Source organism: Xyrauchen texanus, chromosome 27 (genome assembly GCF_025860055.1).
Source record: "Xyrauchen texanus isolate HMW12.3.18 chromosome 27, RBS_HiC_50CHRs, whole genome shotgun sequence".
Taxonomy (NCBI): domain Eukaryota; kingdom Metazoa; phylum Chordata; class Actinopteri; order Cypriniformes; family Catostomidae; genus Xyrauchen; species Xyrauchen texanus.
Genome location: NC_068302.1, coordinates 18,102,175 through 18,246,353, shown reverse-complemented (window position 1 = coordinate 18,246,353; position 144,179 = coordinate 18,102,175). Strand labels below are relative to the sequence as shown.

The following is a 144,179-nucleotide window of genomic DNA, read 5'->3' as shown; positions in this document are numbered from 1 at the left end:
TACACCTGTTTCTGCAACCCTTTGTTAAACAAGCTTTAATATCATGTAATGTGGAAACAAACTCATTTATCGATGTTACTTAATAAAGTAAATGTTATCTCCCTGAGTGACGACATGTTTGTGTGACATCATGCACCTGCATCTCAGCAAAATCAGAGATGAGAATTTCTGCATGAGCTTACAAGCTGTAGTTCTGACTTCAATATGCATTTCATTGCACTTTTCCTAGTAGGAAGTTGTAAAATCCGACTTTCCGAGTTGAATGGAATGCAGCACTAGTTTTCAAAATGTGACCCGACACTGAATGCTCAAGCAGTCTAATTTACACATAGAAAACTCCTGATGTTGCTGTAACAATCAAAAAGCACTTACCAATTTACTTAAAGTGAAAATCAGTCCTCCTTTCCTGTTTAATAAAGCAATCACATGGTCATGCAGAACATCTTGTGTTGTCAAATCCTTAAGGATCTCTTTCTCAATGGTGATGAGGCAGTAAGATCTCTCGCTCTTTGCTTTCAAATTACGTCACTTAAAGCGCGATTGCATCACTCAAGGCCAGCTAGAAGGCCTCGACCGGGACATATCCTAAAGATCACACCCACCAAGAACAAATACATCAATCTGATTGGCTGATGAATCTGACAATCTGACTTTATTGCTCATTCCTTTGCACTGTTGAGGGATTCTGTGGAAATTCTGAAGGTCTGACGGGGTGGAGCTCAACTCAAACGCTGCTTCGGCCATGCTATTTGTGAAAAGTTGTCACACTTTGCTTGTAAGCATCAAGGAATAAATTCTGACTGGATAAACTGTATGATAAACAAATCTGATAAACAAATGTATTTGTATGTAGATTAAAAAAGAGTGGAAAGCGATTAAAAATTCATGGGCAAAAAGGTGATTGAGAATGAAAGGATGAAAAATATTTATTTATTTACATGCTACGCCAGCAGAGAAGACTTTGCTGGCCCTGAGAATTAGCCACTGGAAGAAAGTAAACAGACATTATTTTGTCAAAGCTGACCTGAGCTGAAGTTTTGTCTGCTGCTGATGCAATGTGAAATACTTTTCATCGGAGATACAAGTGAGTGATTTTTGATACATAGACAGTTTTAAGTACTAATCTTCCTGAAAAGAGTGTGTTGAAGAAAATTCTTTCTGATTGGAATGCTGTTAACTGTGAGCTAAACTAGTCAAGTGAATGACAAGTTTCTGGAAATGAAACTTGAAAGAAAAGAAACAGTTTTTTATACTGTGCTTTGAACTTTCATGCAAAAGTAGGTACCGTTGCTGTGTGTGTGAACTATAGAGTTGTTGAACTGAACTTCCTTCAAAGTACCGTGTTCGTGAAAAGAGACTTTTATCGAGTGAAAGTTTCAAGGGGATTTTGCCTTGTTGTTTCACTACGAACTGTGGGGCATTCCTTCTGTCTTGCAGGCTGGGGAAGAGAACGGGTGTAAGCTAAGTACACACACACATTGACATCACACTCTGGGGAAGCTACCATGCCCAAACTGAATCCCAGAGCCTCCTTTTTCCAGTTTGTTCAAAAGTAAAAGAACACAATTATACAAGACAGACATGTATGGGAATTAAATGTGCTAGACTGTGGGGATCTAGCTCATGTCAGGGTTTTAGCCGTCCAAGATATTTGATAAAGTGTTTACCCCTACATTGTTGCGAGAAATCCCTGCTACAATAGCACAACAGAAACAGTGTTTAGATTTTGAGAAAATTTACCAATGAATGGCTTATTTAAAGTTGTCTCTGGATATAAAGCAGTGATAGAAGTATTTTAACACAGATAAAGTTACATACTCAAGCTTTGATATTTTGTAGTATCTTGAATCTCTCCTATTCAAGCTGGGCATCATTTCTGAGTGCAGAGAAGAGATAAACATCTCCGCATAGCGCCCTCATGCAACTATAATCAAAGACTGTTTAGCCCAAGATGGAGCAGGAAAGGTGGTCAATTAATTCACTGAGCTGTTTCATCACAATAGCAGATTATTCAGCACACTGAAGCATCTTCTCTATAGACATCCATTCAAAAAGAACAGCCTCTTGTCTCCATGCCAGTGTACTGTCCGTAAAATGTAAATGGGATACCACGCTATGCATTGCTATGCTCACCATGTATGCATGTATGCACCATGTATGGAGTGATGGTGGTGTAGTGGCTAAAGCACAGGTCTGTTAATCAGCAAGGTTAATCAGCAAGGTCACTGGTTCGAACCCCATGGCCACCACCACTGTGTCCTTGAGCAAGGCACTTAACTCCAGGTTGCTCCGGGGGATTGTCCCTGTAATAATTGCGCTGTGAGTCGATTTGGATAAAAGCGTCTGCCAAATGCATAAATGTAAGTGTGTGCTAGAAAGACTTACAGACATAGTAAAGTTGACAACCTTTATTTGATGAAATTATATCGAACCACATAATATATGTTCTCTTTTTGCCTAAGCCCTGTCTGGCGGTCCAGTGTGATTGCTACTTGAACCGTGAGATCCTGCCTGAAATCCTACATTAAAGTGCATTTTCACATTGAGACCTTTTTTTGGGGCTTTTTAGGATGAAAACAGGGTGCAATTCGAACTGTTCTGAGACAAGTGCAGAAAGACAGCACACTGGAGGTCAAGTCATTCACTAAATAGAGAGCAATGGAACATCCTATAGATTTCCTATGCAGCTAAGGGCATTCAATCCTAAAATGCAAAGGTTGTTTGAACCACTCAAAATGGTTGGCAGACATGGGACAATGATATATATATATATATATATATATATATATATATATATATATATATATATATATATATATATATATATATTGCATTGCTAGCCATCCGTTTTTAAGAATACTATTTGGTCTATACTATAGTTTTTTTGGCATGTTAATTAGGTGCTTAATTAAAATTTTTCAAATAGGTTCAACAAAAGGTTCCATTTCAAAAATACAAATATTCAGTCTATTTCATATTTCAAGCTTTATAGGTTTAATATTTTTATTGTAAGCAGTATATCTGGTGAATCCAGTCAAATACATTATCTATATGAACATCAAAGTTATAACCTGCTGAAATAATTGTTTATGAGTTGAACAACACAAAACTGAGAAGCAAATTGTCATGTTTAGATGTGTTTTTGTTCATGTCTTGATTCCATGTCTTTTATTTAGAAAAGTTTATTTCCTGTTCATGTCATGTGTTTCCCTAGTCATGTGATGTCCGGTTTTTCCTTCCATGTTCATGTGTCTTGTTTTCATTGGTTTATTGATTCATTATGTTGTTATCAGATCTAGTCATTTCTTTGGTTCATGGTCATTGTCTTGTTATCTTGTTTATTATTTCAGTCTTGTGATTGGTTATCTTGTTCATGTGTTCTCCCAAGACCATGCATTTTTACCCTCATGTTTGCATTGTCCTTTGTCGAGTATTGTTAATGTAACATGGTTGTTTTGTTTAAGTCATAGTCAAGTTTACGTTTGTTCTTGTTTATTTTTAGGGTTTTTGGAATTCATGTTTTGTTTAATAAACTGTACTTGGGTTTGTCTACACTTCATGTCATCGTCTTCGACCTTGCCAGCATCGTTACACAAATACATGCCATGTACTTTCTTCTGTCAAATACATTGAAATACCCAAGGATTGTTCCTCTAGCCCCCCAGTGGCTGTGTTTTGTGTGTGTGTTTTTATGTGTGTATGGTGTATGAGAAATATATTTAATTAAGTTATAAAACCTCAAATAATATACCGTCTCTTGCGATAAGAAAGGGTAATGCTGTAACATGGAATTATGTAGAGACAAAATTGTAATTTTCTAAATAAGCACCTGTGATCTTGTATGACAGCCTGAAAGCCCCTCATTTATAGACTCAATCTGCTGTCAGCAAGAAAAAGTAGAAAAAGTAGTGGGAGGGGGGTTGTACAGAGCAACAGCCTGGAGTAGTAATATCTCAGTCATAAGGGTTCAGGACTCAAGGAGCAGACAGGGAGCTCAGGTGCTTGCCTGAGAGATTTCAAGCCCCTTTGGACTATACCTCTCATAACCCACGCCGGACCATGATTAACCAGGCCTGAACCTTACATGACTGTGCTCCCTCGCATTTGATTTTTGTCAACCTCATATAGTTGAAACCGCTTTTGGATACCCACAGCAGGTTAACCATTGCACCTGACCATGTCAACCCTTGACCCTTGGTGGTGTCATGGCATTTTAACGGGAGTGCTTTTTGTACCCTACTGGAAAAAAAAAAAAGCTGTAAGACCAGCCAACCAGCTTTGGCCTGGTCAGGCTGGTCAGTTGTCTGATTTTAGAAGGGTTTTGGGCACCTTTCAACTGGTCAGGCTGGTAGACCGGCTAACCTCCCAGCTAAACCAGCTGTGCACCATATTCCCCCAGCAGGGTATAGCACTATTTTGCAAGGAAAAGTTCAATAAATTTTCTCACCCTCATGTTGTTACAAATTTTCATGTTCACTTTCATTGCATCTTTTTAAATACAATGAAAGTGAATGGTGACTGAGGCTAATATTCTTTCTAACATCTCCTTTTGAGTTTTAAGATTTAAGAAAGACTTACAGGTTTGGAACAAGATTAGTGTGAGTAAATGATGACAGAATTTAAATTTGTTGGTGAACTATCTCTTAAAAATAAGTTAATTTGAATGTTAGCATGATTAGGGGGATCTGTGTTCTATTGTTCCAACTGCTCCGCTTCACCTAATTATCTTCAGATTACTCTAACAAATTATTTATTTCCATTCCTAAATGGAGACTCTGGCAAAGGTGCTTTCTGCGGTGGTTAATGTTCCTTTAGTGAAAACAAAACGACCCATTTGTTTCATTTTCCAATCTCTGGAAACATAATCCTCTACACTGGTAAAGTGGCCAGAGAGTTACACCTCACCTCTACAGCTACCCCAAACCATTTGGATGGGTCCAGCATGGACAGCCAAAAGAGAGAGGGTCACCTGTTGAAGATGTTGTGTGTGTGTTAGGCTGGAAGAGAAAGGGTATTGTGCTTCAACCAATGTGTTTCTTTCTCATCTGGATAGTTTCCTCATCACCTCTTTAAATCTTAACGTGTTTGGCATGAAGCCTGAGTCGAGTTCTCTTGAGGTTTTCTACCCTAAGCACCCCAGGGTCAGTGGCTGCCGTAAATCTTCTATTCTTTTGGTTTTGAGTGGAATCATTTGCTGAACCTTATGTGGAATACAAATATATTTTCCATTCTGTTTAATTGCTCTCTCTCTGTCTCTCTCTGTGAGATGCCAATGGATGAAATCATTTTAATGCCACTTTGAATATCTCAGCAAGTATGAATCTTACTTCACAAGAGCCAACAAACTCCCTGTACATTAGGTTTGTCAGTCTCTCATATGCTGTGATGTTTTAAGTCTTTAATAAAGGGGCACATGACATTTAATTAGTTCCCTGAAGATGTCTGTGGAAGGAACCTAAAAGACTGTGAAAGCCACTTGGCATAACATTCATACGTGCAGAGAGAAATGTGATAATTAAACTTTTTTGAGACCTTGAAAGCACAGTAGTGTGGAGTACTTCCACACAGCTGACAAATGATCATGGCAACTGAACAGATGTGGTAAGTGTAATGCATTAACTTGGATTACTGATAACCATCTTCCATTTCATCCAATACCATTTCTACCAATATTATGTGTGAGTGTTTAAAGGCACCTCATAAACCTGAGATGAACGCCAGTTGTACACTTTTATATAGGCCTTTTCTTGAGGAGACATGATGGCAGATATTTTTTTCACACTTCATTCCAGAGCAATGCAATAAGTGACATGACTATGGCCCCAACCCAGGCACAAAGAGTCATGTCCTTTACCTTATTTGTGTCTGTGTCCCTTATAGCCCCTCCCTGTGATGTGGAATCTTGACAGTTTCCTAAATAAAACAGATACATTTCCATGTGGACACATCTGAGCCAGAGATACATTCTTGTGGCCCTACTCACAGTTCTTATAAAGATCAAGGAGGGGGAAAAGTATTACAGGTACAGAACAAACAGGTGGATGGCAGCACTCTAAAATACTACACACATACTTGACTGGAACACAGACATCCCATCGCTATTATTATTACTTTCGGTCTGGAAAGATTCACACTTGCTGTTCACTGCAAAAGATAAAACAGAAAATGTTAGATAGATGGATGGATGCTTCTCCTGTTGCGTTTTCATAATTCCTTAGGACTTCAGTCACTCCTTGAAAGAAGTTGAAGCAAAACACACTAATTTAGTGAATACACAGCGAAGTTGTGATGATTCAAGTGGGGCAGAAGTTCAAAACAATATTTACCAGCTGTGTTTTAGATTAAAAACATAATTCAATTAGTCTGGGTCTCACCCCCACTTTGGGTTAAAGTTCACTTTGTCAGCGGAAGAATACAGCGGATGTTTATGAGTGGCCTATGAGTGGATAATTTACATTGCAAATATTTTAATGTATTATAATAGATTTTTTACCAGAGTACTTTTTTATTTTTTTTAGGTTGCTTGAAAACATGAAATGGTTTTCACTGTCATGAGGCAGCAGACCGAGTGCCGCAGGTAATCGCAGTCATGCTGATTTAGAGTCATACGGCATGATTGCGAGTGTGATTTAGCTTTTATACAACAGTTCAAAGAACAAGTAAATAAAAAATGAGAAAAACTAAGGACTGTCACAAAAAATGTGTTTGTGCATGGAACTAATTTCTTACGCCACGGATCAGGATCTGCCATTGCTAGTTCAAAATATGCGCACAAGCCTCAATTACTAATTTAAAAACATCCCTTCAGAACTAGTAATGAGAAACGAGGATGTGTGTGTGTGTTTGAGAGAGAGACAGAGATAGAGAGAATAAGAGCAATTGAGCTTGTGTGATTTCCTGCGTCTGTCGCAAATCCCAAACAGTAGTGAGTGTTAGTCAGCTTGCTGAATATAATGGGAATTCTGATCAAATACATCCTGTGTTTTCTCTGTGTAAAAATAGCTGTCGGAGCAGGGGTACCCCCTCAGTATTTAGTGGTTGCCATTGAGCAAGAGTCATTCACTATATAGACAGTTCTCTACTCCACTACTTGGAAACCCCAGTATCAGGAATGCACCTTTAGCATGTTTTTGATTACTCCGCCTGTTGTATCTCTCAGCTGTGATAAGCCTTAATGCTGAAGCTGTTAGTTGAACTATTTATCCTATCTGTAATGTAGTAGTAGTAATCCTAGTGATCATGGAGTGTGAAAAAATGCCGAAACCGTTAACTGACTGACTTGTGATAACTCAATGCACGTCAAACTTTACTCTCTCAAAGACATAAAAATTTATTTGTCACCACCTGCTGGTTAAAATCTTTAATTTCAAGGGGAAAAATGATTACATAATATAATTATATTATATTATGTTATTTTACTATTGTTTATTTAGATCAGTTTTATTCAGAATTGTAATGTTATGCAATGTTATCGCTCATTTCTATATTTATGTTATATTCCATATACACGGTTACAGCTGTGGTGCAGGGTTGTGGATGATGATATAGAGCTAAATGACATAAATTACAGCTGTTTGGCCCTGCAGGAGAAAGTGCTCTGCAGAGATGGAAAAACAAGTCGAACAAGAAGGAGAATTTATTGCATGCTGTGAGATGCCATGACAGCTCAGTAAAGGACATGCATAAATCAATAGCATTTGCAAAACTTGCCTTTTGATTTAGCTGTATCTACACATTGTAGCAGTGTATATGGAGATCTGCATGCATTGAATTCAGCATATTATTGCATTGGAATTGCATATTGTGGCCCCCTTTCAATGTGATTAAATAGTGACAAAAAAGGGACAAAGAATGTCCCAAAGGTTTGATGTTGCATCAAACATGCATCCAACATGATGACATGTTGATGAAAAGTTGGCATGTCTGACAGGTGCAGACTACACAAGAATAGATGTGCATGATATACTCAATATGTATGTAAGTCTACAATCTGGGATGATATTGCATTGTATGATAGAAACCTTACTATCGGCATGAGATTAGGTTGGAGGCTGACCTGTCAAAATGGGTAATAATAGCACAATGTAGTTGACATTCACAATAAAAATGTCAAAAAAGATAAAACCTTTATGACAAGACATTTGTTCTAGGACAGAAACTGAGCAGGCAACAACACAATATATGAAGATATCAAAGAAACAGGATTTTGGATATCAGTGAGAAACCAGTGTGCTTTCATAGGTCACAATTTATTTGCTGCTGACAGCCAACTATATGCGATATGTGTCAAGTTTGCAGTGACAAATTTTTTTGTCTGTCCATACTAAACATAAAACTGGTGATATGACATCAAAAAAGCCCATCAGAATATATTTAATGTTTAATATGTTGTTGTATCGGAGTGGGATTTTGGATCAGAGATTTCGCAAAAGGTGGGTTATCTATTGTGATGCCGCAGAAATAAAGGACACAAAATGTCCAAATGCAAACATAGTGCATTCCTGGTTTAGCTAGTATTACATTTAGTTTGTTAGCTTATGCCTTGGATTTACCAGCAATACAGAGTACTCATGAGAAAAGATAAATCTTTCTATAACTTCTCTTTGCTTTTCTGAATGCCATATTGAAACTGTGATTTTAAAGCTGTATTTATGATATTCATGTATCTGAAGCATAGGTTAGCTAAAGCACTGGAGCCAAAGCTTCTTGGAGAACTGCATTGGACACCATAATGCTTACTTAGCTTCTCTGTTAAACGTCACTTTTTTAAAAAGCAGAGTTAGCGTAGGCCATTCAGTGCAATGCCTCCAGCTAGCCATGCTAAGCTCTTGTGTGTTTACACAGATGGCTTTCTGTCCTCTCGAAACGACTGCTTCTATAATTCCCAGCGTAACAGCTTCCCCTAAATAAAGCCTTTGAAAACTTCCAAAAGCAACATGCACTTAGCATTTTAATAAGAGAATAGCTTGATTCGATACATATTGTCTAGTGTCCCGGTCCTCCCAGTGCATCTAAGACTGGATTTCCGAGCCTTGCGTTCTGACCATATGAGAATCTCTCTCAGAGAGAAGGTCTGGGAGATAGCATGGTGAGATTTAGAAAAACGCAAACCATATGTATGCAAAGATCTGTTCAATGCCCAGTCTCTGCTTGTTATCATAAACTTCATAGTCAGCAGAAGAGGGTTTGTGTCAGGGTGTAATGTTCTCAGTGTCTTACTTTGCTTCAAAGTAGGCCTACAGAGAAATGTTGCAATGTCATTTTTTTATGTAACTGCACAACTGTATACAAAAAGACTGCTTGTGTTTACTGCTAGATGTTAAATAAATCTATAACTGCAAATTACTGTAATTGTAAATTCCTTGATGGTATTTAGAACTGACATAGTCAAGATATAGGAATGTTTTTAGGTTAAATATACAAGTCAATCATATTGACAGCATGTGTGGCATATGATGTCAGAAACTTAAGTGTAAAAAATATGGTAGGAACACCAGCACACCAGCATCCTATGCTGGAGAAACAACACCCAAAACACAACATAAGCTGGTTACCAGCAATTCTGGCCTTTTCAGAAGGGCGGGGTTTACAGCATTTCAAGGTCATGACAGGAGTTGTAAAATTGGACAGACAAGGTATGAGATACAGTGAGGAAAATAAGTATTTGAACACCCTGCTATTTTGCAAGTTCTCCCACTTAGAAATCATGGAGGGGTCTGAAATTGTCATCGTAGGTGCATGTCCACTGTGAGAGACATAATCTAAAAAAAAAATCCAGAAATCACAATGTATGATTTTTTAACTATTTATTTGTATGATACAGCTGCAAATAAGTATTTGAACACCTGAGAAAATCAATGTTAATATTTGGTACAGTAGCCTTTGTTTGCAATTACAGAGGTCAAACGTTTCCTGTAGTTTTTCACCAGGTTTGCACACACTGCAGGAGGGATTTTGGCCCACTCCTCCACACAGATCTTCTCTAGATCAGTCAGGTTTCTGGGCTGTCGCTGAGAAACACGGAGTTTGAGCTCCCTCCAAAGATTCTCTATTGGGTTTAGGTCTGGAGACTGGCTAGGCCACGCCAGAACCTTGGTATGCTTCTTACAGAGCCACTCCTTGGTTATCCTGGCTGTGTGCTTCGGGTCATTGTCATGTTGGAAGACCCAGCCTCGACCCATCTTCAATGCTCTAACTGAGGGAAGGAGGTTGTTCCCCAAAATCTCGCAATACATGGCCCCGGTCACCCTCTCCTTAATACAGTGCAGTCAGCCCTGTCCCATGTGCAGAAAAACACCCCCAAAGCATGATGCTACCACCCCCATGCTTCACAGTAGGGATGGTGTTCTTGGGATGGTACTCATCATTCTTCTTCCTCCAAACACGTTTAGTGGAATTATGACCAAAAAGTTCTATTTTGGTCTCATCTGACCACATGACTTTCTCCCATGACTCCTCTGGATCATCCAAATGGTCATTGGCAAACTTAAGACGGGCCTTGACATGTGCTGGTTTAAGCAGGGAACCTTCCGTGCCATGCATGATTTCAAACCGTGACGCCTTAGTGTATTACCAACAGTAACCTTCGAAACGGTGGTCCCAGCTCTTTTCAGGTCATTGACCAGCTCCTCCCGTGTAGTTCTGGGCTGATTTCTCACCTTTCTTAGGATCATTGAGACCCCACGAGGTGAGATCTTGCATGGAGCCCCAGTCCGAGGGAGATTGACAGTCATGTTTAGCTTCTTCCATTTTCTAATGATTGCTCCAACAGTGGACCTTTTTTCACCAAGCTGCTTGGCAATTTCCCGTAGCCCTTTCCAGCCTTGTGGAGGTGTACAATTTTGTCTCTAGTGTTTTTGGACAGCTCTTTGGTCTTGGCCATGTTAGTAGTTGGATTCTTACTGATTGTATGGGGTGGACAGGTGTCTTTATGCAGCTAACGACCTCAAACAGGTGCATCTAATTTAGGATAATAAATGGAGTGGAGGTGGACATTTTAAAGGCAGACTAACAGGTCTTTGAGGGTCAGAATTCTAGCTGATAGACAGGTGTTCAAATACTTATTTGCAGCTGTATCATACAAATAAATAGTTAAAAAATCATACATTGTGATTTCTGGATTTTTTTTTTTAGATTATGTCTCTCACAGTGGACATGCACCTACGATGACAATTTCAGACCCCTCCATGATTTCCAAGTGGGAGAACATGCAAAATAGCAGGGTGTTCAAATACATATTTTCCTCACTGTAATATTACACTAGTCTTATGTTAACAAAGTTTTGGCTATACTTTCAAAACAGTTGCAAATATGTTCTTTGTGACAAGCAAGATGTGTGTGTTCATAACGCAACATCTACACGTTGCATTCTCAATGTTGCCACAAGGGGCACTATATCGAGATTAGTGTGAACGGTCCGCTTCTAGAGTGAGTTTTCTCTTTCAATTTACTGTCACTAATTTCATGGCAGAGCAGCAGTTTGAAGAGTCAAAGTAAAAATATTTATTTAAACTTACCTGAATAATAACATCCAGTTTAATTGCACAGACGATTGAAGGTTAATCTATCGCCCCCCTTGAGTACTGAGGTTTGTTCCCGCCACGTAATGCAAGAACATACATTAAGCATGTTTATCAGGACCTTGTGTTGGCAATACAAACAAAAAAAACTGTAGTATACTAGCTTATATTGTTGAAAACGTTTAAAATGGGCTACAAACACCTGAACATACTAGCACAACCTTATCGAGCATTATTTCCACACAGGCTGTTGGAAAACCATTACTGAGCAAGTTGTCATGGGAAAGCCTTAGGGTAAGTATATCATATTCTCATTAATTATTCACAATGACTCAGATGGGAAGGTGTTAACAAAGGGAAATCAATGCTTGGAAATTGCCAGGTAATCAATGATTAAGAATTCTTCTCTATGACCCCACATTTTCCCCCTGATCTGTGTGGTTTACTGGCAGCTGAAAAAAAACAAAACATGGTGCATTATTAACAGAGTTTCATAATTGCTTACCTATGATTGTTTTTCCTGTGAGTAGATGTAAATGTTATTTGGAACCTCAAAATGTCAAAGAGACAAACAACCGTAATGTGGACGGAGCATGTTAAAAAAGTCAAGCACTGTTCTCTCTGTCTGCAGGGATCTGGTGACTACGGTTGTGTGACGTCCATAACAAGACCACTAAAACTTAACAAATTAGTCCATTTGGCTTTGATCCAGATGAGGACCCCTTACTGTCTGTCATCTGTGTAATTTCTGTCCAATTTGTGTTATGCCCTTCAAATTAATGTTCATCATTGTTAGAAAGAGGGAAAGTAAAATTATAAGCTTTTGAGAGAGAGAGATAGAGAGAGAGAGAGATAGAGAGAGAGAGAGAGAGAGAGAGAGATGTCAGCTGTCATCTTGGCTCTCAGGTAAATAATAAGGGATTAGGGTGCAGGTGAAAGAATTTTGAGTAAGATGATGACAGATGAAATGGACATAGGGCACGGGAGGCCTCTCACAGGGACACACGACTAACTCAGGTTTATTGAGACATGCAAAATGCAAAAAGTAACTTGCTTACCAAAGTTTTGCAGCACAAAGTAATTTTTCGGTGCTTGTTCTTGAAATCTCGAATGTATATATAATAAGTATATTATGAAACACACAAAAAGACTTGCATCATATTGTTGGTTTTATGGCAAGATTAAAGGCAGAGATGAATACAAATTTCAAATTTGGAAGGAAAAATTTGAAAAATCAATGTATGTGTTCATCATTTACATTCACACATATACTCTATAGTACAAGTATTGTAATATTTTCTTTTGTGGACAATAGTGGATACTTTTTACAGATATTTCATTATTTGCACATCTCAGGATCAAGCTCCAACTGCATAAAATACGGATGACAAGCAAGGTGCAGTTTACACACAGGAACCACAACTAAATGTATGATATTTTGCCATTTCTTCTCATCCTTTCACCTCTGACCCATTCAGTATCACAGCGATCGATATTTAAGGTAAAACACATATTTTAATAACACTTTTTTTAACCTCAAAAGTTGACATTTATGCATTTGGCAGACGCTTTTATCCAAAGCAACTTACAGTGCACTTATTACAGGGACAATCCCCCCGGAGCAACCTGGAGTTAAGTGCCTTGCTCAAGGGTCCAACAGTGGCATCTTGGTGGTGCTGGGGCTTGAACCCCTGACCTTCTGGTCAGTAACCCTGAGCCTCAACCACTGAACCACCACTGCCCCAGTTGACCTTGAATAGACAGCCTCGCATCTGGAAAACAACCTTGATATTTCAATGCTTGGCCTATATTTAGTAATAATTGCCAGATAAGATTAATCAGGTAATATGGATGATAGCTGAACAGGTCTACATCTTACAACGTAAAAGCGAAGTATTTTTTGCAACTTTAATTGAAGCTCTCTTTAGTAGTAACTCTACTTAAAGGTTTGGATTTAATCAGACTAAAACATTAATTTGCTAATAATGGAAACACTTTAGTCTGACTGAAACATACCGGTGGGATTTTTGCGAAGTCGGATGTGCAGACCTAGATATTGTGATTGTAGCTTAGGTTCGTCCATCACAATTGGCCTCTGTGATAAATGGCTATAAATCAAAGCCATTTAATTTGATATTGATGATTTTAAATTACAATTTCAAATTGTTTTTATATTTGTACATATTTACTGTGTTTTGTACATAATTTTGTGTACATTTGCAGAGTATAGCTAACAGTGTCATACTCTGTCCTGTAGGCTGAGGCTAGCCCTCAGTGTTACCTTGTCTTTCCTGACCCCATTCATTGTCCAGCTCTAGAATAGGGTCTTTTGTCTACTGTTTTCTGTAGGTCATTGTGAGAAGCGCTTCTTAGTGTCTGCCACAATTTGGCCAGTTACCCGATCTGGGATGACTCCACCACAATGCCATTCATCTCATCATGGGACATTGAGCAGGCGGTATCGGTCCTCTTAAATGCACCCAAGGGAGAGCTGGTAAAACTTTTGTTGCTTAAATATTTAAATGGAGGTCATAGATGTCTGAAGGACTGCACCAAGGTTTATAATTTGACTTGAGAAGCAATCATTATATAGAGGAGGCTGAAGAGCTTGAGATGGAAGAAATCATCTTATCTGAGGAGTTTAAAGAGGAAAGATGAGGATGGAAGATATGGAGTGAAAGAAAGAAGAAAACAGTTAGTAACCCTGGAAGAAAAAATCTAGGGAATTAAATACAGTGCAGGAACCCAGCTTGAGTTACTCAAAGACAAACATAAAAAATAAAATAAATTGAGAATGAAAGTGTATGTTGATTGAGGCTACAAATCTGCCTGATATATCCTCTTGGGGGTCATATGGGTTTGGAACACATTCCAAACCCAAAACTTAAAATTCTCTCATCATTTACTAACCCTCATGCCATCCCAGATGTGTATGACTTTCTATCTTCTGCAGAACACAAACAAAGATTTTTATAGAATATATTTGCTCTGTTGGTCCTCACAATGCAAGTGAATGGTGGCCAGAACTTTGAAGGTCCAGAAGGCAGTATAAAAGTAATCCATAAGACTCCAGTGGTTAAATCCATATCTTCTGAAGCAATATGAAAGTTGAATGTGAGAAACAGATCAACATTTATGTCCTGTTTAACTGTAAATCTATACTTTCACTTCAACATTCTGGTGTGGAAGTGTCTTTCACTTTCACATTCAGCCACCTACTGGTTGGGGCTGGCCAAAGGTGGAGATTGATAGTAAAAAATAACTTAAATATTGATCTGTTTCTCACCAACACCTATATTGCTTCAGAAGGTATGGATTTAAAACTGGAGTCATATGGATTACTTTTATGCTGCCTTTATGTCAGTTTTGGATCTTCTTAAATCTGGTCACCATTCACTTGCCTACAGAGCTGAAATATTCTTCTAAAAATCTTTTTTTGTGTTCTGCAGAAGAAAGAAAGTCATACAAATATGGGATGGCATGAGAGTGCATAAATGATGAGATAATTTTCATTTTTGGATGAACTATCCCTTTAATGATGACAGAATTGTTATTTTTGGTTGAACTATGCCTTTAAGCTCACATGGACACACACACATAGGCACACAGAACTCCCACTCTCTGTTTCACGGAAGCACTGATCAGCATGTCTCTGTGTCATCACACTTCAGTGAGCACTTTAAAGTGGTTACCCTCGCCACACACACACACACGCACGCACGCACGCATGCACACACACACACACACAAGAGAGTTCAAACATGTACATTTGATACATAAGAACATGCAAAGGCTGTAACCCATTGCTTTAGAAAAAAAGAAAAGAAAAAACAAACGTCTGAGACACCACAGATCTAAACATTATAGATATGCATATAACAACCCAACCACACACTCACACTAGCATTCTTTAATTTATTTTATCCCACTTCTTCTCTTTTTTATTCAATTAAGACATAAAATACAGAAAAAGGGCCAAAAAGGTCAAAAAAGTCTCACTCAAATGGATAGTGCACACAAAAAAATCTAAATTCTGTCATCATTTACGTTGATATTTTGAATTCTGTGTTTTATGGAACAAAGAAAGTCATACAGAGACTGCCTCACCATTTACTTTTATTTAATCGTTTTTTTCCATACAGTGGAAGGGAATGGTGATTGAGACTAAATGGTGACTGAGTGTTCCATGAAAGAAAGAAACTCCTAAGTTTGGAACAACGTGAGTGTGAAAAAATTATGACAGAATTTTTGTATGAATTGTCCCTTTTAAAGCCTCTCATGTGACTTTTTTAATGAAGCTCAACAGAGACATAATCAAGTTCAAGGCTAAACTTTTAATAATTTACAGATTTTGTATTGCTCCCTCCCTCTTCCCCTCCTTCTCTCTATAGTTTGGATCACAGTGATGCACAGAGACAGAAATATCAGAGGATCAGTTTTCCAACACGGCACACCCCGGCGAGTGAGCGGCTTTGGATCAAAGCTTCGCAAACCACCCCCTCATGCCTACCGCAGTGCATCCCTGACAGGCCCGGACAAAGAGTGCCCATTGTGCGGGCAATACCAGTCAGAGCTAATGGACAGTGACCAGAGAAGCCACCCTTAGTGGGGCTGAGACAGGGTCATTCTCCAGCTAGCACGGTTGAGACACATTCCTCCTCTTCACAGGCCTGTGTCATCAAAACTGGGCCTTGTCATCCAAAAAGCCTTCACAATCAAAGGCTTTCTGAGGAGTGTAATTTTCATTGAAGATCTGGTTGTGTCTCATGTATAATGTGCTACAAATGACTGCCTGAGAATCTGTTGTTTGATTGAAGGATTCCATTTAATTAAATGATAAATGTTTTATGTTGATTGGTGGAATCAAAAATATGATGCAATTTTGAAAATTGCTACAAATTCCAGTCAAAAGTGGATATAACTCTGCCCTACTCTCTCTGAGGGCCAAAGCACTTGCAGTTAGTAATTTGAAGGGTGCAGGGCATTACTGTCTCATAAATGTGTGTTTGGAACATTCAACTTTTACTCTATGCTTTATTTTAAAGGGATTGTTCAACCAAAAATGTAAATTCTCTTATACTTTACTCATCATCATGCCATCCCTTTCTTTCTTCTGCAGAACCAAACAAAGGTTTTTAGGAGAATAGTTAATCTCTGTAGGTCCATACAATGCAAATAAATGGTGCCCAACACTTTGAAGCTCCATAAATCACATAAAGGCAGCATACAAGTCATATGACTCCATATGTGGTTAAATCTGTGTCTTCAGAAGCAATATGATAGGTGTGGGTGAGAAACAGATCAATATGTAAGTCCTTTTTTACCACTTTCCTAACCCTTCACTTGCATTGTAAGGACCTACAGAGCTGAGATATTCTTCTTAAAATCTTTGTTTATGTTCAACAGGAGAAATAAAGTCGTACACATCTGGGATGGCACGAAAGTGAGTAAATTATGAGAGAATTTTCATTTTTGTGTGAACTATCCTTTTAACAGAATGTAGTTTTAATTCATGTTTATTGCTGTTAAAGGTGCTATTATGTAAGATTGACAACAAGCGTTTGAAATGGGTATTGCAGTCCAAATTCAAAATATTGGTTGCCAGAATGTTGACATGCAAATTAGCCAATTCAGCATCTGTTTAAAAGGATTTCTGGGCTTTAAGCTGTCTCCATCTTCCAAAGGCATCCCCGATATGTATCCTTATTTTACTACGCCTCTGGTCATGGTGGTTTTTAGATGGATGGCAAGGCAGTTTATGTTGGGTGGAATCTGTTTTCTCTGATTCAGTTCATTTGGTGGCTTCCATGACTGCAGCACGCAGTGTTGTTTGCCTACAAACTTGTTCAAAGATGGCAACACAGCAGTGTTGTAACTATTGATGAGTGGGCAGTGGAAGGGATCACACATGCCAAAACATAAACAGAAATAATGTTGAATCTTCTAAGTAGAATATACTGGCTGTAGCATTGTTATCGGAGAAGCCAGTATTTCAACTTAGCATGTTTGCTAATTCTCTAATGACATATTATGGTCATTTTATGATTTAGTACAGTAAAAATATGACATATAGCACCTTTAAAGAGATACAAAAATCCATCTCCTTTACTCACCCTCATGTTGTTGCAAACCCATATGACTTTCTTTCCTCTGTGTAACCCTTAAAGGATATGTTAAGTAAAATGTTAGCTTCCTAGTCACATTTACTTTCATTGCATCTTTTTTTTTCCATAAAATAAAAGTGAATGGTGATTGTGGCTAACATTCCAGCTAACATCTCCCTTTGTATCCCACAGATGAAAGAAAGACCTACATATTTAGAATTGAATTGTTTTGACAAACTTTTGTATAAATGCCTCTTTAAAGGTGCTGTAAGTGATTTTTTCATGGAAAGGTGAGTGAGATATCTCACCAGTCTCTGTGACAGCTCAAGACTCTGTAAACAGCCAACAAAATTGTGTCCGCAGGCCACTGTCTCTGACGCTTTCAACCTGTCAGTCATTTTGCTCATTCTCATTGTCTTGAAGCTTCAGCGAATTATTGAGGCTTACTGCCATTTTAATGCCATGTTGTTCATAACAGTTGTCATTTGAGGGCACTATTTTGCTGCTATTGTTTTTAACAACCGTTTCTGCATGATGTCTGCTTCATTAACGCTCATTTGGTATCTTTGGAGTGCAGGATTTTGAAAAGAGGGAGTGTGGCTTATTCAACTGCTCAGTCTGGTGGAAGCAGAATGGAAAAAATTGCTTACAGAACAAAAAATTGCTTAATTACAATTATTTTCAAATTGTGTAGAATATCTTTCTGTGGCAAAATTATTCTACACCAAAGAATCAATCAACCAAACATTAAAATATGTACATATTTAAGGAATGTTTTCAGCTTATAGTCATTGGCTGCATGAGAGCAATTGAGTGTTTAAAAATCTCTGGTTAACTTTTACCTCAGGATACACCACCCAGGTCACAAATATTCAGCAGCCATATCACCCTGTAGCTCAAGACTGGTTATCTACTGAAGCTAAGCAGCATTACCTGGATGGGAGACCTCCTGAGAAAACTAAATTAGTTGCTGGAAGAGGTATTAGGGAGTCCAGCAGGTGGTGCTCAACCAGCAAACTATGTAGATCCTAATTCCCCAGTATAGTGATGGGTAAACTATACTGTAAAAAGGCACCATCCATCAGATGAGATGTTAAACTGAGGTCCTGACTCTCTGGACATTGAAAATCCCAGGAAACTTCTTGAAAAGAGCAGGGGTGGCACCCTGGTGTCCTGACCAAATTACCCCCATTGGCCCTTATCAATCATGGCTTCCTATTAATCCATTACAAAACCATGAATTGGCTCTATCTCTCCTCTACACCAATAGCTGATGAGTGTACTGGCACACTATGGCTGCTGTTGCATCATCCAGGTGGGTGCTGTTCACTGAGTGAAGTGTAAGAATGTATATAAAACTTTTACATTCACATGATTAGAAATGTTGGCCTTGTAGAAGGGCCTCTCATTCAGTTGCTCATTTTCTTTGTAATGTTGCTTCTGTTTGGTGTGACTATGATCCCCTTCAAGGTTGCAAAAATGCAGTTTGAAATTCGTTCTTGTTGCACATCAAGAAGCAAGAACAGAATGCCAGACATTATGTTTCATCTGTCGGCCTGTCTCCTCGTTTGGTATTCTGCTGATCCAGCAGTGTACAGGATTTGGTTTTCATCAAACCAGAAAACCTTTTTTTCTCCCCTCCATTTAGAGAAGCCACATCCGTTCCTTTTCCTTTTTAAATGCTCTGAGCTATTTCAGAGTATTGTGCGATGAGAGCTCTAATAACTATTAAAACAAACCCATGCTTCTTTGCTTTGGTAGGAACACTTTTGTTTTAGTAAACGCATAGCTCTCAGGATACACTGGCGTTTGAGGGCCTACCTTGGATATGAAGAAACCTGCACTTACTTTCTCTCATTCTCATCTCCCCCCAGTCCCACTCGCTGAAGTGATTCATATTGTTTTTCTCTTATAGACAGTGCCTCTCCTCTCTTCAGTCAGGGATATGAGAAGTGTGTCTGGTCGCTGTGTGTGCTAGTAGCATAGTGCCTGCGACCTTGCTCTGAACTCTGCATGAAATGTACCTTGGTCTAAACTTCCTCACAAAGAAACGCATTTTTACCCCCACTCCCTGCGCCTCATCCATGGAAACTCTGGGAATCAAACCTGGCATGAAGCAAGCTGAGATATAGATGAGACTAAAAAGACTACGAGTATAAAGTGAGGGGGGCAATGTAGGCACACATTGGTCCAACTTTTGCTGAACCTACTCGCTTACACATATGAGACACCAAAAACACAAGGGGGTCAAGAATGCACTGTGCATCAAATAGGCCTCCTGTGGTAGCACCGTCCCCACCTGAAATCTGCCCTGAAGGCTCCTCAAGACCCATCTAAGGAATTTACAATGGGGATCGGAACAGTCCCACGGCTGGGAGGACGATTTATGCCATTGGCTCACTCTCCTGAACTCTATTGTCCGGAATAAGATCCTGTGGAGCGTTGTGTCTACCTTTATGATTCTGAATCTCAGCGATGTTTTCTTGGCTAAGGTTAGAGGATAGAGCATTGTTAGTGTATGGTAGGGCAACCTGCTGATATGAAAACTATATTAGGAAATCCAGGATGAGTGATGATATAAAGTCAACCCAAAAAGTTTAGAACACTTTTGGGTCACACTTAAAGGGATAGTTCATCCGTAACAAATCAATACATCTTTCATGCCGTCCTTACATTTACATGTTATGCATTTGGCAGACACTTTTCTCCAAAGCGACTTACAGTGCAATTATTACAGGGACAATCCCCCTGGAACAACCTGGAGTTAAGTGCCTTGCTCAAGGACACAATGGTGGTGGCTGTGGGGTTAGAACCTGTGAGCTTCTCATTAACAGCCCTGTGCTTTAGCCACTACGCCATCCTAAATGTGCAAGAATATTTCAGCTCTGTAGGTCCATACAATGCTAGTGAATGGCTACCAGACCTTTCAAGCTCCAAAAATCACAAAAAAGGCAGCATGAAACTTGACTCCAGTGGTTTAATAATTAAAATGTCGTTTGAAGCGATGAAATCACTTTGAGTGAGAAACAGATCAATATTTAAATTTTTACCATCAATCTCCACTTTCACGTTAAATGTGAAAGTACAGATTCATAGTTACAAAATTACTTAAATATTGATCTGTTTCTCACCCACTCCTATAATATAATTTCTGAAGATATGGATCAAACCACTGGAGTCGTATGGGTTACTTTTATGCTGCATTTATGTGCTTTTTGGAGCTTGAAAGGTCTAGTCACCATTCACTTGCATTGTATGGACCTACAAAGCTGAAATATTCTTCTAAAATATTGGTTTGTGTTCTGTAGAAGAAACAAAGTCAAACACATCTGGGATGAGATGAAAGTGAGTAAATTATGAGATAATTTATTGTCTTTGTGTCATATTGGACTTACATTGACACTTAGAAGCTTGGATGCAGCAACATTAAAAATAAGTAGTTTTTAGTTTCAGATGCCATTGTGGAAATGTAGTATTCATTCAGCCATGATTACTTTAATCAATGAGTTAAAGTCTCAAATAATAGGATGGTTACTGAGATTAAGCGATTAGTATTCGGCTGGTCATGTGATTCTAACATGGAAACCCCCATGTGCGGAACCTCTCCATGTAGAAAAAAACAGCTTTTATATGGTTACTGATATGACTGGAGTCTTCATATTAATGTGAGGTCAAAAAATTACAATTCATGTCTTTAGGAGTTAAACCTTTTTAATGAGGAAAAAATTAGAAGAGCAGAAAATTAGATGTAAGAGAGACTTACAGCCTTAGTCACCATTCAGTTTTATGGCAAATATTAAAGTAAATAGTAACTGAGATTTAAACAGCCTAATATGTTTTGCATGAAGTGTACCTTTTTCTTAAAGTCTTTTTAAAAAATAGCTACAGTACATGCCACTTGATTTGATATTTTCCTATTTAATGCAAAAACATTAATATTTTTATTTTTTGTACATACGGCTAAAGAAGTATTGGAGGGCAAGAAGAGGAAGAATAAAAAGAAGAAGAAGGAGAAGAAAATATGAAGAATATGAAGAATATGAAAAAGAAGATGAAAATGAAGAAGAAGAACATAAACAAGAGGAACCATCTAAAACCAAAACAAATCTCTGTACCGTTCACAGAAATGATAGTAGATGTAGTGTAATATCGTGTGCTGATAATATAGCATATGAAAACAGTGATTTGAGCCATTACTCAGGTTAGTGAGCAAGTGAATGGGCCTCGGGAGGGGTCATGTCTGATAATGATGAGTTTTATGGCCCTTTGATTGAAGAAAAGCTTCTCTTAATAGCATTAATTTTAACACACACTCATCCTTCCCTATTGTCCTGCTTGCAGACATTGATTAGCATTTATGATTACACCTAATAAAGTTACAAATACAAATTAGATCTACTTTTTTCAGTCGGACAGTGTGAACAGCCCTCAGTGAAATTTTGATTAATTTACATATATGTCACTGAATACAGTACCATGCATTGGGCAAACAAAAATCACCAAATGCACAATCAGTACTCTGACCACAATAATAATTTCTTACTTTGTTGTTGGAAGAAAGTCATTAGAGATCAATAAACTTTAAATGATTTCAGTAACCCCATTATATGGCAATAAATTCTAGATAAGCTAATGTCAGTAATGCCATTATGACTTCATAATAGTAAATGAAATATTTGAAGGATAAGAGAGCGGACAAAGTACAATTTATTTTATGAGTTGTTTATGCAATTATTGTTAGATGTCTTGTGGTAAAAATATAGGCTACTGAATGAATGAGGTTTATTTTTTGTGACACAGATATGCAGCAATAATAGCTGCAATTATGTAAGTTTGTGTGAATAATAACAAACCTACTATTAAGAAGGAAATTCAGATGTGAGCAATTAGGTAAAAAATCTTTATTAAGATTTATTTTCTGTTATCAATTTTTCAGTGCCTCACCAATGTCTTGTCCCATGTGAAATGTAGTACACCTGCTGAAATGTAGGGGGCAGTATTGAACTGGTAGAGGTTCCATGTCCATTCCATTGTGTCTTTACGCTGATCAGCTTTGAATTAGTTCTGTTTCTCTTCTCAGCAGCTAAAGAGTGACATAACATGGACTTGCTGAGGTAGTGCTACAACACTGTGAAACATTAAGGTATCTAGAACAACAGCTGAGAATTGAGAACATGTTCTGAATCACACTCTTACAGTAGGCTAGGCTTTGCTGAGCAAAATCATTCCAAGAGTGCCTTGAGAGTAAACCATCTCTTACATTGAATTTAAAATGATCTAGCAAGTGTTTTAACATTATGTATTTATGTTATTAAATTTTTTCTGTACAATATATACTGTAGGTAGGACAGTGGACAACTGATAAGCAGGGCCGTAGCTAGGGGTGAAAAGTGGTAATGATTCTACAGGCCCACATGTCCAGGGGGCCCTCACAACAAATTCTTAACTGTTTTTTTTTGTTGTTTATATATATATATATATATATATATAGGAAAGTTGTCCAAAGCAATATACATTAAGGGGCCCCAGAATACCCAGCTGCGGCCCTGCCGACAAGCCTCCAAGTGTTTTTGGACACAGAAGGCCAGATTCGAACCCGGTTCCTGTTGCACAACAGCTGAGAAACGCAACACCCTCTGTGCCACGACTGAGAGTTTAGGAGTTCTTTTTACAGGCTTGAGGGCCGTTCACACCGAACGTGTTATTGTGTCCATTTGCACAGTTTTTCTATTTTTTTCTATGTAAATACGCACAGACGTCTTTGACAAATACGTCACGTCCAACTGTTTTTATAGTGCCTCGTGCGTGGGCATCCCGTGGTTTTAGATGCTGTGTCAGATAAATAAGAACGGCAACTTATAAAACGCATCTGGAGACAAACGCCTTTAGTTATTTGTTGCGCTGCATTTAGATATTGTATCACAAAAACTGAGTTCTCGGTCTGAACGGCCCCTCAGCCGTCAATCAAAATGATAGCTGGCCATTATGGTGTTGATTTATTTCTTTTAATTTTGTTAGTTTTCTGCACCATACAGGCATGTTAACACTTGCACAGTGGGCCAACACAAATAGAATCACCTGTGTTTAGCAGGCTTGGGAACTGCAGCTGTGAAATATTAAGTGATATGGCTTTGGTCATCAGATTCATGTCGACATATGTGTGTATTTGTGTGTATGTATTCTTTAAACTGCTAAAAAAAAGATCTCTTGAGACTTAAATGATCACAGAATGAGAAATAGGGAGACATAGCAAAAACAAAAACATGTTTTCAAGTGCTGGTAGCTTTAACTATGTGGCAGGTTTTTGACAGTGTGGGACATAAGGCGTTTCTCAATATGCGTTCTTGTCTGTACTTGTGTCCTTGTGGACTTGTGAAACATCATAAGTCGCAGCCCAAGTACTGTTCCAATTTAAAATCAGCATCAAGCCAAGTACAGTCCAAATGCCCGGATGTATTCTTGCTCAACCCGTTTTATCGAGGATGCATCGTGAGATGACTTATGTGGACTTGGGCCAGCCCAGTATCCCAGAATGCATTTCGCAACAACCAGCAGCAATGGCGGAGGAGAAAGCGCACAACTGTAAGTTGTAATTTTTCAAATACTACTGTTGTTGTGTCACGAAATATAGTTTTAAGATTTTTTTAGGCAAGAATTTAGTTGATTAAACTTCAAATCTGTGGTCGATTTATCAATCTGGTGGACGGCTAACGAGAGACTTTTCACCACCAGGCGAAATTCTCCAGAAAAGAACATGCGATGATATGCACATGCTCATTCATTTGTGCATACTTTTTAAGGGACTCTTCTATGACAGATGTGCCTCCTCAGTTGGGCAGCCTCCTCTTTAACTTCTTTATAAAACATACTAACGACAGTCTGGGTCTGATCCATTTTGATGCTTTTTGTCTGATGTCTGATGTCTAAATTAGTTTCTCCTCATTCATTCATTCATTCATTCATTCATTCACCAACGTCCACAACAACAGCCTTTTTCCCGACTCTGGCTTTTTACATGAAGGCTACAGATCTAGATACACTCAATATATATATATATATATATATATATATATATATATATATATATATTCATATTTTTTAAATGAAAACGAAAAGAGGCAGGGCTGTGTTTTATATCATATTTCGTTTTATTGTAAATATACATTAAAGTGAAGATAACTGGAGCAGGCACATATCGCCAAGACCAGCTGAGAAGGTGACGTCATGAAGTATGCTGCTGTTCCAATTGCAGAATGACCAGACTGCGTCCTCCTGTCCTCGGGAGTTTGTACTCCCATGTCGAACTTGTCAAGTCTGAACTACCAAGTACGTATTTCTGAACTTGCCGTACTTGGTATTGAGAAACGCCCATACTGTATGCAGCTCTCAAAGAAAATGTTTTAATTATATCTGGTTCAATTACTGTAAAGTCCCGACTGTGCCCCAACATCTCGGTCTGAGTTCCCACCACTTCTGCAAACACATTCATACTATTGAAGTGTGACCATGTAATTTATTACAATATTTTAATAGGAGGAAAATGTTAAATTAATTTAGCAGTATAAAATAGCAGAGGAAAGACCATTTTTGTTGTCTTCAAGTTTCCCAATTAACTGCTTGTCTGGATTTTATAGATTATTTACAATCATGCTCACTAAAAAAGGTATTTCTTGTATATGTTTTTCTTCCTTTTTTGTGACTGTGCTGGCAGAACATAGCAAGGCAGTAAGGATATACAGTAGCACACTGGTAAAAAAAAAACAAAAAAACAGCCACAATCGTAAAGCACAGTAAAGCTAGGGCAAATGTTTCCTTTGTTCCTGCAACATTTGGAACATTTCATGAAAAACAGATCACTGTACAAATAATAAAAAATGTGTTTTGTGTAGGCCCATATCTTACTTTTTGGTAGATATTTTTTTTCCAATGAAAAGAATGAAAGAATGTTATTTCTCTTATTTTCTTGTTTTTCTTTCCATCTACGTAATCCAAAATGTTTAAAAAAAGCCAACACAATATTGTTTATTATTTACATTTGAAAATTTGAAATCGCACTTGCAAATGCTACACTATTGAAACATCACAAACTATTAAGAAATATAAAACATTCTTGATACATTCAAGTCCAATAGATAGATAAGCAGCAATACATTATTTATCCCTTTGAGGGAAAATTCAGGTGCTAAGCCCAGCTGCATTACTTTTAAATGAATGTGCAATAAAATACCATATGACTGTCACACGCAACAAGACACGCACACAAACACACATTCACACACTTAAATGCAACACACAATCATCCCAAACCAACACACCCACCCACACATGCACAGCTCCATGGGGAATCAGATGCAGGTGGTAGCTGTCTGGTGTCCTTTAGTAAGCGTGCCCCCTCGGCGGAGCCTCGGGCCAGTCTCTTCACCCTGTTTATTGTGCCTCTGTATGGCTGCTTGATAAATGCTGAGCACAGCACACAGTAACAGCTAGCACCACTGAAGATGAATGCCTTGATTCAACGCTCCCCCGCCATATGAGCCCATTTGTATAGGACAATAAGTTTAAAAAGAACCGAGGATTCAAAACACAGCAATCCACTTAGATTCTTCTGTGTTTGAAGAGCTTTTTGTTTTTCTTTAAAATATCAATGAGAAATATAGCATCATGAAGGTTCAAAAGTGCTTTGTATCAGGAACATTCAACCCAGTTTTAAGCCTTCTCTTGGTTTTAAAGGAACTAAGTGTTATGTATTCATACGATTACATAGCCACAATCATTATTTCAAAAACCTGCCATTATTACGGACAACAATGCAAAATTGATGGTGTGTTGGAGATGCTGATAAACAAACAAATTCCTGCCCTCAGAGTCAATGCAGAATCTCACTAAATCTGTCCATATGTGGTCACGTGAGGTGATATTTTTAAGATGACTGTTTGTGCATCAGTACACAAACCACACAGTGCAGTACATTTTAAACTCTCCCTTGAAAAATACCAGGCTGTATAATTTATGCTCAAAAATGAACTGTTGAATCGACAGTAGAGCCCACACTGTTTATTCCGAGCATGTTTTGATGATGTGTTAGCCTTCCTACTTTAGAAACCTCCACTCCAGCACCCTGAGTGTGCATGTGTGCATGTCTGCTCAATTGGCCTACAGAGTCACCCGGCTGGGTGGACAGGCACTAATAGGAAGCAGGTCAGCATTAGTGTGGGAGTCAGAGAAAGGTCAACCTGAAAAAAACTTTTATAAAAACATCAGCCTCTGCCATGCCAGCCTCCTAAAAGTAGGAGTATCCTTCTGTTAATTAATCCAAGACTGTGGGACCTGCTTTCTCTCCAGCTTTTCCCCTCTCAACTAAGCTGAGAGTTCAAACACAAGGCCATTAGACACAGTAAAGTTGAACCTGCAACACGGCTCATGTCCTTTTCACTCAATTAGTGGGAGGAATAGAAAATGTGAAAATGTGAGAGCAATATAATCAAAGAATAAACCAAGACTGTGTGTAAATATAATTATGTAATGTGTGCAAAAGGGTGCAAATTCTAAAACTACAAGGTCAAATGCTTAGATATTGCAGTTCTAATTATCAACAACAACAAAGTCATCACGAACTCTCTTATTGGTATACCATTTTGAGTGAAAAAACTATATTTTTCCATGTTATTCCAACATAATTTAATAATGTTCCAGAATGCATCTTGCTGTGTTGTTGTGTGCTTAAATGGAATTCAGTCTAACCTGTGTACTAAAGAGTTAACATCAATTTTACAAATGTGTCTGTTTGATTTGAGATCTACAATTATTTTAATTCTAGAGAACAGAAAACATTTCTTCTTCATGCATTTTACATAAATTTTTTTTTCATTTTAAATCATAACTTTTCAGTTTTAAATGCATTTAAATGCTAAAAAATCTGTTTATTTACAACAAATTAAATAACAAAATACCACATGTATCAATGTGGTCTCACACTTTCGGATGACACTCTATGCATTTTGTTTTTTTTTTTTAAGCGTCATAATTGTACCAAATATCTGTATGGGCATGTTGGATAGCTTGCTCATTTTTATTGGTTATTTTCTCAAAAAACAAGTTAACAAGTTTATAAAAGTCTTTGGTTATATTTCATGGTTTTCAGCAACAACGCTCAACATATGAAATGTGATATAAACACATATTTATTTGCAGGACTACTGAAAAATATCTTACCAGAACACAGAAAATATACATGGTTAACCATGGGGAACATATGGTAATACATTTATTATAGGTCTCTTGTTTGGGGATTTTCAGAAACACCCAGTGAGTTAGAAAAGCCACAGGCTAATAGTGTAAAAACATATAAAAATAAAGACGATGTTGAAGTGCAATGTTTCATTCGACAGATGTTTAGACAGTTGTTGTACTGCATTTTATACTGGCACTGTCATTTCATCCTATTAAATTTAAGTAGTGTTTTAAAATATTATCAAGGGCAAAGCACAACTTTGGCAATGCTAAATCCAGACTATGAATCAGATCTCAAACTCAGTTCAACTCAATATGATGACAATATTAAATAATACGATTTTTTTTTTTAAATATAAAATGGTTGATTAAATATGTGAATTCAGTGGCAATGGCATGGCAGATGAATACAACATACTACAAAGCCTAGGAACTTCAGATGGTGCTTGTTCACAATGATTCCATGTACATAATCAGGTTGAAACGTTTGCTAATCTCATGAACATTTATTATTAACTAAATTTGATAGCAATCTTCATCTGTCCTCTACACAAATGTTACATAAATTTAAAACATGAATAAATGCAATGAAATGAGCTAAGATTTTCTTAGTGGTGTATACACTAGAGATAACTTCTTGCCAATTGTTTATTTTATTATATTTACTATAATGTGTTTTTTTGCTCAGGTCAAATTGACCCCAAACAGAAACAACGTTACTTAAATGCATACCACCCTCAATTCTGAAAGGTGCATGCCTTCTTATTGTGGTAAAACAGATAAAGCTTCAATAATATTTTTCGACTGGGTTTCGATTAATTTAGAGAAACTTATTTAAATATCTGAAGGGAAATAAGAGTTCAATTTTAATTTACTATAAAGTCACTCTTACAGTACAGAAGAGTGTTAAATGACCATGCATAGTCTTGTCTCAAAAATGCAAGCACATAAATGTCAAATATGATTTTATTTTTTTCTGAAATATGTACAAAGTGAATGCATATGAAACACTTCTTGTAATTCAAGATGCAATGGAACTCAGGTTATCCCATTTTCCCCCAACCAGTCCCATGGCAGACATACACCTGCTTCTTGGCCCCACGGCTCTAGTGGAGGAGGGCACCAGGTCCTTGATCACTGCAACCTTTCATGGCAGAATGAAAGAGGAGCATGCAGGGCTGTTAACTGAGCTGCTCCTCCCTTTCTCCTCCCAGCTCTTTGTACTTATGATGGAGTGCTTTCTGTCCTACAGCTGTCACCCATCCACTGTGACACTCTGACACGTGGATATGCATGTTTCTGTAGACACATGCATGCACATCTACAAACACACATATGCTTGCACGTGTACACATACACACACGCGGGACCTCATTCATGACACACAAGCAGAACAAAACCATTCTTATGTAAACAATTACATTGAATTGATTTCAGAAATTAGTTCAGCTGGTGTTTCATGGAGGCCCATGCTGTATCTCACCTGCTAAAAGCATTTTTTGTGGTAAAAATGCTGCATATGTATTAAGACTGGATTGCGATCATCATTTGGTGATATTGGTACAAGGCAGCGTTTGGGGATATGGGGACAAAACATATCCCAAATCTTTTTCTATCAACTTTAGATTTTAAAATAGCAATATTTCCACTGAAAATAAACAGACATGATCACTAGAATGTTCTTAAACAAACTGTACCATTTAATTTGATTTTATCTTTATTTTATCACAATTATTAACTCCAAAACCATGGGTCCTCAGACCATAACTCAATATTTCATATGGGAATAGTTCACCCATAAATGGATATCTGTCATTATTTAGTAACCTTAATTTTCCCAAAACCCAAATTTACATTTACATTTACATTTATTCATTTGGCAGACGCTTTTATCCAAAGCGACTTACAAAAGAGGAAAAAACATCAGCGAATCATCTTAGGGAGACAGTGGTACAAAAAGTGCCATATTACAAAGTTTCACTATCATCAGAATAGTATAAAAAACAGATTTAAGTGCAACAAGAAATGTAAATAATTATTATTATTTTTTTTTTAGTTACCATTTAAGTGCTTTTTTAAAAGATGTGTTTTTAGCCGTTTTTTGAAGATAGAGAGTGAGTTAGCTTCCCGGATTGAGTTGGGAAGGTCATTCCACCACCGTGGTATGATGAAACTGAAAGCCCGGGAAAGTGTTTTGGTGCCTCTTTGTTTTGGTACAAGGCGACGTTCCTTAGCCGACCGCAGGCTTCTGGTGGGAATGTAGCTCTGCATAAATGTTTTTAGGTATGCTGGAGCAGACCCAGTGACTGTTTTTTAAGCCAGCATCAGGGCCTTGAATTTAATACGTGCATGAACCGGCAGCCAGTGGAGAGAGACAAAGAGTGGTGTAACATGTGCTCTCTTAGGCTCATTAAAGACCAGGCGTGCTGCTGCATTCTGGATCATTTGGAGAGGTCTAATAGCACATGCGTGAAGGCCTGCAATGAGAGCATTACAGTAGTCCAGTCTAGTTATGACAAGGGACTGAACAGTTGTGTGGCATGTACAGAGAGGAAGGGTCTTATCTTCCTGATATTGTAGAGTGTAAATCTACATGATCTTGCAGTTTTTGAAATGTGGTCTGTGAAATTTAGCTCATCATCAATGGTTACCCCTAGATTTCTGACCGTTTTGGAAGGCGAAACTGTAGTTGGACCCAGCTGCACGGTGATGTGTTCAACAGCAGGGTTGGCTGGAAAGACAAGGAGTGCGGTCTTGGCTGGGTTGAGTTGAAGGTGGTGTTCCTTCATCCAGGCTGAGATATCTGCCAGACAGGCAGCGATTTGAGCGGTCACTGTGGTGTCGCTGGGCTGGAAAGACAAGTAGAGTTGCGTGTCATCAGCGTAGCAGTGGTAAGAGAAACCATGTGACTGGATGATGGGTCCCAGTGATGTTGTGTATATGGAGAAGAGAAGTGGCCCAAGCACTGATCCCTGAGGTACCCCAGTAAGTAACTGGTGTGGCTTGGATACTTCCCCTCTCCAGGCTACCTCAAAGGACCTTTCTGAGAGATAAGAGTTGAACCAGTCAAGCACAGTTCCAGTGATGTCCAGTTTAGAGAGGTTGGAGAGTAGGATCTGATGGTTGACTGTGCCAAAGGCAGCAGAAAGGTCCAGCAAAATCAGAACGGATGATCTGGATTTAGCTTTCACCTGTCTCAGCGACTCGATGACAGACAGCAGGGCAGTCTGAGTGGAGTGTCCACTTTTGAAGCCTGACTGATTGTCATCCAACAGCTTGTTCTGTGAGAGATAAATGACTTCCTTTCTTCCGTAGAGCAAAAAAGATGCATTTTTAAAAACATGGTTTTAAAATTCCAAATGATTTTAATTCCAAAAACTTCTGAAGCAAAATCAGCACTTTGTACAGTGAACAGAATAGAATTTAAGTAATTGTTCAGTCATAAATCACGTCATATTAACAAAAGAATGTGCAGAAATAGAATATGGCAGCTATGTTGATAAAATCAAACCCCATTAGTGCTCCTCGCGTCTCGTCAGAAAATGTGCAATATGACATCACCATGTTCTGACTGGTGACAATTCAAAAGATCAGTGAAAACATCTTCAATTCATTCATTTATTAACGTGAATGTAAGATTTGACAAATTTTATAATTCATATTTGGCACATTAATTTTGTATATGGGGAAAAACTCTTTTTCAAGAAAATGGAATAGGCAGAATCTTTCACTCAAACAAAAGTGAACACAACAGATTCATTTCAAAATGAATCCTTGATACATAAACTATATATTTTCAGTTTTGAAGCATGTTTTGTTCCATTACTCATTAATCAGTGAGATATTGTTTGCTTTAGATGCTTTATAACTAAAATTATAATTTCTTTTAAGATCAAAGATTAAATATTTTCTTCGACCATGGTAATAATGCAATAACTGTGATAATGATCGTCTTATTCACACACAGAAAAGGGTATTCTAAAGGCAGCACATTTTTTACATTTATGAAGGAATTTGTGCTCAGATTACAAATAGCCATGGCATGAATGAATTGATGATATGCCAATGTATATATTGGCTACCAATAAACACATAACTTGTTATTTGAGAATTTCATGGTGTTCATATGCTTTGAGTGCTGGTTAGCCACAGCGTTAGCATACGGTGGTTTGTGGCTTAAAGATAAAACTGAGAAACAATGCTGAAGGTAATTGCCAGAGTACACACCATGGGGGAAATATCTTATTTGAACTAAATATAGACACAGTTAATACAAATAAGTGGATTCATTTAGCTCTACAGATATTTTGTACAAAATGTATAAGCAACCTTGTTGAAAAGACCACTATTGCTGGTCAACAGCATGTTGAATTTTTGATGCTGATACCTAGCATGGCATGCTAATATGCTAGTTTACCCAAAATGCTTTTTAAATATTTTAACCAGCAGGAATTTGCCTTGCTCAACCAGCTTCATCTACTATCATCAACCAATTTCAGCATGGCTATGCTAATACACAATTTGCTCAAAGCTAGTCTTTTCACCAGAAAATTCATTCATTCAAAAGTCCCATAGACTTTTCAATGATTTGAGCATTTTAAGAGTGAAACAACATCCTAATGCTCTGCTTTTGGCTCTACAACCAAGTCCTTATAAGATTTAATATCATTTGTTTTGAAGGCATTTGTTTTACATGTAAAGGATAACTTTTTGTGTGCCTGCTGTTAACTGTTTCATGTCAACCTATCAGCACTCCAAAGTATGAAAAAAAGTGTGTTGCAGCCAATCTCTGTTGAGGAATCCCTCATCGCTTTGATCCCATTGGGTATTGCTGTTCTCATAATATGAGTGGCCGGTGCATTTTCCAAGTTGATTAGTTTATTGTTTTAGAGTGTGATTCCCTGTTGAGATCATTAACAGTTTGAGACTGATGTAAGCTTGTGCTGAAACGCACTTACTCTCTGGGCATCACTCATTAACTCAATTAGGCCCATAGAACATCATCTAGAGGGGCAAGCTGTGTCATAACCACTAAAGATGGCTGTCACCTGTTTGGAAAAATAGAGAGGTCTTGCATGGCACTGTAAAGCGGTCTGCATTTTTTGGACTTAATTGCATTAAATTGAACAATGATCTATTAATAGAGCTCTGTTCCAATAGCTATTGCCATGCAATTATGCCATGTTCAGTAGCATCCCTTCTGTGAGAGTCCTGTTGGTCAAATTACTTATTACAAAGATGATTCAAAATTGGATCCAAATTGGAAAGCATCAACCATTTATGTTGATTTAGGGGTAATCAGCATTGTGAGAAATCAAATATAAATGGCCTGTATTGCCACAGGTCACATTTTCAGCTATGAATTCATTTGATTACTGCAAATGTTCTACATTTCTCAACTGAGAGCCAATCTTTGTAATACTATCATATCTGCTGCCGTGCCCTACCAAACAGACAAGTGCTTCATACACTCCAAAAAAGTATGATCATGTTTTTGAGAGAGAACTCAAAGTTCCCAAAGGCATCAGAAGACATGAACCAACCTGCAATTCCTTTAAAGCGCCCAGCCACCGGGCAAGGAGTTTGTGGGCAGCTGTCCTTGGCTTCAGGCGACAGAGGTCTCATTCCAACATGGCTTACAACTCTACTCTCTGTCAGGGCTTGCTGGTTTTGCCTGGTTTCCTCGACCTCCTCCTTAAGGCCTTTGTATTATTTTCTGCCATGTGAAACATATCAGGCCAATCACATATCAGTTCTGTTCAAAATTGACAGCAGCTGCCAAGTGGATCAGAGTATGGATTTAGGCAGTAACAATCTGTTGTAATGATTTTGAATACAGCTCTCCAGTGTCAGTTTTTTTTTTTTTGCCATTTCTCCTGATGCTTAGATGCTGTGGATAAGTCAATCCAACACTTGATTGATTTGCAATGTAGATGGAAGCTTATGTTGCACTAAATTTAAGTTTAGTAAAAATGAACTGGTCATGACTATGAAGGAAGCTACTTACGATTTAATTTGGCAGATATATCAATTGGAAATAAGTTAAAAAAAAATATTTAGCTTGATGGTTCCTTTGCTCATTAACAAATCCTCACATGAAGTTCAGGAAATTCATAAAGAGCCCATACATTCATAAAGTAAAGTTTTGTGAAGTTTGAATCATCCAACTAACTTTAACCTAAATGTGAAATACAGGCATCAAGGTGCAATTTAACATAAGTGCCATTCATCTTAATGCATGGCAGCTCTGGGTGGCTGGTACTCAACGTAAGCATGTCAACCCTCCCTTTTCAGCAGAGGAAGTGCACGGTGGCATTTGAGGGGAGGAGAGCACCCCAACTCTGATGACAAATGAGGAGGAGGAGGGGGTGGCAAAGAGAAGGGAAATCCATGCAGTACACTCAAAACCCAAGAGAGGCCATCCACTGCGCCCTGCAACTTTAATGCCCAATCTGCCACATCGGCAAGAGTTGTTCATTGAGCCTTTGAAATAGAAAACGTTTGCACACGTGCACATACACACATCGGCACATACACGCACACTCATACATCAACGCAAACATGGGTTGACACGCACTCTTTGAGCCATGGCCGGATGAGGGCTCTGCTTATCATGTCAACACATGAGGCAGCGGACGTGCTTATACAAGGCTCAGGGTAGAGGGCAAAGCCTGGCGTTGGGTGATGGCAGCCACACGCTCCTCTGCTTCCACAAATGAACACTGAACCTCTGTGTTTTAATCACTTGGGGTAGTTAGAGTGTGAATGGGTGGGGTGGAACGTGTGTGTGGGGATAAATGGAGCAAAGCCGCTGGTGGTCACCAACTTGGTTAACTCTTCTGCTGATTGGGGCACAAAATAAAATATATATTTTTTAAATAATGCTGAAATCAAATCATAAGTAATGAGATAAGATCAATCATGATTCAAAGAGTACAAACAACTGAGAATGTTTATATAAAATAACAGCAATATATGCACCTTTCAGTGCTTTTTGGTAAGAACATAAAAATGTACTTCAAAATACAACACATTACTTAACAAAATTAGATATTTTTGTTGAAAAGACTCCAAAATATTTTAACAAAGTAAAGAATGATATACTGTACAATTAGCTGGTCATTATTGCAAATTATAACAATGTATAATTTCCTTTTCTTTATTTGGCAAGTAGTTGTAATAATAAGTAGGATAATGAGCAGTTATATGGTAATTATAAAGCTTAAAAAATAAGCACCAACACATCTCTGACGTAAACCCGAGGTGGAAATCAGCTGTTTCTGGAGACTCCGTAAATTATTTCTTCTCACATAGCATAATTTTAATGCAAATAAATATTCAGTGTCCATTTATTTATTTGGTAGGTAGATGTGTAACAAGCAGATACAGTCAGCCACTTTATTGGATCATGACCCTGAAGCAATGCCGTTTATTACACAACTTATTAACAAATAAATAAATAAATATTAGATTTAATTTGAAATATTTTGCATTTGAAATATTTTAATTAATATTTTAAATAAATGATAAATATTTAATTTGAGTTTAAATTATATTATTATTGGACAAGAAAGAAGAGTGCTATAAGAAACATGGAACTAGCAGCACGGTGTAGGACATTGGTTGCCAATGACAATGGTATAATATACAGTTTAGTGATCATTTTACAAAACTATTTGACTGCAGAATACCATGATTAACCAATCAGAATCAAGTATTCTGATTGGTAATCAGAGAGCATTACTAGGGTCTTTTGAAGAACAAGTCAAAACTTTATATGTAAATTTTGTCAAATCTATAGAGTCAAGTCAGCTTCAGTAATGTCTTTTTAGCAGTTTAAAATCCATCTCTATTAATGCAGAAGAAAGGAAATGGTCTGCTGGCAAATCCAACAATTTACCTTACCAGTCTGACCCATTGCAAAAAAAGTTTCCCCCCAAACCCCACAAATATCCTTATAGTTAATTATTAACTGTGGCATTTAAAAGAGATCTATAGGAAAATCTATATTTTGAGAAGTTAATTTGTCTACCGATACAAGAATCAGCCTGATCAAGCAGGCAAGAGAATTTGGAGTTGGATATGTTTATCCATTCATCATACGTTGTCAGGGTGAAGAAGATCCAACTCCAAAGGTCTGTGGACCGTGATAAAGATTGTCATTACTAGGGATAAGCAATCAACTCCTACAACTGACAGCAGTTCTGTAACGTAGCTACTGTCAGAATCTCAATGCATTTGACTATATCTGGCCAAATATGTAAAAAGTTATTGCAAAAATAATTAGGCAATATGTAAGTTCCAAGTGTGAAAAACATTTACTTGAATCTAAAATTAAACTATTATTAGTGAAAAATAATTAAGTTCTTGCTGTCACATTCACTCCCCTTTATCACGGAACATAGTCACACCAACATCAAAGCAACATAATTGCACCGATGACCTGACACAGACGTTGACCCTATAATATCTCATTGGAGGTCAGCCCAGGTCAAGCGGTGACATGTTAGGGCTCTCTATTTTTCACCCTGTGAAAACAAGTTATTATCAGGTCAATCACCCTGGGTCAGCCTGCCATGCTAGTCCCCAAGCCAGATCGGTTGTCATTTAGTAAGTTCAGTTAAAGAAGCATTTAATAGCCCAGCCGAGGAGGTGGAGGCTAAGCATAGCTCCATAGGGAAGGCAGGGGAGCTTAAATAATTGAGAAGTCAGCAAATTGGATTTTGGCAGATTCATTGTTTTGCATTGATTGTGTGGAGTTAATCCTGTTCACTGTCTGGTCTGAACATTGCCCAGAGGTCCTCTCACTGGGAATACTGCTCCCAGCACTTGATCATGTGACTTTCAATGCACTGAAAGTGGAAGACACACTCCAAGCTTTAAAACAGGACTGATTTTTATTTTTCAGGTGCTTTGACTATGACCGAGCCCTTTCGATTAGTTTTGGAAGCATGCATGAAGCACAGAAATCCATTAGGATCATTTGAATGTCTAAATATTACAGCAACACAATAAAAAAGCTGTAATACAATTCTTGTCCAAGATTCTTTGCATTTAAACAACAATAAAATTGGCCTCTTTCAGTCAAACTTTAAAAAATTTATGACACTGAAAAGCTGACATAGCTTATCTACAAACTCGTTAAAAGATTAGCATTTTAACAATCTTTAAATTCATTAAAATATATTCCAAACAAGATGAACTTCACTCCAAAACGTATGTATATTCAAAAAGTCTGGAAATAAGAGTAAATTGGAGCCATTATCAAAACAAGGCTAAACACAAAGAGTAAACTTTTCACACTGAATGGGTTGCAACATCAATAAAAGCTCCAACCAGGATGACGTTTGCAAAGCCCACTTAAGCCTTACAAGACGGCAATTGCTTTCTGAGTGTTCACAAAATCTGCCTGTTATTGGTGGTATTAGAACTCTGCAATAAATAGAGACAACGTGACAAGAGTTTGTACCAAGTGTAGAATTCTCAACAACTTGGTTGTGCTCATCAGATCATTCATTGGCTGTTGACATGAAAATTTACTGTGGATTGACTATGTTTTCCACTTCTGCTTGAGATTTACAAGCTGTTGGTGGTTTGCTGGGGATAGAATCGGAGGTAAAATACTATAGTTCTGATTCTCTATCTTCTGCAGTGTTTCATGTTAATGCAGTGGTCTAAGTATTGCACCCTCTGAAGTAATCCTCTCGCATCTTAAAGGAGGTATAGTTACTGTTCTAAAACAGGTTTCCCCCAACAATCCCCCATCTTCCACTGGCCAACATACATATACTCCTTCCCCAAACTCATGCCACTAGTTGAGAAAATGAGTGTGTTTACATACATACCTATATGCAGATAATGACCAAAAATGAGCTCATTCAAACAATCCAACAACACAAGAAATCTGTTTACATTACATCTGAAATCATCAGGTTATTTTCTGATTTTGACATCAGAATGTGCACAAAACTTGGGCACACTGGATAAGCTGGTAAGAACGCTGGTAAAACATGAAATTGGCAGTTATGGGCAAAAATCTATGTGTGTCTATTGCTTTATTAAACTGTTAATGACCTTACCCCTATAAAATAAGGCAGTTTATGTAACCACATACATCGGCTTAATATAGTATAAACATTACTATACATTAACTACATTTTGGAAAACTGAGTTTTACGTGCCACTTTTTACAGTTTGCTGCCATTTCCTGAAGAAACTAACACTATAGATGCTACAACAACTGTGTTTTTTTATTCACTTTCACACAAATCCCATGTACAATGGCTGATTTTGACTTTATAAACACTTATTTTTCACACAATTTCTCAAATACTGCTACATTTACTGTAATGCATCATTTAAAAAACTATTATGCTTGCATTACAGACCCATCTACATTTACACAGTTATTATAGTATAATATGCTTTTAAAATACTATTGGTTAGGTTTAGGCATAGGTTAAGTGTATGGGTAAGAATGTCTGTTTTGTTCACCTCTCATTTATATTTTTGAACACTATTGGTGAGGTTTAGGTTAATGTTTTAGATATGGAGGAACTCATTAAAACATTGATTTAATTTTCACATTTAAAATCCTCATCTGATTACAACATAATTTCACTTTGCAGCCAAACGTGTAATAAAACATTTAATTCCAGTTTGCAAATATTTTGCCATTTTCACATAAATTTCATGAGACCAGGCTGTTACGTAATAAATGTTGTAAGATTGTGCATTTAAACACAATTAATTCTGCTATGTCAGGCTGGTTGGGATCCTCAAACAAACAGAGCAATTTTGTGATAGATTCAGAGTCATGTAAATCAGGTAAATTCGTGTGAATCAGGCTACAAATTGCTTACTTATTGCATCTGAATATTAAGCTGTGAAAGGTAAATGTAATTTAAATCAAAATAAAATGACACATTTCACCTTTAACATTAGCTATAAGGACATGAACAGCCCTTCTGGGACTGCAAGTATCTAGAAAGACTGCAAAAACCCCTATCTCAGGTTTTTTAAATGTATTTATGAACCCCTCGTGTAAGGTGATACTCTGTACACGCTTTCCACAGACCGCAACCATTGTCATAGACTGTTATATCTGAGAGGGGGTCATTGACAAATTCAGTTTCTGCATTTCATGTCAAGCAGGTTATGTTGTAGAAATAGTCAGACAGGTATTACATTACAGTGTATTTCTACAGCGCCCAGACATTAAATATCTTTCTTTTCACTAAAGTGGCTTGTAAATAATGAGTAGGCCTATTATGTTGTCCCTAGAACACATAATTAATATTGTCCGTGACCAGCTGAAGGTTCCCCATTGGAGTATTTGTCCAGGTGGAATAGTGTTATTCTTCAGATTCATAACATGACTGTCCTGAACCACTTTAATTACAATTTAGACTTCCGTTAAATAATCCAAACCATTATGGAACAATGGTGATGGTTTTCAACTAATACAGTGCAATTTTTAAGGGTTTGGGTATTAATCATAGTACATTTTAATGACCGATTTATGCTACTGGATTACATGTGATAAATGTCTGTTGATTTAATAGGATTTCTATTTTATACACTTTTGTTTTGCATGCACAATATAGCAATAAATTTTTTTTTATTAATAATTAAGTTATTAACACCACTCAGTATAGTTAAATATTTGCATGCAATAAACGAAATGTTGTCTTTCCCCGACAAAAGATTACATTTTCCTCCCAGTTATGTAGACTTCCTTCAAGAGGACTTTTCTGACCAATATTTTCTGACCAGGTCATCGTTGTAATAAAGAGACTTGACTTACCTGGTTAAATAAGCGTACCACTAATAAATAAATTACATGGTAAAAAAAATAGGTCATGTATATTGTATTAAAAAAATTAACCTGGTGCTTATAAATATTAGTGAAACATCTGAGGTTGTTACCCATCCTACCAACCACAAGAGGGAGTACTCTTCCGAATACTGATCTTCAACCATTTCTTCACTACTCATTTCATGTTTACCACAGGTATATATAGCCATTCGGTTCCATTGTTCTGTGCGAAGTATTGACAGTTTACCCTAGCTGTTTTCCACTGCCATTGTTTCTTGATTCATGTTATGACCATTGCCTGTTTTTCTGGATATACTGATTTTTGGATAACCCTTTGATTTGTTTGCCTGGTTGGACTGTCTATTTGGTTAATTGGATTTATCTGCCTGCTTTACGACAATGTCTCTCTGCCTGCTGTTTTGGGTTGTTTGTTTGTGTACCTTTTAATAAACTTCCTGCACATGGATCCTAACACTGTCTCCATGACCAGTTTGCCACAGAATACTTCACCTAACATGGATCCAGCGGAAGTCTCACTGCTCCAGGCTGCATTTGCACACCTGTGTAAGGTTTTAAAGGGTTATCAAGACCAGCTGAACAACCTATGATCCGCCAACCAATGTTTGACTCACTACATTCACTCACTGCCAGCTCCCCATGCTAAACCGGTAAGCTTTGCTCTTCCTGACATGTTTCATGGTTCCACTGATAAATGCTGTGGGTTTTTACCAAAGTTTTATCTCTATTTCTCTAATCATCCTGAATAATTTAATCAAGACGGTAAGAAATTTGACCTTTTATGATGTCTCTGCTTGACCTCGTTTGACTACTTTGTTCAACAGATCCACAAAGTCTTTGAGTGTCCAGCGGGTGGTCAAGATATCTCTGTTCAGCTGCTTCATTTATGCCAGGGCCATCGATCTGCAGCAGACTACGCAATTCTGTTCAGGACACTAGCTGCTCAAATTTTTGTGGAACAATATCGCTCTGAAAACTGTTTTCTGTGAGCGTCTTTACCAAGAACTCAAGGCGGAACTGACATGCAAGGGTGAGGGTTCTACCCTGTCTGAATTCATTCTATGGCTATCAAGATGGATAACCTGCTTCGTAATGCTCCATGGCCCCAGTTTCACTCCACTTCTAAGTCTACAGTCTCAGTACAGTCACAGGCATCCACTGAAACACCCGAACCCATCAAGGCTTATCCATTGTCACGCCTCAAGACCATTGCAATGGAAACTTATATCAAGGAAGCCCTTGCCTCTGGTTACCTCCACTTCTCCAGCAAATGTAGGTTTTTTCTTTATGGATAAAAATGGAGGTCTACGTCCATGCAACGACAATCAAGGCCTGAACTCTGTCACCTTGAAATTCCGTTACCCACTGCCACTTTTTGCCTCAGCCCTTGAACAACTCCATGAGGCTAATATATATACTAAACTTGATCTACAAAGTGATTATTTGTCAAGGCAGATGAATGTGAGTTTCATATCTCGCATACCACATTCCTAGGTTACAATATCATCCAGCAAGGTGTAGAAATGGATGTCTCAAAAATCACAGCAGTTACCAAATGGCCTCGACCTTCCACAATCAATGAACTACAGCGAATTTTGGGCTTTGCCAATTTCTATCGCCACTTCATAAGGAACTACAGTATCATTGCAGCACCTCTCATGTCATTGCTCAAGAGAAAACCCAACAAGTTGCCATGGAACAACACCACATACCAAGCCTTTGTCTCCCTCAAGTCAAGCTTCACGACCGCTCCTATACTGAAACACCCCGACCCCAATCTTCCTTTTGTCGTTGAAGTAGACACTTCTGATTGTGGGATTAGAGCGGTCCTGTCACAACATCATGGTATGCCAGGCAAGTGGTCCCCTTGTGCATTCTTCTCCAGAAAGTTAAATTCAGCTGCCCCCTCCAACCAGTGGCATCACTGGTTGGAGGGGGCAGTCCACCTGTTACAAGTTATCACTGATCACAAGAATCTTGAATACATCAAGGCAGCCAAGAGACTGAATCCACGTTAAGCCCGATGGTCATTGTTCTTCACCAGGTTCAATTTTACAGTAACTTACCGGCCTGGCACCAAGAATAGAAAAGAAGATGCACTTTCACACAGGCATGATCCACCCCACATCCAAACTCATCCTGGATTCATCCTGCCACCATCTGTCATCCTTGTACATATTAGTTGAGATATCATGGAAGAAATAAAACGAGCACAACAGCACAAACCATCAACACCTAACTTCCCCCCAACCAAGCACTTTTTACCACAAGCTCTAAGTCTGAGAACAATCCAATAGGACCACACTTCATTCAGCACAGGACACGCTGGCATCCAAAGAACAATCACTCTGGTACATAAATCCTTCTGGGAGCCATCTGTGATTTGTTATGTTACTAACTATGTGAAGTCTTGTCAAGTGTGTGCACAGTCTAGGACTCCCAGGGAACTACCCATGGCATTACTTTAACCACTACCAATACCCCAAAGACCATGGTCCCATCTGTCCATCAATTTCTTCACCGAAATACCAAACTCCAACGGATACACCACCATACTGGTAATTATCAACCAATTCTCAAAATCATGTAGACTTGTCCCTCTCAAGGGTTTCCTTGTGGCTATGGAAATGGCTAACGCTCTATTTCACCATATATTACAATACGAGTCTATGGATTACAGAAGCCATCGTATCTGATCGAGGTTCATGTCCCGAGTTTAGCATGCATTCTGTAAGCAACTGGACATCAATGTGAGTATCACCTCAGTCTCACCATCACCCCCAAGACCATTTCAACAAGGAGATTAGCTGATATCTTCAGAGTTACTGTAGCTATGTAACGACTTCTTGCCCTGGGCTGAATACGGACAGAATCCCCTCACTCATACCTCTATGGGACTAACCCCCTTCCAATACGTGCTGGGCTACCAACCCCTGACGTTCCCTGGGTCAGGAAAACCATCTACAGTGCCAGTGGTGGACTATTGGATTAGGTAAAGCGAGAGGGTGTCAGACAGTGCACATGTCCGGCTACAGTGAGCGGTCCGAGCGCAACTCTTTCATCTGAAATGACGAATCCTGAACCTACGCCTCCATTGGAGGTTGATGGAGCACCAGCATATATGGTCAGAAAAGATCATGAACTCAAGGCGATGAGGGAGCCAGATGCAATACTTGGTGGACTGGGAAGGCTATGGACCAGAGGAGAGATCGTGGGTAGCTGACAAGGGCATACTGGACCTGTCCCTCATCCAAGAGTTCCACCAACCTCATCCTAATTGTCCAGCACCAGGACCTAGGGGACTTCCCAGCAGAAGAACACACACACACACACACATATACACAAACATACAATATATACACACACACACACGTTGATGCAGCTATTATTATGCAGCTATTATTATGAGGACTCTACATAGACATACTGATTTGTATACTGTAAGAATTATAAATTATTTCCCCTAACCCTACCCTTAAACCTAACCCTCACAAAAACGTTCTGAATTTTTACATAAAAAAAAAAAAGTGTTTATGTTTTTTGTTTTTTTTAAGCAATTTCAATTATTAGGACACTAGACATGTCCTCATAAACCACATTTATAGATTAATACCCTTGTAATTACCAGTTTGTTACCTAAAAATGTCCTTGTAAACCACCTAAACCCACCCACACACAAATTAAAATTATGTCATTATTCACCCTGTTGTTTCAAACCCATATGACTTTCTTCTGTGGAACACAAAAGGAAGTGTTGAGCAGAATGTTTAGGATTGATAGTCTCAGTCACCATTCCCTTTTCATATTTTTTTTTCATACAGTGAATCTGAATGGTAACTGAGCCTGTCCATTCCAAACATTCAGCCTTTAATCCTATTGAAAATGCATATAATTTCTCATGTAAGTAAAAGTAAACAAAAGGTTTATTTATGTTAGGTTACATTGAATGCAGTTGTGTAAAAGGCTAAAATACTAGGATGACTTCCAACATAAGAATTAGTTGTTTTTGTGTTCTATAGTGTCACTGAAGAGATGCTCAGCAAGATCACCTGCAGCATGACAATTTCTCTGTCTGCAAGAGTGGTGAGCAGTAGGACTTAATTGGTTTCCAGGTCTGTGTTTTTAGTTTTATAGAATTTTGTAGATATTTTAAAGTGTTTATGTCTTGTATAATTTGTTCTTCATATAGGTTTATTTAAAATTACTGTTTATGTTGTGTAAAATGAATACTAGGCCTGCTCCATATCTGAAAAATAAATAAATATATACATAACCAAATCTGTGTTTGGTGTTTTCATAACCATTGCATATTTTAGCGGCAGCTATTATGTTTAGCTTAAGTTATTTATGAAGTATTAAGAATTAAATTTTATAATAAATGCTTAAGAAAAAAGTGTGTGTGTGTGTGTGTGTGTGTGTGTGTGTGTGTGAGTGTGTGTGTGTGAGAGAGAGTGTGTGTGTGAGAGTGTGTGTGTGTGGCGCGGCACGGCACGATAGCCAAACTCAGTCCAACACGAATATCTTAAATAATGTATTGTCATATTCACACAGTGCTGGGTAATGGTAAAGCATTCAACTCACATTTGTAAGTTGGTGTCTTCACAGAAGTTTCACTAATTGCCACATTCACCATTGATTTAAATTGTTTTTGTCAGGCCTGCATTATAGCCAGTTAACACCAGCCCTTTGAAGGGAAGCAACATTATTCAGTTAGCACACACTACTAGCACTACTCAATAACATGGCATAGAATAGTGTGGATGTATGCAATTTGTGACACAGCTTATGATTATTTTTATTAAAGTACTTACCATCTCTGAAACTCAAAATTTAAGCATTCATTATATATGTGTTATATAATATAATCAGTGTTACCTTTGAAAACTCTTGTAAAACTCCAAATGCACAACAAATATTGTACTTCTAAAATCTTGTCAACAGCAGTGTTATCACAGGCATCTAAAACAACAGTTAAATTCTGTGGGAAACATTGATAAGAAGAAAACAGGACTATAGAATTAGTGATATTATCTTAGGGTAAGGTAAGGGTGCTAGCAAGTTTTAACCATTGAGGTCATGGTTCACTTCTATCAATGCCCTCTGACCCATAGTGTCCTATTTTGACATCGAAACCAGCTGCCCAAATTCCTCGGGCATGTACCAATAAGTGCTAATTATGTAAAAAATGAAAAGCAAAACAGATGGCATCAAATAGCAGAGAAGGATTACTGTGACCATCAAGGACTAGAGCAAAACCCTTAGGCACAGATTAAATGGATGTTGAAAGATGCCATAATCCATAATAACCTCCATTTTAAGTCCACCTATATTTAAAAAAAAAAATATTTGTTGATACTATATCATTGGGTTCCAACCTCTGGATCAGCATAAGGACAGAGAAACCCTCAAGCTATTATGTGAAGAGGTGTTTAGATGGCTTTACATGACCTCTCTCCCTTTCACTGGTCACAACCTTCTAGCAGTTCATCTGTAGGATCAAGGTTAAACCCTCACACCTCTGTGAGAGTAGGAGCACACAAAAGAAGAGCCTCTCTCATGAAAGTGTTAGATGCTGGATAATGACCTTACAAACTGGAGGCAACAGAAAATGCCTGACAAAACATTCTCACACAACTCTTCTCTGCTGCTTGATTGGAATGGCTTTGACCTCAGAGGATTAACGATTTGACTTTGTCTGGAATTAATTGTTTTGGAGAATATGTGGTTTTGAAATGTATTTGTTAATTGAAGGATTGGCAAGCAATACATAAATCAGAGCTGAGGGAAGAGTCAGAGTTTGTAGTTAAAGGATACAATGTAGAAGATGCAAAAAGCTTACATGACCAAAGAAAATGGAAAGAAATACATTGGGATGCTGTGGGATTTTTTTTTTTTTTTTTTTTTACATTTAGGCCTACTTGATTATAATTTGTACAGTAGTAATACATTGGGATGGGCGGATTGTCAATAGCAATACTTCTGGTATTAATGTTGTATTGCAAGAAACAATCCTTACATTATAATACTGATACTAAGTGCCTTTTTTTTTTATAATTATAATTATTTTTATTTATTTATTATTATTATTATCATTGAGTTTATCTTTTTTACTATTATTTTATATTTTATTTAAATTAAAATGAATTTGCAGGCCTTTTATAAGATTTGACTGTGTTAGCAAAGTTAGGAATAAGAAAAGAACTAAAGAACTAAAAGAACTCTCCTTCCACTCATTTTAACATCATCTGGATTTTGTTTTTACCAAGTAATTATGAAAAATGTGATATTTATTATAATAAGTTTCCTTTGTGACATTTTTATAACTTTCTGCAAATTTTTATTTCTAAAAGGACTGATAAGGTTCACTCTAGAACTACTGTATATTTGGTAATAAATTATATAAAAAAAAAAGGTCTTAGAATTAGATTTTTATTTATTGTTGATAATGATGTGTTTTTAAAATAATGTGAAGTGGATTGATATAAATGACATTTTATACTTTAATCCAGATATCACATAATAATAATAACAGCAAGAACAATAATAAATATTGCTGCAAGCAGCAATTAAGGGGCCAAGCACATCAATCATTATTAGTCACAACAATGGCAAAAAACAAGTAATTTAAGCAATCTGGTCATAATTTTAGGTAAAATGGTTGAAAATCCATAAATACTATCAATTTCATTGGGACATAAAGATTATTACTTTTTACAAACAGGTGGCACTGTCACCAAATTGTTATGGTGTGGTCAATGTGCGGTCTTGATGACACATATAAAGTTAAATGTCAATTAATCAAAGTGTTACTGAGATAGAGCCTGAAAATCATCCTGGAACTCTGCCATTCATTGTTGTGTTAAACAAAAATGGTTTGGTCTATCGACACGAAATCCATAACCTTTTGTCAGCATGGTCTGAAGGTGGTCTGATTCGATTTTGGTTTAAATCTGACAAACGCTCTAGGAGGAGTTAGAAAAAGTATGGTTTTAAAGAAGAAAAATTGTGGACAGGAAGTTCGATCGATCACAGCATAATTGGTGTCCACGTTCTTGGCACAGAACCTACCAAGACTGGTCTCATAACATTAGCACAAAGTAAGCAAAAATTATTAGCATTTTATGAAAATTTGGAATAAATTTTACACATACTGAGTTTCATAATGATATGTTGCTGTGTTTGAAAAACAAAGCATTTTACAACAAAATTCAGTATGAGCAATGCCAAAAATGGTCGACATAAGAAAATTTGGTATCATTCGACTCGACAGAATCTAACAAGACCAGGTTTGTGATTTTACGTGAAACCTATCTGAATTTATATAAGCAAAAAAAGCCTTTTCCCTATCTCATGAACACTAGGTGGCGCTGTGCATGTGACCCTCAGGTCATGGTTGTCATAACACTATTCATAACACTTTTGAATATTCTAAAGTGTTGTGGATATATAGCATCATGTCCAATTTAACATGCTCTATGTCGAATTTGTTCATGTGTTATTTGAGAACCATTTGATTAATCAACTTGAATTAATTTTTTTGTCAGCCTAGTCTGAAGATGATATGATTCAATTTTCATGCAAATCGGATGAATGGTCTAGGAGGAGTTACTCTATCCATGTGCCAAATATCACAACTTTCCTGAATACGGTTATATAGGCAGCCATAGACTCGGAATGGCAGAAGAAGAATTAGAAGAAGAAGAAGAAGGAGAAGACGACTAACAATTACAATAGGTGCCCACACACGTTCAGTGCTTGGCCCCTAATAATAATAATAGAAGTATTGGTAGCAATATCACTCATTTATTTAATAAGTTGAATAAACAAACTGAGGGACAGATCACCCTTTCTCATGGTCAGGATTTTGAAAAATGGCACAAACGGGGATGTAGAGGTGATATAGGCACATGGCTGTCTCACATATTGAAAACGAGGCAATAAGTTAATCTAACGAAAATATTGTCGCAGGGCTAATTTACTATGTGGGGCCAGAGCTGATGAAGAGAGAATGTGTGAAAACACCACTGATTAAACTGCTGGTGTCTGTGTCAGCGTGTGTGTCTTTGCTCAGGTTACAGGGGAGATATTTGTCTTCTCAGGCCACCCCATTTGTCCTGTCTCAAGTATTCTGAGGAGAGGTATGGATTGAAGCTCTCTGGTCAGTCAGTCATTACTGACACAGACCTGTATTCACTTCATTTCACTTTCCGTTTGGAGTCGGACACAATTAGCTACACTCTAATTTCTGACATATGAGCTGAGTGCTACAAAAGTTTTGTGTTTCTGATTACAGGGTTGCCCATGCTCCTTATAGCATTACCTGTCACAATGCAGGGCTTTATTTTGAAATGTTGGATTCAAACAACATGGTATGGTATGCAAATATACTGTATATAAATATGCGGGCAGATAAAACAGTCTCACATTTTGCATTACAGTATCCATGACACAGTGTAAGTACATTTATACATACTGAGTAATAGTAATGAAAAATACAGTGAATGTTGAATATTTTATATTGTTTAAAGAACAACCTGTAATTATGCATTTGTACTTTTATTTAAATAAATTATATATTTTATATGTACAGTATGGACACTATTCAGGTGAGGTCACATTGTATATTAATGCATCCATTATACAATGTAATTGTGTTAGTAAATACTGAATAAACTGTCAGAAAAAAATGGGCAAACATTGTACCTTTAGGGGGACAACAGCTTATCACCGGGCCAGTACCATTCAATGTATACCCACTAAACCTTCTTTACACCTTAAAATAATAGTTGACACAACAACGCTATTTCTCCCATTATTTAGTCACCTTGATGCTGTCTCAAACTTATATTATTTTCTTTCTCCTGCGGAACACAGACAAAGATATTTTGATGGAAATATGAGGTGTTTTTCCCTATAGTCTATACAATGCATGTCAACAGGGTCCAACAATTTCAATCACCAAAAAGGACATAAAGGCAGCATAAAGCTCATCAACACAAATCGAGTGGTTTAATCCATGTTTTAGATGTGATTCAGGTAAGAAACAGACCAAATGTAAGGAATGAACAACATGTAATTTATTTAAAATAATTTTGTGGAACAACCTGTAATTGCATCTTTTAACTCTTTTTGTCATTGCAATAAATTATATGCATAGTATACTGCATGTATCATGAACATTGTTGGGTAACATTACTTTTAAAAGTAACTCTTTAGAATATTGTGTTACTCACAATATTCTTAACTTAATTAATTAAGAAGTTATTTACGGAAAGTAAAGCATTAATTTACTTCTGAATTTACTTCAAAGCGATGCATTGCATACAAGAGACATTACAGGTCATGCTAGATACTACACAACACTCATGTCAAAACAACATTGTAAACAAACAGATATATAGAAAATAGGTCTTCACGGGTCCTCATATTTATAATAAAGAATCAATAACATGAATATGCATGATTTGTTTTTTATCAACATGGCAGCCAACATGAATAATGAAGAATAACCACTGTCTTGCCTAAAGCAGCAAAGTCCAACACTTGAACCTGCATCATATATGTCATCATATGCTGTGCCCATTGACAATGTCAGAGTCAACTTAAGATGTCAGGATAAAACTCAGTGAGGAATGCCAGCCTAACATGTTCAAGGAATAAGTTTGTTGAATAAATGAATGTTTTTCACTTAAGTCATCTCAGTGCACGCTTGTTTTGAGTTGATCAACGGTGCAAACAGACCTCATCCCCTTATCCCAGTTACAAATATCTGTAACATGGAGCAAATTGACAGCATAAGATCATGAATAGAAAAAGTATTTTACCCTGTGTATCATGTCGTGGCCAGTGGAAGACTAGTCTTATAACCCCTCTGCCTAAACGTGCTTACTTATATATTTTTTTAATGCAGTGTGTATTAACAGACAAATCAATTGATTGACAGGCGATGTCTGTATCTAAAAGTTGATTGGCTCTTTTAGCTGCAAGGCAGGACTTCCATTTTAAAATATATGTATAAATTTGATCACTCACATGAGATGAAGACTCCGTTTTAGTAACCTTATAAAAAAAAAAATATTCTGCATGGACAGGGTCTGTCTGTCTGTCTGTCTAGCTATCTGTCTATCTGTCTATCTGTCTGACTGTCTTTTTCTTTTTATTAAGGAGGGGGTATGGAACAGTGATTAACAAGAGAAATGAAAAATGTCACTTCATGTCAGAAAAGTTGCAGACACCTGCTGTATATTATTTAATTTAATAATTATTTAATGAACATTTATTTAAAAAGTAACTCCGATGTTATGGTCTAAAGTAAAAATTTGTGGTACTTTACTCGTTACTCAAAAAAGTAATCTGATTACATAACACGATTTACTTTTATCACATTACCCCCAACATTGATCATGAACACTATAAATATGAAGTAACAATATACATTAAATCATCCATTTTACAGTGTGAGTATATTAGTAAATACTGACTAATAATAATGAACAACATGGCATTTAAATGAAATTATTTTGTTTGTTATTACTTTTAATGCCTTCACAAATTATACGGGTATTTAATGCTTACTATAGACATTTACATATACCGTAGATTTTACACTGACACCTAGCGGCTTGGAGTAGTATTCGGCTGGTCATGTGATTCTAACATGGCAGACCCCATGTGCGGACCCACTCCATGTAGAATGAAACCACTTTTATAAGGTTATTGATATGACTGGAGTCTTCATTTTAATGAGAGTGGTCATGATTTCCTACATATATTGCAAAATTACAGTTTTATTCTTTAAGAGTTAAACTATTTTAATGAGGAAAACATTACTGAGTGCACATTTAAAGCATCTATTTTGAAGGGCAAGTATATAATTAAATACTGACTAACAGTAATTAACAACATGTAATTTATATAAATTATTTTGTGGAACAACCTGTAATTACAAGGTTTTACCTGCATTGCCTTTGCAATGATTTATTATCTTCATAAAGCTTCATAAACCAGACTGCAATTACATCTTTTGCAATCAATAAAATTCAACCTTATTGCAACAGAACCATACAGCATGTTATAGTAGTGAATACACATTTTTTAATGTATAAACATATAAACTGCTTCCACCTTTTAGGCATAGAACTACAAAATGTGAATGTGCCAGTAAGTAACACTACTTCAAAAGTGCCAGTAAACATTATTTGAAAGCTTTGTTGTATTGGGGCAGTCAACTGGCATTGAAAGCTCAGTTATAATAATGCACTTACATCTTTTGTGCCACACCTACTTGCTAAATAATTCATTAATGGACCATCTTCCTACAAATTGTGTGTAAACACTGTCCTATCTAAGCTAGTGTGTCACTTACACACATATAGCTTTGCACAGATGCTTGTGGAGACATCACACCTACATAAAAAAAAGGACAGTATTAACTTTTTGCTTTTTTATACATAGGACAGTCACACGTTTTTCCAATTTGTCTGTTAAACATAACGTTTCTTTGCAGATACTCTGCTTCCATTGGTCATACAAATAGAAAGTCCTGCCCCAAACTCATGCCATTGGTTGAGCCAATGCTGCTATGTTGGGCTGGTTGGGACACTCAAACAAACAGAGCAATGTTGAAAGCGCCACAGAGCCACTGTATTTAAAATTTTCAGGGAATCAGTTAACAAATTAGGAATGGTCTCTGTATATTAGATGATAACAAATATATTAACATTAAACAATTACACATTTCCCCTTTAAAATGGATTACCAACCCAGTCACACATATAAACATCCTCACTGTAAGTACTCATTGAGATGCAAAAGCTTGACCAGAAGTGGGTGGTCAGAGTGGGAATAAATGAAAGATATGCACCTCCAGAGAAAGCCACTTAAAGGTCAGTGGGTCAAACAGAATGCCACCCATTTCCACCAATTTAGCATAAGAGGAGGATCCGTGTCATTGCAGATCAAGGCTTGGCAGAGTTCCTGCAATGAATCTGCTGATAAGACCTGCTCTGACAGAGACTAGACGAACAACCACACCCACTAACACCTGTGATGGCAGATGAGAAGATAAGGTAGACATATACCACCACTTGATCATCTGAGAGGACCGGCTGTACTTTCCATGTACTTCAACTTAAAAACTTAAGTTAAATCAACATGGCTTTAAAAATCAACTCATTATTTAACAATTAGTTTAAAAATACCGTCTAATGATCTGTAAAACCACACTGATTCAACTTATCACTTTAAGGCAGCAATTAAGATCCAGCACACCACTAGATCTGGCCTCCAGGCTTCTTCCTGCTGAGGAATCTAAGACAGAGGGTTGGATTAATATATGGCTGATGAATCTTGTAAAGCGAAAAAAAAAAGAAAAATATCTTGTTGCTGTACCAACACGCATGTATGAGCTCAGTGTGTGGCATGTGATGTGAACTTGTGTGACACAAAAACACACGTGACTCATGCTCGCTAAGCTTTGTTCCTGACTCTGGTAACTCAAAACTCTATTGTTGTTAGCAGACACATTATGTCCTCCGGTAAACATATTGACTTCATAGAAAACTTCCACTCAGGGTTTGACTATTATGTGTGTGTGACAGATGGAATATGCCTTAAATGTGCACACTATTATGCTTGTTGTTTAGATTGGGTGTATTGTTAATATTTTGGTTGTATATAGTTGTTGTTTTCTTTTTTCAATTAACGTGATTTTTAAATTGATGGTACATTTTAAACCATCAAGGCTTTTGAACCAATGAAATGATACACTTCACAGCTTACATTCTGAATTATTTGACTCATGTCAGAGTACTCTTTATGTTTTGGTGACAAAATTGAGACTTTTTCAGAACTGAAATAAACTTTGTACCTGGCATAAGTTTTTTACAGTGTTGTTGAAGCTCTGTCTGTCTGTTTTTGTATCTTTAAAAGTTAGAGACAAATTTTGGACCCACTTTATATAAGGTGTCTTTAAATACTATGTACTTAAGCATTTGCTAAAATGAACGTATTATGTACATATGTGTTGTATTGTACTTGCATTTAAAGTACCTGCATTAAACTAATGGTTACACTTTTAACCTTACCCCTAATCCTGAACATAACCCCTAACCCTGTCCCTACTCCTAAACCTACATGTACTTCAATCTCAGTTGCAGCAAATGTGACTCTTGCAGAACAACATATTATACAATCATTTTATTATATTGCATGCATTTAAATGTTAGTACGTAGTAGTTAAAGACACCTAATGTAAAGTGGGACGCACATTTTGTTTCCTGTTTTATTTATTTATTTTCTTTTACTTTCTTTCAAATAAATTCATAATCTTATGGTGTTGAAATTAAATGTACATTTAATTATTTAATTGTTTTAAGATTTTTTAAACATTTAATAAAAATGAATGTAAAATATAAAATGTTTAATAAATAAATTAATATTGGATACAAAGAGTAGAAGATGAAAAATAAAATAAAATAAATAAAATATAAATAAATGAACAAACATTTATTGCATTACATTAAAAAAAAATTAAAGTCAAGGAGAAATGGACTTTATTCATTGTACCAACAGACTTTGGCAATTTAGCAATCTTCACATTTGGAAATGCATTTCCAACAATGTCAGGGCTGTAACAAATAAATAGCAATTTTTCGCTGATGTACATTGCTGGAATAAGCATACAGTACATTGTATTTCATAATTAAAAGACAAGTGTGTAGTGAAAATAATGCGTCAGCTACTTAACACAATTTTCTCCTTTTTAAATAAAGCTTTTCAGTTTCTGAAAGTACCTTCAAAAGCATGTTTTAGTTAAATAAATAGAATGATCTCCATTTTTAACATGCACAACTGATTCGTTTTGGAAAAGTATATATACATATGGAGCTTTCAATGACAGTCCCTTACCATCTTTCACATATAGGTACAGACACACACACACACACACACACACACACACACACACACACACACACACACACACACACACACACACACACTCATACAACCACACAGGCAGATGAGACTGGAAAATGCACACACACACACACACACACACACACACACACACACACACACTCATACAACCACACACACACGCACACACACACACACACACACACACACACACACACACACACACACACTAATACAACCACACAGGCAGAGGAGACTGGAACACACAAGCACGCACGCACACACACACATGCATGCACACACGCACAAACACACACTCAATCAAACATCCTTACAAACACAGATGCACTGTACATATCTTGCCTAAGCTTTTCTACATAATCTTTCAGAGGGCTAACCTATTAAAGTGATAAAATGCAATGTTGAACATAATGAAAAGAATTATGAAATTATGAGTCAAAACATCACATTTCAAAATCAACACAAGTTTTTTTTTAATCTTTTTTTTTCTTTTTACTTTTTAATGAAACGGTCACATACATATGAATTCATGCATTATGAGCTATGTGTCTTGATCTTCTGCCTCTCAAAGCAGGAATTTGTGAGCGGAGGTTGGATTCTTCGGTGACTTCGTACTGTACATCAATACTCTTTGTTTTCCACAACTGATGAGAATAAGGTGAAACACTACTTCTGAGACAGTCATATATAAACAATCTACAAGAAACTAGAAAAGAATCTGTCAGCCTCAGGCATCTTTTGCATCCTGAGCTGGAGCTTCACTGCAGAGAAACAAGGACTGTTAGTCTTCTAGTTCACTGTCTTTTCTGGTTTTGCCTCTTTGTCTATGAAAGAGGTCTTCTTTTATATTTCCTTGATAGGCAGCGTCTATTGAGGAGACCTGTGAGCTGCAGTGAGTTACCAACTTTTGCCTTTCCTTGTCAGTTTAGGTTTTCATGAAGCAAAGTAAGAGCTCTGCATGGAATAGAGTCGGTCGATGGGGTTCCCCACTCTTGCTTGCATTGAGCCCGCCTCCGACGAGGCCATGAAGCAGTCACTAAGGCTGGTCAATGAGGTGTCGCTGTCAATATCATGGAATATTGAGTCATTTCCTGTGTAAAGTGAAGAGACATCAAAACAATTAGTTTAAATTGAATCTTCACATACATTTGCTCTAAAAAGTATTTGGACACTTATAAATAAATCAATGCTTTGCATTATATAACAAAAAATAAAACCAATGGAATTTATTTTAAAGAAATACAGAGCATTTTTCAAGCAAGACACTTATGCTTCAAATTATAAAATAATTATTCCGAAAATGATTTGGACACATCTGGTTGTCAAGCTTTCAGGTTTTGGAATATGTTCATGTTTAATGTGATAAACTACACCTGTGGTTACTCTAAAGCACCTATGTGAACTTAAGAGTAAGTGACATCCACTAAAAATTAGACCTTGAGACAGTTAGTTAAAAGTAATTTTAAAAATGGCATAGAAATGTTAGGTTAGTTCTGAGAAAAGCTCTAGCATCATTTGAATCTAATGCAATGACATCCACATATTTTTAAGGGATAGTTCAACCAGATGTGTATGACTTTCTGTATTCTGCTGAACACAAACAGGTCAATATTTAAGACCTTTTTACTATAAATCTCCACTTTCACTTTCAGAATTTTAAAGTGAAAGTGGCAAATTATGGTTAAAAATTTACCGAGGTGTTTCCATCCACAGAACTGCCCCTCACTGGATGTTTTTTGTTTTTGGCACCATTCTGAGTAAATTCTAGAGACTGTTGTGTGTGAAAATCCCAGGAGATCAGCAGTTACAGAAATACTCAAACCAGCCCATCTGGCACCAACAACCATCCATGCAATTATCTAATCAGCCAATTGTGTGGCAGTTGTGCAGTGCATAAAACCATGCAGATATGGGTCAGGAGCTTCAGTTAATGTACACATCAACCATCAGAATGAGGAAAAAAATTGATCTCAATGATTTGGACTGTGGCATGATTGTTGGTGCCAGATGGGCTGGTTGAGTATCAATTACTTTTATGCTGTTTTTATGTGATTTTTGGAGCTTAAAAAGTCTGGTCACCATTTATTTGCATTTTATGGACCTACAGAGCTGAAATATTCTTCTAAAATTCTTTGTTTGTGTTCTGTAGAAAAAAGAAAGTCATACAAATCTGGGAAGGCTGTCGAGTGAGTAAAGTTTTTGGGGTGAACTATCCCTGTGACTAAGTGACGCAAACACCAGAAAGTGTACTTTTTGATGCCACTGTGAATCACATTAACTGTTCAATTATGTATTTGATGTGGATCACAAAATCCAGAAGGATGTCAGTTAACAATCAGATATTGCTTGACTACAGGGAGTCTTACTAACATCCAAGCTAATAGCAAATGTTTACTTCTGAGCTAATCTTCCTGCTCTGTCATTTTCCTTGTGGGCACAGTTAGCTATATTATGCTTTCCACTACTTAATGACACCATTCCACAAGACAGTGACAGGCTATGGTTTTTTAATGAGCTGGCAATGTTGTCTGTCCCTGCTGTTCTCCCATAAAACCCAAGCTGGAGTGTGATGAGACCGAGGATTTGGGTCTTGCCATTCAGGGGAATGAATGAGAAGACACTTGGGACCAGTTTTTAGGTTGGCTGTGACCAATGTCTCCAGATTTATGTGACTAATGCTTGAAGGTAATGTCAATAATATTGAGAACATTGGCCTTAATAGTTCTATAGAAACAGCCTCACTCTTAAAGGGATAGTTCACCAAAAAAATAAGAAATTCTGTAATTTATAGTACTCATCCTAATGATGTTCCATACCAGTATTACTTTATTTCTTTCATTCTTTCATTCATTCTTTCTATCTTTCTTTCTTTCTTTCTGAGGCTAACATTCTGCCTAACATTTCCTTTTGTGCTCCATTGAAGAAAGAAAGTGACATAGGTTTGTAATGATGACAGAATTTCCCTTTTTGGGTGAACTATCCCTTTAAAGTAGCAGCTGAGGAAGTTTTGTTCGCTTCTTACGCAGTCTTCATACCCTATTTTGACAAATGACATGTGGCTAGTTCCCCAGGCAATCAGCTGGTTTGTTCATTGTGTTATGTTGTTTTCCTTGCAGACCCAAGGATAATTTCCCAGAATATTTTGACAGTCAGTTATGGTTAACCATTGTTGTTTTTATACGCCACACCACAGATCATCGTATGGCATTTTACAAAGCGACCAACAGACAGTGTCACACAACATCACAGACTATACCATTAATCCCTCTGCATACTGTAGGGTGAGGGAATTGAGCCAATGGGTAGCTCTGGGAACTGTGGAAGTAGTGGATGGGGTAGGGTTCTGAAACATACTGAATTCATTTGGAAGGAAATCTTCAAAACGAAGTGGTGGCCCTGCAAATGTGTTTGTGTAATCTCATGAGTAAAGAGGCTAGGATGGTTGCATTATGTGAAAGATGGCTGAATCTTGTGGTCCAAAGCACATATCCTAACTTCTGCAGGAGGGTACAAGCTCATGGGTTGATGCTCACCATATGGGTTCATGTGGTCACCGGGCATTTGAGGAGGGGTGAGGCCCTGCTGGAAGGGATCGGTGCTGTAACCATTCTCCATGGCAACCATCTGTTGCTGGGCTGGTGCCAATGGTGTGTAGGAGTTCATCATACCCTCCATCCTATTGGACATCACCTCTGGAAGGAGAAACAAAAGATGATCTGCCTGAAATCTTGTTAGAGAATTTAACAATACTTTGTGGTATTCTCATGGAAGATATAACTGACATCATCTCTGCAAAATGGAGCCCGTAGTTAGTTAGCAACTGTATGTAATGCAAAACATTAATGCTTCATTTAGAAAGAATTGTTCTTTAGACAAGGATATTGTGTTTCTCCAAAAATCAAGGCTAGGTCTGATATCTGCCCTCAAAATCAAGCTGAATTGCATGATAAACCAACAAACAAGAAACATTCTTGTTCCGTAGCAGTAGAAGACACTCTGACTCCAGCCCTAGAGGATAGTACTCTATACACAATGCAGAGGGATAGGAATGAATCTTGTGGCTTCCAGTCTGGAGCCCAACATCTCAGCCCATCTGCTTTTGAACGGTGAGCTCTTGCGAGATATATTTCTGCTATTCATTTTTACAGGGTTCCACAAGTTCCCATTACATCTTTAATTCTGACGCAAAGACATCTGATGTTGAATTTCACCACATTAAAATGACACTGTACATATAATTAGTACAGTGCTCGATTTGCTTTGTGCAATGATGCTCTGTATGTTACAGTAAGTGTGTTTACATTTCAAACAAATTTTATATAAAAAAAATGAAAGAAAATCTGGATTGCATCAGATTTTATATTAGCGCTTAAACCGACGCTTGACTTATACAGTTTTTTTATGAAGTTTTCTCTGAAAAAATTATTTACATTTTGTGTTGTTTCTCACTAAATCCTATCGCGTGCCTTCAGAAGACTTGGAATATGACACACAAGTTGTAGTTTTATGTTACTTTTGGGTTCTTTTTTAAGCTTTAAAGTTACTCAAAAAGTAATCCACTACATTACTAATCACTTATATAAAATTGTAATCAGAATAATTGACTGATTTAAAGTAAAAGTAATCATATTACTAAATAAGTAATTAGTACTTTTAATTTACTGTAATGGCGTAAGGTGGGCAAGGAGGAGGCAGGAACCGGCTGAACAGTCAACGTAAGTTTTAATAACATAAATTAACTTAAAACAACATAAAACACACAGACAGACACACAGCGGCCATGTGTGTCTCTCTCTCTCTCTCCCGAACTGGCGCCTCTGGCTCGTCTTTATCCCTCTCCTTGCTTTTTAGTCCGATTTAGGGCCAGGCGTGTGTCCTCACAAAAGTTGCTCCTGATTTGCATAAAGTGAATCTTTTCTCATCTTTCTGAAGTCATGCCAACATCTAGTCACCATTATATTTTGTGAATATTGAATAAGCCAGCAATACTGCAGTAAATGTGTTAACATGCAGAGAGAAATGGGGGTAATGGGCAAAAATCTGTACTGTAGCTGTACTGATTGTATTTTTCTTAAACCATTTATGTTGCATTGTTTAGCATAATCAGAGTACATTTGTGCATGTAAATGTCCTTAGTGAATCAAGGGGAAAGTCTTTTAAATTCCTTGACCTTTGAAGCACAACATGATGCAGCAAATATCAAGTCTTTTCCAGAATGTTTTCACACCGGGGGGTGGCTATGGCTCAGTTGGTAGAGCGGGTCGGTGGTTAGAATCCCACATGCCGCCATTGGTGTATGAATGGGTGTATGAATGGGTTAATGTGTCACAGTGTAAAGCGCTTTGAATACCGTTAAGTTTAAAAAGGCACTATATAAGTGCAGACCATTTACCAGTTATACCAATAACAGGCCTTAAAGCTGAAGCTATTGGAAAGCTGACACTTATAAACAAGACAGATAGGATTTACAATAATATAACAATGGATGAACTGTGGGGCTCTATCTGATGACATCTTCCAGCTGAAACCCATGATTCATGACATCATGGACTATTCAGGACTGCATTCATATTTCCCAAAGGGGAGTCTGACTTCACTAGACTTCTCAATATCTCAGACCACCAGAAGAGTTCATCTACACCTAGCTGTCTCTCTCTCTGGTGTCTCCATCACCCTATCATTTTCCTTTCTCTTTCTGTGAAAACATTACTATAGGTTCATGAGGGTAGGGTTTGTTACCAAAGATATATCACTATCTGTCTAAGGGACTTGAATTATCCCATTAAATGTGACAGAACCAAAGGGCACCAAAGTGCTGAATCAAGCAAGGAGAAACTAGTGTCAATATGATGACTTTACACTTCTGATTCCCTCCTTTTGCTCAACACAGCAGAGTTTTAGAAAAGCTTCATTAATGAAAGCATTCTGAGAATTCTCCAACATAGGTCTATAAAATAAAAGTAATATTACTCATGGTTTATCACCGAAGATGATTCAATGATCCAAGGGATTATGGCTTTACAGGAGAGGAGGCACGAGGGGGTATATTCGGCAATAAAATGGCGATATAATCCTTGAGATTTAAAAAAAAAAGACAGGAAGGCTGGTTCTTTTCTCATACAAAAACAACAACAATAAAAAACAAACTTTATATCTCTTTAAGGACATAAAATCGAAAAGACTCTCTTCTAACACAATAAAATGTTATTAATTGTCACACACATCCAGTATAATAAGAATTACAGATTTTGATCATTAAAATTTAGCTTTCCTTTTTCAGTATAACCAGGTGTTTTTAACATCCCAATACAGCAATAGGTAGTATAGGGAAATCATCCATCTGGTATGCAAAGCTTTATCTCTAAAGTAAAAAAGAAATGACGAGAATATCCACACTGCCTCTAGAGAGAAAATGCAGAGAGTGCAGGTATAAATATGAATGATAGAGGAATGTACGCCACTGCCTTACAACAAATATTTGTACAGGAATAAAGACTCTTGAGCTGTAAAGGAAACATTTGTCCTCCTCTTGGAGCACTTGGAATATTACTCTTCACGTTTCTATTTTCCAGACGGTCCCTTCCAAACTCATCTTTTACAAAAGTTCAGTTGGATCCTCTCAACAACATATTACCTGTCGAAAAGTGCTACTTGATGCATTAGTTTTAAACAGATATTTTCCCCCAAAAAAAATCTGTCATCATTGTTTCAAACCTGTATTACTTTTTTCAATGGAGCACAAAAGATTCCCATTCACTTTCATTGTATATATTGACATCAGGGTAAATGATGACTGAGTTTTTATTTTTGGGAGAATTATACCTTTAACTTTATTTCATAGTCAACTTTGTGGCATAGCAAAAAAACTGCATTGATAAATGGGATTTTACCATGCATGACCTGTAACAGAAAACGTGATGACAGGGCTTTGTCACATATCTGTACATTCTAAAACACTGACAGTAAAGATCACAGATACACAATGGCTTATCATCTGCGCTTGGCTGCTTGGCAACTTGAGACAACTGCTTGTTGAAATTGGTAAGCCAAGTTGCTTCCAGCATAGGAGTAAACGGAGTGGGTGGATCGGTCAAAGTGTAGGCAACTTCAATGTGCTTATGTTGTAAATTATTTCATCCACCTCCACACTTCCTCCCTCACACAAGGGCTGCACTCGTTTTTCTACCTAATCTACAGCGAACAGGGGTCAGTGTCTGTGCAGCGCGCCCTTTTTTGGGGAGTGTGGACATGGCTTACACTGCAGTGGGGTGATGTGGAAGATGAAGTTCATTGAGATACTTCATTCTCTACCCTTACATCCTCAAGACCAGATGTGGTGACTCAGTATTCTCTCAAACATTGAAGTTTGAGAACAATGACTTATTGCAAGATGGAGGACTAGCTTGATGATCCATTGCCTGTAAGTTACCACAACATTCTGTTAAAGGGATAGTTCACCCAAAAATGAAAATGAATTAATTATTTACTCACCAATGACATCATTTTCATTTTTAGGTGAACATTCCCTTTAAATATCCTAATGTATGTTGATAATCACCAAATCGTCTTAGAGTTATGTTACAGTCAGACATGGTTGTTTTCAAGTTCATCTTAGGACATTATACCTTGGCCGAGCCTTTGGGAGTTCTGCTGCTCCTGTTGCTGCTGCTGTCTCCGCGCCAGCTTTTTCATCTGAAAAAATAATGATAAAAGCACAATCAGAAAACTTTGCGACTCCCCAATCCAACTCTCCACTATCTACGAAGAGATGCTCCTTGTTGTTCACCTCTGCTTGAACTACATAGAGCTTGATCTGGCTGCATTATATTATCCAAAGCTTTTGAAGATAAAATCAGGGCTCTGAGGTGGGTTTCAGACGCTAATGCAGGATGGATGTGAACGCATCTCACTCTAACTCTTGAGGAGGTTTTTGTGGAATGCGTCGAGAGGTTAAGCTAAAGGCAGATAGTGACTGAGATTTGCTGTCTCGGGCCTCGAATGCTTTTTCCCTTTTGGCAGTGGTAGCAAAGTGTTTAGTATGTGATTGGAGGATTACTTGCAAATTGTTGTGTTATCTGGTCCTTGGATGAACATTATCAGGTTTGTGCTGGTAATACTGGATGATTAATAAGGTAGTGTATTTGGTCTAGACTTACCTTAGCTCTTTGGTTCTGAAACCACACTTGGACCACGCGCACACTCAGGCCTGTCTCTGCAGCCAAGGTCTCTCTTACCTGGAATTTCCACCAAAAAAATACAAATTTAAAGTTATTAATGTCTTTGAAGAAGAGACATTTGAACACTGTGTCTACATCATTGTGTCAAAACTAAATTGTGTCATTATAATTGATGAAGTTTTCCAAAGTCAGAATAAATAGCATATATTTTATGCTAATTTTATGATTTGTATTAGTTATTTATTTAAATGAAACATCTTACTGTTACATCAGGGTCAGCTCTATTTTTGGCCTCAGGCCTTCTAATTTAAAGGGTTAGTTGACTGAGAAATTTTAATTTTGTCATAATTTACTCATCTTTACGTTGTTCCAAATCCATAAGACTTTCTTTCTTCCATAAAACATGAGAAGAAATTTTGAAAAATGTGGCCACTACTCTTTTTTTTTTTTCATACTGTAACAGTGAATGGTGACCGAGGCCCTAACATTCTGCCTAACATCTCCTTTTGTTGTGCATGGAAGAAAGAAAGTACAAGTAGTTTTAATTAAACATTACTTGGATTTTGGTCTCATAACTCAAATATCTATGTTCCTTGAAATTATTTTTCTTAAAAAATCCTTGTACTTAAGATTTCAAGTGTTAATAACTCAAACTATTGACTACAAAATCGAGACAATGGGGGAGACAAATAATTCCTTGCACTTGAATGATTTATGTTTCCTTGGTCAAAGGGAACACGTTTATTTTACAATTGACCTAGAATGAGTTATAATATTATTTATTTCATCTGTGTTATTGTATGACCTAAATTTGAGTACATTCAATTAAAATTATTAAGTAGAAACAACAACATTTAAATAGCAAATTTATATTAGGTCTACTTGCATTTAGTTAGCTTAACTTAAATAGATAAGTTTATTCTATATGATCATCAAGGTAAGTGAACTTAATTACGCACATTTGGAGAAACCATTACTCAGTTCAATTGAGGGAATGAGTTTACTCAATCAATTGAGTACAGTCAATTTGCTAGGGTTTTCAGTGCAATGGATTCTGTTGAAAAAGTAGGATTTGTTTTAAGGATTTCTTTGTCATTTCACTGTTGCTGAAGTGTAGCCTCAATCTTACAGCTGATTGGTCCGTGGTTTGTGAACATTTTGAGATTCGACACTTCCAGTGCAAGCCTCAACGCAACACAGATTTTACATTGATATCTAAAGAGATATCTACAAATTCTTGAGGAACACACCTTCCGGCAGGGCTTGGAGGACACCTCGAATGACGCCTTGAAGGCACGTCTCTGTTGTGTGGTGAGGATTGTGCGTGGTCGTTTCGGTCTTCTTGGGTCTTTCCCATCATCCCCCTTCCCTGTACCTCCAGAGCCTTTCTCCGGCTTGATATCGAGCTCCTCATCTTCGCTCTTCTCTGGAGAGAGATCCATCATTCATATGAATCAGTACTTTCATTTTAAACTCTGCAACTTTTTTGTTCTTTCAATTTTAGGAGATTCAGTCACAGTGCATCCATAATGAAAGGAGACACATGTGGTTTTAATACTTTTGTTATCAATTTATTACTGAAAGAGTGGGCCACAACCATGGCAAGACTGTAACCCCAACTTGCAAAGCACTGTGAAGTATGCGTATTTGTCATTGGACTGGACGCAGTGTCATTTAGAATTAATAGCGCACAGCTTTTGCTGTTTTACACTATATAAATCTTTGATAAGAATCCAACACACAGTGGACACAATGTTTTGGGGAAGGTATGAAAGTGGAGAACATATGGGAAATGAGGTCCAATATTCAGGGGAAGTGAAAAAGATAGCAAAACCACAAATTCAAATAGTGTGCAAGTCATCTCCCACATCAATAAGCAAAACGGACTTGTCAAAATGTGGTGAAAAATGAATACCTGTGAAGGTAATTAAAGGGTATTACAGTTTAAAGCTGAAATATGTAATCTTTGTGACACCAATTGTAATTAGAAAGATACTCATTGATTTCTCAACTCACTGATTTCTCAATCTCAAAAGGATTTTCTCAAGAACTCAACCTTCAAATAGTATACTTACAGTTGTTTCATTAAGCTGGGACTGGAAAGTTTTTCAATAATTAAAAAATGACACACTTCAGGTTTAAGCTCTCCAATCCATAAAGTTATATTCATAAAACAGTTACCTCCATTAAAAAATTATATCTCTTGTCATATCACAAAATGTACAATGTTTGATACTTGTTCATATGAACTAATCAAAATGTCTCAATTAGTCTGAGATGATCCTCGGGCGGGCTAATCAACCCTGCCCTGTGTCATGGTAATCTCTCTCAGTAGGTCCAGCTAATGTGCCATGTTCACAAAATGGCTCCTAGCTTTCCTACTGTAATTATTATAGTCAAAGCGGGGATTTGCTTTATTGTTCAGGGGTGGTGGTTTCATCCAATAAGCCAAATCAGCTTGTGTTTAATAGAATAGTAATAGTAATTAAAAAAAAAGGTGCCAAACTCCATAACATGGCACAGTTCAGAAGTTAAAACACCCGATGGGCAAGGTCCCAGAGTGACTGTTTTTCGAGATTAAGGGGCTTCTGTAATTTGGCACTAGTGGCTTTTGTGGCATCAGCAATGAACATATCTGGCGATTAGGCCTGCAAATGGTTCTGCTTTTTTTAAGTGATCAGCAGGAGATGTGAACATGATGGGATAATTCTGTCCTCTCATCTCTTTCTGATCTTTCTTTCTGCCAGTCGTGGGGTGTGCTTCAATCAAATGGAATTTCTTGCCATTACAGTTCACATCTTGTGTTTAGGTCAACTTAAACCCCCCACAGGACCCCACACACACACACACACACACACACACACACACACACACACACACACACACACACACACACACACTCTCTCTCTCTCTCTCTCTCTCTCTCTCTCTCTCTCTCTCTCTCTCTCTCTCTCTCTCTCACTCCAGCACTTTAAGTGAAGAACTGAAGTGGGATACATATCCCAGAACGTCTTGCTGATGCATCTGACAAATTTCTCTAAGTTTGTAGAAGGGTGCATGCATGTGTGTGTGTTTAAATTAAAACCACATGGGGATGTTAAGAGTGAGGTTTGGTGAGATGCATCATTATAGTGAAGTGTAGGGAAGAAGTCAGAGGAACCGATAATAAGTGCAGTGATGCTGGTGAGCAGGGCCTGAAATTCCTCCTGCCACTCACATAGATTCACAGCTATAATTCTTTCCAGCAACTCAACCTGCCCACATCAGAGCCTGCCATCTGCACAGTGTGGCTTATCTCTGTCAGAACTGCTCTTCCTCGACTGTGAAGCTCTCCTTGTTGTGTGTGAATTTATTGCTTAAATGGGCCACATTCTACATTTTTGTAGGAGTTAACCTTTTCGCATGTGAGTTTCTCCTGTACTGACGGATCCCCCAGTGTGAGATCTTTAATGCATGGTTTAATTAAAACAAATGCTATAATACTAATGTTGAAGGTCAGATTACATATTATCACACATATAATGTAGTTTTTAGATGTTTATAATTATTGAATATGATCAATATGCGTGGCTGCACACCACCACATTGTTTACATTGCACTGCAGGATGGGATTCTGATTTTGTAGTAGCATAGAAGCATAAATTGTGTATGAATGTGTGTGTGAATGGGTGATTGGGACACAGTGTAAAGCGCTTTGGTAACCTCTGAGGTTAGAAAAAAGCGCTATATAAGTGCAGACCATTTACCATTTACCATAACAGGTTCTAAATACCTTGCCCTTCCACTTTCCCAGCACCAGAGTGACAGACAGAATGGGAAAAGGCTTGAGTGGACTAACTAGTTTGCATACTCGTTGTTTGAAAAAAGGAGACATGGTCGCATTACTGCATCAAAACCAAGGGTTACGGCTTCATACTTTTATTAAGTGATTGTTTGAATGTTTGTAACATAAAAAAATTAAGATATTGTGATGTTGAAAAGACTATTTGAGAAGCTGGATAATTATGACAACCGCTTATGTCCCGCTTTGCTGGTAAACAGCAGTACGAATGCAGATCACACCGGTTTGATCGTACACCTCTGAGCCCAGCCTAGTGTAATCACATCACACATGCAAAAGGGTTAATGATGATATAATATAAAATTACCATTTTTTACCCTCTACCTGATTATTAGAATTAAACATGATATTTTGCTACTGTACATTTAAGACTCTATATGAAAATGACCTCTGTATGGACCTCTGTACTACTGACACAGGTTGCAATAATTCATAAGAACTAAGTTGCTGTCTACTGAATTTCAGTTGATATGTAAACCTGGGATGTAACATCAGGACGATTTCCAAATGACCCATTTTGCAGCTTAGAATCAATACATGGCTTTGGAAATGGAATTGAGGTTTTTGTGGTGTGAAGGTTAGAGTATGTCTACATTGTCTACTATCCTGTTTTCCAGGATATGTCCCCTTTCAATATGCTTATAAGTACATTAAGTCATGGTCTATGATGTATATAATGGCCTGTCCTCTTCTTTGGATCCTGTAGGCATACCTGAATCTGAGTCATCTGGACTGACAGAGCCGAGCAGGTCTTTCTCCCTCTCGTAGTCGCTCTTGCACAGCAACTGGCCATCCTTCAGTACAAACTCATCTCCTTTCCGCAGCTGCCGGTCACACACACAGCAGCAGAAGCAGTTAAGGTGATACACGCACTCAAGTGCCCGCATCACAAACTCCGTAGGGGCGATCTTCTCCAGACACCCACTGCATTTGGTGGCAAATAACCTGAGAAAAAGACAAAAAGAAAGAGAAATGTAAAACTGCTATTTTTTTATCTTCTTTTTTTTTTTTAGCTCCAACAAGATTTAAGCTCCAAACCTCTATGTAGGGAGAATGCAGGTCAATTGGAAAAAGCGAGACACTTAGGTTTTGGTATTTTCAATGACAATGACAAATTAACAAAAAGTGTCCCACATTACCTTTTCCCCCTTGATTTTTTAAAACACAGTGACAAAACTAAGAGTAAAGCGTAATTCATCATCTCAGCACAGAGACTGTCTTTACATGTGGTTGTCCATCATAGTTATGTGATTAAGGGGGCAGGAGGCATGAGGCTGAGCCCCTGAGCGATCTGCTTTGACACCGGCTCATCTGTTAATGCAGCCTGGATAACCTCTCAATGCTTCAGCAGAATCCAATGGGAGGAAATACGGGATCACCTCTCGACCCAACGCACCAGCAAACCTCAATCAGCACCATGGGCCCTCAGCTCCACTGGCTTTACCCCACTCGCTGCAGTGATTAGACAGGCTTCAGTGCCTGCTCACACAATGCTACTGAAACAGGAAGTTATTTCTTAAGGCCCATGGATGTCTTAAAATGTGTAAGGCTGAATTTATATCATGCTCATACCTGTGTAATACTTCATGGATATTTGCTACAGTGTTAGATTAAATGAGCTTGGGGCAAAAATACCACCTTGGAATTGAAAAAAGTGGGCCAGATTTTGAAATATGGTGGCAAACATTTGGTATATTTCAAAATATTCTATAGAAGACCTATTTAATAATGGTTTTAGTAGCAGACACCGTAGGAATGTCTACCTGTCAGTTTTGTTCTGTAGTCACTATCTCAGCCGAATACTGTTGTGTACCTATTATGAAATTATTTTCGATTATTTAAAAAAATATTTTCTTTTTAATTCAACTCTGAAAACACTGAACGTGATGACATTTCTTCCAACAACTACTCATTTCCACAACTACTCCACTGTCAAACTTAGGCAGTATGAGCTAAATAATTAACATAGGTCAAAGGGACTGGGCAATTATTTAAAACATATTATAGGTGAGTATTTATTGTGTTATGATATTTTGTGCAATATTTACAGTTATTTTTGAATTTTATGTTTTATTTTATAAGTAACCATTATTGTTCATATTGAGAAATTATTTCATTTAATTAATTTAACTGGAACATTTGTATATAACTTTTGTCAGAATACAAATCCTGTATGTCCTCATAAAGGTAAAAAAAAAAAAGTCAATTTCAGGGGCATACTGCCCCTTAATAATAGTTTTATTTCTGACTGGATTATTTTCTGATTGATGGCTTCTCATTAAATTAGGACAAATGAACACATTCCTAAATCCTTGATATCATCAATAAAACCTATTGAGCAGAGGTTAAAATGCTAACTATACAATAATGCTATGGCATCAACAGCATCTACCCTTCTACAATATATATATATATATAAAAAAAAATGATACCAAATTTAGCCAATTATACATTTGACTGTGAGTTGGTAATGCCTGTCCGGTAAACTCGAAAGTAATACGCCATGCCACAATAAATGTCTGTTTACATAGCAGACCACGGCAACACCCCTGCAGCCTTCATTTCCTCCAAAAGGGTGTCGATAAAATCTTTTTTGTTTCATTACAGGCAGAGATATTGCCATCTCCCTTTCATCTTCTGAGGTTCAGCGGGAGCCTTCCTCTACAGGAAGCGGCTGTATGACAGTGTCCAGCCCATAAAAGCTGATTTATTAGCCTTCCTTCTTTTGTTTGCTCTGGCTGGTAGGACAGCTGCCCTGGTGCGTGTGTGTATCTCTGCATTTCATCTGTGGCATTGTTCATCAGGAGGGAGAGAGAGAGTGCGAGAGGGAGAATGCCCATCATCATATTCTGTTGATGGTGCACAGGGTTGGTTGACAGTGATGAATATGTGTTAATATGAGTTCAGATGAATATGTGTAAATATGGTGAGTTTTTGTGATGGTAATTTCATTGTGAGATATGATGGGGTACCGATAATGACAGCGCGCTGGACACGCGTAGTTCTCCGGCCAGCTGCATCACTGTTTGGAAGAGTTTGTATAGCTGGGTATTTTTTGTTGTGACAGTTGTGCATGTCAGAGTTTCTATGGCTGTCCTTTGAGCTGTCATGTAAATAAACCATCGCTTAACAAAGGCTTGTAAAATGCCTCATCATTATGTGAAGCATTGGTATTAATAGATAAACATGGTATAAAATTAACTGGGCAAATAATCATTTGCAGATCTTGAAGGTCTTATGTTTAAATAATACTAGTTTTTGTCAATGTTATTTAGATACAATAATGTTGTATGCATTCACATTAATGCAAAAGTTAACGTGAACTAACTATAACCAACACTTTATACAGCATTTAGTTACTAATAATTTATTTAAAAACACTTTTGCATGAGTATAAAAAAATTAAATGAATACTGGCACGATTAGCCTGTGCTAACACTTATAATATTTTATTTAACACAGGACATTATGGAGATTACATGATTATTATTTAAAAGTGGAAAACTGTTAATCCTAGTAAGACATTGGCATTTCTACTATTCTCTTGAGCTTGTGAGATATCCGCCTACCTGGCTCGTTCTCCAGTGTGAGTGAAGGATAAGAACATTACAGCTAAGAAATACACTTTCATTATATTGTTTAGACACAGTCTGATCTGTTTTGGTTACTCCCTATTGTTTCGGCAATTATGTCCACATAGATTTCATTAATCACAAGAAAATGGAGTTATTCCTTCTCACAAATCAAGTGTTGAGCAAGTATCAAAGATTAGCATGGTTGTAATTTTTGGCATTAAATATGACTGTGCTTTGATATGATCATGCGAAACATCTGTAAAGAACATTAAAAAAGATGAGTGGGTAATAACAACAAGAGGATTGTGCACATTCCATTATATTCATGAAATCTTTGCTGTCTAAACACATGCGAATACACACGATTTTCCTATTAAACGAAGGCTGGTGCAGTGTTTATAATAATCTGATCTGGCTAGATTAACTAGCTACATGCCGGATCTGTCAACCAGAATAATGAATCAGTCATGACCCAGTTCGCAAGTCTGATCTTGTCAAAGCCTACAGGCCTAAAAAGCACCGAAAGTGCAGGAAATTGCCCTATTGGGCAGTTGTGACACTTTCCAATTTTGCCTGCTCACCTCTACACCACCCAACTCTCAGGATCCTTCTCATCCAAATGAAAACATTCCTTTTAATCCCTCTCTTTTCTTCTCACCTGCATTTTACCCACCCGTTCTAATCTTGTAAGCCATTATTTTTCTATTTCCCCTCTCTGTCACTTTGCATTATTTTTGCTGCTGTAATTCCCATTTGTTCTTTCTAGAATCTTCCTGTCCTGGCTTTGTCCTAGGATCTAATCCGGACTTTTTGGCTGTTGCCCCCCGACTTGTTCTCCATTCTCTGCGGGATCTCTGATGGAATAGCCACGCATGACGCCCCTGCTATAGCAACCACACCTCCGCAGGAAGGCGACGGCTAACTTTTCGGATGGGCAGAGAAAGCCTTTCACAAGCTGGCAGCAGAAGTAAATCCTTCTTGGAGGAACAAGGGGAATTAGCAGGGAGCAGTGAAGTAGGGATTTAAACCAACCCCTTTTTTTCTTTTTGAAAGGCACAGTCACTTCAACTCCCACTGATCGCTACAATCAAACAGGGCAGAGGCGGGGGGTAACAGAAAGAGAGAGAGAGGGAGGTGAAAGAGAGCAGCCCAGTGAATGACACAAGCGCTGGATTGTGGAGGAGCCCCTAATCCCAATTTAATACCTTTCCAAGTTCAGCAGCGAAAGAATGCGCTTTAAAACAACACCGCAGTGTGAGTAGGGGAAGGCCAACCCGGGTGGGAGGGGAGTTGCTGCTCTCAATCCCCCGTAACATTACCTGAATATCAGCCCGAGGCCTCGTGAGCAGTGGAGTACTGTATGGCTGCGAAAGGAAAGACCAGATCCGACATTAGCACGGCAAGCATAAGAGTGGCCACAACACGAACTTCATAAACAATAACATAAACAATAGCAGCACTGACATGAAAGCGGAAGAGAGTAGAAAGTCGTATTCTCAGCACTGTGAGGCCAGATACTTCACTGCATCTGGGCCTTTTTATAATATCTGCCTCTACAAATTCAATAAGTGAACATACTAACACCAAACACAAAATAATTTTTGTCTGCAGGGCAACAGATCCCACCTTTCCCAATTTTGGTCTTGAAGAGAAAAAAAGAGTCTGCATTTACATTGTACAATTTTAACATTATTGGAACGGTACAATATAACATGACCCGAATTGATTCCATTTATTCACTTGACAGATTATATTATCCAAAGTGACTTGCAGTACACTCAGTGTATACATTAGTGCATACCCATTTTGTTTGTCTCAAGGATGTACACTCTCTCCAAACACCTGAACGCACAGATTATCAGATAAAAACCCCACATTCAGATCAACAGACACAATTCAGGCAGTGCAGTGCCAATATTGATTCAGACCTTCCCAGACCAAGACCACATGAGTCAAATCAGAGATAATCCACAGAGATAACTTTGGGAAAGTTCCCCTGGAGATCATGCTTACAAACTCTCAGACACACAGACATTGTCTGGTTGTTAGTTGAATTGGCCTTCACACAATAAGACTGTATGTTCTTCCAGAAAAATGTCCACCACTGGAATCTCAGAGCAACAGGTTTTCTTCCAGATGTCAATAATGCATTCAAAGCCAAAGTTTCACAATGATGTGGGAGACAAATGTCAGGTCTAATACTAAATTAGAGAAAATAAGAATAAGACAACATAAAGACAAATATTACATGCAGTTGGAACTGTGGAGTAGTGTTTTGAATCTGGCAAATGCCATGTCCCAAATCGCATTTGCCCTCTGTCTCCTTTGACTTAGTCTTGACTTAGACTCGAACAAGTGTGGACTCTGACTTTGCCCCAAGACCAGTCGAGTCCCTTTAAAATATATGCAATGAGAGCTTCGACTTATCTGACAAATATTTCTCTCACTGACAATATCAAGGATTATGACATGTGTTTCATATTTCTGTCAGCTGTGTCAAATCAGAACTAGCGATTCACAAATTAATAATTCATTAGAATCTTTTTTTCTTCTTCATTGAATTGGCCAAACAGGCTAGAAAAAAAGGTCTGAATCGTTCGCTACTCATTCTGATTAGTTCAGACTGCTGTCTCATTGAATTATTTGCAGTGGTTTCTCACTCAGTAAAACAGTGTTGGGATACTTTAGAACACATGGATATTTACTGAAACAAAAGGCTACTTTTTTGAGAGGTAAATTTGAGAAACTTCAACTGGTGTTGTGTCATGTGAATAATGGGCTGTTCACACCAAATGCATTTTTGCATCCATTCATGCTGTTTTTCGGTTGATTTTCTATGTAAACATATGCTTAATAAACGGCGTTTACAATTTTTCTGTGTTTCCCCTGTGTCAATCAGGAGTACCACTTTTTACATTTAATTGTCAATATATAAAAAAAACTGTTTTGCACTGTGTCTTGCTTTTATAATGTAAGAACGTTCTCAGTCTGGATGGCTTATAAGTCTTTTACACATGCTTAAGCTATTAGTTACATGAGTTCTACACATACTGAAGAAAATGTAGAAAAAAAACTTATCTCAGTGTCATCAGAATGGTTTGGGATTGTTAAAAAAAAAAAAAAAAAAAAAAAACTTGAGGTTTCTGTGCCAATCCCGAGATGAAATCCTGCAGGCGGAGGTAAGCATAAATGCTTACTTGACTTATATTAAATGGAATATAAAAGTGCAATTAAGGAAATTGTAAACAAATGGAAAAAAAATGTTTAGATTAACTATGTTTGTCGTATTTAATACATTATTGTTTGGATTTTAAGTCCTTTTTAGTAATAGTACAGTAATACTGTATTGGTATAGCACAAATGTTTACAATTATTGAAATAATAACAGTACACTGAAGCTGGTAGTTTGTATTGCATTGAAAAGCCACATTGGCCTCTTGCACCTTTAATTTGAGATTTTCACTACAATATTGTTCACACTGACATATCGTAATTGTAATACAGTTGTGTTCACAACCTGGATGCAGCATTTATTACATTTTTATTCCCAACTGGTTAAATTGTTTAACTAACATCAGCTTAAGCAAATATTATATGAGGTATATTTTATATATGAGCCTAGAGTTAACAGTAATTACAAATTTAACTATACATTTAACACATTCATTAAGAGTCTTGACTCAGACTCTGCCTCTTCTGATCTCTGTCTTCACTTGGACTCGACATACTCTGGTCTCGGCCTGAACTGGGATGAGCTGGTCTCAACTACAAGACTGCATTGTAAAAAGTGGTAACCTGTAATTGTCACCTTAAGAAGCTATTTCTACTTAATATAACCCTTAAATGAGTTTTGTTGTTGTAGCATAATGTATTCAGGTTAATTCGGACATGTTAAACAATATTTTTACAATAAAACCAGTTAATTTAGATGTTACCACATGAAGCACTTTTTTAGTTTACATTTTTTGTCCCCACAGTGTGTACATTAAAGGCAAAAGCCCCAAAAAAGCAAAAAAAAAAAAAAAAAACCCTTAACTAAATAAAATAAGTACTGTATATTCATCATTACATTTTTTATTTTCTGTCATTATGTTCCCCCTGCAGGCTTTCCATTTCTTATGTGGACAGAACTTTTTAAAGGGTTCATCGGAGAATGATTTATCTGTGAAAAAATGAAACAGGCCCAAACTCAAAGTCTAAGCTTAACACAGCTGCAAGCTCATTGCCTGGCGAAGCTTGGGCCCTCACCGTCCAATTCCTCTTCTCTCTAAGAGCTGCAAAGTAGGCCTATCTATGGAGTATACGCACTTTCTCTTTGAACAGATTATGAACAACTTAAAGTGTGACAACATCTTAAAGCTTTCACCACATGTTGCCAATGATTTCCCAGCCACTAAAGACCTTTCCCTCAATGCCTCAGGCACGCTGATAAAGATCACATACCCAACGGAGATTAAAGATGAGTTAGGTGGAGGGAGAGAGGTGTGGGGGAGTTCGGCTTGATAATTGGTGTACATTTAGTAACACATGCTCTCATCTCCACCTATCCTCTTGTCTATTTCTACTCAACATGCAGGGGAAATAGAAAAAATAAGTCCATAACGATTTAGAACAGAATGGGATCTTAAGTCACCACATCTCCATCAAAGACGAGAGCAGGATAAGGACTTTTCTGTATAACAGCTGTAAACAATCACTTTGATGTCGGTCCCCCCCAGGCTTCTTCAAATGAGCCCCCCAGGCTTGTAAGTTCTAGACGTGTCAGTCGTAAAGACATGAGCAATGAGGTGTTTGGATGGGGGTCAGGTTGAAGAAAATTGTTAGACACTATCTTAGGGAACTCTCCAATCTACGGTCACCTCAGCATGCTGCCTAGCCATGCTGATTTATATGGCTTCTATTACCTTTTTTTCCCTGGCTTGTCTGTGACATAGATCAACTTGGAGAAAGAGAGAGAGAGAAAAAAAAGAAAAAGAGGACGAGAAAACAATTTTGAGCAGCTTCACAGATACAGCTTGGATTTGAAAGCCTTGTAAAGTGGCAAAGCTGTTTGGTTATATTGTCTCAGGGGAAGATACGCAGATACTTTATTTGTATTTTTGAACATAAGATACAGGTGTTTTAAGATATCAGATATAGGCAACCTAGTCTCATAGAATTAACATTACACTGACAAAGTTTCTGTGAACTGACTTTTACGTGCCGAATTCTAAGTTTCGCAGCAGTTTCAATTCAGTTCAGAGGTGCTACAACTGTGCGTTTTATTAAATTTCACACAAATCATGACTACAATGGCTGATTATGAATTTCTAAACACTTATTAATATAAGGCATCATTTAACTTTTGTATTACAGACTCACCTACATTTACACACTTAGTCCAATGTACAGAATGTTGGACTTTGAACTTGGAAAATCACGTTTCGAGACCAGTCAAGCACGCAAGTTGGTACGTGAGACGAGTGTCACAGAAGTGGCACGAGATGACATGTTTACTTCATAAAATGTGCTTTTAATTTCTCATTTTGCTTTTGGACACTTTTGGTTAGGTTAAGGTGTTGTATTGGGTAAGGATGTTTGTTTTGTGTCTACCTCACATTTGATATTAGATCGCTATTGGTTAGGTTTTGCTTAAAGTTTTAGGTCAGGGAGGTATGTTTCACTCATTAAATACACTCATGATATTCACCTTAAAAACTTTATCTGATTACAACAACATTTCATATGCATTTGGCGCCCCCTACTGAACATTTCACTGGGAAACTGCAGCCAAACGGGTAATAAGCCACATAATTTTGTTTTCCAAAAAAGCTGCCACGGTCATATAATGTTAATGATACCAGGCTGGATATAGGCGAAGCAGTGGCATCAATAGCCACTTTTCCACCAGTGGGCCGAACGGTTCTGAGTATGTTAAGTAACGTTCCAGTAGCATTTCCTCATGAACGCAGTTCAGTACATTATGATTATAAAACAATCCCCGCCCAGAATTCTCAGCAGTTTCTCAGCTAACCATATTCAGGAACCATGAACTATGCTTGTGGAACACCTGTAGTGACATGGCAACTCACAATTGGTCACTTGCCCACTCAGTTCACTCTATTCTTAATTTGTAAGCACCACAATGGAAAAACTAAATCATAACCATGCCAATGAGCCAGATTGGTAAGGAACGAAATGGTTCGGCAATAAGAACAAGAATAGTGCCTACATGTAGTAGAATATACAAATGCAATTCACAACTAGTTTGCATTTATAATGTTTTATAATCTAACTGTAAAACCACAAAATTAACATGTTACCCTGAACCTTCTTTTAAACACATGTTCAAACTAAAATTATGTAAAAAGAAACAAAAACCTCCAATGAGCAGCAGTTCTGCGGAGAGAAATGCATTGTTGATGAGAGAGGTCAACAGAGAATGGGCAGACTCGCTCGAGCTGACAGAAAGGCTACGGGAACTCAAATAACCTACACTATTCTCTATACATTTATTCATTTGGCAGACACTTTTATAAAAAAAAAAAAAATTATACAATTATAGAGAGCAGAATAGCATCTCAGAATGCACAACATGTCAAACCTTAAGGCTAATGGGCTACAACAGTAGAAGACCACATTGGACACTTTATTAGGACCATAATGTTCTAAGAGTGTAAGTAAATATAAGTGCTTCAAATCTGCAGGCACTGCTGAGCAATTCTCTGCCAAAATCGTGATTTGGTTGTGAGTGACCAACATCAGTAAAGTTTCTACTGGCTTAGTACGCAATCAAATCACTGATCTTTAATATTCTTTAAGAAAAACTGCAACTCCTCTACTGTTTTCGGGGGGCAAGATTAAATGCAATTGATCATATCTCTAGTCCTTAAACTTTAAACACAGACTAAAAATGCTGTTTCATTAGGCAAATACTATAATGATTAACGTAAAACTTCTCTTTAATAATCCATGAGGAAATGGGCCTCTATTACTGCTTAGTATCAGCGTTTCTCTTGGTGTGGAAAGATTACAGTGTGAACTAATGAAGGCAAATAAAGAGTGTCTTCTTCGTGCTCCCTTGGGCGAGCTCAAGTCAACGCTAAGAGCTGCTTAATCACCTCCCTCTCTATACTAAATTAGCATAGTAATGGGCTTTAAATTGAGGCTCTTTGTTTTTTAATTAAACTCCCAGCAGGTAAAAGTAAAACACATTAGAGGAGAATGTGCACCTTCATTACTGGCCCAGAGGTTTTTTTTCTTTTCTTTTCTCGCTCTCTCTCTCTCTATCAAACAATCTTTGGGCTCTCACTCTCAACTTCTCTCTTGAGGAACAGTAAGGAAAGATCTCTCTCTCACTCTGTCCCCCTGTATGTTTAAAATATCTATCAAATTAGAGGAAAACTGTTTTTGAAACTTCTGGGGTGTTGACGATATGCCTTGTGGCTAACAAATGTCTCGTAAGCCGCAGTATGATTCACCAACTCTGCAAAGAACGTTCTGTGATCATCTACCTCACTGCGATGGATTAAACGGATTTGCCTAGACAAGTTCTCCTTTGGTCTATGACACCATTGTCTTGTGCATTTAAGAATGCTTGGAGGTTTTAGCATTGGTAGGTTGCTGGCTTCAGGGATTGTTATTCATATTCGTTTTGCAACTGCTGATTTATTACCCTGTCACAATACAATGCCTGAAATGGAGCGCTGTATATTGGTTAGTTGACTTATAACGTGTCCATTGACTTTTCTTTTTTTACTTTTATATTATCCACATCAAGATTTTAGGTTAAAATTGAATATATAAAGAACTGTTTATTTAAAATAAAAATTTAAATTTAAAGAACAAATGCCCCAACTAGTCTCTCAAATACGTAATATGAGGTCATCAAAGCTGCATGCATAATAATGATAAAATAATTAGCAAAACGCTGTTTAAAAAGTAGTATATTAAGTTACACCTTTCCAAAAGTACTTCATGTCTACTACCCAAACAAATGTGACCGCATTCCTATAATCACAATAATTAATCTGCCATTTAGGATTTAAACTATTGGTGAGGTCGAAAAACACTAATCACTGTAATCAATGCGACATGGATGTGACCCACATTGATCAATGTAGGTTTGTGCTCTGAAGAAATCCCCAAAGCAGCTTTATAGCCATGTGTTTCCTCATCAACATTGTCATCATATATAATTTGACTGCTAACCCTCATTATATAACATATTTCATGTCTAATCTGTGTTTCTGAGCAGGCTTTAGATCCAAAAACCCATGTGATGTTTGAGGACCAAAATGAAATTAGTGCCTGAAGGTTCTGTCCTACTCTTTTGTTTAGAGGTTATAAGAAATTTTAAACTCGCTCTCTCTGTTCACAGAAACACATGTTCCGTGCGACCCCAGTTGTAAATCTGATTGGAAAAACATTTTCCATGCATTGCTGAACACCATCTAGTGGTCTGAAAAACAGAGCAGTATTGCAATGTCAAATGATATTCAAATAGGTACATGGTGTATTTTCTACCTGGTTGGGCGGTTCAATTATTCTGAGGCATGATCATCAAAAATGTCCATGAGCAATGTTATGCTTTCTGCTCCAGTGAACTGAAATAGATAGTACTTGAGAGGTCAGGCACAGGGCTGGGAGACATGGCTGAGGGAGAATATCCATGTCCAAACATGTCTATACAGTTACCTGAAAACCTCTTGGCAAAAGATGGAGTCAAATGCAACATGCACAGGTTGAAACACAAATCAAACTGTCTTAACGTATTTGTGTCGGAAAGTTAGTGTAGAAAAGTCCATATTTGAAAATATTCTATAAATTAAAGATATCTTGAAACAGTGGAGTAGTACAAAAAATGATGACACTGATGATGAAGTGGTCTGTGAGTGTATTTTTCTAAATTATATTGAAATTGCTCATATTCAATATATGGATAAATCTTTGACATAGAACTGATAAACTAATAAAGGTCCATATATATGATCTCTGTATAGTTAGTTCAGGGTAGTTCATAATGTATTAATTTGTGTTAACGTATCCATTAATGTTTATTAACCAATATTAAAATATGCAGTAAAAGTATTGTTCATTGTTGGTTAGTAACTACTATGTTAACTAATTTTAACTTATTTTATTTTATTGTTAATGTTTACCAAATATCAGACCCAATTGTGTATTTTCATATAATAATAAATGGAAAATCCAAGCTATTCACAAAAGAAGAGAGGAGGATGAGTGTAGAAAGATGGCTGCACTGATATGAAAAGGACCACGGGATGTGAGCAGTTGAGGTTGAGTACACAGCTAAGCCTGTGCATCAGGCAGACAGGTACACAGTGTGTGTATGGACAGCTGTAGTTTTCTAATGAGCATGCTCAATATCCAACCACTGTTCCTACAAAGGGACAGTGCTACCTCTCACAAAACAGGACAGGTATGTGCATGTGGAACCGAATGAACCAAATCTATATGGTTACACTATTAATTAAACAAGTACTTATATATATATATATATATATATATATATATATATATATATATATATATATATATCCTCAATGCACAATAAGTTGCTTTGGAAACACATGTAGGCCAAACTCATAAATATAAAGATATAAAGATCATTGAATGCCTCCCTTTCAGCATCTCCTAAACCTTTTATCAATGTGCTACAGTGTTTTGCCTTGTAAAGGAGGCAGAAGGGCTTGAGTTATGGGGAGAGCTCTGCAGACTGCTCTGCTTCTCATCACAGTGTTCTGCTCTGTAACTCTAGCCTGCAGTAATGCTCATCTCCTCTCTGGCCTAGTTGGAGACCTGACATCTTTACAACATATGCAATGCAAATGAGAGAGCATCTGAAAGAAAGAAAGTGTGATAGAGAGGGGAAGGGAGGACTCTCGTTTCAAGTATATTCTGAAAAAAATCTACAGGCAAAATAAAGTGAATAAACTGAAAGGGGACAATATGGAGGGGAAAAAAGAAAAATGACAGAGATCTTGCAAACAAAATGGTCAGAGGGTCCCTGTAAAGTTTTCCATACCTATTTAATAATACTAATAACTCAGTGGTTCACCCTTCCAAACCACTTTAAATGAGGTCTAATCGGCCTTCTCGCTGTGCAGGTCACTGCAGACAATTTGGTTACAGTGGGACTAATAACTCTCAGATGGCATAACGTATGCTATAAGCCATAACTTCCCAAAGATAGCCTAATGAAATGAATACTGGTCAGACCAAATCCTTAGCATTAACATCAGTCCCTGGTGGATGACAGGACTTAAGATGAAGCACATGGAGAGTGGTGGAGTACCATACAATTATGACACTAAATACCAGACATATGTAGAAGTATTCAAAATTCACATAGAAAAAAAAAAATGGATTGGTTGTGAAACAAGACATAATAGTTCAACTTTAGGAAGGTAATCAAAATGCACATAATAAACCCTAAATGGGGAATAGCTGGGAATTGCTATTTCTTTTCTTTTCTTTATATATATATATATATATATATATATATATATATATATATATATATATACATACTTCTCTTCTAATGTTTTAAATAATTTAAGTATTGATGAGGTGGCAATGCTTACTTCACCTGATATTTAACGATATTATATACATGTGTATGGAATAGTTTAAAAATGTATGAATATTAAAACTGACAGCCTGTTTTTTTCATATATACATATATATATGTATATATAAATATTTTTTCATTACTTAATTTATTTTCTTTCTTTCTTTTTTTATTATACAACCCAAATTCCGAAAAAGTCAGGACAGTATGAAAAATGCTAATAAAAACAAAAAGGAGTGATTTGTAAATTAAATTCATCCTTTGCTAAATTCAAAGCACTACAACTACACATTATATCATGTTTTACCTTTTTTTAATGTACAGTAATTTGAAATCAGATGATTGCAACACACTCCAAAAAGTTAGGACAGGAGCAATTTAAGACTAAAAACAATTTGACGAGTTAAAATAACAAGGCAATGTGAAACCGGCAAGGCAATAAAGTAAAATTTATAAATCACTCCTTTTTGTTTTTATTAGCATTTTTCATACAGAATTTGAGACATTTATATATAAGTTGACATGTCTTGCAGTGGTACATGCTATAGTCTATATAAAATATGTATTTTGCTAATTACTCAAATCATTATTAAGCATACAAATATTTGACCTGTTAATTGAGAGATTATTTATTTTGCAGGACCATTTAAATTCAACAATGCAAAACAGTGTTTAAAAGTGGCAAAACATACTTGGTGACCCATTACAGGACCTAATATATACATGTTTCCTAACATATTCCCATAAATGTTAACCTAAAATATTGATGTTGATTATGAAAAACACATGAAAAACATGTTATGAGTTGAGTAAACATATTCAAAACTCAACCATGATAACTGAGAGATGGTAAAAGGGGATTAAACATGTTGCAAGACCTAAAATATACACTTTCCGTTATACATTCATACACAGTTTTACCTAAAATCATAAAGCTGATTATAAAAAAAGTGAATGGACACATTCTATGTCAACTACCCATACATGTATATCAAAGTACCACAGTCTCATATAAAGCATCAATGCAGGGGCACTGAAATACTGATCTAGTATACCATTCTCATCTGTTCCCGAGAAGCACATGAATAGGACAACAAAGAGCGGAATTTTCCAGCACTGAAGTGGTTAAAAAGCAACATTTGGAGTAGAGGGCTTCATAATTACTATTGACCCCAGAGAGCCTTTTTCAGAGAAATAAAACAAACAGTAATATAAGGTGTTCTAAAGCAAGGGCTCTGCAAATATGCAAAGGCTGGATTCGGTGGAGAACTTCACGCATTGGCTCCTTTTCACGGCAGCCTAATCTGTAGGCCTACACAATATTAAGATGGCTTTGGAGCCACTTGTGACCCAGCTGTTCACTAATGAAAAATTCTTTAGCTCCATACAGAGGCTAGAGAAACCTGCCAACTAAAACACCCCAACCCCCCTCCTCCACCATCCAGAACCATACCCTGTCCATCTTGTAGAGTTTACTCTGGATGAATGGATAGTGGATTACTAAAAGGGGAGAGTAGAGAAAGGTCTGGACAGACGCTTGTGTGCATATGTGTGTCTTCCCTGCCCTCCCAGCCCTTTACTCCCTAATCTTTAAGAAAATGTGAAAAAAGTGTGTTTACCTTCTTTTTAATCAGCAGGAATGACCCTGTCATTATTTGGATGCTCGCACTCTGAGGTGGGGGTCTGTTTACGCAACAGAGACTTAGTTTAAGCTGAGCATCAAGAGAATGCGTAGTGACAAGGGCTTAGTTGACGTGGAGATGAACTCGGACTCGTTTGTTTGCTTTGCTACTTATTTCTTTATTCATATAGAGTCCATGTTCTCATGTTTCAAATGGGCACAATTCTCCACATCCACTAAGTCTACATTGAACATGAAGTAGTATGTCAGTGTTCATTTCTTTATATTGCCCCTTTTTAATTAAAAACAACATTAATCATGCCAAATTAATTGTTTAACTGGGTGTTTTGAATGGTAAATATGTCACAATGATGCAATATTATTAATGTGTTAAGAATAAAGACACTGAAATCTAGATTGTTGTAGATCTACTTTTAGACCGTGTTTCCACTGTTCTGTGATTTAAGATTGAACTTATTCAATGTGACAAGGCAGAATTGCTCATAGGTGTATCTTCGCCTATCTTCTGGTTTGTCTTTTTAGACTGACATTCAATAGATGTAATAATCTTAAAGTAACTCTAATATTCATGTAATTTTATAACCTCGACATTGTGAATCACTATAAAGTAAAGCAAAGAATAAAAGGAGAATGAATATGTGGCTGTACTCCCTTATCCCCATTTCTCAACTATATTACAGCACATCTTTTTAGCAATATATATTTCAGCACACTTGACAAGAGCATTCCAAACTTGTGTACCCCCTTCCTTGGCTGTCTTGTTGCTGTCTGGCAAAGATGGGGTGAATGCACATTTAATAGACCTGTTTAAAGTCGGTAGCTAGCTGTGAAACGGCAGGCTCTGCAGAGTTATAAAGTCAACAGCTGCTCTCTTGACCCCATGAAGAGCTGCTGAAGAGGCCCATGTCAGTTCACAGGGCATCGGGAGAGATAGGAGCCATGGATGAACCACAGGGGTACGAGGAACACAGAATTTACTGATAAAACTGACACTGAATGATTTCGTTATGAACAAGCTTATGCCAGCCTAAGGGGTCGTTCACACAGAAGACCCTTTTGCATCCATCTGCGCTGCTTTTTAATAGTTCTATTCTATGATTTCACATGCACTAGATGGATGCCTATGACCATTGTGCCCCGTCTAGCTGTTTTTTCAACATCTTGAGCATCACAATTTTAAGATGCCATGTCAAGGTAAAAAGAAAATCAACTTTTAAAAACGTATCTCAAGACACCTGCGTTCTGTTCCATTCAATGCGTTTTGTGTAGCTTTATTAATGAACATCACAATCAATCTAAACAACCCATAAGATGGTTTACTGGTCTTAGATGTCTTCAAGCCTGATCAGGCTGATTTGTTTGCTGGTTTAAGATAAATTTTAAGTACATGTCAGATGGTCAAGCTTGGAGACTAGCTAGACTGTAATGTCAGTACCATGTTCTCTATGAACCAGTCCTGTATGTATCAGTACATAGGTTTTCAATCTTTTATTTGATCATGAGGATTTTTTATCGTGAGCATTTGGATCAAGGTTGGTATTGTAACATCCCTTTAACACCTGTGTTGCTAGTACAACGGTATTGTAAATCTAAAACAATGAACAGAATAGGCCAAAATGTCAAGAGAACTTAACCTGAGAGTAACATTCTTAATAGAACCTGGTTAGAGATTGTTTTGTAGAGAGCCTTGTTGCCATGGCATCACTGGCAGGCTCCCTAGCATTAAAGCCGCTCGTGATGAATGAGGAAAATAAGCTTGGTGTGCGAGAAAGTGCTGGGAGGGTACGCTAGTAAACGCAGAGAGAGCACACAACCCTTCATGATGGATATGTTAGCCATAGCAGGCACATATTAACCAAGGCTATGTCTGGGTGGCTGATGGCTACAAGTACATGCTATGACCAGCTGTTACAGGAGAATAGAGGGCAAAGTTCATGTGGGGATCTAAGTCTTGATCTTCAGGGGAGCATTGCTGGGATTCACTATGGAAACCATGGAAATTCTGTGGCAGTAAAAAGAAAATAAAGGCTCTATAATCGGCTATCGGTATGAGTGTGTCATGCTTCCTCAGTGAAAGAATGCTACATTCTGCAAGGGGGAAGTGCAAGAGAGAAAATGAAAAACAAACAAGCTTTTTTTTTGTTGACAGGATGTTTTGGGACCCAAAGGCTGGGGGATTACCACCCAGATTAGCACAGAGAAACTATATTTGAATTTGTGCTCAGCAGGCCCCTTCAAAAAGCTCAGTTCCAGATTAGGAGGTGTTATGCTGAAAAGCGTCTTTCATTGTGGGGCCGAGTTACACTAGCCAAACAAATATGTCTGCAGTGTGTGGGGCTGAAAGGTGTAGATGTCACCATGGCAACGATGGCAAAAGTGGGAGAGCACTGGCGAGAAGAGCGATGTTGGAATGCAGGAAAGAGACACACAAACACACATATGAGACCATTTCAGACCACCAATGAACAAAATATATTTTCCCACCAGTTTTGATAGACTGTTCTCCTGAGTTATATAATAAACATATACCAATATATATGTGAATATATGCAGAAGTATTCAGACTCTTAGAAAAACGTGGAGCAAATATGCCTGAAATAATGAGCCAACTGCTAAAGGGGGCTTTATGAAATATTAAAATGTGGATATTAAATATGAATGAAAGCTGCATATTTCATTTTTTTCTATAGACAAAAATATCACAGGGACCTACATTGCAGTGCAGGCTTTATAGAGATCTAAATACTGTTCCAAGGGACTGTATCTGTGAATAGCAGGTGCGAGTGATTGAAGGCATCCAACATTTGTTTCGACTGGCCAGGATGATGTTCAGAAAGGAGGAGTTGGTCTCTTTTCCATTCTTTTTGGGCCATTCTGAGTCTGGGCCAACTGGTGAGGCTCCAGGCATGACAGGGATCTGGCTGGGTTTGGAAGCACATCCTCAAGCTGCAGAGGACAGGGTCAGATGTGGAGATGCCCCTGAGCTCCTCTGGTATGTGAAGGAGAAAGAAGGAATTGGTACAGGATCCACCACAGACGCAGAACAGGGCTGCTCATCTCAGTGAAAGATCAGTACACATGAACAGTAAATAATGGGAGATCAGTGTTTCTCTTTAAAGAACAAACATTGTTGTTATGTGACGTTATTGTGCTTGATATATAGATAGCTAGATAGATAGCTAGATAGATAGATAGATAGATAGATAGACAGCTATCTATCTAGACAGACAGACAGACAGACAGACAGACAGACAGACAGACAGACAGACAGATAGATAGATAGATAGATAGATAGATAGATAGATAGATAGACAGACATCTGAAATCAAGCAGAACAATTCTTCTGAAGCCCTTCGTGCATGACCTTTCCACAAAAAATTCCACATGGCTGGCACTGTCAGAGTGAAATGAAAGCCTCTGCTGGCAGAGACTGGCTCTGGTGCGTGGGCATCGGGCTATCACATGTCCCATGGGACAATGCACGTGCCAAACCAACAGACTTCCCCTCCAATCATTCACTTACCAAAGGATCTCCATTTCAGCCCGAAAAGCCACTCTAAACACACACACACTTACACATAGACAGATGGAGTTGGCTGCATTAGACTGAATTTCAGTTACAAATGCAATTGGAGAAGGCTTTTCAGTTTTATTCACAAAGAAATTCCTGGGACTAAAATCAGTCCAACATGCTTTTCTTTGTTGCACTCTAATATAATGTCATACTTTTTCAAGTGTTGTACAACTTTACGTTATGGTAAGTAAATACGCTACAACTGAAATGTAGTCTTTTCAATGGCATTTAAGCTTTTAGAATTACAACATGTACTATAATTGTCATATTAAATATCTGCTTTTATTATATAAGGTATCATAAATTCCAATGCATTTTAGTGTAAAATGTCTTGGTTAGTTGGAAAATATGAAATTAATCATTGTGAACTGCTCAATTCATAATAAAATAAAAGTAATATTTTCACTACCTTTCGAAAATGTTCTATGACATTTATTCGTAACAAGATCTCAATTATACACAGCTGATTTTCATAGTTTATCAAATATAAAAAACAGTCCAGTTCATCATTCTGTCTTAGCAGCCCCCTGATCTTACTTAAGAGCATTGCATTGCAGAAAGATGGCAACAACATTCAGAACATCACAAACAGCTAAGATGAGTTAATTCAAAATTCCTTTTCATCTTAGAGGTAGATCACACAACCCAACACATCGTAATGTCTAGACACTACACCAAAAATACTGAAGTTGAAAAACAACAGACCCTAAGAACAATACATTAATTGTATAAGATTTTGCTTGCTTGCTTGAACATGTCCAGTGTATCTGATCTGGAGGGATGTTACATCAGTCAACACAAAGGGGATTTTTTTTTTCAACCATACCATCTAATGTTACTATGAATCTATTCTAGTTTTCTCATACCTGTGTATTCATCTATGCATTTTGCCTCAAGTGAGCTGGCATTGAAAGTGACAGGAAGCCTCTAACTTTCACTGCCAGTTGAATTTCTATTGTAACCTTTTTAGAACAGTTCAAAAACACATTTCAGATATATTTTTTAGCTAGGAATGGGCAATCCCACTTATTTTCTTTCCAATCCAATACCGAGTAAATTTAACAATATTGCCGATATTGATCTAGAAACGGATACATCTATTTAGTAAAAAGTCTTTAAGGATAAACTAGGTAAATTTTGCCATATAATGTTAAAATTAAAACGAATGTGGAAATTATCACACTTTTTCCATTTACAACAGTTTTATAAAATGAATCATGATCAGTCATTAAACAAATAAGTTTTAAGTTATTTTAAACACCACAAAAATCGATTGATCTTTACTATCACATTTAGCTTGTGACTTAGAAATTTTTTTTTTTTTTTTTTTCCACTTCAAAGCTTATGAAATAAATAGTCTAATTTAATAATTATATATATATATATATATATATATATATATATATATATATATATATATATATATATATATTTTTTTTTTCCCAAATAAAATCATTAATATATACACAGTACACACACCATTAATTTACAACAATAATGCAACAACTACAAATACAACTACTGCTTTTGAAAACATTCAAACGCATGACAGACACATGTTGATCCATGGTTGCACAGCTGAGCTCGGTCCCACCAGCTGTCTGGAGCACACATCTCATGTAAGCCACATGAGGGGCTCCGTTACCTCCCTACGTGGTGTGAATTCTCATATTGATCAGATATGCTGTCTCTTTTTATTGTTACATGCAGTCGATGCACTCCCTTTAAAAAAACGCCCGGCTATTTTGGCGGAGGGAGTGTTTATTCATGAGCCAATTGGACACCCTTTGACTTTGAGAGCTTGTGTGAGTATTCATGGGGTGATTTTACACAGTCTTGGCCTGTATTGTCGAATCGAAGAAGGCTATTGTTTACTCTCACAGCCTGTAGAAAAGCAGCTGCTTCTATAATGCAGAGGCAGCACTTTATGCCACAGAGTGACTAATGACTTAGAGATGCAGGGAGTGTAAATGGCTGGCAGACATACATAGAGCAAGTGTTGCAAGATTAAAAATGTGCCAAAAAAAAGAGATACAAACAAAAATAGATGCTGCACTTTACAAATGTTTTGCCAGGTAACCTCAAAATGTGCTTCATTGGTTAATATCTAAAATATCTGGCTTTATTCTAGTGAAAATGTTAATTAACCCCTTAATGCATGATGTCCACTAGTAAACAGATCTTTCTAAGGCATTTAAAAAAAATGTAGGGTGTGATGTTACATTAAAACCATCATGATTGATAAACTTTGAACTTAAGCTGTATTTTTTTCCCTTTGTGATTTAATAACTCATGCATCAGATGGTTAAAGGGACAGTTCACCAAAAAATAACAATTCTCTCATCATTTACTCACACTCATTTCATCCCAGATGTGTTTAAATGTCTTTCTTCTGTTGAAAACAAAACATATTTGTAGAAGAATGTCTCAGCTCTATAGGTTCATACAATGTAAATTAATGGTGGCCAGAACTTTGAAGGTCCAAAAAGCACATAAAATCAGCATAAAAGTAATCCATATGACTCCAGTGGTTAAATCCATATCTTCAGAATAATAGGATAGGTGTTGGTGATGAACAGATCAATATTTAAGTAATTTTTTACCATCACTGTTTCTCCCTGACCAGTAGGTAGCGATATCCATAAAGAACGTGAATCGCCAAAAACAAAAGACGAAGAACGTGAAAGGGAATGTGGAGAAAAAAAGAACTTAAATATTGAGCAGTTTCTCACCCACAACAATTATATCAATTCTGAAGATATGGATGTAACCACTGTAGTCGTATTAATTACTTTAGTGCTGCATTTATGTGCTTTTTGGACCTTCAAAGTTCTGGCCACCATTCACATGCATCGTATGGACCTACAGAGTTGAAATATTCTTCTTAAAATCTTTGTTTTTGTTCAGCAGAAGAAAGAAAGTCATAGACATCTGGGATGGGATGAGGGTGAGTAAATGATGAGAGAATTTAAAATTTTGGGTGAACTATGCCCTCAATATGAATGCATCAACCTGACTACATTAGGTTACACAAACAAAAGCAATTTATAAGGGACAAATAAGGTAAAATAAAGCTCAATTGCACATTTCCACCTTGTACGGTGTGGAAAATTGAAGAATCAAATTATTTAATGATAATATCAGTGATTATACAGTATCATCATACACCACAAAGAGCAGTTTGTGATTGAAACTACCCAGCACCAGCAATTCAAGGGTCACAAGGACGTGCTGTGTGACTGATACTCCTAACATATCCCACCAACCCCAGACTGATCTCTGGTGTCCCTCGACCCTGCTGTGGCTCTTCGGTACCCAATGACCCGAGGGCTGTCATCAACCTCCAACCCATGTCGAATGACAGCGCCTCCAGGCATCATCCAAACCCCCGACCCCTCTCCTCTTTCTCCAGGTGTCTGCCAGTAGGGTCCCCTGCTGCATGACAGTGCCGTCACCCATCCACTGAAAGCCCTCCCCCAGTGCAGTGTCTCCCCGGCCCTCAGGCCAGCCTTTGATATGACCTGCCTCAGTGTCATTGTGTGAGGGCTGCTTGAATAAGCCTATTATTTCAACTCAATTTAGTGTGAGTAAACGCTGAATGATGAGGCTATCCCTCACACACTCATTCTTGCCCTCCATTCCTCCCTTTCTCTCTCTCTCTCTCTCTCTCTCTCTCTCTGTTTTAGGCTGACCATAGTGCTATAATATACACAGATGACAAATCACCTCTCTTTATCACTCTCTCCATAGTCTCACTCCCTAATTCACTTTCAAGCCCAAAGTGGATGGCGAAGCCCTGTGTGTGGACTCACAAAAATGGTATAAACAAATGTGTGTGGTGGAAAGACATTCCTTTATTTCATTCGTTAAAATAAAGATGCAGCAGCAAAATAACCTGCAAACAAACGAACCAAAAAAATTACTTAATTCTTGTGCACTTGACTGTTTGTGTTTGGCCTTTATGTCAACACTTGAGTGTCTTTATGTGTTGGGAGGTATACTGTAAAATGTGAAAATGGGTAGTTGATATCTTAAGGAGCTATTTCTACCTGATCTGACCCTAAACTTTACTTTCTTACGATACTTTTGGTGTAACCTACACATACAAAAAAACTGTTAACATGAAAAATATAAAACATATAAAACAAACTGGTTTATAATGTCTGAATCAATACTGTGTTAATTATAATCAATCATTTATCTAATCAAAATAACAACCAAACATTCCTTTATAGTAAATATTTCAACCAGTTTGGATTACCACTCAACCGCCAGTCTATATACATCAGCATGAGGACAGAAGAAAACAAAATAAAAAAAATAAAATGCATTTATCATTTAAATGCATAAATGTGCTGTCTGATTCATTTTATAAGGAAACATTTCCATCTGAAAAGCCTATACTTGCAAAAGGCTGCAGTAGTATGTCTTAATTACAGAGAATTAGAGGGTTGCTTTAAGTAGCGGTCGTTTGTACTGTAAGTCTATGGTGTGTGTAACGCAATTACGAGCTATGTGCTTTATCTTGGGCCGAAAGAGGCTGACACAGTGCTAGAAACTAATGTGATAAACGCCAACGCTATCAGGGCTCCACTCACGGATCTTAAAGCTAACTGTTTATGACAAGCTAATAACACTGCATGCAAAAGTCAGAGCCGTAAATTGGTTAGTTAGGAGCATGATGGATGAAGGCTAGCCTAACCTTATTTCCAATAGTGCCGCTTGATTTCCAGACCTCCAGATAATGAATTTGATTTAATTAGCCTGTCCCTCATCTAATTAAGAAGGTAAAAAAATCTGACCTCGATTGTAGTCACAACAACACACTCATCAAAACCAACACAAGCCCCTTGAATGCATACTCTCTGGCATCAGAGGGATCTGAATGACTGCACTGGTCGGACATGAGTATTTGAAAATCTATTTCTTTTCAGTGATTGACAGTATCTGAACCCTTGGGCAAAAATACTCTCTTTTGCTTGACTGCACTGTTTATTTCATTAGGCACACATAATGGCAGGGACAATTCTTTGGTGGTTTTCATGCTATGTGGCATAAGAGAGCTCTTTCCAGGATGTTTCTGGAGAAGATGCACATCTGATACAGTATCTAGTACAGCATTTGTTTTTCTTTGTTATGTGCATGTCACATGAATGATCAAAACTAGATTAAATTGATTTAAAACCTGATTTAATTGACATTAAATCAAGTTTTATGGCCTCTAAGTATAGTACCAGACAAAGTAGCAAAAAGTGCAAAGAACAAACTGACCAATTTAGCTGAATATGTTTATTTCCTTACAGTCCATAACAACACCTTATTAGTTAAACTCATGTATACACTGTAAAAAAAAATCCATAATTTTTATGTAAAAATGCTACAGTAAAATAATAAAAAAGAAATATGAACAGGTTACCTAAACATACATGGTAAAAAAATTATAATATATTTAACATGACAATACATGTCATTTTAAAGTAAAATATTGTAAAATATATGTATGTATATCTATCTATCTATCTATCTATCTATCTATCTATCTATATATATATATATATATATATATATATATATATATATATATATGTAAAAAATATTATTTAACCATATAATTACTGATAAATAATTTATATTTTTGAAGAGAAAACATAAAAGGGCCAATCTTGATCTTGATGCACATCGTATGGCCTTTTGTAGTTACTATGGTGTTTAATTATACATTTTATAGTTCCAGAAAGTTATTTTACAGTATTAAGTTTATCTAATTTAATAATAGAAACGGTAGGAAACCGTAAAATATACAGGCATCAAAATGACATCCTGTAATGCCTGTATCATGGTCACTGTATGTATGTATATTTCAGGCAACCACAGCTGCTGGTATTATACAGTTTTTATTTTATTGACTTTTTTCTGTTAAAATAAGTACTTGGAAACTACAAGTACTACCCAGTTCTGTGACAAACACAGAATAACAAATCGCCAACAAATGTGCCCTACAAAGACAAAATGTTGTAACTATACCAGCACTGAAAGTGATCAAAATGGATTCAAAGTGTTTGGTTATAGTTATGATTTTATAATTACTACAGTTTTCATACTTTAAAAAAAAAACCTGATATATATATATATAATATAAAAATAATCACAATCAACAGCGAGAGAGGAGCAGGCTATTTTATATGAAGTTTTTCGCACCAGCATTCCAATCTACATTTTGATGAAATGCTTCCTCATGATCACACAGTGTGTTTTCATCAGCTGAATGGGAGACTAAACACTATTAAAGTGTGATGAGACTTGCTCTGTGCGTCTAAGCCACTGCACATCACAAGTCGATCAACTGTTTAGCCCTTTTCGAATCGTGTTTATAGTGGTGTTTTCCTTATAACATCACATGTTGCTCTGAAAGCAAAAAGAAACAAATGAAACATGGAATGCAGGCTGTCATCCGCGCAGACTGACCGAAGCAAAGCAGGCGTGTTTGCTCATGCGATTAACCAAAATTGAAGCACTGCCGGCTTGTGATGCGTTAATGGTTTGCACGCGCTGCACGAAACTGTTGGGTAAACTGCATTCTTGTCACATTTTTTTAACTTTTTGTTTAGCCTCCCATTCAGCTCATGAAAACACACTGCATGATCATGAGGAAGCAGGTGCAGAATTTATATATAAATAAAATAGTCTACTCCGCTCTCGTAATTTCTGGGGTGCCAGTGATTACCTATCCGCTTGCCATAGGTTGCCGACCCCTGGTTTAGCCAAACCCATTTGTCACAGGACAAATCAATATCTAACAGACACGATTTTGGTCATAACTACATTTTGACAAAATGTCTAGATACTTCAGTTTGCTTTTGAACAGCAGAATCTTTGCACCATGACTTAGAAACCACTGTTGTCCTGCACCAATTACAGAGCTTTACTACAAGAATTCATAGAGAAACTCCAAATAACCCTAATATAAAGTAAAGACATTCTGGAATTGGTGGTCCATAGGTGGATTTTAGAAAGAAAAACATGTAGTCCAATGGTCTTTATCTGAGGTTAGCACTGCAGAATTGTAAATCTAATTACCTGCAATGCACACATCTCTTTGGTGGTCATTATCTAAATTGACGACATATCATTAGAGTGCTCACATGTGAATTGTCCCTGTGTGTCAGTGAACGTGCGAATGTTGCATGTGTGTTGATGTGAATGTGTGAGTGTATTTACGTTTGCTTTACCTCCTAATGGGGCCCAAAGGGAGCGTGTAGTTTGGTAATTAATCCTCGGTAGGCCATACAAGAATGGCTTCGTAACTGTTTCAAAGAGGCCAAGTAGAGAGTTGAACATGGCCTTTATGCAGTGAATGCAAACATGGCTATCAGGAGACTGGCTTGTGAAAAACATTCATTTAGAGTTATTCTGAGTGAAAGAAGTGAAGACTTTAGTCTGTGCACTCATTACATTAGAGAAAGTTCAAGAGAAAGACTCGATTGACTCCAAACATTCATGCTCAAGGGTTTCCAAAGAGTAATGATGGAAGACAAGGCTGCCAATTGAGGTGCTTCATTAACATTGTTCCTCTGTTATAGCTATTTTACTCAAATTTGTATACAAAATGTAAAAAGCACAAAATATTATATTGATTTATGTACTTTCTTTTACACTAATGGTAACACAAGCAAGGAGTATATTGACCAGGAATACAGTGAATGCAAAACGTTCATACTGCCAAATCAATGTGATACAATTTCTAGTGGCGAAACAATTAATTTGAAATACATGCACAAAATAATGTTTAACCTCAAAAAAGAGCTACATTTGCAGAGAAACCCAACACATCTCGGCTGAGTTAGGAAACCATACATACAATAATTCAGAGGAAATATTTAGAAAAAAAATTAACATAGTCTGCTGAATCTGCCCTGCTTTTCAAACCCTGGATATGTGAGTGAAATTATTGCACTGCTCCAAGCCAACTGGCCCAAATGGCTCAGTATATCATGTAGAGAGATAAAGGCTTCATGTCAGCTCCACTTTTAAAAACAAAACCACTATGTGTTGGCACTGCGCAGCATTCCCACTTTGAGGTTGTTTTCTCTGTTTTTACTCTTTACCCAATGTAACCCCATGCCAAGCGACCCTATGGGTATTACAGCATGAACTGCAGCTACTGCTGTTGCAATACGATCGGGCCTGGCTAGGATTTGCATGTCATTCAGGAATTTTGGAGTGATTCTTGTCCCACTTAAAGGGGTAGTAGATATGCCCAAAATCATATATTACGATATGAGTAATTTCATAGTATGGTAACGTTAGGCTACATATCATGATATAGTTATTTTTGTTGGAAATCCAATAAATACAATTTATTTGATAATCCAGTGATTTAAGTACTTTAGCATTTGTTATTCCATTTGATTATTATCTCAATTTATATTTGGAACTTTATGGATGCAAACCAAACAATTTCATGGTGCAGGGAAGGACAGGAACCAAAAGCAGAGGAAATAGTTCAATCGGGATTTATTAATATTTCAAAACATTTCTTTCTCAAACTAAAATCAAACAAGCCCAGACAATCCTCCCCCAAGATGTGGGCATAGATTGAGTAATCCTCTTCCACATGCACTTGGCACAGGACTGGCAAAAGCGGTGGCAACCGTGAAGGTAAACCCCAGACACACAAGCCCACTCAAACTACACAAAAGAGAAACGTTAATATAGGCAGCAGACTATACCTTCACGCTGATAGGACAGACACAATAGTAACAGTTGATCTGACCTCGGACATGACACACGCAGGGGTCATAAGAGAAACAAACAAGGGGCAGGTGTCGCTCGCAGCTGAAGGTTGTAATAATCAGTTTTCCTGAGTTCTCATGGAAATGCTAATTCAGCATGCCAGCGACCCCTAAAACACATAAGGGCAAAATATAAACATGCTTTGGCAGAAACAGAGAAGGGAACGATGATGCCAGAGTCCTCCACAGGTGTAACACACAACATGGCAAGGTGCCATGACCGTGACATCACAGGAGGGCACACGAAGGCAAATCACGCACAGCAATAAACTACCGTCAGACTCTTGCGCCCACTCAAAACACGAACACAAAACCCAAGACAGACAGGGGACGATGATGTAATGGTCCTCATCAGACAAAACCCAACCTGACCAGTTGATAGACCCATGACATGACTGGAGAGCGCACGGCTCACTTGTCATATGATATCCTGTTTCCCTCATTTTCATGTGTTGTTCAGCTTGGTTCATTGTCTTGTTAATTGTTATGTCAGTTATGTTCTGTAATTGGTTCCAGTTTAATACTCTTGTTATCTTGTTATTAGTTTAGTCTTGTCATTGGTTGTCTTCGCCATGTTTTTCCCTTGACAGTGTATTTAAGCCCTCTTGTTTGCTATAGTCCCTTGTCGAGTATTGTTGATTATAACCTTGTTTCCTTGTCCAGTTTATCCGGTTCTGAGTCAAGTCGTTTTTGTTTATTTGGATTCATGTTTTGGATATCGGCATTGTAAATAAATCTGCATTGGGTTCAAACTTCAGCTACTCTGTTTACGTCTGTTCCTGTTCCGGAATTTGTGGTGCAATTCTGTTGACTCTGCTACCCGGAGAGCTTCGAAAAAATCTCTCTTAAGCTGTTTTTCCACACAGGACTAAATGAGCCAATCTATACATTGATGCCACCAGGGGGAATAGATTGGACTCTGTAAAAATATATTGACTTTGCCCTGCTCCTGAGTGGTTTGGCCTTCACTGTGGGAGTGGCTGAAGAGGAAATCAGCAACCACCAAGCCAGTGTTCCCCGTCAAGGCTGCCAAGCCTGAGGTCCCCGTCATGGACGCCAAGCCTGAGTTCTCGATCATTGCCGCCAAGCCTGAGTTCCCTTTCATGGCCGCCAAGCCTGAGTTCCCGGTCATGCCGGCCAAGGAGGCTGTTCCCACAGCAGTGCTCACGGCTGTCTGGAAGACACCCCAGTTGCCGCCAGCGCTCACAGACACGGAGGTCATACCACAGCTTCCCTGACCTCTGAGCCCTCTGAGCCTCTGCACCTTCTGAGACTCCTCCTCCTCTGGCTCCACCCCCTGCAACTCAACTTCCTGATCCTCCAGCGGCTCTGCCTGATCCACCTACAGCTCCATCTGCTGAGCCTCCTGTTTCTCCGCTTCCTGCGGCACTGCCCACTTGCCTCCTGCAGCTCCATCTCCTGAGCCTCCATCCATGGCACCTCTTTACACCTTCAGTCCCCACCTTCAGCAGCTCCATCCCCTGGGCCTCCACCTCCTGAGACTCTGCCTCCTGACACTCTGCCAGTTTTGTCCTGGTCTCCTGTCCCTCTGCCAGTTCCATCCTGGTCTCCTGATCCTCCACCATTTCCCTTCCTGGAGCCGCCTCCCGATCCTCTGCCAGTTCCCTTCCTGGAGCCTCTCCCAAGCCACCAGACCACTTCCCTTCCTGGAGCCACCTCCCAAACTGCTGGACACTGTTCCCTTCCTGGAGCCACCTTCCAAACTAACAGACTCTGTTCCCTTCCTGGAGCTGCCTCCAAAACCGGCAGACACCATTCCCTTCCTGGAGCCGCCTTCCAAACCACTGGACCCCGCTACCTTCCTGAAACCACTACCCTGGCCTCATTGGTCTCTGGCCATCTGCCTGATTAGCTCTGGTCTCCTTGGTCTTTTGGCCAACCACCTGATCTGCCACCTGATCAGCCCTGGCCTGCTTGGCATTTGTTCCAACTTAGCTGCCGGATCCGTTTTGCCCCCTCGTTCCCCCTGTGCTTTCTTGGACTGCCGGTTCCAAGATTTCCTGCTCCTCCTGTGAATTTTTTTTTTGTGTTATATCTAGGAGCACCAGGATTCGCTCCTAAATTGTTACCCTAAAAAATACTTTTTTGTGGTAGTCAACATTATGCCACAAATGCTGTTGATTGATCTTAAATTGTATTGAACCCCGAATATTCCTGTAATGCTGCTAGTTCTGATGTTGCTTGGTAAAAGTAAAGATCTAACACTCTTCTCTGTGTTGTGCCAGAAAACATCCCATATAAACAAGCTTCTTTTCCTTTTTTGAAGTTTGACTTAATTTGTATATACTGTCATTCTATCCAGCCCAATATTGAAGAAAAAACCATGAGATTAAATTTCACTCACAATCCATCTTCAATGTACATTGGAGAAACACTCACAAAAGGGCATCTTGTACCCTTTTTGTGAGACATGGACGCCCTTTTGCGTGGGCACCCATCGCCACTGCTGTGTTTATTGGTAACAATCACAAGGACAAAATGTGGAAGGGGAGCAGCCTAATGTCCACAGAGAGGTCTGTGGGCAATAACACTGTCATGTGACAGATAGACAGCTAGATTAGAGAGAGTGACAGGCAAACAGACAGAGATCAAGTTGTATTCCCCTCGCACATCATCTGGCTATGCTTTTCTCAGGTCAGTAAAGCTAATTTAATTCCCTCGGTCCTCCACCAAAAGGCAAGTGCCACTCAGGAGAAGTGATGGAGGAGAGTGGGAAGGATGGAGAGAGAGGGGGGTTGGGGCAAGATGGTAAAAAGAGGGCACTGAATAATTGTGAATCAGGGAAGCTTAACCTTCCAGGGAGTTAATTTGAAGAGTGGCATTGATGGGTAGTTTGAGTGTGTGTGTGTGTGTGTGTGTGTGTGTGTGTGTGTGTGTGTGTGTGTGTCTTTGAAAGAGAAAGACAGAGAGAGAGAGAAGAGAGAGAGAGAGAGAGAAGAGAGAGAGAGAGAGAGAGACAGCTTATTTCCCAGGGGTGTCCCTATAGCCTTTTGTGTGAGTATGAAGAGATCAGAGCACAGAGCAATATTATGTCTGTTAGCAACCATATGACGAGCTGACCCGGCAACCTGCCCTGGCGACCGCACCTGCCATCATCATGGCTAATTTGTTAAACAAATCAATAGTGCTCTATTGTCCCCCTCTCACCCACAATTCTCTCCTCCTGTTTTCATCACTCTGTTCTGGCCAATATAGTATTGAGTGCGAGTCAGTCTGTCAAGAGCAATCCACAGGTTACTTTTCACGCAAATACAAAAACAAAACAAAATGTGTCTCTATATTACATATCATATTTATTTATAAAATAAACTTTGAGTGTAAAATACATGCATCCAAAAAAAGATAAATAAAATTAAGTAAAATAACTTTTTAACAATCAGTCTAAGCTTGTGGATTTTGCAGCTTATAAAATCTTTACAGTGCCAGATGATCGAACTTGTCTAAATTAGTCTAAAAACCTGACGAAAACATGATTGCATGCTAGATATAAATGACATCTGAGGCTTTAGTGCCATATCATAATGCATACTAAAGCACTAACATTGCAGAAAAAAACCCAAAATTACCTAAGTTGAACACTTTTATTGTGGTATTGTATACTCGAGTTCCGGTACATCAATTTTAATGAACTTGGACTTGTCACGGGCTCAGATGCATTTTTACTCAGACTTGACTCGGACACGAGCCTTTTCCGAGCCCAGCTGACAAGCAAACAAAAAATGTAACACTGGGTGACCATAGGTCCTCTTTTTCCCGGACATGTCCTCTTTTTTAGACCTGAAAAAAGCATCCAGCCGGGATTTCAAAATTGCCTCTAAATGTCCTCTAAATTTGTCTTTGTGTTCATAATGATGTGCTCTCTACAGTTAGTACTATCATACATTCAGTGTATTTGATACTGCGCATAAGTTTTCACACGTTTATGTCCTTACGTGTGATTATTCTGGCTGAGAGTGGCAGTGTGCGCTCTTTCAAAGTACTTTTTTAAGTAATTTCTCGCCGGCATGCATGCTGTATGTGTGTGCGTGATCATCACACATGCAAGCCACTCTCATTCAGAAACATAAATAACGTAAGAACACTTTTGAAAGTATGTTTCAAAGTCTGGAAATTATTCAATTGAACAAATGTTTTATCAGACTCATGTTATTATGCAAATCCATTTCTTACTGAAAATGTTGATTATATCGAGACAAAACCAAATATGCTGGGGATCAGGGATATTTAAACTAACGTTACGGATGGAATAGACCATAGAAATTGTACTGCTCGGTCCGTTACATATTTGTAGTGAAACCTCTGTGTGTTACCTGAAAAGCTGGCACTTGTGTTTCAATGGCAAAAAAGTCAGCAAATACAATGAAGAACACAAGGGATGGGAGAAGTCTCTATTATCCATACTAAATATAATGTGAAAATAAGGAGAGTTTGTCATAAAACAATATGATCTTAACTTTAGGGAATAGGCTACACCTGGACACAGCAGGAGGAATGAAAAGTGTGAAGTGTAGTAGAATAAAAATGCTTTTCTAATGGTATCTGATTATTCTGTTTTTATATTCTGTTGAATTTTATGGGCATTATTAAATGTTTTAATATTACCATTTATTAAATCTATTAAACAAATGAAATGTATTAAATTACATTACATGCATTCCACCCTTAATTTTAAATAAAACTAATCTAAATTGAATGGAACTACATTTAATTGAATTAAACATTAGAAATAATAATACCTCGGGTTGTAATGACTAACACAGCTTTCACTTTCTTTAGTCTATGTTTGAGTGGAGGGGAAAAATCAACAAATAATTGAAAAAGTCAACAGAACACAGTAAGAAGTGTGTTGAAGGACAGTTTTGTCTTCATACACCTAAAGCATATGCTTTCACTCTGAAACCAATTTGAAGTTTGTTCAGCAGGATACTAATCATAACATGTGAATATGAATATACAACAGAGGTGCTTTTGTCTCATTATATTGACAAATTGTTTTTCTTAATAGTGAAGGTTAAAATAAGTTTAAAATATTGATGTTGAGTTTATGGTATAAATTTAAATTCAGATTCATGAATAGAATAAGTGGAAAGTAAATTGTCGACAACATCATTATTTTTTTAAATTTGCAACAGTATTTCATGGATATACTATATATTAGGTGCATTTTATATTATTTAGATTAGATTAACTTGGATCTTGGCTTTGCCACTGGTTCTTTGTCCGTGATGGTTTTGCGATAAATGTTATGATTGTTGAAAAGGATTTTCGTATTGCAGATTGTCTTTTTATGACCCATAATTAAAAAAGTAGACATTAATTCACTTTTTTCTTTTCTAAAACATTCAGTACTACTTAGAAATATATTTATATATATATATTCGGGCTACATCCCCTTCAGCCCTAGTCTAGGGATGCATTTGGTGCTACACTTGAGTCAGGGCAGATAAATCAGAATGTATATCTTTTCTTTTTTTCACCATACTCTCTCTCCCTCAAATTGAATCACATTCCTCTGATCTGCCACAGAGATCAAATTAGGGCAAAAAGTCGCTTTGGGGAGAGAAGGAGGGATGGAGCTCAACAGAACGGCAGAGACGAGGAGAGCGAGAGAGTGATGAGTGTAGACAGAAGAGAAAGCAGAAAGAGACAAAGAAAGGGCTAGAACTAAAAACAAGATATGGAGGAACAAAGTGATTAAAAATCAGTGTAGCAACTCCAGTACTGCTTAGCCTACCTTAAAACTCTACCACAGCTCTGGGTTCTATCATTACCGAATCAAGTTTTTCTCATTTACTGGGGCAACTTGGCTCAGCAGCACCACCAGGGCTCCAGAACGTCTCACAAGGAGAGGCCCAGTGGTGAGTGGTGCTGTGTGGGCTGACAGAGGGGGAAGTGGGATGGCAGAAGGGAGCAGAGGCCCTGCTGAGACGCTCTAGCATTCTGGTCAGGGCCCTGTGGCAGACACAAGAGCCCACATCTGCTTCCAGTTTGGCGTAAACCAGCTAAATGGAGGTGAGCTTTGCCAAGGGGAATCACAGGCCTTTGATTGTGCAGCTCTTTTGACTTGGTCTAATTGTCATCTCTCATTATACAATCAAAAGGTGCAAAGATGAGGTAGACAGCATTAGACAAGAAAAATATTTTGCAAGGGAGCATGACAGAGACAAAAGGAGAAAGGAAAGGAAAAGGAAAGCAACACGTAATAGGGTTATAGTTCACCCCAAAATTTAATTTCTGTCATGATTTACTCACCCTCATGCTGTTCCAAGCCACATGGCTTTCTTAATTCAGTGGAATTCAAAAGGGTATTTTCTGCAGAATGTTTCAGTCACTGTTAACTTTCATTGCATCTTTATTCTATATCATGAAAAGTAATACTTTTAACAGATTTCTTTCTTACCACTCCCACTTGCACTTCAAAGTCACAGCACATACTGCATGATTCAAGACAGGGGGGCATTTGCTCTAAACCGCAGTCATCAAAAGCAAAAAGTTAATTAAATAATTAGTGAATTAATAAGGGGCATGATAATTAGTTGAACGAGCTTCGTAAATTGCCGAAAACATCATCGGATAAATTACGACTGATGTGCCCTTCAAGTGGACTCGGAAATATCGGAGTTTCGAGCACATGAATGATCCAGCGATGTCATACTTATGAGTGGAAAACTTGGAATACCAGATGCTACCTGAGTTGCGGACTTTGGAAGGGGTGTGTCGAAAGGAAAGATGATGGAAATGAATGATTTTGCAAAATGATTTCAGCTTCTGTAATTTATTTCAAAATATATTTTGTTGTATATGACAGTCAACTAGTGACTCATCATTCATGGTTAGTTTTAAGAAAATAGACGAATTATTTGTTAGATACCGTGCATTAACAAAAAGTTGCGTATGAGATTTACATGTGATTTACTTATGTTCATTCCCCGGTATGACAGAAATCAAGCTTTTACCGTCATTCTTTGGGTATTTGTTGTGTTCGGCTTCTTCCTTATTTTGTTTCCCACTTGAATTTCGTAGTAACGAATTCTCAACTCATAGGTACGAGCTTCCCAGGTCCACTTGAAGGCAGCATAAGTCCTAAGAGTGGTGAAGTTTCATACCAGTAGCAATAGCTGGAATGACTCAGAATCAAATCAATATGTTTACTGTGTTTACAGAAGAGCACACTTCATAAAGACTTATTTTGACAGAATGCATATTTTCATTACATTCATTGTACATTACTATGTGTTTTTAATCTGGGTTTTAATGTCCAAGTATGTATGTTGGAATGATTTTTAAAAAACTGAGAGAAAAAGTAACTCATGCAGTCACTTAATACTCAATGTCTGAATAGGCTTTGTTTATTAGTCCAGTTTTAGTATTTCTGTTGTTCCCACAAGACCCATTACAAATGTTACCTTATACCTTCACAGTCAATTTAACCATATTCCCCAGAGCCTCATACCACAATGAATCACTGTCACCTACATCTGATATCCTTTTTGAATTATACACCATTGGAAGAGACAACAGTATGAAGATATACGAGTCTAAATTGGATCCGAAAAGGATGAGTCTCTGGCTCCATATGAGACCTCCCTTGTTCTGCGGTTTCTTCTTACTCTTCTTAAACTCTTAATTTATTATGCTGTAATTGCAATACAAAAAAGACCACATTGAGTGGAGTGCTTAAACTGGCTCCTGAAAAGCCTCCTCAGGTGCTCTCGCAGAGTACGTGCTCAGTTCTTAATGAGTCCAAAGGTTGGCTCTTACCTCAAGGTGTCAAAATAACCATCAACACAGGAGCCTTCAATTACAGCTGGGTAATCCCTCCAGCGATGGCAGGTATGTATCAGGTGAGAACAGGTTAAGTCACACACACAGACACACACACACACGCACTGCTGACAGGCTAGGGTGTTGCCCTGCTTTGATGTGTAGCCAGTTTGTTTGAGAAACACACTTGAGCTGCTGTGACGTGCCTGAGAGATCACCCCACACATGGTAATACCTGTCTGCAACACCTTGACACCCTGGGAATCTTGCACACACACACACACACACACACACATACATACATGTTTTCTACAGTCAGCCTTTACATGGTTTACCTTTTATTCTGGCAGTTTACTTAAGCAATAACAGCATAATTGAAAATGTGAGAGTGTAGTACATCTCCTATGTACTTGTATGAGGAAAAACTGAATTCTCCAAAACGGTTGGTCAAGATTACGATCAAACAATATTTCAAATCAGCAGTAAAATCTATCAACATTTGTATCATGGGGCCTGGGCAGCTCAGCAGGTATTGATGCTGACTACCACCCCTGGAGTCGTGAGTTCGAATCCAGGGTGTGCTGAGTGACTCCAGCCAGGTATCTTAAGCAACCAAATTGGCCCAGTTGCCAGTTAGGATAGAGTCACATGGGGTAACCTCCTCGTGGTGTCGATTAGTGGTTCTCACTCTCAATGGGGTGCGTGGTAATTTGTGCGTGGATCGCGGAGAGTAGCATGAGCCTCCACGGTGCACAGCATGAGCCTCCGCGGTGTCATGCACAACGAGCCACGTGATAAGATGCACGGATTGACGGTCTCAGAAGTAGAGGCAACTGAGACTTGTCCTCCGCCACCCGGATTGAGTTGAGTAACCGCACCACCATGAGCACCTACTAATTAGTGGGAATTGGGCATTCCAAATTGGGAGAAAAGGGTATAAAAAAAAATAAACAAAAACAATGGTCTCATAAATTGTGCTTCTTTAGCTCTGATCAAGCTAAGAAGGCGGAACTTCCTTTTCTACTCCTGCCATAAAGGGGGTTCCAATTTCTTCTTCTTTAATAAGTGGTCCATCTCAGCTAAACTGTCTCTGATCAAAGTGTTGTTTTGCTAATTAACTGTTACTCTTGGAATGCTGCTTGTCAAATCCAATTAGAGGTACAGAACCAAATAGTGCATAAAAACTAAATACATGTACTGTTTTTGTGTAATGACAGTTGTTAATTGCCTCCGCAACTGAAGCATAACGACTTAGAATGATGTTTATCTTTCCTTGGCATACTTAGTCATAGTAGAAAGGAACCATTGCTCTGATCTCTTTTCAGGTTGGTTGCAAAGAGCACATTTCTCTTTTTCACTTTCTCTCTGCCTCTCTCTGTTTTTCGAGCATGCCATCAGATTAGCTTTAGCTCTGTTTTCATTACTAATTGTGCTCGTCCACTTAAGAAGCTGACAGACTCTTGAGTTTGGAAAATCGCAGGCCTTGGGTGGCTTACCACTCATCAGAGCATGTGAGCAAAGCAGAGCTCTGTAACACTCTGCTCAATAATCCGCTCCATGCATGTGCGCTCCACTCAACCACTCACGGCCCAAGTGAATTCTCCACTCAAGTACTGCTCACACTCACCGGTAAAAACTTTCACTCAAATCCTGCTCCAACATTACATTTCTATGGGTGAAATATAGGCTACATGCTGACATTTATTCAATTATGAAATGCTTAGTAATGTACACATCCGAAATTGTGCGATTGTATTGTTATGTTTTAGTATAGAAAATCTTGCTGTTTATTTCGCACTCGTTTACAGCGGCTGCTAGATAATCTGACCTACCAGACCTTCCTTAATCATTTGTAATCAGTCAAATATTTCTCTGTTAGCACATATGCCATTGAACATCTTCAAATAATGCCATAAAAAATAAATCTTTATTTAATTTACTTCATCAAACATGTCTCTACAAGTAATAAAACATATGTGCGGTGGCACGGAAACTCGCATATGCGCAAATTCACACTTAATACAGGTAAAAGTTACATTCATAATTGTTTTTCAGTTGTCTCCATGGAATTATTATACTGTAGATTTGATACATTAAAATGTTACTGATTTAATGCTATCAGGATTTGGGTCTGTAAATGAAAATTTCTCATCCTAAATTTGTGTTCAGTTTCAAATGGCATATTAAGTTATCCAGAAAAGTTTCTTTTTTTTCAGTATTTTTGCTTTATTAATAGCTTATTCTCTGCATTTTATATGTAGGAACTGTATGTAATCAAAGGACTGTGGTTAGTTATATAATGATTATTATAATATTATAATCTGCACATGTTATCTGCAACCAATCTAGTGTCAGTGTTTTGTTTTTATGTTTTTTACATTTCACTAATCATTAAGTGTAGATTTGGTTTTGGGAAACTGACCGGCAGTTATGTGCCGAAAGCAACGTGCGATCGATTAAGTGAAATAATTCCGCTATGAAATTCTCAATGCGAGAGTGGAAATCTTTACCAGCCAAATGATCAATTGCAGGGGTGGAAAGAGTATGGAAAAATAATACTCAGGAAAAAGTACTGTTACTTCATAATATATGAAACATTATTATTATTACATTAAATACGTTTATGTGTAGGGTCTACATTTTCCTTTATGCTGACTGAGAGAGTTACTGTGTTGCACATAAAACATGTTCATAACAATGCATGAAATGCAAAAAAGCACTAAAAAAGCAGGGTCACTTGGCACGTCATGTGCTGCACAATAGAGGCGGTAGAGCAGTTGTTTGGCACAGGGGCCACATTGAGCTTTAAAGGAATAATTCACACAACATTTTTTATTTCTCTCATCATTTAGTCACCCTTATGCCATCTCAGATGTGCATGACTTTCATTCATCAGTAGGACAAAAATTTAGATTTTTAGAAGAATATCTCAGCTCTGTAAGTCCATACAATGCAAGTGAATGGGTGCCAAAATTTTGAAGCACCAAAAATCACATAAATCGGCATAAAAGTATTATGCCTAATCCATGTGCCTCCAGTGGATAAATCCATGTCTTCAGAAGAGATATGATAGGTTGGGTGAGAAACAGATAAATATTTAAGTACATTTTTTCTATAAATTCTCTTCACCGCTCAGTCAATCTCCACTTTAACTTTCACTTTCTTCTTGTTTAGTTTTTGGTGATTCATATTCGTCATGCATATCTCCATCTACTGGGCAGAGGAAAGTTAAATATTGATCTTTCATATCACTTTTCAATGACACAGATTTAACCACTGGAGTCATATGGATGACTTATGTGCTGCCTTTATGTGCTTTCTGCTTCATCAAAATTTTGGCATCCATTCACAGCTGAAATATTCTTCAAAAAAATCTTAATTCATGTTCTGTTGAAGAAAGAAAGTCATACACATCTGATATGGCATGAAGGTGAGTAAATGATAAGAGAATTTTAATTTTTGAGTGAGCTATTTCTTTAAGTAGCAGATGGGGAGCCACATTGTCCTCCTTTTGAGATACAATGTTCAACATTGAGTTCTTGTACCTTTTAAGCCCAGAAATAGTCGTGTTCTCATTCTAATGCATGATGCACAATTTTATGAAGATTGTGACTGGTGGAATATTCTGCCTGAAGTATTGCTCAACAAATGTTGATACTTTTCTATCAGGCATTAGAAAAAACATGATACAGGTTAAGCATAATTATACAATATTTTATCATATTTTATTATACAAATTAACAATCTCTACATCAGGGGTCGGTATTATAAAAAAACAAATAATATTGTTCAAAAATATTATTATTAAAAATGTCACAGTTTTGTTTCTATAACATTAATCATTTTAAAGCTACTGAAGTTATTCATCCAAAAGTAGTGATTGCTTTTCTTGTTTCCTTGTTATTGTTGTTTGATTAATAGCCTTTATATGACATAGCCTACTAGAGTAGATGCTCAATTCGGTTATGTGCACACTTCAAGTCCAACATTTTGATGCAAATACACTTTTTGTCCCACTGTTTAAGTTCACGTTAGACCAAACCGACTGAGTTTACATTAATGCCTCACCAAGATGGGCATTGGCGGACTTATGAAGTGTATTTGACATTTAGACATGTACCCGCATTAGCGCATAAACATTAGCCCTCTGTCAATCAAACAGCAGATGCAGATGGAAGAACACACGTCAGGAAATAAAAAGTCTGTCTTTTATATTTAATATAGATCAACCAACCAGTGTGGTGCTCATCCTATCGCTAAGTATAGAAAATTACAAAAAAACATATCATCGAAATCAAAGACATCTCTCTCCCTTTTTTTCTGATAAACATCAAGCTTGTTTTATCACCCAGCCCTATTGATAACATTACCTTAATCACTCACATCAACCCAATAATCTCAGTGATTGATAGTTCATTTACAGGCTACATTATAGACACTCAGAATCTAGTAAGCAGAAATATGAAATGTACCTCGAAAGCACATAACTGTTAATCAGAAGGCCGCTGGTTCGATCCCCGCAGCCACCACCATTGTGTCCTTGAACAAGGCACTTAACTCCAGGTTCTGGAGTTTATTCCCTGTAATAAGTGGACTGTAATTCGCTTTGGATAAAACCATCTGCCAAATAAATAAATAGTAAATACAAATTAAAAGAGAATGCTGTACCTGCAAAATAGGGCACTGATTTGGAAGATCATACATGTTTATTGGTTTTGATGCAGGGATTTTTTGTGTATGTTTGCCAGGATTCAAGGAAATCTGCTTTGCCTATATACTGTATTATTCAGCTTACATATTCAATTGAGGGTACTCTAACATTCACATCCCGCTGAAATGGGCTTGCATCTAGCTGGCAGCTGCACTGACATGATTGCAAAACAACAGGATACCTTACCATCAACCTTACCATCAACTTGCGGCACTACCATGATCGCATAAACATCCTCATGCTTTCTGGCAATGTGACGCTTAAGATTCCAAAAGGGATCTTTTCAAACTCTCACAGTCTCTCCATTCCCTTTCGATTTCTTCTCCTTCCTCATTCTTAGCTTTGATTTTTAATTTGCATTTATATAAAGGTTTGCAACTTCACTAAACTCCATAACTCCAAACATCAAGCCTATTGCTTATTTAGCAGATTTCCAAACCAGCATATCACAACGCACATTCTGGGTTTAGTGAGCGGTGTTGAGAGGCCAGAGCGAGCAAACTGAAATATTCAAAAAGGCGCTCTCCGCTCAGGTGAAATTTTCTCCACTACACTCCACTTACAAGTTCTGCCGCACATCCATCATCAGCAAACAGATCCCTCACAAGAGCCTGCACACCATCACTATTAGCACACCATCACTATTTGCTCGCAGTGTTCCCAAGCAACTAGCTAGCGCTCACACAATTCTAGCATAGCTTGTAAAGATGCATAAAATCCAAAGATTTATGTATGTTTAAGAGGAAAAACCACAAGAATGAACCAACTAAGGGAAAATCTGCTAAAACCATTGAGAATGTTTGGAGATTTGACTCTTAGCTAACCTTGTTTTGATGCAAATGTTAATTGTAAATGTTCAGTGGTGTATATCATTTCCCTCTTTTTTCTAAACCTTATTTATCTGCTTATTTTTCCATTGTGCAATGTTTTGTCTGTCTGCAAGATGTGTGGCTATTCGCTAGCAGATGCCTAGCCTCCTTTTCTTATTCTGAAACACAATTCAACTGTAATTTCACATTTTACGATGACAGAAAACCACGGCAAGGATTTTTAATTAAAAACTGAATGAATGAATTAAAAGTAGGAGGAGAGACAATAAAAGCAGGAATGTGCGCATCCGCAGTCAGATTCCTAACAGTTTTTATTTAAGACTCGCTTCTGTGTGCTAACAGTATTAATGACATTATAAAGAATTATGACCAAAAATCAAATTTGCTTCACCACTTGAGCGCCACTAAAATGCCAAACAATAAACTACCAGATTGCAAATTAGATCAGTAAACATATCATAAACATTGCAGTGGTGGGGGAGAGAGAGAGAAAAAGGAGAGAAGGGAAAAAAAAAAAATCCATAATTGTGTTTAGCGTCTGGACCCCAGGGAGCGCAGACACTAAAGATCATCAGGGCTTGGCGTGCAAGCCTGCTATTGACAGTGTGCTAAAAATCGACAAGCTAACTAAATAAACACTGCAGGCTCCATTAAATATTCAACAGCTGAGATTTGACTAAATCGTCTGTGTTTCGCTTCTGTGCATCCCTGTTGAAATCGCTACTCTGTCTGCTGCACGCCAGGGCACTATTGCCTTTCCTCTCTCTCTTTCTTCTCTCTCACACTCTCTGCTCATCACCCCATCATTTTTCCTTCTCTAACTCTTGACAGCAATAAATGATGTGGAGCCTGAGGGCCTGAATCTGAGGGGAGAGAGTCGGGACCTCTGCATGCTCAGAAAAAGCAATAGAAGAGAAACAGCCAATGACCAACGCTCATCACACCAGCACTGAGGTGAAGATCGGTGACATTAAATAAAGGCTCTGAACACCTCCCGCTACCAAGATGGAGGACCTGTCATGGGCGTACACGTCCACGAAATCTACCCAGCAAGTCCTATGCACAGACAAGACTGGATAGATGCACAACATTGAAGAAGCCGAGAACCATTTTGGCAAAGCAAATGTTTATGAAGGCTGCCATACTAGGTCTTCTATTCAGGGTTAAAGTGATAGTTCACCCAAAAATGTTGTCATTAGTTACTCACCCATCATATTGTTCCAAATCTGTATAATTTACTGTGGAACAAAAAAGGAGATTTTAGGCAAAAGTAGGGATTGAGAGCCTCGGTCACAGCAATAGCATACAATGAAAGTCAATGGTTACTGAGGCTTTCGGGTTTGAAGAAACATGAGGGTGAGTAAATGATAACCATATTTTTATTTTTGGGTAAATTATTTCTAAACTAACTGCTCAGATAAGTTTACCATACAAGAAATTATTTTAAGAATGTATTTGATCTCACCATTGGGTAACGGTTACGTTTCAAAGACAAATAGATCAGAATTTCAGTTTAACCATACAATCTCAAATGACATTCATTAGGAGTCGCATTGCACCAAGCCAGACCACTCAAACACCATCACCTCTCATGAGTTATAATCATATCAACATCTTGACACTGATGGTCAGACTTGAGGGACAATCTTCTGTCCCCCTCCAACAATCATAGCATTCAACTGTTGCCTACGCCGTTATATCTCAGTGTATTTCTAAGGGGATCGATCAGGACAGATGACAGCGTGAGCTGAATCCGTTAATCTGAACTGAAACTCAAACTCCTCCAGCTTTCTCCTCCTCTGTCTGTGCTCATCTGCTCCCACGAGAGAAGAGAAGCACTTATGTAAATGAGCAGTGACAGCGTTATTGTGGAAGGAATATCAATGGAGTAATTACAGCACAGCCAGCACTCTGTTCCCAACCACCCCAGCCAGACTTCATCTCAGAGCCCAGCTATGGCTCTCCCCGAGGGGGGAGGAGGAGACAGCAGCCCTGCTCCCTGGATCTAGAGCTAATAAAGGCACTGAGGAAGCCAGCAACACTGGTAAAATTAACTGCTTTTAAATCAGTTAATTACCTCACTCAAATGCATTCTATTTATACAAGAGGTTAATCACTATATCCACAACATATATGTAATATTACAGCTTATATCTGCACAGACAATGAAGCGAATGAATATCACTTTAAATAAGTTAAATGCTAGTCATAATATATGAGTAACTTGCTTTGTGAATATGCGGTTTCCATTAAAAACATGCTACATGCAATGCAATGTCTTAAACAGGCTGTTAAACTGATTCAAATTAATGAATATGACATGAGAAATTATTGACTAGATTTAAAGGACATTAACATCAAAAGACTATAACTAAAACAAAAACACTGTGTAAAAATGATCACTGATCACAGTGCTGTTTAAAGGCTTTAAACAGGAAACTGTGTGTGTTTGCGTATATGTGTTTTTGTCTCAAAGTTTTAGAGAATAAGTGTGCATGCATGTTTGAGATGGGGGTGGGGGGGGGGGAGAAGAGTTTTAAAGGCCTGAGGTCTTCAAAACTGCAATGCTATTATGATACCTGCAATACAACGAATGTCACAATGGTAACATCGATAATTGCCACAGTATTATATAATTAGCAATTAACTTTCTGATTATAAACATGCACATAAATTTGATTCATGTGTTAACATCTAAATTAAAAGTCACAAATATTAATTACATCACTGAATCAACCTTAATACATTAGATTATACCAATGATATATTAAGTAGATATAGCTGCTTAAAGTAACAATTGCAAGTTACCACTTTTTACAGTGTGAGTTGATCTGTTTAGCTTTATTTGTTCCTGCACTACCTGCATTGATTATTGAAGTATTTTAAAAACCCTCTTGAAATCAAGAGTTCTGTGGCTTTTAGTTCAGGCCTGTTAGCTTTGAGGCCATTTTTATGCAAGTGCACTTTTAAAAGTTGTCCAAATTTATTCCTAGCAGAAATACACATTTTAAAATTACAGTATTTCTCTTCTGGAAAAATGTACCAAAAATAGGCTACTGATAACTCGTCTTGCACTTAAGGGTGTTTCAAAATTTTTGGTTTCCTAAAATGCTCTCCAGAATGAAAATGCCCCTCCCCCTATTACCACCTGCCACCAACTAGCATTAGCAAGTAGCAAATCATGGTTTAAGGCTGGCGAAAACTAAAGGCTATTTTTTATTTTTTTAAAGGGCTTTATATATACACATCCCAACCCACGTTGGTGTTTCAATAGGAAATACCTGTAAAATAATACAGAAAAACTGTGCTTGTCAAGCCATTTTATGGGGTCTTTAAATACGTTTTCAATAACCTCAGAAAAGCGTTTAGGTGTAAATACAACTTAATGTGTCACAAGATATAAGAACATTCTATGAGTTATTAATGTCCAAAATTAAACTTTTACATTAAACTTCAAGGGATAGTAAAAATATCCCTGTTTTTGTAACTACTCATGAAATGTCAAAGCATGTGCATGCGGTCTGAAAATATACTGCTTAAAGCAAGATTTACTTTAGCCTGAAAGAGAATATAACAGAGTTTAGATCTCTGCATACTTATGCTTGCTTACAGGATTAGTGTTCATCAGTGAATCTAAGGTGATTTACTCAGACAGTCTCTGGAAACATGTTGGCAATTGTCCAATGAGCAAACACTTTTGGCATGTAAGAGTTGTCTAATTTAATGCTCAAATTTGTCTCTTTGTGCTTAGGGAAAGCACTCCTAGTCCCATTAATCCATGTGAAACAACAGCCATGTACGCCTGAAGAGTAGTAATCTTTCATCCTCACCATCTATTCACAGGTGAAGGATGGGTAAGGCCATAAATAACAAGGGGGGGGAAAGAGAAAAAGGAGGAAGGAGGGATTGAGGAAAAACCTGGGAAACGAGACAAAAGTTGAGTCAGAAAAAGCAATGGAGAGAAAGGTATAACAGGGGTAAGTGGGGGTAGCTTCAAAGCAGCGACATTCCTTAATACCCCCTTAGGCTGAGCATTAACATGGCCAGGTCTGGAATGCTCAAGTCCTCCCAGTGAGCTATCACTGGCATGGGGGGAAAACCCCACAAACACCTATTCTGGAAGCACTGGATTCTCAGGTAACATTTAATAACTGCTGTTGGTCTTGGTGTTTGAAATCAAAAGTTACAGAGTGATGCAAATAGCCACATTTAAAGGGATAGTTCTCCCCATAATTAAAATATTTTCATAATTTACTAACCCTTATGCTGTTCCAAACCTGTATGACTTAGAGAAGAGAAGAAATGTATTATATAATGACAAATGTTGACTCTGCTCTATTTTCCATTCTATGAAATTGAATGTTAACTGAGGCTATCATTTCCTAACATGTTCAATGGAAGAAAGAAAGTCATAATTTTCATTTTCAGGTGAATTATCCCTTTAAGTCACAGGGTGTGTACCCTGGACCTGATGCTAAATCAACACATCATGGAAGAGAATAAATAAGGAGGAGAAGAGAAGAGGATTTAATAAATGTGTGAAAGATCAAGAGACTTCTTTAGGGGTCAAGAGGAGTGGAGCAGGAGTCAAGCCAGTGTTCGAATTGTGTCAGGGCTCTTGGTGGATCCACTTAACCCTTAGGTGAGAGAGAAAAGAGTTCGGGGCTGCAAAGAAGTGCTGCTGTTAGCCGTAAAAACACATGATTGTCTCCCCCATTGGAACAGAATAATTACATCAGACGCATGCATGACTCCCCAAGAATTCATATGGAAATCCCTATCAAGCATGGCTTTCATATTTAAAGATATTGTGGGAGGGCTGCTTGTTACAGGCACAGCAAAATAGATGGACAAATATATTTCTCAACATAGAATCCGTTAAAAAAACATTACAGTTTGATAGTAAGCTAACATGTTAAGTTAGATAAATACTGGCAATACTGACTATACCATTTGAAGATAAATGATTATCTAATGTCAATAATTTAGGTGCACCCACAATCATAAATCAAAGAAGAATTATATATTACCATTATTGTGAGGTCAAAATGAGGATCCACTCTGAAAGTGTCACTCAGTCGCTGTATGTAAATTCCTTCAGAAAACACATGGATGTGTTTAAAATTGTCCAATGGATAAAATATAATATGGATTATTTATGAAAACTGGGACCAGATAATGGACATTGTTGTGTTGTGTAACTGCAATTCTAGTTGTCTGTTTCTAGTATTCTAGTTTTGATGAAACACCAGGGGACCCCTCCAAGAACAATGTACTTTTTGGCCTCCAATTCAAATACTGGGTCAAACCAAAAACCAAAACACTTTCTGTTATGGCACAGCAATGGCAATGTCCAGGCACCTCATAGATCAGAGAGAGAAAGAGCAATTTATCCCCACACTTATCTCACAAGCAATAACTCCCAATTAAAACTCTGAGAGAGGAACAGATGAAGTGAGAGACAGGAACCAGAGGTTTCAGAGGCCGTTCGCCCTTCCGTCTGCACCAGTCTCCTCATACACACATGCTCACACTCTAACAGACAGCCAAAACAAATCGCTCGCGACCCCACTGGCATATAAATTCTGATTATAGCATGAAACATGCTTGCGGATTCCCTACCACACATTTCTGAAGTCTGTGTGGCCTTAGAGCTTAAAAAAACTGGAGAATCATCCCATATACGATACGATAAGCTTGATCCTTTACTGTCCCAGAAAAAAAAAACACTCTCCAGTTTTGAGCACAATGCAAGGGTTAATAGAATAACAAATAATGGATTGTTTCAGAGGTGAATCAGTTCACTGGCTTCATCATTTTAGTAGAGATGGGATCTTTCGAAACACTACTTCAAAAAGCTTCTAAACTTTACTAAACATTTGTTTCGAACCAGTGCTTTGGAGCACACATCAAATTGGCCAAGTCTCGTGATTTCAGCAAATGAGGCTTTGTTACGAATACTGTTTTAGAAAAGATTTGAAATGTTTCGCAGTTGGACGCTAGGAGGTCTCGAGACAGTTTAGCAACAACTTAGGTTCCTAAAATCATATTGATTCAAACAAGAGTTGCTGATCTGAATTAATTTTCATTTATCCCTGTCAATCACCTTGTTTTATTTGTCCCCCTGACAAAAATCTAAATGTTGTGTTTATGAGAAAGAGATACTGAGATATTAAGAGAGTCATGAGATATTTATGATATTTAAATAGATCTTTTTGTTCAACAGAAAGTTTATCTGGAATTTGAACACCTACACACTCTTTATTCTATGATAAAAAAAATAAAAATAAATTCCAAGCATTCAAATGCTTCATAACCTAGTGGTTAATGTGATCAACTGACATCTTACATATTTAATATTTGAGTTCTAGTCCCATGCTGACTGTATGTGAATTATCATAATTACATTTCATTAACAAACAGTTGTTGCAAACTGCAAGGCGATCAACTGTTTGCCTGTGTTATAACGTGCAAGAAAGGGCAGCCGGTGGAATTTCTGGTGCCCCCCAAGGGTAAGGTGTTGCCCCCCTAGGTAGTTGGTACCCTACGCAGACTGCATAATATGTGTATATAATATTTCCATTTTTGGGTGAACTACCGCTTTAAAACTTAGTCCTTTCAGAATACAAAAGGGTTCAGAATGTATTGCTAATAATTGCCTGACACATATTTTGTCATTTCTAAAGTAGGTTGATTAATGTTTCAATGCAAACCAATCTTGAAAATCCAAACAAATTTGATGGTGAACGTAGTGGAAAAAATATGCAAGTGTCAAGTGTGATTTTCATTCACTCTCTGGTGCTTCATAGACATTCAGAACAAATAGTTACAGACCAATAAAACATACAGGGAAACGGGATACAGGTTTGTGGTCATTTTTATCTGCCATCTTATATTTTGAAGGTCTGTTTTGCATTTATCTTGAACACCAAGATAAAGAAGGTGCTCACACCTTGCATAAATCTTTCTCTGCAAACCTCAACCTCATACTTGCACAACACAATCAGAAAGCTAACAAGGACTTATAAAGACAACATACAGTAATTAATAACGTGATTTTTTGGACAAATACAAACACATTTTTTAAACACTTAAAATCCCTTCTACCATATATATTTACATTATTCCTCATTATACAATCAATGGAGTGAGAATTTAGTGTTAAACATGTAAGTAACAGTACAGGTACATATATTGCTACTGTGAGAGGGACAACCAGGGCACTGGAATAAAAAGTGTCCCATCAGTGGCAAATTAACCTGTTAAATGCTTTCAAACATGGAACAACATGGAAGTTCTGCACACTTCCCATTCTAATTACCACTAAAAGACACCTGCAGCCTCTTTGTCCCAACAATGGGAACCCCTTTGATGCACCGGAAATCTGTTTTCAGAGCTTTAGATGAATGTTATCTTTTGTTGAAGTGACTTTCAATCAAAAACCTATCATTAACCTAGCAACAACTTTGTTGATGATCAACAATAAAATACATAAGATTTCCCATGTTTTCGTCCTTGCTTATATCAAAGACTCAGGGTTCAAAAAAAGAATTAAATAAGAACAAAGGAGATCGAAATAGAAATGCAACCAGAGAAGGAATGAACATTGATTGCAGAGGCAAGTAAGAGGTAAGACTTTCCATTTGTGGCTGCCAAAGCACCGTTAAATGTTATGGGCACATCAGGGTGCAGAAAGAGCCTGTTGGTCAGCACAGAGGGAAGTATGATATCTGACACAGAGCAGAAGCACTCTGGACCACGCAGACTCCATGCTTCAAAAGAACTCAAGTCTTGCATGGAAAACAGACAACACCACAACATTTGGGTCACAAATGGGCTATACTGAAGAAAGGAACAGAGTAGAACAGGTTTGGTCTTTTGCATCATGAGGAACTGTGATGTGTTTGTAAAGGGGTTCCTTTGTACAAAGTACAAAAATGGGTCACAAAGGCCACGTCTTTGCCAAAATACGAGCAAAAAAAAAACAAAAAAAAAACATCAGGCTCGGCCATATATCCAAACAAAATCTTAGAGCATACGCAAACGTTTTCATCTTACTCTTATTCCACCAACTGCGGTTGAACTCAAACCCCAAGGTCTTAAGTGTTGTCAGGTCCCTGATACAGCATGACTTGAGGGCCAATGTCCAATGCTGTGTCAGGGTTTCTGCTCCAGTTGTCTGCTCACTTTTATAGCCTCCTTGAAATATCTGTAAAAAAGGAACCTGTGAGATAATGAAAACTGCTTTAAAACACTGGGGTGTAAATCTATTTTAATGCTTCAGATCCCTGTGTTAATCTTGGCTTTAGAAACCACTCACAGTATTTCTCTATCCAAATCTCTCTTTCTCTTCTTTCCTCTTTGTAACTCTCCTCTCATTACGCATATCATACAATGCAGAACTAAGCATCCACATCTTCAAATTCTGCAAATGAGAAAGCGTTTTCCAGAAACACTACATGAACTCACGCCAAGAGTCTACGACTTGTATACCGAGCTCTTCCTATTTCCCTCTCTTGCTGCTCATTTGTATTCCTCGCAATGGTCAGAAAAAACTAAACATTCCAATTATGACAAACAGAAAAACATCTCTCTTAATCCTTGACAAATGTCCACTGAGGTTCATCGGATGGCTGGCAAAAGAGTTTCTTTGCAGCTGCTTACATAAATGAATATATCAAATCTCAGATATCTCCTGCAGAGAGAGAAAACATGGGTGGGAGATTCTTGGAGTTCACAAATATGAGAAAGCAAACATAATGACGTTTGAGCCTTTGACTGATCATACATTTCTCCCTGGAGTTCCACAGAGTTTTTGGGAGAATTGCAAACCTGACAAATAGAAATATAGATTCATGGAGCCTCAGAGATGCAGACACAGAACACAGAGGATGATCCTGTGGTCGCCATAGAGAAAACATGCAGCGAAGTAAAGTGAGGGCTGTCATTACAAACGGATTGTGCATGTAAAGAAACAGAAGGCCACGTTTTACCTGACAGCATTGTAAAAGGGATGACTAAGAAATAACAATGGAGCACTTAGGGACACTGGGATGAAGCAAGCAAAACCCTGGTTGAAAATCAAGGCCTGTTTTTCCTTCTTTTTCTCTTAAAGTCTCAGGGCTGTGGTGAGTTTCAACCATATAATAAAATAATGCACAGCAGTGCGTGTAGTGGATCTCTGTTAGAAAAATACTTGTGGAGAAAAAGAAAAACACATGGTGCGTAGTGTGGCACAAAACATATTTCATGCATGACTTTGGAGAATGTTAATAAGGATTAGAAACATACTTTCACTAATGTTTGGCTCCCTTGTGGGGGCCATGACGGATTTTTACTTATGTTTCTCAAATGGGGAGACATTACTTCTGATGTAAACTTTAACATTTGTGAAAACAATAAAAGGTAGAAAATGGTTTTCGGGGGATCATTTGTGAGTACGGTCCAGAGAAATAGAATCATTCTTCTCTCTTAATAGCTAATTCTGAGCAGTTCACTGTCTCTCTCTGCGTTCTCTCTTTTTCTGCAGTCTTTCATTAGGATGTCATGTCAGGGGCCCTTAAGTCTCCCTCTGACCCCACACTCCGAGCACAGCTTCTGGTTAATGTTACATCGATACGGCTCTTTTAAAAAAAAGCTTTAAAAATGCTTTAAGCGTACAGTGTATGTTGGGTTTCCAAGGAAAGATGGACCAATTAATCTGATTATAGTCTCAAATCCGACAACATGTGTACGCGAGTCTTCAAGCATGTGGGATACAGATGTGCCGTGTGTATGTGCGTGCCTGTGAGTGTGTATCCAGCGGATCAGACCGAATTGTTGAGAGGATAAAGCAGCTGCCCTTCCACTGCAGATGTACTGAACATCAGCTCTTCAAAAAGTTAGTACCCACAAGTTCTATAGCTTGTCAGATGCAGACACATAGGCACTACTTAAAAACAATGAAACACACATACATAGCACAATCACACGCAGACATGTTTTGTTTTTTAACCATGCCTGTGTCCGTGTGTGAACATCACATGGTTTACAGCAGGGGTCTTGATCCTTTTTCAGGTCATTGACCCCTTGGTGTATGGACACTGACCCCCTGTGACATACAGTAGTGTATAAAAATTAAGTGCTGCATTTTAAGCCTAAACTATAATAACAGAGTATAGTGCCAGTAGAGTATACTAAAGTGTAATAATAAAAAATAAATGTATACCATGATCTATTCAAATATTTGATTCCAATTGGCTGGACTGCATGCGTTAAAACTGTTTAAGGCACAGTTCCAATCAGTTTTAATCACTGCTGCTGTCCTCCTTAATGAGACATTGCAAGAGTTTTATGCCTCTGTTCAAACTCTGCATGCAAATAAAGAGTAGTGTAGCAAATCGAATGATTCTCAAAGCTGAGATGAACCATCGAATCATAAAACACAACAGCGTAATTCATACAATGCCATCTTTAAATCAACCATGAAGAGCAACAGGAGAAAATGGAGAAGACCCCAGTGTTTTTTCAGCCCCATATTACTGAGTCTGACCTGCAGATAATTAGGAATGCACCTGCGCTTTCCTCTTGCACACCCAGAAGTCTTGAATGTAAAGTATGGTTTGACATTCTGCTTGTTTTGAAAAGGAGGTGCTGAATACTGACGGTTTCGTTTTAGTAATATTAGCTGTTTAGTAATCATGCAATGTCTTAATCATGATTTAATTCTTAATTCAGTCAGTCGTGCAGCTTTAATGGGTGACATATGTCTCATAAGTCAAAGTAACTGATGACGGCATTTTGGGGTAAACTATCCCTTTAATTACATTTTAGCTTTGTCAAAAGTTAACTTAGTACTCTATTTTTGTTTAATGCATATTTAAAATGTTTCACAAAATTCAGTTCAACCAATACTTCTCTTACTCATGTTCATCAAATGTTACAGTGCTGTGCGTTTTCAGTTGCATACATAGAGGGGTCAGTCTTGAGTCACAACTGTATGCAAATACAGCCCATGTGTGGATGACAGACAGCTGCTCTGAGGCTGGGCACTAACAACAGGAAAAAGCCATGAAAAGGATACAGAAGTGAAATCATAAACCTCTGTCCAAGCCTTCATGCTCCATTTGATAACATAACACAAAAGCACTTATCACTTCAGAGGAGATCATTTGTTCTTCTCCTTTTACATAAATGAGTCTGACATTATTGGTGATATGTTTTCAGGGCTTTCTTTGAAGATTATGACACATTAGTGTTGATGGTTTGGTTTTGCTGTGTTAAATGTTGGTAAGGCTGTTCTTGACCTAGGGAGAGGATTTTATCAAGGCTGCTGCCACTGCTGATACACATTAAAGAAAAAAAAAGGAAGAAGGGAAATTATGAATGTTGAGTGAAAGATACAATAAGAGTAAAAGATAATAAAGTAGTTTAGTGGGGCACACTGTCTGCTTGTGAACTGTGAACCTGCAGATGGTTTGCCTGCCAACACTGTCCGATATCTGGCAGCCTAACAGAGCTGACGACCTTCAGAACTAAATACACACACACAAACACTCCCGCCATGTGGTCAAATATGGTGCTATTATTCTCTGTGTATGAAAATGTTCCTATACTGAGATTTTTATCACAAAGACATGCAATTTGTCAAATAAAATGTGTTAAATACAAAAGTAGTATGCATTCTAAACTTTCTATCTCATCCCACACACTTTGTTTGCATATCTTCTATTACTAGAATTAAAGGGATAATTCACCCAAAAATGAATATTAGCTCATCATTTACTCACCCTCATTCCGTCCCAGATGTGTATGAGTTTCTTTCTTCTGCAGAACTTAAATTAAGGATTTTCAAAGAATATTTCAGCTCTGTAGGTCCATCTGTGAGTGAATGGTGACCAAAACTTTTAATCTGCAAAAATCAAATAAATCAGCATAAAAATAATCTATAAGACTTCAGTGACTAAATCTATATCTTCAGAAGCGATAAGTGTGGGTGAGAAAAAGATCAAAATGTACGTTTTGTTTTTAACCATAAATGTCCACTTTCACTTTTAAATTCTTCTTCTTTTGTTTTCTTCGCAATTCACATTATTCGTGCATATCGCCACCTACTGGTCCGGGCTGGTCAAAGGTGGAGATTTATAGTACAAAAGGAATTAAATATTGATCTGTTCCTTACCAACAACTATCATATCACTTCTGAAGATATATATTTAACCACTGGAGTCTTATGGATTACTTTTATTGTGCCTTTATGTGATTTTAAATATTCAAATTTCTGGTCACCATTCGCTTGTATTGTAGGGACCTACAGATCTGAAATGTTCTTATAAAAAACTTTGTGTTCAGCAGAAGAAAGAATGTCATACACATCTGGGATGGCATGATGGTGAGTAAATGATGGGAGAATTATTTTTTTTTTGAGGTGAATTATCAATTTAAAGTGCCAAGATGTATTATAGCCACACAATAGATAAAAAAAATGCTCTTTAAAATGACACTAAATCAAGGGTCTTGTCCAGTAAATTACAAAAGTGTATCACTTTCTTTAACTTCTCTTTTCTGAGCAATATTTGCAATTACCTTAAATAAAAAAAATAAAAAAACATTCAGTGTAATTTTTGTGGATGTATGAAGTCAGTTCCCCTCAAGTTCATGCAAGTGTCCTAGCAGAGTAACCACAGGTGTAGTTAATCTAATTAGCTACGGTCATGTTCCACTAACATTTCAAAACCAGAAAGTTCCCAAATACTTCTTGGCTTAATTTTAAACAGTATATCTATTGTTTAATCATTTAAAACTCTATTTGAAAAGTGTGCTTTCTTTTTAATATATATATATATATAAATTAAACTTGATTTTATATTTTTTGAATGACTTTCATACATCCAAGTGTGGCTAAATTGTCTGGCCACTGTACAGTATAATGCTCCCCTTTACACCTTTAATCACAAAAACATTAAAATAAACAGATATTGTACATGTACAAACAAGGATTAATGTGACAGCAAATTGTTTAGATTGTCAGCAGACTGCTTAAATCACAGATGGAGATGTTTTGGGGCACGTGGGGTGTTCAGGCTTTGCCCTCTGGTGGTTTGGCACTGCGTCCCACCACTACGGAGATGAAGTAGGAGGTTGGAGAGAAGTCTGGCGCACAGAGTGATGTGGAGCTAGGGTCAGGGCACCGTCGCCTTTCCAGCTGAGCTTCAAGCTCCACAGACCGGCTCTGGTTTCATCTTCTGGGCTGAGGATCAGGATCTCTTTCCCCCCGCTAACTGCAGGGGCAGGGGCCGCTCCTCACGCCTGACAACAGACAGACGCCCACCTCAGGAGGGGGGAATGCACTAACTCACTCGCTCCCAAGAAAAAACAACAGAAGCAGGGAAGCCAGAACAAGAGATGGATTGGTCTGAGATGCAGAACATGTTTGACTCCAAAACCAATATAAAGTGGTTTGGGGGATTTCATTGCACTTTGACAGGTTTAAAGGGATAGTTCACCCAAAAATTTAAATTCTCTCAACATTTACTCACCCTTATGCCATCACAGATGTGTATGACTTTCTTTTTTATCTGCTGATTGCAATGAAAATATTTAGAAACATACCTAAGCTCTTTAGACCCAAACAATGCAAGTGAATGGTGGCCAGAACTTTGAAGGTCAGAAAAAGCATATATAGGCACTATAAAAGTAATCCAAATGACTTAATTGGTTAAATCCATGTCTTCAATAGCGATGTGATAGATGTGGGTGAGTAACAGAACAATATATAAGTCCTTTTTTATCATAAATCACCACTTTCACTTTCACATTCTTCTTATTTTGTTGTTTCTCACCCACACATCATATCACTTCAGAAGATATGGATTTAACCACTGGAGTCATGTGGAATCCTTTATGTGCTTTTGGAGGTTCTGGCCACCATCATTTGATTTATTTGAGTCTATAGAGCCAAGATATTTTTTTTAATCTTTTGCTGAATATTCATAGTTTCCCTTCTTTTCTTTAATGTGTATCAGCAGTGGCAGCAGCCTTGATAAAATCCTCTCCCTAGGTCAAGAACAGCCTTACCAACATTTAACACAGCAAAACCAAACCATCAACAATAATGTGTCATAGTCTTCAAAGAAAGCCCTGAAAATGTATCATCCATAATGTCAGACTCATTTATGTAAAAGGAGAAGATCAAATTATCTCCTCTGAAGTGTTAAGTGCTTTAGTGCATTGTATGGACCTGCAGAGCTGAGATTTTCTTCTAAACATCTTAGTTTATGTTCAGCAGAAGAAAGAAAGTCATACACATCTGTGATGGCATGTGGGTGAGCAAATGATGAGACCGAAAGTGAGATTGTTCTATTTCGCCATATGTGGGTCAGAAATCGTCAAGTGAGTTTAGATATGTTTCTCATCCATTCTTCACTTCTGAATAAGCAGTCCTTGGGTTCGTTGTATTTTCTTCAAAACAACTCAGAATGGTGTCTGAAAAGCATGTTTGTGTTTGTGGTTATGAGTCCTGCCGAAAAGGAGGGGCATCAGGAGAGCTGGTAAAAAGTCCACTATAAAAACAGCATTCAAGAGGTAAAACAGAACAAAAATGTAGTGTTTGACAAAAAAACAAAGAACGTGTAATATTTGGATCCAAAATCAGATAATATTTTATGTTGTTGTGGTTTTGTTTTTTTGCTTGTTATTTGTCTTATTCTTATGTGCACAAAGACACACAAGTATTCATTACAAGGGCACTATGGAATCAATCCTTTTCCTTTATTCAATTTCGTAAATCCTAAATATTTCATCTAAATCATCCACCCTTTTCTAAGTCTAACAGATCATTTTTCTGCACTTGTGAGTGCTGGAATTTAGCAGAAAAATATATTTTGGCTCTTTTCAGAGAAATATTAGCATCCAGCCAGGACAGACAAGGGCGGGGGGGGGGGACGATAGGTGCAGGAAGGCACAGACGATAGGTATCATTCTTTCAGGAATTGTTTTTTTTTTTTGCTTACGAAGTTGGCATCCCCGAATAAAACAGCAAAATGGAACCTGATCTAAAGATGACATCACTCACCTCAGTCAAAAATAAAATTAAAAAAATGTTAAACTGAGAAACAACTTTAAAAATCCAATACAAATATCTCTTTTGCTTTCAATCATTTATACTGACATGAAATTAAAATCCATTGTTTACATGGCTATAGTTGTTTTTAATTTCTTAGAATTAAAAAAGAAAAACAAGAAATGATTATGTCTTTTACAAAGCAACATAGTTTACTGTTATTCTACTTGGATTAGGACTTTTCCAAAATCCCTAAACCAAGACCAAAATTATCAATTGTAACTCCTCCAAGAGCTTTTAAGTTACAGTATATCCACCAAACTTGGCACAGACCATCAGACTGTTCTGGCTTAGTGTGACATTTCTAACTGATCGGATTTACAGTTTTTGCACAGCGGACAATCAAAACCAAAGCGAGCGAGTCAAAGGAATGTTTGTGAATTCAAACTCAAACTGTCAAAAAGATCAAATTTATATCTCCTTCAAAAACAAATGATTTTCCAATTAACTTTCAGGTAAGGCTTTGTCAGGCCAAAATCAAAGTTTGTCTTGACAGAATTTACCCATCAAGTTAAAATCTGCAAACCAGGTAGTGATTATGAAAGGTATTCAGCTATTTTTTCCCCTCATCTTTCATTCTATTCTCCATCATTGTGCCTCCCATTGACTCGTCTTAACATCCAGATCTTCCAAATATTTCCAATCACCACATTTTGAAGCTGCCATGGGTCTTCTGACCTCCAGCACAAATCATTTTAGCCGCTTGCAGGGGGCGCGCAGTCCCATGGAAGTATGGAAACATGATCCCCATCTCTTGCTCACATTTGTTTTCCTTGGTCCAGTCAGTGATGGGGCGATCAGCAGTGATCCCAAAAGTGACAGAAGATCAGGACCATGGGTGGGGAAACAGGAAGGTTCTTGCTGGTAAGAATGCTGCTTTTTTTTTTCAGATTACTTAAACATGCCTCCCACTTCAGCTTCCCCCCTACCCTTGAAGGGGATGAGGAATATTTAGTCAGCTACATTGGGGATTCAGGATTTTTCCCAGGATAACACAGACTGAGCAATGACACTCCTGCATTGATCTACAACATGTTTACTACTCTCAAGAAAAACTTTAAAATTACAACAGAATTTTCAGACGTTACAGCACTTTCTGAATTTTTCTCTTGGAGACTCTTTTATAGACTAGTGAGCTTATTAGTGGAGCAAAAATACACTCGCATATTCATGCAATTATCTAATCAGCCAAATGTGTGGCAGCAGTGTCATGCATAAAATCATGCTGATACGGTTCAAGAGCTTCCGTTAATGCTCAAATCAACCATCAGAATGGGGAAAAAACTTTATCACAGTGATTTGGACTGTGGCATGATTGTTGTTGCCAGACGAGCTGGTTTGAGTATTTCTGTAACTGCTGATCTTCTGGGATTTTCACACATCAGTCTCTAGAGTTTAGGACCTTAGTATTCCTAATAAAGTGCTCAGTGAGTGTATCTGAACATGAGCATAACTTAATAAATGTTATGTTATGAATTAAAACATAGCCTTACACATTCTAAAATGTTGCATATGATAGGTTAGCTCGCTAGATGACACATTTTCACATATATATCACATATTTTCCACCTTAAAATGCAAAGCAATTCTGGTATAAAATAAATATAGCCATTTTCAAATGAAAAACACACATACACCATGTCTAAAATTCCCTTATAAAATAACTAAAGGTATCCATGATTTAAAAGGTTGGCTATCTGTTTTTGTGGTCTTAAGCAGAAGCTAAAACAAAAATGTCTGATTATGAAACATAACTTTTAAACTTTTGACCATTTTAACCACTCAAAACTTTTTAATCTGCCAAAATGACTATCTTGTCATGTTCATTTCAGACTTTTTGTCAGTATGTGATAAAATTAAAATAACGAAATAATATTGCCAACTGTTCCAAAATGTCCGGATTGTAACAGCCTTGCAAGACGGCTGTGACAGCATTGCTTGAAAGATTATTTTGCATATTTCTGAAAATACCTCATGATCTGGTATGCTATATAATGCTTTAGAACTGCAGTAGCGGGGAGGTAATTGGCTGGCTAAGGTAATCAGATTGGTTTCAGAGTATATGATCTGCAGTTTAACAGACTTCCAAGTAGTTGAATGAGTAAATACAGAACTGTGGGAGCTCTATCTGAAGACAGATTACCTCTAGCACCAGGAGGGTACAACCCGGAGGAAGCTTATTCCACGTGAAGGAAAACTGAGTGGGCATAAAAGGCCATAGAGCATCCAACAAGAACCAGCAGAAATAATTTATTCAAGTGACCCTTATAACTCTTATGCATAACCCATACACAGTGAGGTGTGTTTCGACATTCAACAGTACATGAATAATTGCTGAATTTACAAATTCCTCAATTAAGTGGTTCCATCTATGAAAATGCATTTAGAAAAGGAACAAGGGTTAAATGGAGGGAGCAAACTGGTTTATGTATGTGTGACTGTGCCTGTCTGTGAGCTTGAGCCTTATAAGATCTCTCTCATGCTCACTTGGCTGTGAGAGAGGGCTCAGAGGGAGGAAGTGACAGTGGTGCCATTCCAAAGCACTGTCCCAATACGCCTCATTCTTTCCTCTTTTCTCCATCTGACACAAATAAGAGGATTAGGGCACACAGCTTCCGACAGTCCCTCCATTCAAAACAAAGCAGCGAAGAGCTTAGTAAGATAGCCTTGGATAGTGGAGCAGACCTGCCATTCAAACAGGCTAGTACTATAGCTGTTGGGTGACTATAATCTCATTAGGATGTGAAAAAGAAAGAGAGAGAGACTCTGAAAAGTCAGTGATGAGATTTGATTATCATCCTCATAACTTGCATCTAAGACATTGCCAGGAACATTTCACATCTTAAATATCTTGTCTATGATAAGACTGTTGAAACACTCTTATAAGACAACTTAATAGTCATAGATTATTTTGTAGGATTTGTAGACAATGAAAGAGACGAACAATAGTTATATTATTGTACTATATTGCTTGGGTTTTTTTTTTTTTTGTTTTTTGCTTTGTTTATATTTGGTTATTACTGCCTTGATATTGCTTGCTTTGAGAAACTTACACACTGTCTCATGTGCAGGCAAAAGGTGGGTGTGATAGTGTGCATCATGGCACCACTTGCTACATCAGTGCCAGTGTTTTCTAGTGTACCTGTGAAAAGCCTGTCACTGTGTTTAAAAAAAACACTGTAGGCATGAAGCTTCATCACTGTGATGGTCAGAGGAAAAGACAAGAAACAAGAAAGTCTGTAGCCTGTATATTCTACAGCAACATTAGAAAGGACTGATGGAACAATATCATGCTCATTGCTTCTCAATATTATACTGAAATAGCGAGTATATTTTTATTGCATAGTGGAGGATTTGCATTAAGATCTAATTGTAACTTTTGGCCCTCTAGCAGTTAAAAACGATAACTGCATGCATCTTGCGGAAGAACATTGTTTTGGTAATGATGCAAGTTGTGCTTCGGCTCTGCTCCTCTGCACGGATGAATGTGGTTCGAGGTACCATTGTACACATGAATACAAGACATTATATCAGAGCCAGCAAACTAGTCATATTGTTGTCATGGCAACATTTTCACAATATCACATTCATAATTATTCGTTTCAGAAATTACTGTATTTATAACAGAAAACTGAATAGCCTTTAACACCTGTTGGCATATTAAACATATAGACATTGCATACATAGCTCTGGTTAATATATATATATATATATATATATATATATATATATATATATATATATATATATATATATATATATATATATATATGTATATATAAAGTTAATTCCCACAGAAATGCAAATGATCTACTCCACAACACAGGTGAATTGAAAAGCAAAAGCCAGCCATCAAACACACCCCTCTATGCCAGAATAACATCCCCTTAGGTCAAAGCATAAAGCGTTGTGTGGTGGTGGTAGTGGGGGGATACTAGTCATGAGATGACAGATGATTGCATCATTTTAATGCTGCCAGGAGGCTGGGTTAATGTTGACACAAAACCTAATACTTCCTTGCAGAAGAACAGGCTGGCTCAGCCACGGCCTCATCGAGGGCCTTCAACACAGTAGAAATGTCTGAAAGTCAGACAATCAAAACCCTTCTCCTAATGTTAGAGTACTACTGCCAGGGTTTTTAGACATCTCTTTTTATGCAAATTCTATTTAATTTTTTTTACATTTATAAAATTTTTGTGGAAAAAAATATATTCAAAAACACTACAGACTGCATATAATTTGACACACTTTAAAACACGCTGGCAGTGCTGGGTGTACAGCTTAAGTCATGTACACACTGCCAGCACCGAAATCCACTCATGTCAGCGGGAATGCAGCATCCTGCTCACAAAGCAGAGCTAATTAAAAAACAACATATCGCAGGAGGACGCCCCCACAGTGCTAAAATAGAACTATCAGCACACCAGGGGATCATCCACAACTTCCTACTTCAAGCTAATTATCCATGGACCAAGACTAACAACAGGCTTTGGCCAGGTCTCATTGATAACAATGGCCAGAGAGGAAATAAAATTGCAACTGTTAAGGTTGGCACATCTATAATGTATTTATGCAAGCATGCATCTATCCATCTACCCATCAATCCATCCATCCATCCATCCATCCATCCATCTATCTATCTACTGGTGCAGTGAAACCCTCATTACTGATGCCCCTTTCTTTTATGCTGTACAGAAGAGGCAATCTCTCTCTCTCTCTCTCTCTCTCTCTCTCTCTCTCACACACACACACACACACACACACACACACACACATGTAGGTGCAGCTATCATTATGAGGACTCTCCATAGACATAATGATTATTATACTGTATGAATTATAGATTATATTCCCTAACCCTAACCCTCTCAAATACTTTCTGCAGTTTTACATTTTCAATAAAACCTCCCTTATGTTTTTAAGCGATCTGAATAATCCCCCCACACACACACACTCACTCACAGACACACACACTTTCATTTCGTTAAAATCCATTTATTTTACAGAAAATCTGCATTGATTATAATAATTTGATTTTTATAATTCTGAGACTCATTATTTAAAAAAAAAAAAAACATAACCATAAAGATAAAATATGCATTACACTATCACCAACATTTCAAAGCTATTTCAAAATACTATCTAAAGCGTTCCTGAATTTAAATGAAAAAATATTATAATGAAAATGAGAGAGAACATTTTTAAATAAAAATAAAGACAAATTTTGACATGAATAATAAAGACCAGCAATTTGTAATATGCTACTTAGTCAATAGATCAAATTGAAATGAATTGAATAAAATAGAAAAAGACTGAAAGAAAGAACCTAATTACCTCAATCAAACTAATAATAAAATGTCAAAACAGTGAAGATTAAATCTATTTTAATTGAGTTTAAATTAAAGCAGATTAATTTACAATACAAAAAAAGTTCATTCCCAATAGCAAAAACACAAATATACCCCCATACATTTAATTTACACTAAGGCAAAGGTCTGCTGAGCGTTTTAAGACATTAAATGTAGACCGTAATTCCATAGATAATCCTCTAATAACGAAAGCCTTTTATTCAAAGTTTCTTTTGAGCAACAGCGGGGTGAAAATTCCGCGCCAAAACAAGCTATAAATTCCCGCCGGTAAGCTCGAGCTGTAAATAGCTGACAGAGAGGTGTGAATATGAAAGTTTGCCCAATGTCGTGATTTACGGCTCTAATGATTGTAGGGTATGAATCAATTGATGCTAAGATATCATTAGGCGGAGTTCCACCAAAAACGACCAAAGGCTTCAACTTTGAGCCACAGGCGCTTTGTTGGGTTGACAAGTAGTACAACCTAAATGAACGTCATAAAAATCAAAAAGGTGCCAATTGCATCTACTAAGTGGCCCGTCATTGCGAAATAAATAAACAAATACTTCTAGCAACCTGTGAAAAATGCGTGTGAGGGGACCCCATAGCAGACGTTTATATGCTGAAACGAGATTCCTGGTTATTAAAAGGCAGTTTTTTCTAATGCATGTGAACAAAAGATGATGCTGGATCAGATAGAAAAATTGTATTTACACAAACATCAGACCAAACATCTATCGAAGTGCCTGACATCCATAAGACCTCGGATAAATAAATAAATACATAAATAAATACATTGACTTTCCAATTCCAGGTAAACGCAATAGTAAATGAAATGTGCAAATATAATTTCCTGCTCAAAGAAAACGTCACACAGGCACAAATGAGCAAAAATGTGAAATATTTGGCGTGTATCGGCGCTAGCTGGTGTCTCCAGGGTAATGAAATATAAGACCAGAGCTATGAAATTAATTTAGTTAACACTAACTCTTCACGGTCATGTCGAGCAAGCTGAAAGAATTGCCGACTATAACGTCAGGTGGTAGATGTGGCCCTTAATTGTCGCTTGGTGTCGGATAGAGACCTCCCAGTAATCGCCACCAGAGATGCAGAGATATTTCAAAACCTCTGACACAAAAAGCTAGCAAAAGCAGTGACATGCATGGACAGAAGTCATGCAACAGGCACTCTGCGGTCCACTCACTGCTTCAAGACAGGGTGAATATCAACCCAGCACCCACACACTGTGCAGATACAAAATATCCCGTGTCCGCATGCTTTGATAGAAACGCGATGTTTTGCCTTCAAATCAGATACTATCGCATAATGAGACCATTTTCAATAAATAAATAAATGAAAATAAATAAATAAAATAAATATTTGTGCTTTTTGGTTAAGCAACATAATTTTAAGGATGTGATACGGTTATATGGCTAAATAATAATAATAATTATCATATTAAAAATACATTCTACAATAATTTAACATAATGGAATACAAAATGCGATAGAATCGGAATACAATTTAATGGTTTTAATAATTATAATAATAAGAATAATCATACAGGCCCATCAAATGCCTACATTTTAAATCGAAATACACATATTTAGGCTAATTATTAGGCTATATATAAAAGTGAATTTAAATGAAAACGCTTGTGTATAGGTTTTATTATTGGTGGACATCATAAAAGAATTAGGGGGAAAAACAAATTTGAAACAAAAAAAAAAAAAAAAACAGACCTACAATAACGCATGTCACTAATTTATGGTTGAGCTCAAAATAAAAGAAAAAGTACGATCGAGAATCATCATTTATTTGTGATGAACAGCAATATTCTACCCCGATTAAATATACTTAGGCTACTGTAAAGACGACTTGTGATCAAATATGTAGGTCGTCCTCGACCCATCAAAATTGTAGAGAAAAACGACAACATTATATAAATCACTCCATTGACTGTTTTCGTGTCGCAAAATATCACAGTTTACCGTAAATGAAGGTGAAACGTCCAGCCAAAAGAGCAATCACAAAATAACAGGGCCGACGTGTCTCGGTTTAGATACAAGAAAAATAAGACACAATGGAAAAACACACAAAATAAATTCATCATATCGTCCAGTGGTTCCCAACCCTGTTCCTGAAGGCTCCCCAACACTACACATTTTGGATCTCCCCAATCAAACGCACCTGATTCAACTCGTCCGCTCGTTAGTGGACACTCCAAGACCTGAATAGGGTGTATCAGAATAGGGACATATACAACATGTGCAGTAATGGGGGGTCTCAAGGAACAGGGTTGGGAACCACTGACATGGGCTATAATTTAGATAAATAACTACTTAAATAGGCCTAATATAACGACATGAAAATAACGATTTTTACAATAACACTCTGCAATCTGTCAGCTAGAAAGAAATGAATGTCAAGATGTTGATAAATAAGAATCATACCACCAATGCCACCAATGAATTCAGGTCCAGAAAAATTGTGAGATTACAAAGGCACACAAACCAATAGGCCTACTGCGTGAAAGTGTCACTTTCGTTGCTTGACACAGTCAACCAATTCCAGCCTAAGCTATGTTACACCAAGAGTATTATTATAATAATCCATGTCCTTACTGTTGGTAGTCATGTTTGCAGTAAAGTTTCCTCTCCCGGAAGTAGCAGCTGGTGGTGAGCGGTTGTTTACACACGGCGCATTGCAAACACTCCTCGTGCCATGAAGACTCGTTGACTCGCATCAGAAAGCGGTCGGATATGGGCCGCTGGCACCCCTCACACACCGCCTGGTGATGGCACTCCGTCCCTGGAGAGAAAATTCATCATTTTAATAACCTACTGACTTCAACTTAATTTTTAAAACAAGGACACACAAATAAGCTATTCAACAGCAAGTGGTTATTTTATAATTTTCACAATTTTATACAGGCTAAATAACTATAAGACATGGTAAAAAATCAATCAATCAATCAATAAATAAAGGGGTGTGAACAATGACAACTGCCATAACTACAATTTACCAACATATTTAGCCTAGTAACAGACGATCTTAACAATAACGATAATAACAATAATAATAATCACAATAAAATGCTGATGCAACTACTATTACGGGTAATAATTATACTAGCATACTACAAAAAAAAAAAAATATGCATTTGCCAGAATTTTGATTGCACTGATTCATTCGTTATGAATAAAGTAGACATAATAACACTTATTATTACTTATTATTAAAACAATACCATTGAAACGCATCTGTATGAATGCATTGTGATTAAAATGTAAGTAACATAATTTTATGCATCAGTTATTTTAAATGAGAAATAGCCGTGTATATTCGGCCGGTTAAATGCCTCACACATGAGGATGCATCAGTCGCATGTATTGCTCTATTGCCTCGGTTTCAGCAATGGTCCTCTAGTAGCTACAAGTGGATAAGTACCGCATTAAACGTATGAAATTATCTTTTAATTTTTGCTGTTCGAAATAAAATTATATTCAAGACGTTCAAACACTCACCCAGCATAACTCCAAGTGTAGCTTGTCCCGACCGCAGCGGATGGTCTTCGATTTTTATACCGTCCAACATCTTTAAATATTTCCACCGTTACCTGTACGGAAGCGCCGTCTTAGTGACTCAGGACCTGTTGTAATATCCATAACAATACATTGTCAGAGCTGTCCACGCTTGAAACAACATCACTTGATATTACAGAAACCTTGCAGCTAAGATGGCCAACTCAAAAAAAAAAAAAAAAAAACTGGCTCAGTTAAAGTTAGCATTTGCTCTTGATCAAACCTGCACAGGATCACAACAAGACATGACTGTAGAACTCAAAACACGCATGAAATCACCTGTTAATTAATGGCTGGGTCAATCTGGACGTTTTCAGCACGAAGCGCAAAGTTTGACGGCTGTGCTGTCACGAACTGCAAGAGAGCGTCCTCCCTTTCCTACACCGTGCACAAGTCGCCTCGATTCACAAAAGTTTTCAGGAAATTTGTAAAATCCACGAAAACATTAAGGAGATGTCTAAACGTTAACTCTCAAATTAGTGCGCCATTCGGCTCCCTGCAGCTTGAGAAAGCTCGAAACTGAGATAGGCTTGAGGGAATGCACCCTCCCCTTTTGGTCGCGTCACTTTGCCGACTATTGACTGACATTGGGATGCTATTGGTGCGCCAGTGTTCGTGCACTCTGCCGAGTGGAACTAAACGCGTTCCGCCTCTACAATCTCATTGCTTTTCAAACCAGAGGCACACAAGGACAGTAAACAACGCTACGACAATTATGGTGATACAATCCAATCTAAAAAGAAAGAAAGAAAAAAGAAAGAAAGAAATTAAGAAAGTAAGAAAAAAGAAAGAAAGAAATAAAGAATGAATGAAAGAAAGAAAAAATATACAGTTCTCATTTTTAAATATAAATATTTCTGTAATTAGATGTAGATTGAGATGGTATGAGGGAAGAATTTTAGAGCTGCAGGAATTTAGATTTCTATTCCAAATACACAAATAAATAGGAATGTTGCATTTCGAGCCCTCAACGTCATTTTACAAGAAACGCATTTATAGATTAATCGAATAAAAATAACAACACGCATTTGACAACAGCATGATGGGTCATTAATGCTTAATAAAGCTTCGGCCAATTTAACGAGCGAAATTGCGACGCAAAGAAGGAAAACAATGGCAAATATCTATTGATAGTCAACAATATTTCATCAACAACAATTTTATTATTATAATCATTATCATCATCATCATTAATAATAATAGTAATCACCATTATAATAACAAAAGCCTAACAATAATAAACATTTAATGAGGATTGAGGATTTAATTAATTGTGATGTAGAATATTATTATTATTATTATTATTATTATTACCATAGGCAGCAGCAGCAGCATTATAGTAGTAGTAGTAGGCTAAATAGTGAGCTACACTTTGCATTACAGTGTTCATGTGCAGTGTAATTATGCAGAGTATGGTAATATATTTATTTACTGTGTGTGAATAACCGAATATGTGGCTCTGCTCGTAATTACGCATTGCTATTGCTGTTGTAATGAATTATATTAACATAAATAGTGTTTTTGGTGTTGTCAGTGTAGTAGCTGCATGCAGCTTTAATCGTTAAAAGCGCACGTTTTACTCTACTTTGGTTGTAGACCGACAGCTCCGAGGCCTTCTCTCATGCAGTGGCTGCTGGCTTTGATATCAGGTAGCGGGACATCACGCCTGGTCCGTCCGCATGCTTTGTGCCTTTGTGTCCATAATGAAGCCTCGAACCTTCTGACCCCCGTCTTCGATGCACCTGGAGATCAGGGCCGATAACCAGAGACAGCGGCTGAAAGGAGCAAATTAAGTAAAAGGCAAACCTCGCTATAGACATATGGAGTCACTGGGACATAGTAATAATACTACCGATTAAACAGAAGAGATAAAAATCGAGCTAATGAGTGACATGTCCCACATTTCATTTAGTGAGCTTTATGGTTTAGTTCAGGGGAGGACTGCTTTGGTTAAATCTGTTCTCATCAAAAAACCAATAAACCAATTAAAATAGAATGCATAAAATATAAATAAGTAAAATAAATAAATGATGCAACAGATACGCGATGTATTCGTCACAAGCGAGCTGTGGCTTAATTCCAGTAAATTCATCAGGCATTCCATTATTATTATTATTATTATAAAAAATAAATAATCGCTGCGCCTTTTAAATGCAAAGTACATTATCATTCCATTATTTGTTATAATTTGCCTAATATTGATATTGATTTAGTCAAATTATTTTTGATCATGCAGCAAAACAAAAAAATCTGATATATTTATGGTTGCCCGCTTTACAAATATTTGAGACACGCTGATTATTGTTAGGATCCCAATGCTGAACATCTTTATTAATCGCATGCGTCCTCAGTTGTTGCTTAGATGAACACTCAAGTGAAAAGTTCTTCTAAAAAAGCAAGCATCTCTTAGAATGTTCCAGATTCGCCAAAACAAGGAATCTGATTTGTTCTATAATGACACGTGAGCAGTGAGTGTAAGATAAAGAATTAGCCAAAGTCTTTATTGCATAAAATATCATAGACTTTGGCCAGTCAGCGTCATAATATATAAAAAAAAAAAAAAAAAAAAAAAACGTTTGCCTTAAATGCCTCAAGTCGTGTTTCCAAGCACAGGAGTTAACACACGCCATACATAATTCGTCACGCTCCCATGTTACCGCCTCACTCTCGGGATTCCATACTACCTTCGAGCTATTTAGGAGAATTCAAGCGGTCGCCAAGTGAGATAGTTATGAGCCTTCATTATCGGGTAACCCCCACCCGCCCTCGGGTATAACCCCCACCTGCCCAACACCTTTAAAAAGAACTGTCTTCAGTTGACACTTAGAAAACTTCTTCTAGCTGAACCGATGATGCATTTTAGTCCTTTTTTTCCACACTGCAGCCTTGCAATGTGAGGATCAGTCAGCTTGGGTAGCTACTGATCACTTATCAAATATGCTACATAGGCTAATTGATCAAAAGTCAGGAGATGGATTAACGGACAAACTGTAGGATTGTATATAAAGAAAATATGTAAAATAAATAAATACATTGTGGTTGCATATCTTTTACAGTACGTGACCCTTCAGTGCAGATTTAAACAGAAACAAGGAAGTGGACTGTAGGCCTACGCCAAACAGTTGGTGGTTAGTGGAATATTTACGCGTATTATCAAATAAATGATCACTATTAATTTTGATGTTGATAATGGCAATTGAGAAGTCGATGCTGAAAAAAAAAAAAAAAAAAAAACTTGACTCACCTCGGGTGAAGGGGTATTTTGGCTACTCCACAGGATACATCAACAGGGAAGGCCAATGGATAATTTACCTCGATAGCTGAGGTTCACTGGGCATCTTTTGTAATGGAACCGGGCATCCTTTGTAGAGGAGTTTGAGAGCCATAGGGTCGTACTCAAGCCTACATTTGTGCAAGGCTCCCCCTTGCGTTCTAATAATGTGCAGCAAAGTGTAACAAGCGCATATTTACCCGAAACAGGCGTAATGCCTGACTATTTCTGCAGATGCTTTAAGTATGTGTTAAAAAAAATGTCATACATGCCTATATTACTAAAGAATGACTGTGGACTGCTGATCTGCGGTGTCTGGATTAAGATCATTGCTATGTTTAAGGTCTTCTTCATGGCACCACAGATGCATGAATTACCTGAGGGAAACTACTTGTTCTTACATCGCAGGTCTTGCGACCAGACTCCACAAGTTATGGTACAGGTATATGCTATGGAGAAAGTAATTGCTACAAAGAGCAATGGACTGTGCCAAGGCCGTCAGCAATATGCTGGTGGCGTGACTTGTGTGTTATAGGGACTTGGCCTTTTGTTTGGCTCTCTGGTTTACGAAGTGTTTCATAAATACGGATCTCATTGGACAAGCATGAAAGGCAATCACAGCGAACGCCTTACATGTTTAGAGTCCCCTAAAATCGTTCGACTTCCGTCACTGGTGGCGCATAGGCCTCTAGATGTTGTGACCTCAAAAGATGAAAGGACTTTTTTAGCAAACGCACGAGATGGCTTTGGTTCTCTGGCCTCTAAAGAATTTGACAGCGAGGCTCAAAGCAAGAAACGAAAATATATGTGATTTATGTAATGTTGCTTGAGAAACACTCTCTAATTGTTTTCTGGCGAATACCCTCCTCCCTCTCTGAAAATTGTACGCCTGAGCAGCAGGTGTGTGGCACGTGCACCATACGCACAGTGAGTGAGAGAGGGTGAAAAAGCTAATCTGAACTCAATAAAGGTTTGCAAGCTTTGCTACACTTAGTTAAACAACTTGGATAATTCGATCACAAGGTAAGGATAAAGGAACACATTTAAGGGTACTTAAATCCAAATACAGTTAATTTATTATTATTATTATTAGGCCTATTATTTATTTATTTATTTAGATAAGGTAAATAATGAAATTCTGTCAGAATATTCTGAAACATATTTGACTGAAGATGTAGACAAAAAAGCTATTTGAAGACTTAATCTCTCCCACATTATTTGAGTATTATTTTTATTTATTTATTTAAATGCTGTTTTCTTAAGTTTTCTGTCATGGCAATTTATGTAAAATTTGACGAAAGGTAGCATATAATAAACAAATCCATGGACCAATTAGATTTTTGTGCGGTCTAAACCTTAGCCATTTAACCAACCTACTAAGTATTAATTTAAATAACATTTAAATTGTACGCACGAAAGCTATAACTAAAATATAAAGGGATTTTTCTGTAGCGTTTATTTAAAAATATATACAATCAAATAATAATACAAAAAAAAAAAAAAAATAGAAAAATAGATAAAATATTATGTTTAATATTTTAATATATTTATTTCTTGGGGAAAACATATAGCCTAGAACAACGAAATATAGAATTAGAGGCGAATTCACATGTTTATGAGACGATACATGTGTCCACATTTCGGTAATAAATAATGAATAGTCAAATTATTATCAGTTGTAGTATTGTTGTTGTTTATATTATTATTATCATTAATAATAATAATAATAATACATAATAAATAATATTGAGTAGAAGGTGCACATGGAATCTGTTTAAACTTTCTAAACCAAAACATCATATATTTTACAGACCCTAAACCAAAGTCTATTTTATTGAATGGAAATCTTCTCAGCTGTGAAGACTATACAGTTTAGTGTTGTCTTTACAGCTGATGCAGCGCTGATATGCGGTCTCAGAGAGCGTCACACTGCCATCTAACGATATTGTATCGCTTTGGAAGATGCAATCAGTTACCAAAAAAATAATAATAAAAAATAAATAAAAATGCTATCCTTTCATAGTAGCATTCATTTAGCCTAATTAGGCAATACACATATATTTTAATAATAATACCTCTAATAATAATTTGTTTAAAAATCGATTAATTAAATAATAGCCTACGTATTTGTTCAAACCAATTTTGTTATAGGCTACGTTTAAGTTAGAACAAGTGTCAAATAGCATATCTCGAATTACCGGGAGTTTTTGGAGCATTAATCCGTCATTATTTTAACAAATCATGAAAAAGAAAGCCAACTTCTGATAATGATAGCAAATTACAGAGGCATAGCCTACAGTAAATTGTAGTGGCAGTTTACTTTCATGTTTGGATCCACTTTGATCTTTTAACGAGTGTTTGCTATGAGACTTTTTAACACGGGATAAAAGGTGACTTGAAGTCATATCACTTATTTGAAAATGTGCAAACGCCATTGATGTTTTTCTTTTGTGTTAGGCTGTCTACAATCGCGAAGAAGAGACACAAAATGTGCAGAAGTAGTTAGCTTAGCTGTTTACATTTATTATTTCGATGTAAAAAAATTATAATAATAAAATAAAATAGAAAGAATGAAAAAGAAAAGAAACGTAATGTTTATAAAGCGGTTTCAAAAAAGTTTCGTTATCATCTACAGCCAAACAAATTCTTGTTTGGGACGTTTTGCGAACAATTACGACATAATAATAGCTTTAATTAACGACACCAAAAATACTTTATATAGTGTTTAACAGATCATCAATTACTTTACTTTAAAATATATAGAAATGTCATGGCATTTGAAATGATATATTTTCATATATATTCATTTCTTACTGTAAATTAACTACTAAGTTAAATCTATCTGTTAATAATTGTACAATGTGTGCTGATGAAATGAAAGTTATAACTTTTTCAGCATCGAGAGCAGTGTATTTTGACCTTGACAGACATAGCCTACTGGCTCTCAATTATACAGTTAAATAGAGATGGTGAATATCGCCCTCCTGTGGACAGTCAAAATTTTACTTTCAGTTTCACTGAATTATTTACGAAACATCAAGCATTTAGCAACTGTTTATTCATATTTACACACCACTGCGAGTATCATGATTTAATGTATTATTAGTGTTCTGTACAGCTTAACTATTAAAAGTCACCAAAATGGTTCATTGCCACTTGGTGGTGGTCTATATTTTTTTTATTTAGCTAGCTTTTCTTTATATGTTTATCTCGTTACACTGGCACCAGTCAAGGAGTGGGATATATTAGGTAGCAAGTGAATAGTCAGATTTTTAATTTCAAGTGTTGGAAGCAGGAAAAAATGGGCAAGCATAAGGATCTGAGGGACTTTGACAAGGTCCAAATTGTGATGCTAGACGACTGGGTTAGGGCATCTCCAAAATGGCAGGTCTTCTGGGGTGTTCTCGGTAAAAGTGGTCCAAGGAAGGACAACCGGTGAAACAGTGACTGGGTCATGGGCACCCAAGTCTCATTGATGCGCGTGGGGAGCAAAGGCCATCTGGTCCGATCCCACAGAAGAGCTACTGTAGCACAAATTGCTGACAAATTTAAGGCTGGACATGATAGAAAGGTGTAAGAACACACACAGTGTATCAAAGCTTGCTGTATATGGGGCTGCGTAGACGTAGACCGGTCAGAGTGCCCATGCTGACCCCTGTCCACTGCCGAAAGCGCCTACAATGGGCATGTGGGCATCAGAACTGGACCATGGAGCAATGGAAGAAGGTGGCCTGGTCTGATGAATCACATTTTCTTTTAGATCACGTGGACAGCCGGGTGCCTGTGTATCGTTTACCTGGGGAAGAGATGACAGCCAGAATCACTATGGGAAGGAGGCAGGCTGGCAAAGGCAGTGTGATGCTCTGGGCAATGTTCTGATGGGAATCATTGGGTCCTGGCATTCATGTGGATATTACTTTGAAACGTACCACCTACCTAAAGATGGTTACAGACCACGTACACCCCTTCATAGCAACGGTATCCCCTGATGGCAGTGGCCTCCTTCAGCAGGAAAATACGCCCTGCAACACTGCAAAAATTGTTCAGGAATAGTTTGAGGAACATGAAAAAGAGTTCAATGTCCAAGTTCTCCAGATCTCAATCCGATTGAGCATCTGATATCGGTGTATATCCAATCAGCCACAACTTTAAAACCACCTGCCTAATATCGTGTAGGGCCCCTTGTGCTGCCAAAACAGCGCCAACCCAATGCTATTCTGAGATGCTATTTTCCTCACAATAAATGTACAGAGTGGTTATCTGAGTTACCGTAGACTTTGTCAGTTCAAACTAGTCTGGCCATTCTCTGTTGACCTCTCTCATCAACAAGGCATTTCCATCTACAGAACTGCAGCTCACTGGATGTTTTTTGTTTTTGGTACCATTCTAAGTAAATTCTAGAGACTGTTGTGTTTGAAAATCCTAGTTAAAGGAATACTCAAACCAGCCCGTCTTGCACCAACAATCATCCATGCAATTATCTAATCAGCCATTCAGTAGAAGTTCAGTGCATAAAATCATAAAGATCCGGGTCAGGAGCTTTAGTTAATGTTCACATCAACCATCAGAATGGGGAAAAATTTGATCTTAGATTTGGACTGTGGCATGATTGTTGGTGCCAGATGGGCTGGTTTGAGTATTTCTGTAACTGCTGATCTCTAGAGTTAGTCAAATACTATCATTATTAAAACTATGAGCCAAATTACTAGTCCGTCTCTCTTTAGCAGGTCAGGACTACCCCAAAAACTCTTCCAATTGTCTAAAAATCCTATTTTATTCTTCAGACACCACTCAGACATCCAGCCATTCAGTGACACTAATCTACTATAAACCTTGTCACCACAACGAGCAGGGAGGGGACCAGAGCATATTACAGTGTCTGACATAGTTTTTGCAAAATCACACTCCTCTTTAACATTATCTTTAGTGATCTTCGTCTGGCGAAGCCGGACAACGTTTGTGCATTAGCCAGCACTTGTAAATGTGATTTGATGTCAGACGCTCTGGCACCCGAAATGCAATTAACAATAGTGGCTAGAGTCTCTATTTCCACGTTCCTTACAATAGAATCGCCAATAACAAGAGCTCTTTCAACATGATTCCCAGTGGGTGCATCACTGAGTGTGGAGAATTGATTGTAAACCCTAACAGAAAAGGGATTTTCATGCACAGCACTCTTTAGAATTTACTCAGAATGGTGCCAAAAACCAAAAACATCCAGTGAGCTGCAGTTCTGCAGATGGAAATGCCTTGTTGATGAGAGAGGTCAACAGAGAATGGCCAGACTGGTTAAAACTGGCAAAGTCAACAGTCACTCAGATAACCACTCCGTACAATTGTGTTGAGAAGAATATCATCTCAATGTTATTTTGAGATGTGTGTTGTCCACATTTTGGCAGCACAAAGGGGACCTACACATTATTAGGCAGGTGGTTTTAATGTTGTGGCTGATCAGTGTATGTACAGGTGTATATATAATATATATATATATATATATTTATTTATCTCAAAATGAAGCACTTGAAGAAAAAAATGAAAAAAAGAAAAATAAAGACAACAACAATAATAATAATAATAAAAAGACATCTATTGATGAAAATGGTCCACTTAAAAAATACATTCTTATTGTTCTTATTCATGGTCATGAATTAATTGTACTTCTTTTTTCATTATTTGAATCTTAAATAAATTTGGTGCATTTCTAAAGATAGCAGGGAATGTTAAAAATGAAGACATAAAACAATATGTAATGGTGTTAACCCGATTTGATATATAAAAATCCATCATATCAAACCTGATTGTTGACCTTGCATGACATCACACAAAATCTTTGAATGATTTGAGGAGCCTTGTGGCCCACGGGTCCTGTATGTTCATTCATTGAATGTATTTATGAGCAATTTGGGATATATTTGAACAATTAACTTGGATTGGGGCTATATTTGAAAATGTGGACTTAAATGTATATAATTTGATATAAAAAGATTTAATTAAAACAACCTTTCATTTCAATATATAATTGACTGTACATCTAATAAAGGATTTTGCTTATGCATGTTGATAAACTTTCCATAAGTGACCATGAAATGAGGTATAGATGATAAGGGTCAAGGTAATGACATACAATGACCAAGAAAGGAAAAAGTTTCACTTGTTTTTTTAGGGTTTCATCCAGAGTTGCCTTATCAAAGGTCAGAATCTTAAGCAGATCAAAGTTAGTTTAAGATGACACAGACTTTTTTAGGTAAAGCTAACAAATGCCCCGCTGAGAGAATATGTGGTTGAAAGGCAATAGATAAAATAGCATTGCACTGCCATTAACAGCCATAATGCTGAGTTCAATATTGCTATTGCAAAGCACATTATTATTTTAGATGCCGTTTTGTGTACTGGTCGATTTTTTTTTACACATTAATGATAACCACAATCAGCATTCTGAAGCAAAGACTGATGCAACGCTATCATAACACCTTCATTGTAATGCACTGAGAATCATGATAATAGCACACAGAATCCTTTTTTTATGTAATACTTTGTATTGCTGTTAAGGAATAGAAAAGGATATCATGGCTTTCGTGAGGCCTGTGATTCCTTACTGAGAACTAAAGGGATAGTAATGTTTCCCAAACCAGATGAGATTTACGATGCTTTTCAGCAGATGGTTGTCTTGTTCATTCGATTCTTCTCCAGACTGATTTATTAATCCCCTGGCAAAGCAGGCCCAATGGCAGCCCCGAGTCTGATTTTAGGATACGTGCCATTTACAACATACATCCCCTGTTTTGTGGGAGGCTTAACTTCAGTCAGTGCTCTTGAAATGAAATGTGTGCATCCAGTCTTGTGGCTTAAACATTGAGGTGTTCTAAATAGATATAGAGCCTCCACATTGTGGGGAATTTATGTCTGAAAATGTGTCACTGGTCTGTAATTATGGCTAACCAATAGTGTGCCATGAAGATTAAAAGGGACAATAGGGATCAAGGTAGTTGCTTAATGTTTTTGTAGAGCATCTAAGCTTTGACTACATGAAATGAATGTGCTTTGATTACTGATGGTCCTCTGTTCTATTCTTTCATCCTAGTTATTACTATCTTTCTCTCTCTATTATTATAATAATTATTAATATTAGTAGTAGTTGTAATAATAATTATAATACATGTATATTCTTCTTCTTATCATTATTATTATTAATATAGGGTAGTTGAGATATAAATACTGTAATGACATGCTATAGTCCATCTAAAAACATAGAATGATTTAAAGTCTTTTATAATTATTATACATGTAGTATTTAAAATTGTGATATTACATGTGATATATATATACAATTAAACATTTTATATAAATAGTTAGTTAAATATATATGTACATTTAAAAATGTAGTTATCACAGGACCATTTAAAATGAATTAGTTAAGCAAAATGGTGACCAGTCACAGCACCTAAAATATAAAATTTAGCTTAAACATATGTATACATTTTAACCTTAAATATTGAGGTTGATAAAAGTTTACTACCTTAAGTTTACTTTTGAATAAATATAAAGGAATAACAGCGTCAATTACCCTGTAATAGGTAAAAAACTAAAATCATCAAACACGTCACAACTTCACCGGCTTCGTTCACCATTGCTGTTTTAAATGCAACTCAGAACACAGCTCTCAATGTCTGCGTCTGAGTTGAGATCCCTCCAGATGTTCCTCAGCTGGCTGGAACTGGAGCTGAATATCTGTGCAATGTCTGTCAAAAACTAGCACTTCTAATCTATCCAGCACCCCCTCATCTCTATCAGTACATTCAATGCTCCCTACATGTGCTGACCTGGGGGTCTCAATGTAGAGCGGAAATGTTTTTTCTTCAGAGCACTGAAACTGGTCCAAGCTCTGATCCGTTCCCTCTGTGTGCAAGATCACTGATAAATAATGACCTGGAACGAAGCTGTTGATCTCTGCTTTATGTTGTAACATAAAAGTTACAGAGTATATATATTTGAATTGAACTGGAATCAAAAATAAATGCTGGGATGGTTGTATCAGACGTGCTAGTAAAAATAAGATTCCTGTTAATTGACCACTGAGAGATTACTCTTGTACAGTATATGGCAAACATAATATATAGACACAATTAATATGCCCAGTTTTACTTCACATCAGAAATATAAAGGGAAGAAAAATCCTGCAATGTTTTATCTCTTGAGCACTTAAAGTCTTCAGATTTGTAACCCACCATTTACAGGTCCATCTGCTTGGCTATTAGAGCCTGCAGTTTTGAAACCCCTGAATGGTCAAATGTAGTTAGTGGGCTGAAACCTAAAGGTGTGAGTGGATTCTGCACAGGATTTATCGCTATAGGTCTCCCTCATCAAAGGTCAGCATGGAAGATGGGTTACAGCCTAGAAAAATACAGACCTGCGGCTTTACAATTAGAGTTGTGAAGTTCAGACTAGTTTGCGTCTTGCTTAAGTGATCATTTGAAATAGTGTACAGCTCTGTCAGAATCAAGACTGTGGATAATGGAGGACAAACACTTTGATATTATAATTGATGTGATTATGTTATACAGTAGGACCTATTTAATATGTATTTCAGATCAAATTCAAGTTATTCTTATTCAATGGTGCATTATGCTCAGATGTGTTGGAAAATAAAAATTCTAAATGTAAACATTAAAAATAATTTGATTTAAATATTTACATTTTAAAATAGACTTTTAAATTATTTGCAATTAAATACACAAGCAATTACATTTAAAACACCTAGTTTTAGTCTTAATTATTAAATAAAAAAAAAAAAAATACAATTATAAAAACTTAAAATCAGAATGTCTGATGGCTGCAATGTAATCTGACATGAATTTTGTATTTAGTCTGAAAAAATGCCATATTTGTGGAAGCATTTTTGTTTTCTTTAAAAATTAGTTCTATTTGAACACAAAATATGTAAAGAATAATTGTATGTGCAATTTTGTTTATGATTTAAACTATGGGGTGTGACCACAGACCTATATTTCAATGAACAGGAAGTGTGTCAATCCTAATGAAGTTATTAGAGCACCTCCACCTGGAGCGGGACAGGGGGTTTTGTCCCACTGCACTTCAAATTACAAACTTTTAATGTTATACAGCTAATTCATTTCTGTTGTAGTTTATAATTAACTGGATCTTAGAAATATGAATCCTTTACATGACATTAAACTTTAAAAAGAACCCTTGAAAATCAGCTGACTGGTCACAAAATTGTCAGAAACATTCCACAAATCACTTGCCGCAACATAATTAAACTCAGTTTAGAAAACAGCTAAATCAATCGTACGCTCCATGTGGGTTGTTTTTTTTTTTTCAGGAAAAGAGGAAGGGGAAAAAACAGCTCTCTGGGGAAGTGTTGGGAGTAACAAGAAAACAAGCTCCCTCAACAAAATCCCTCTCTGTAGTTGTCAGTGTTTTCCCCCTGGACCACTTTCAGAATCATAAACATCTTAACAGTCTTGCCTCCCCCGGGAGCCTCTGAGTTTCCTACAAGCGGCCAGAACCCAGGCTCAGGAGCTGCACTATTATTGCATCCAGGTGGCCGAGGTAAAAAGCACTGGCCTACCATAAATGTCCCATAAAATGCAAGTGGCACCTCCAGAGGTGGATAGGGTCACTGCACCTGTCTGTGTCCTGAGACTCGATGTTTCCTCTTCCTAGTCCACTCTCACGCTCCCTCACTCATTTTCTGACACTTTGTTTCTCTTTTTTACTGCCTATTGCA

At 37.4% G+C, this 144,179-nt stretch overlaps 1 protein-coding gene across 1 annotated transcript; it reads right to left on the bottom strand.

The window, feature by feature from the left end:
* Positions 1–53,238: 53,238 nt before the first annotated feature.
* lmx1bb (LIM homeobox transcription factor 1, beta b) lies at positions 53,239–131,244 on the bottom strand. Its single transcript, XM_052094000.1, is given in 9 exon segments — positions 53,239–54,718; positions 57,161–57,319; positions 61,253–61,319; positions 61,784–61,861; positions 63,055–63,230; positions 66,359–66,591; positions 130,201–130,387; positions 131,104–131,178; positions 131,181–131,244. Coding segments are annotated over 9 exon segments (1,197 nt in total). The 3' UTR covers positions 53,239–54,560.
* Positions 131,245–144,179: the final 12,935 nt, after the last annotated feature.